Raw genomic sequence first — 144,179 nt, 5'->3', positions numbered from 1 at the left:
TGAAGTTTAGCCAGTGTGTCTGCTTTAACAATGAGTCTCATTGAGCTATAGTGAATTGAATTTTCTATAGACTAAAAACTGATGAGAAGTTAGATGCTTATTGTTTACGTCTGCTGGAGTATAAGTACAACCAATAGGTAATTCTATTCAATTTTTGAAAGTTAGCTCTGTATATTAGTTTCTCCCAAGTCTCCGAAGAGGTTGAATTTCTATTTTACTTCTCTTTTTTCTTTAGCTCCCTAAATATAAACCTTCCTCAATGTTTCACCTTCAGGTCATTCCTCTTCTGGTCTTAAATTCTTTTTTTTAAATTTTTTATTTACTTTTTTCCCATAACTTATTGGACTACAAGTGGCGTTTGGTAACATGAGTAAGTAATTTAGTGGTGATTTGTGAGATTTTGATGCACCCATCACCCGAGCAGTATACACTGCACCATATTTGTGGTCTTCTATCCCTCACCGCCATCCCACTCTTCCCTCCAAGTCCCCAGAGTTCATTGCATTATTCTTATGCCTTTGCGTCCTCATAGCTTAGCTTCCATATATCAGTAAGAACATACGATGTTTGATTTTCCATTCCTGAGTTACTTCACTTAGAACAATAGTCTCTATTCTCAGCCAGGTCACTGCAAATGTTGTTAATTTATTCCTTTTTATGACTGAGCAGTATTCCATCATATATATATACCACAACTTCTTTATCCACTCATTGATTGATGGGCATTTGGGTTGGTTCCATGATTTTGTGATTGTGAATTTTGCTGCTGTAAATATGCGTGTGCAAGTATCTTTTTCAAATAATGACTTCTTTTCCTCTGGGTAGATACCCAGTAGTGGGATTGCTGGATCAAATGGTAGTTCTACTTTTAGTTCTTTAAGGAAGCTCCATACTGTTTTCTATAGTGGCTGTACTAGCTTACATTCCCACCAGCAGCGTAGAACTGTTCCCTGTTCATCGCTTCCACACCAGAATCTACTGTTTTTTGATATTTTGATTATGGCCATTCTTGCAGGAGTGAGGCGGTATTGCATTGTGGTTTTGATTTGCATTTCCCTGATCATGAGTGTTGTTGAGCATTTTTTCATATGTTTGTTAGCCATTTGTATATCTTCTTTTCAGAATAGTCTATTCATGTCCTTAGCCCACTTTTTCATGGGATTTTTTTTTTTTCTTACTCTTTTGTTTGAGTTTGTTACAGACTCTGGATATTAGTCCTTTGTCAGATATATGGATTGTGAAGATTTTCTCCCACTCTGTGGGTTGTCTGTTTACTCTGCTGACTGTTCCTTTTGCAGTGCAAAAGCTCTTTAGTTTAATTAGGTCCCAGCTACTTATCTTTGTTTTTATTGCATTTGCTTTTGGGTTCTTGGTCATGAAATCCTTGCCTCAGCCAATGTCTAGAAGGGATTTTCCAATGTTATCTTCTAGAATATTTATAGTTTCCGGTCTTATGTTTAAGTCCTTAATCCATCTTGAGTTGATTTTTGTATAAGGTGAGAGCTGAGGAATCAGTTTCATTCTCCTACATGTGGCTAGCCAATTATCCCAGCACCATTTGTTGAAAAGGGTGTCCTTTCCCCACTTTAAGTTTTTGTTTGCTTTGTCGAAGATCAGTTGGTCGTCAGTATTTGGGTTTATTTCTGGGTTCTCTACTCTGTTCTTTTGGTCCATGTGCCTCCTTTTGTACCAGTACTACACTGTTTTGGTGACTATGGCCTTATAGTATAGTTTGAAATCAGGTAATATGATGCCTCCAGATTTGTTCTTTTTGCTTAGTCTTGCTTTGGCTATATGAGCTCTTTTTTGGTTCCATATGAATTTTAGAATTGTTTTTTTCTAATTCTGTGAATGATGGTATTTTGATGGAGATGGCATTGAATTTGTAGATTGCTTTTGGCAAGCATGGTCATTTTCACAATATTGATTCTATCCATCTACAAGCATGGGATGTGTTTCCATTTGTTCGTGTTATCCATGATTTCTTCCAGCAGTGGTTTGCAGTTTTCCTTGTAGAGGTCTTTTGACTCCTTGGTTAGGTATATTCCTAAGTCTTTTATTTTTTTTTTGCAGCTGTTGTAACAGGGGTTGAGTTCTTGATTGGAACTGAAACAATTTGAACTTGCTTGTTTGCTGTTGGCATATAGAAAAGCTACTGATTTGTGTACATTAATCTTGTATCCAGAAAACTTTGCTGTATTCTTTTATGAGTTCTAGGAGCTTTCTGGAATACTCCTTAGGGTTTTCAAGGTAAACAATCATATCATCAGCAAACAGTGACAGTTTGACTTCCTCTTTCCTGATTTAGATGCCCTTTATTTCTTTTTCTTGTCTGACTGCTCTGGCTAGGACTTTCAGTACTATGTTGAAGAGGAGTGGTGAGAGTGGGCATCCTTGTCTTGTTCCAGTTCTCAGAGGGGATGCTTTAAACTTTTCCCCATTCAGTATTATGCTGGCTGTGGGTTTGTCATAGATGGCTTTTATTACATTAAAGTATGTCCCTTGTATGCTGATTTTACTGAGAGTTTTAATCATAAATGGATGCTGGATTTTGTCTAGTGCTTTTTCTGCATTTATTGAAATGATCATGTGATTTTTGTTTTTAATTCTGTTTATGTGGTGTATCACATTTGTTGACTTGAGAATGTTAAACCATGCCTGCATCCCTGGTATGAAACACATTTGATCATGGTGGATTATCTTTTTGATGTGTTGTTGGATTCGGTTAGCAAGCATTTTGTTAAGGATTTTAACATCCATGTTCATCAAGGATATCAGTCTTCAGTTTTCTTTTTTGGTTATGTCCTTCCCTGGTTTTGGTATTAGAGTGATCCTGGCTTCATATAATGAATTAGGGATGGTTCCTTTCTCTATCTTGTGGAATAGTATCGAAAAGATTGGCACCAATTCTTCTTTGAATGTCTGGTAGAATTCTACTGTGAATCCATCTGGTCCTGGACTTTTTTTGTTGGTAATTTTAAAATTACCGTTTCAATCTCACTGCTTGTTATTGGTCTGTTCAGGGTATTTAACTCCTCCTAATTTAAGCTGGGAGGCTTGTATTTTTCCAGAACTTTGTCCATCTCTGCTAGTCTTCTAGTTTATGTCCGTAAAGGTGTTCACAGTAGCATTAAATGATCTTTTGTATTTCAGTGGTGTCAGTTATGGCTCCTGTTTTATTTCTTAGTGAAGTTATTTGGACTTTCTGTCTTTTCTTGGTTAATCTTGCCAATGGTCTATCAATTTTATTTATCTTTTCAACAAACTAGCTTTTTGTTTCAGTTATCTTTTGTATTTTTGTTGTTGTTTGTTTCAATTTCATTTAGTTCTGCTCTGATCTTGGTTATTTCCCTTCTTCTGTGTTTGGATTTGGTTTGCTCTTGTTTCTCTAGTTCCTTGAGGTGTGACCTTAGAGTGTCAGTTCGTGTTCTTTCAGTCTTTTTGATGTGGACACTTAGGGCCATGAACTTTCCTCTTAGCACTGCCTTTGCTATATCCCAGATATTTTGATAGGTTGTGCCATTATTGCCATTCAGTTCAAAGAATTTTTAAATTTCCATCTTGATTACATTTTTTTGACCCAATTCTCATTCAGGAGCAGGTTATTTAATTTCCATGTATTTGCACAGTTTTGAAGGTTCCTTTTGGAGCTGATTTCCAGTTTTATTCCACTGTGGTCTGAGAGAGTGTTTGATATAATTTCGATTTTCTTAAATTTATGGAGACTTCTTTTATGACCTATCATATGGTTGATCTTGGATAAAGTTCCACGTGCTGTTGAATAGAATGTGTATTCTGCAGTTGTTGGATGAAATGTTCTGTGTATATCCCTTAAGTCCATTTGTTCCAGGGTATAGTTTAAATCCATTGTTTCCTTGTTGGCTTTCTGTCTTGATGACCTGTCTATGCTGTCAGTGGAGTATGGATGTCCCCCTCTATTATTATGCTGCTGTCTATCTCATTTCTTAGGTCTATTAGTAATTGTTTTATAAATTTGGGAGCTCTAGTGTTCAGGGCATATATGTTTAGAATTGTGATATTTTCCAGTTGCACAAGGCCTTTTACGCCTTTTACCATTATATAATATCCCTCTTTGTCTCTTTTAACTGCTATTGCTTTAAAGTTTATTTTGTCTGGTATAAGAATAGCTACCCCTGCTTGCTTTTGGTGTCCATTTGCATGAAATGCCTTTTCCCACCTCTTTTCTTTAAGTTTATGTGAGTCCTTGTGTGCTAGGTGAGTCTCCTGAAGGCAGCAGATGGTTAGCGAGTTCTTATCCAGTCTGCAGTTCTGTATCATTTAAGCAGAACATTTAGGCATTTACATTCAACGTTCATATTAAAATGTGAGGTACTGTTGGATTCATTGTGCTCTTTGTTGCCTGTGTACTTTGGTTTTTCGTTTTTGCTTTTTAACTTGTATTTTTGCTTTATAGGTCCTGTGTGATTTGTGCTTTAAAGACGTTCTCTTTTGATGAGTTTCTAGGATTTGTTTCAAGATTTAGAGCTCGTTTTAGCAGTTCTTTCAGTGGTGGCTTGGTAATGGCGAATTCTCTCAGCATTTGTTTGTCTGAAAAAGACTGCATCGTTTCTTCATATATGATACTTATTTTTGCTGGATACAAAATTCCTGGCTGATAATTGTTTTGCTTGAGGAAGCTGAAGATAGGACCCCAATCCCTTTTAGCTTGTAGGTTTTCTGCTGAGAAATCTGCGGTTAAACTGATAGGTTTTCCTTTATAGGTTACCTGGTTCTTCTGTCTCACAGCTCTTAAGATTCTTTCCTTCGTTCTAATTTTGGATAACCTGATGACAATGTGCCTAAGTGAAGATCTTTTTGTGATGAATTTCCTGGGTGTTCTTTGTGCTTCTTGTATTTGGATGTCTAGTTCTCTAGAAAGGCTGTGGAAGTTTTCCTCGATTATTCCCCCAAATATGTTTTCTAAGCTTTTAGAATTCTCTTCTTCCTCAGGAACACTGATTTAGGTTTAATTGTTTAACATAATCTCAGACTTCTTGGAGGCTTTGTTCATAGTTTCTTATTCTTTTTTCTTTGTCTCTGTTGGATTGGGTTAATTTGAAGACCTTGGTTTCAAGCTCTGAATTTCTTTCTTCTGCATGTTCAGTTCTATTGCTGACTTTCCAGAGAATTTCACATTTCTAAAAGTGTGTCCCAAGTTTCCTGAATTTTTGATTGTTTTTTCTTTTCTTTTTTTTTTTTTGGTTCTGTATGAATTTTAGCATAGTTTTTTTCTAATTATTTGCAAAAAAATGATGTTGGGAATTTGATAGGAATAGCATTAAATCTATAGATTGCTCTGGGCAGCATGGACATTTTAACAATACGGATTCTTCTAATCCATGAGCATGGAATATTTTTCCATTTGTTTGTGTTGTCTCTGATTTCTTTTTTTTTTTTAATTATACTTTAAGTTCTAGGGTACATGGGCACAATGTGCAGATTTGTTACATATGTATACATGTGCCATGTTGGTGTGCTGTACCCATTAACTCGTCATTTACATTAGGTGTATCTCCTAATGCTATCCCTATCCCCCACCTCCCCACAATAGGACCCAATGTGTGATGATCCCCTTCCTGTGTCCAAGTGATCTCATTGTTCAATTCCCACCTATGAGTGAGAACATGCAGCATTGGGTTTTCTGTTCTTGCGATAGTTTGCTGAGAATGATGATTTCCAGCTGCATCCATGTCCCTACAAAGGACACCAACTCATCCTTTTTTATGGCTGCATAGTATTCCATGGTGTATACATGCCACATTTTCTTAATCCAGACTGTCACTGATGGACATTTGGGTTGATTCCAAGTCTTTGTGGCTATTGTGAATAGTGCCACAAGAAACATACGTGTGCATGTGTCTTTATAGCAGCATGACTTATAATCCTTTGGGTATATCACTAGTAATGGGATGGCTGGGTCAAATGGTATTTCTAGTTCTAGATCCTTGAGGAATCACCACACTGTTTTCCACAATGGTTGAACTAGTTTACAGTCCCATCAACAGTGTAAAAGTGTTCCTATTTCTCCACATTCTCTCCAGCACCTGTTGTTTCCTGATTTTTTAATGATGGCCATTCTAACTGGTGTGAGACGGTATCTCATTGTGGTTTTGATTTGCATTTCTCCGATGGTGAGTGATAATGAGCATTTTTTCATGTGTCTGTTGGCTATATAAATGTCTTCTTTTGAGAAGTCTCTGTTCATATACTTTGCCCACTTTTTGATGGGGTTGTTTGTTTTTTTCTTGTAAATTTGATTGAGTTCGTTATAGGTTCTGGATATTAGCCCTTTGTCAGATGAGTAGATTGCAAACATTTTCTCCCATTCTGTAGGTTGCCTGTTCACTCTGATGGTAGTTTCTTTTGCTGTGCAGAAGCTCTTTAGTTTAATTAGATCCCATTTGTCTATTTTGGCTTTTGTTGCCATTGCTTTTTGTATTTTAGTCATGAAGTCTTTGCCCATGACTATGTCCTGAATGGTATTGCCTAAGTTTTCTTCAAGGGTTTTTATGATGTTAGGTCTTACATTTAAGTCTTTAATCCATCTTGAGTTACTTTTTATATATGGTGTAAGGAAGGGGTCCAGTTTTAGCTTTCTACATATGGCTAGCCAATTTTCCCAGCACCATTTATTAAATAGGGAATCCTTTCCCCATTTCTTGTTTTTGTCAGGTTTGTCAAAGACAAGATGGCTGCAGATGTGTGGTATTATTTCTGAGGGTTCTGTTCTGTTCCATTGGTATACATCTCTGTTTTGGTTCCAGTACCATGCTGTTTTGGTTACTGTAGCCTTTTAGTATAGTTTGAAGTCAGGTTGCATAATGCCTCCAGCTTTGTTCTTTTGGCTTAGGATTGTCTTGGCAATGCGGGTTCTTTTTTGGTTCCATATGAACTTTAAAGCAGTTTTTTCCAATTCTGTGAAGAAACTCATTGGTAGCTTGATGGGGATGGCATTGAATCTATAAATTACCTTGGACAGTATGGCCATTTTCACGATATTGATTCTTCCTATCCAAGAACATAGTATGTTCTTCCATTTGTTTGTGTCCTCTTTTATTTCCTTGAGCAGTGGTTTGTAGTTCTCCTTGAAGAGGTCTTTTACATCTCTTGTAAGTTGGATTCCTAGGTATTTTATTCTCTTTGAAGCTATTGTGAATGGGAGTTCATTCATGATTTGGCTCTCTGTTTGTCTGTTACTGGTGTATAAGAATGCTTGTGATTTTTGCACATTGATTTTGTATCCTGAGACTTTGCTGAAGTTGCTTATCAGCTTAAGGAGATTTTGGGCTGAGATAATGGGGTTTTCTAAATATACAATCATGTCATCTGCAAATAGGGACAGTTTGACTTCTTCTTTTCCTAACTGAATACTCTTTATTTCTTTCTCTTGCCTGATTGCCCTAGCCAGAACTTCCAACACTATGTTGAAAAGGAGTGGTAAGAGAGGGCATCCCTGTCTTGTGCCAGTTTTCAAAGGGAATGCTTCCAGTTTTTGCCAATTCGGTATGATATTGGCTGTGGGTTTGTCATAAATAGCTCTTATTATTTTGAAATACGTTCCATCAATACTGAATTTATTGAGAATTTTTAGCATGAAGGGCTGTTGAATTTTGTCAAAGGCCTTTCTGCATCTATTGAGATAATCATGTGGTTTTTGTCTTTGGTTCTGTTTATATGCTGGATTATGTTCATTGATTTGCATATGTTGAACCAGCCTTGCATCCCAGGGGTGAAGCCCACTTGATCATGGTGGATAAGCTTTTTGATGTGCTGCTGGATTTGGTTTGCCAGTATTTTATTGAGGATTTTTGCATCAATGTTCATCAGGGATATTGGTCTAAAATTGTCTTTTTTTGTTGTATCTCTGTCAGGCTTTGGTATCAGAATGATGTTGGCCTCGTAAAATGAGTTAGGGAGGATTCCCTCTTTTTCTATTGATTGGAATAGTTTCAGAAGGAATGGTACCAACTCCTCCTTATACCTCTGGTAGAATTTGGCTGTGAATCCGTCTGGTCCTGAACTCTTTTTGGTTGGTAGGCTATTAATTATTGCGTCAATTTCAGAGCCTGCTATTGGTCTATTCAGGGATTCAACTTCTTCCTGGTTTAGTCTTGGGAGAGTGTAAGTGTCCAGGAAATTATCCATTTCTTCTAGGTTTTCTAGTTTATTTGTGTAGAGGTGTTATAGCATTCTCAGATGGTAGTTTGTATTTCTGTGGGGTCGGTGGTGATATCCCCTTTATCATTTTTTATTGCATCTATTTGATTCTTCTCTCTTTTCTTCTTTATTAGTCTTGCTAGCAGTCTATCAATTTTGTTGATCTTTCAAAAAACCAGCTCCTGGATTCATTGATGTTTTGGAGGATTTTTTGTGTCTCTATCTCCTTCAGTTCTGCTCTGATCTTAGTTATTTCTTGCCTTCTGCTAGCTTTTGAATGTGTTTGCTCTTGCTTCTCTCGTTCTTTTAATTGTGATGTTAGGGTGTCAATTTTAGATATTTCCTGCTTTCTCTTGTGGGCACTTAGTGCTATAAATTTCCCTCTACACACTGCTTTAAATGTGTCCCAGAGATTCTGGTATTTTGTATCTTTGTTCTCATTGGTTTCAAAGAACATCTTTATTTCTGTCTTCATTTTGTTATGTACCCAGTAGTCATTCAGGAGCAGGTTGTTCAGTTTCCATGTAGTTGAGCAGTTTTGATTGAGTTTCTTAGTCCTGAGTTCTAGTTTGATTGCTCTGTGGTCTGAGAGAGAGTTTGTTATAATTTCTGTTTTTTTACATTTGCTGAGGAGTGCTTTGCTTCCAACTATGTGGTCAATTTTGGAATAAGTGCAATGTGGTGCTGAGAAGAATGTATATTCTGTTGATTTGGGGTGGAGAGTTCTGTAGATATCTATTAGGTGCGCTTGGTGCAGAGTTGAGTTCAATTCCTGGATATCCTTGTTAACTTTCTGTCTTATTGATCTGTCTAATGTTGACAGTGGGGTGTTAAAGTCTCCCATTATTATTGTATGGGAGTCTAAGTCTCTTTGTAACTCTCTAAGGACATGCTTTATGAATCTGGGTGCTCCCGTATTGGGTACATATATATTTAGGATAGTTAGCTCTTCCTGATGAATTAATCCCTTTACCATTATGTAATGGCCTTCTTTGTCTCTTTTGATCTTTGATGGTTTAAAGTCTGTTTTATCAGAGACTAGGATTGCAACCCCTGCCTTTTTTTGTTTTCCATTTGCTTGGTAGATCTTCCTCCATCCCTTTATTTTGAGCCTATGTGTGTCTCTGCATGTGAGATGGGTCTCCGGAATACAGCAAACTGATGGGTCTTGACTCTTTATCCAATTTGCCAGTCTGTGTCTTTTAATTGGACCATTTAGTCCATTTACATTTAAGGTTAATATTGGTATGTGTAAACTTAATCCTGTCATTATGATATTAGCTGGTTATTTTGCTCGCTAGTTGATGCAGTTTCTTCCTAGTATCAATGGACTTTACATTTTGGCATGTTTTTGCAATGGCTGGTACCTGTTGTTCCTGTTCACATTTAGTGCTTCCTTCAGGGTCTCTTGTAGGGCAGGCCTGGTGGTGACAAAATCTCTAAGCATTTGCTTATGTATAAAGGATTTTATTTCTCCTTCACTTCTGAAACTTAGTTTGGCTGGATATGAAATTCTGGGTTGAAAATTCTTTTCTTTAAGAATGTTGAATATTGGCCCCCACTCTCTTCTAGCTTGGAGAGTTTCTGCCAAGAGATCTGCTGTTAGTCTGATGGGCTTCCCTTTGTGTGTAACCCGACCTTTCTCTCTCTCTGCCCTTAACATATTTTCCTTCATTTCAACTTTGGTGAATCTGACAATTATGTGTCTTGGAGTTGCTCTTCTCAAGGAGTATCTTTGTGGCATTCTCTTTATTTCCTGAATTTCAATGTTGGCCTGCCTTACCAGGTTGGGGAAGTTCTCCTGGATGATATCCTGCAGAGTGTTTTCCAACTTGGTTCCATTTTCCCTGTCACTTGCGGGCACACCAATCAGACACAGATTTGGTCTTTTCACATAATCCCATATTTCTTGGAGGCTTTGTTCATTTCTTTTTACTCTCTTCTCTACACTTCTCTTCTCTCTTCATTTCATTCATTTGATCTTCAATTGCTGATACTCTTTTTTCCAGTTGATCGAGTTGGTTACTGAAGCTTGGGCATTTGTCATGTAGTTCTCGTGTTTTGGTTTTCATCTCTATCAGTTCTTTTAAGGTCTTCTCTGCATTGATTATTCTAGTTATCCATTCATCCATTCCGTTTTCAAGGTTTTTAGTTTCTTTGCACTGGTTACATAGTTCCTCCTTTAGCTCTGAGAAGTTTGATCAACTGAGGACTTTTTCTTTCAACTCATCAAAGTCATTCTCTGTCCAGCTTTGTTCTGTTGCTGATGATGAGCTACGTTCCTTTGGAGGGGGAGATGCGCTCTGATTTTTTGAATTTCCAGCTTTTCTGCACTGCTTTTTCCCCATCTTTGTGGTTTTATCTGCCTTTGGTCTTTGATGCTGGTGACGTACTGATGGGGTTTTGGTGTGGGTGTCCTTTCTGTTTGTTAGTTTTCCTTGTAACAGTCAGGACCCTTAGCGACAGGTCTGTTCGAGTTTGCTTGAGGTTCACTCCAGACCCTTTTTGCCTGGGTATCAGCAGCGGAAGCTGCAGAAGATAGAATATTGCTGAACAGCAAGTGTTGCTGTCTGATTCTTGCTCTGGAAGCTTCATCTCAGGGGTGTACCCCACCGTGTGAGGTGTGAGATGTCGGTCTGCACCTAGTGGGGGATGTCTCCCAGTCAGGCTACTCAGGGGTCAGGGACCCACTTGAGCATGCAGTCTTTCTGTTCTCAGATCTCAACCTCCATGCTGGGAGATCCACTGCTCTCTTCAAAGCTGTCAGACAGGGGCATTTACATCTGCCGAGGTTTCTGCTGCATTTTGTTTAGCTATGCCCTGTCCCCAAAGGAGGAGTCTACAGAGGCAGCCTGGCCTCATTGAACTGTGGTGGGCTCCACCCAATTCAAGCTTCCTGGCGGCTTTGTTTACCTACTTAAGCCTCAGCAATGGTGGGCGTTCCTCCCCCAGCCTCGCTACTGCCTTGCAGTTATATCTCAGACTGCTGTGCTAGCAATGAGGGAGGCTCCATGGGCGTAGGACCCTCTGGGCCAGGTGTGGGATATAATCTCCTAATGTGCCATTTGCTAAGACCCTTGGTAAAGCACAGTATTAGGGTGGTAGTTACCCGATTTTCCAGGTGTTGTGTGTCTCAATTTACTTTGGCTAGGAAAAGGAATTCCCTTCCCTCTTGCACTTCCCAGGTGAGGTGATGCCTCATCCTGCTTCAGCTCTGGCTGGTCGGGCTGCAGCAGCTGACCAGCACCGATTGTTCGGCACTCCCTAGTGAGATGAACCCGTTACCTCACTTGAAAATGCAGAAATCACCCATCTTCTGTGTCGCTCACGTTGAGAGCTGGAGGTTGGAGCTATTCCTATTCGGCCATCTTGGGCATGCCCCCGTTTTTTCTTTAAGCTATCAATTTCCTTGAATATTTCTCCCTTTGCTTCTTGCATAATATTTTAAATTTCTTTGCATTGGGCTTCACCTTTTTCTGGTCCCTCCCTGATTAACTTAATAACTAACTTCCTGAATTCTTTTTCAGGTAAATCAGGGATTTCTTCTTGATTTGGATCCATTGCTGGTAAACTAGTGTGATTTTTTGGGAGTGTTGAAGAGCCTTGTTTTGTCATATTGCCAGGGTTGGTTTCCTAGTTCCTTCTCATTTGGGTAGGCTCTGTCAGAGGGAAGGTTTAGGGCTGAAGGCTGTTGTTCAGATTCTTTTGTCCCACATGTACCCTTGATGTAGTACTCTCTCCCTTTTCCTATGGATGTGACTTCCTGTGAGCCAAACTGCAGTGATTGTTGTTTATCTTCTGGGTCTAGCCACCCAGCAAGCCTACCCAGCTCTGGGCTGGTACTGGGGGTTGTCTGCAAAGCATCCTGCAATGTGAACCATCTATGGGTCTCTCAGCTGTGAATACCAGTGCCTGTTCTTGCAGAGATGGTGGGGGTGTGATGGACTCCATGAGGGTTCTTAGCTTTGGTGGTTTAATGTTCTATTTTTGTGCTGGCTGGCCTCCTCCCAGGAGGTGCTGATTTCTAGAAAGCATCAGCTATGGTATTATGGGGAGGAACTGGCAGTGGATGGGGCCCTAGAACTCCCAAGATTATATTCCCTGGGTTTTCCACTACCAAGATAGGTAGGGAAGGACCATCTGAGCTCAGACTCTCCTTAGGTGGGTCTTGCTGTGGTTGCTGTGGGGTATGGGGATGAGATTCCAAGGTCACTGGAGTTGTGTATCTAGGAGGATTATGGCTGCCTCTGCTGAGTCATGCAGGTTGTCAGGGAAGTGAGAGAAAGCTGCCAGTCACAGACCTTGCCCAGCTCCCATGCAAACTGAAGGGCTTGTCTCACTTCCACTGTTCTCTCACCTCTACATCCCCCAGAAAGTTCCCAAGTGGAGAGCAATACAGGCTTGAAAACCTGCCTCAGGCTATCCACCTTCCAACTGTGAAAGGAAAGGGCTTGGTTCTTCCCTAGCTTGTGGAGTCTGCACACCGGATTTGCGCACTCGCTAGAGTTCTGGCCAGTAGATTTCTCACCCTGTTCAAATTGTTGCAAGATTCAGCTAAAGATTTCCTTCTCGCTGTGGCGTTTGACCCCCTGTTCCTCTCCTGTTGCATCCCTGTGGTGCCAGACAGGGGTGGCCTGCTAGGGGACCCAGCAAGCTCCCAGGGCCTTCCTGCTGCTTCCTCTACCCCTGTATTTCACTCAGCTCTCCAAATTGACTCCACTGCAGGTAAAGTCGGAAACTTCTCCTGCAAACAGACCTTCAGCTTCTCCAGTAGGGGTGTGTATTTGGGAGTGGAGGCTTTCCCTTTCCCACTTCCGCAATTGGGGCTCTCACAGTTTTGGGGGTCTCCTAGGTCCTGCAGGAGCAGTCTGCTTCCTTCAGAGGGTCTGTAAGTCCTCTCAGGATTGCTGGGTTTTTTTTATTGCAGTTCATCTGGAGCTAAAATTCACAATATGAGCCACTGACGGCTCTGTCCAGAGCTGCAATCTAGTCCAGCCTCCTGCCCACCATGATCCTAATCATAATATCTTAAATTCTACTACATCTCATTCTGAAATGTCTGTCTCTCTCCAACTGTTCCCCACCCCAGATCTGTCAAACTCCCTTATGTATTTTCAAATCCATCTCAGAAGTCACCTTTTCTGGAAAGTCATCCATAAATAGTTCCTCTTTCTAGAAGTCTTATTATTCTTCTATATACTGCTTCTGCTAACATCTACCATATTACACTGTATTTTACTTTACAATTACCTTCCTAAGTAGACTTGATGACAGAGATTAGGTCTTATGACTCCAGTATTCCAAGTCAGCACAGGGAAAGTGCTTGTAATAAATGCTATTAAATGAATGAATACTTTTATATATAAGAAAGCAATGACTATTTAATACATCTGCAAATATACCTAGCATATTCAGAGTATGCTTCCTTTTCTTAAGTAATAAGATATTTTTAACACTTCATATACTTCTATAACATATTTTGTGCTAATCAAGAAAGCTAAACTTTATGAAAGAATTAATTCTAGTTAAGAAATGATGTCTCTTGCCTTAAAAAATTACTATCAAGAAAATGAGATTTGTCATAGCCTGCAAAGTCATAGGTTTGCAAAATACATGTCTGAAAGGACTGTTATCTAAAACACAAAGAACTCTAAAATGCAACAATGAGAAAAAGAATAGCCTGATTTAAAAATGGGCAAAAGACCCGAACAGGCACCTCACAAAGATGATATACAGATGCCAAATGAGGATATGAAAAGATACTTCACATCATATGTCATTAGGGAATTGCAAATTAAAGTAGCAATGAGATACCACTTACATTTACAAGAATTGCCAAAATCCAGAACACCACTGACAACACTAAATGCTATGAGTATGTAGAGCAACAGGTATTCTCATTCATTGCTTGTAGGAATGCAAAATAGTACAGCCATTTTGTAAGACAGTTTGGTAGTTTTTTTGGGTGTTTTTGGTGTTTTTTTTTTTTTAAACAAAAAGAAACATATTCTTACTATACAATCATGGTCCTTGGTATATACTCAAATGAATTGAAAATTTATGTTCATGAAAAACCCATTCACAGATGTTTATAGCAGCTTTATTCATAATTGTTCAAAATTGGAAGCAACCAAAATATTTTCAGTTAGGTGAATGGATAAACTGTGGTATATACAAACCATAAAATATTACTTAGCACTAAAACAATATGAGCTATCAAGCCATGAAAACACATGGAGGATATTAAATGCATATTTTTAAATGAAAGAAGTGAATCTGAAAAGGCTACATACTCTGGTTCCAACTATATGCATTCAGGAAAAGGCAAAACTGTAGAGGCAGTAAAAAGATAAGTGGTTGCCAGGTTAGGTGTGAAGAAAGGAAAAAGAGGCAGAGCACAGAGGATTTCTAGAACAGTGAAACTATTTTGCATTCTGCTATAACGGTGGATACATGTCGTTACACATTTGTCAAACTCAGAAGATACAACACCAAGAATGAACCCTAATGTAAACTATGGACTTTGGATGATAATCATATGTCAATGTTGGTTCATCCATTGTAGCAAATGTGCCACCATGATTCTGGATGTTGATAGTGGGAGAGGCTGTGGAAGTGTGGGTCAGGGAGGAGAAGGTGTATGGAAAATCTCTGTGCCTTCTGCTCAATTTTGCTGTTATCCTAGAACTGCTCTTCAAAATGGTCTATTAAAAAAAGAACATCTGTCCTACATTTTTAGTGTAAATAATTAAAATAAAAAGGACAACACTATTGCATACCACAGTGCAGGACCTTGCTACTTGAAGTGTGTCTGTGGACCAGCTGTTAGGACAGCACCTAGGGGCCTGTTGTAAATGTAGAAGCCCAGCCCCCCCCCCCAAGACCAACTGAATCACAGGTTGTGTTTTGAAAAGTTCCCCAGGTTATTTGTATGCACATCAGAGTTTGAGAAGCACTGGTGTGGAAAATCAGCAATTAAACTGAGTGCAAGAAGAACCAGGTTCTTTTCTTACCTCATCCATTCAAAAGTTGTTTAGCATTGGACAATGTACTGAAACTGTAGGTTTCTAGTCTGTAAAACAAGAGGGTTGAACCAGGTCGAAGTTCTTCACAGTGTGGCTTGTAGAATAGCAACATCAGCATCACCTGGGACATATTGGAAATGCAAATTCTATGGACTCAGAAACAATATGGGTGAGCCCATGATCTGTTATTTAACAAACCCTGCAGGTGCTTCTGAGGCAAACTGAAATTGAGAACCATTATTATGGCCTCTAAAGTTAGTTCTTTCCAATATAAACTTTTTATGATCGTTTGGACAAATGTAAACGTCACAAGATCATATATATATATACACACACACATATATATATATTACTTGAAACTGAATACTTAACACGCTTTAAACAATGAACTGGCATTGTTTTCATTCTCAGATCATGCCTTTACCTATTTAAAATATTTCTTATATTTTTCAAAATATAAATCTCTATTTATATATAAATATATAAGTTTCTGTTGAAATTTTCAGGTAAAAAATCAGATTCCCTGGACTCTGATGCAGAACAATTGATTTGAAGACACCCTTCAGACAAAGAAACTCTGAGCTTGCTGCTCGTTAAGGGATAAAGTGTTTAATCTGACATAATAGAGGTTTTTTTTTTTTTTTCCTTTTGTAATTAGCAAACCACACATATTTAGTGCCAGGATGGCTGGCTAGGGTCATTTTCATTAACATAGTTCCCACTGAATGCTAAGGATGTCTCTTTCATCCAATAAGAAAATCTAAAAAAGAGGACAAGGTAAACTTTAATTTGGGTTAATCACAGATAAGAATGTCATGATCACATACTAAATTGTGAATCAGGAAACAGCTGATAAGATTCAGTAAGAGCACATGAAAGCAATAATTTTTTGTCTGATTCAAGTAGGATGAGAGACTTTGGTTGCATTTGAAATTCTGTTAAGAACGACACAGACAAGTACTATTTTTAACTCGTACTTTTATTGTAAAATAATTCACAGTGTAAGAAACAAACAAAATTTTAAAAGAGGGGAACTGTGGGTATATAATCCAGCAGCTCAGTTTTCTTTTTCAGACAGTTGTTAGTGTTACTATGGGGGAAAACATTTGCGTTCCAAGGTTGTGAATTCATAGGGCCATGTTTGCTTTCACTTTATGAACAAAGCACCCACAAACACAGATCCAAAGGGCTTTTTCTCCTAGAGTCTGACTGTGGACTATTTACTAATATAATTAAACAGTAATGGGGGATGATGTATTTGCATGCCTTAAACATAATTTACTTTAACCATTTCATCTCTGATATATAAGCCCTGGTAATTCATCGATGCTGTCAGTTGCTGGCTCTAACATCTATCTAAACCATTAGAGACAGTAGACACAGCATTACATTTGTTGTTGTTGTTGTTGTTTTCTCCTAAAGATTTTCATTCTCTTGATCTTTAGAGTCTTGATGAATAGTACAATTCCACCAACATTTCTGGCAAGAGTTTCAAAGAAACAGCGTTCAATTTTTATGAGAGCAGATTGGCTTTTTACCTTTTTGCAGGAAACAATTACTTGACTTTAAGCATAAATCAAGCAGGAACCTTAAAAAGGGGAGGCTATGAAAAGGGAGGGCTTTTGAAAATCCGGCCTAAATGTGTTTCTGATGACAATAAATAAATAGGATTTTGATTTCTAATAACGTGTTTATCTCTCTAACCACTCTACATCCTCAAAGGGAATTGTGTTTGGACTACAAAGGGTCAGCATGAACCAAAGATGAAGCCTGTGGTAGGGCAAAGGATGTGACCCCTGAGAAGAGCTGGTGAAATAGGCTCTGCAGAAAATACGCTTGGAGACACATCCATCCCCAAAGTATCCATCCTAAAGAATCCCAAATGACTAACCCAAGCAGATGAGAGAGGGACAAGAGGAATAGAGAGAAGGGAAGCTATGGTAAAAGAAGGGTCAGGGGATGAGGAAATGGAGAAGGTGGAGGAAGAAATAGAGAAAAAGAGGAAGAAAACATGGGGAGGAGAACAAGAGATAGAAAAAAATTAAAAGGAAGTGAGAGAAAGGAAACAGAAGTCTGAGGAAGGGCCCCAGATGAAGAGGAGGCAGAGAAGGAGAAATAGTAAAAGAGAGAGGGCTGAGGTGGGGGTGTTTTTATATGAGGAGAGTCCTCATGGGTGTGGTTCTGGAGATTTTTCCAAATGAGGTTATGATAATTGCACATTAGACAACATACAGAAGCTTTTCCCCAGCATTTATCAGCAAATGCCTCAATGGTATGGATGAAATTAGCAGAAACTCAGTAAGTTATAGTCGGAGGGAGGATTCTGCTATAGCAATGTCACATCCCAATTAACCTAGAAAAATGTCTCAGCCACTGTTTAATTGTTTTCCCTATTACTCTTCCCATAATGGATTTTTGGTCACTGTTAGAGTCAAGCTTTCCCCTCATTTGGGGTTTATAGGGTTGCTTGTGATGGAACACAAAGACACTATCAAAGCCTTACTCATAGCTTTATGGATTCTAATTTAAATTTTTAATTAAAATTTTTAAAATTTAAAATATTTGAATGGTACAACATAATGATTTAAATACATATACATTGTATAATGATGATCAATCAGCTTTGTGTTTGCTACATATATATGTAAACTGTATTTTTCTGTTATTTGTTTTTAGGACACAGAATGAATGACACATTTTGGGAAAGAAGTCCAGATATTTTCTTAGGTTTACCTATGGTCCAATAAAATTGAATTTACTTCTGTTCAACCTGACTATAAAGTTGACATCCTATATATATTAATCTCTGTTACATTTGGGCTACATCTAAGTTTACTAAAAAATGGGGTTTGTCACTCATATATTTTATGATATTATCAAATTTCTTTCCCCAGCTATTTCATACCTGTTTTCTCCAACAGAAAGTCTTTTACTGCGATGAGCTGACTATTATCTCATCTAATAAGGATTAAGTGTTCTATAAATAAAAATATTTCTTATTAAATTTTCTTTAATATCACTGATTACTTCTTAATAATAATATTCCTAGTATATTTTAACTTGTTTTCAGGGAATTCTCCTGAAATGCTAGAAAAGAAATGTCTCTCAATAAAACACCAGTTACATAAACCCTCAAAAGCCTTTGTTTGACTTTTGTTAGAAGGTACGTACTCCTACTTAGGATATTTGGAATGTGTTCAACACAAGTATGAATCATTGGTATGTCATCTTGAGAATATATTGAAAGAAAAGTCTTCGCAGAAAAGAAAATACTTTAAAATAATCTTGTAGCATCTGGTTTATACCTGGAAAAGTAAATTTTATAGTTTAGCATTGTGATGATTTTAGAAATCTAATGTGAACTGTCCTTGGATTTTTTGTTCTCTTGTTTCAGACTATTTCCATGAGCAAAACTAGTTTGACTATTTTGAGCCTTTTTGTCCACAACTGAACACCTGAAGTAAAAGTAGCAGAGAGTAATGAATTAAATTACCCTGTGGCATTCATATTACCCGGTAGCCAGAGTTAGTGTGTATGACTGTGAAGTATTTATTTGTAGTACTACAAACTGAAAACTTTATAATCTTCACCCTGTTTAGCCTATAAAGTCTTTAGCCTAAAAGTGTGAACACACCTACACTCAAAATTTGTATGTAAAGCCTACTTATTCAGAGGAGTAACATATGAGGTACTTTCTAAATAATGCCAAAATATTACTGAAGTTCAGTATAGTATGACTTTTTATTCTTTTTCTTTTTTGTACTGGCATGGTTCCTGAATACAATCCTAATTCATTCTTTCATAACCTCAATTAAGGCATATAGGAAGGCATTCAGGAGTCTTTTTTTTCTTTTGAACTATCAATTCTTAAGTTTTGTGAATACAGTCTTTTTTTGAAAAGTGAGAACTTTCTAAATAACAGCTAATATTTTTCAGATCATGTCACACAAACTTGCATATATAATTTCCACATTATCTTTATTGATGGATCCTCTTCTCTCTGCCTCTCCCTTCAGAATCCCTTGCTCACGTTTGTCCCATCCACTTAATTCCCTCATGTGTGTTTGTTTACTCATGTGAACTCGTAAACAGGTCTATAAACATGTGTTTTCTACACACACACGACTAGATATTTCACAGCCAGCTTGGAAGGTCTGTGTGCCGAGCCTTTATATCAAAACTATGTGCCCAAAACTTATGTATAAAGCCTGTGTGTGTATATTGAGCCTATGTACCCAAAGCTTATATGTATAACCTGTATATCCAAGGCCTATGTTTCCCTTGGCCTAGGGGGTACAGTGTAAGGTATATGGATGTGCTGTGGTCAACAATAGGCCGAGGCCGACATCAGGGCCAGAGTGACTCAGCCAGTTCGGAGTGCAGGCATAAAACTCCACTTGTAATATAATCACTGCTATGTAGCCATAACATGGGAAGGCGCATCACCCAACTTTGAGCCACTATTGTTTGTAAAAGGTATAACTGCCCTACTGATGCTGTACAAACAGCACAGCTTGGCTTGTGCTGAGAGAAAGAATGTGAAGCTGCTCACCCTGTAAGGGAAAGCCGGCCTTGCAGGTCAGGGAATGTAGGTGCAGGAGTGGAAGCAGAAGGAGCTGCAGAGCCAGAGCAGGCAGCTGAGACAAAGGCAGACAGTATAAGAGAGCTGCTGAATAAAACCATCTTTCACCTGTCTATGCCCCCTCCAAGTGTCATGTTAGCTATCTGCCACCTGTCCACCCACTCCCTTTAGACTTTGACATGGATGGGAACCTGAGGCTTGGCATGACACAGGTTCAGATCCCTTCTTCTCTTCTAGTCATTTTTTTTCCTGATATTTTTTGCCCATATCCTACCACCTAATGGCTGGGATAAAGCTAGGTGATGTGGTGAAGGAGGCCAAGATTGAATTGAATATTCCCCTTTCTTTGTCATCTCTCCCATCTTTCCCTTCTCTCACTTAATGCTCTCAAACTGTACCTTAGGGCTCTCTCTTCCTAGCTATGTCTCCCTACACATGCACACACTCTGGGAAGCAGCTCATATTTCTTTTTTCTTTTATAAATTATTTTTATGGAATATAGAATATATTACTTTGAGAGAAAATTTTATGTCTTTACAATGAGAGCTCAATGTTTCAAATAATGTCAATGTAGTTACAATATATTTCAGATTAATATGTTATTTTGCTTAACATGGTTGACTAGGGATGTCAGATAGCGGTTGTCTTTAGAAAGATCAAAGTTACAGGTGAATAACTAATCTGAATGGAAAGTTAAGGCAAGGCAGCCAGGACCTATTGGAGAGCCAATGGGAAGAAGCTGGGATACAGAAAAGTAAAGCAGCAAGAGTTGGCAGAGATTAACCCTTGAGGAACTCAGAATCACACAGAAATGGTAGGTGGAGGTGCCTCCCTGCTCCCCTCACTCTTGAGACACACTGCTGATTGCTTTGCTTTCAGGGAGTCCCTCTACGCTTGCAACCCCAGGCAAGCTGTTGGTGGCAATTTAGGAACTTCCCAGGGGCAGAGCACCATGTGGCCAGCTCATGCTGGTGCACTCACATTCTGCTCAGGCCCTAACAGAGACAGCAGGTGCCATACTGGTTGTGCACCTCTGTGGGCCACACCTCTACTGGGGGAACCTTAGCCCTTGTGTTGCCACATTACCAAATGCCCTGCAAATATATTCCACAACCTGCTCTGACATTAGCAACCACAGGGGACCAGTTGCTCCCTGGGAAGCTACAGGATTCCCAAACATCTAACCTACAGCACTGGGTACTCCTAGAAGAGGGAGTAGTGCAGTCCACCAAAGTCTCCCTTTGGGACAAAGGAAATTCAGGTGTGGTGCTGACTGCTGAAGGTGGTTGGGAATAAATATGGAATAGGGGTCACCTCCTGCTTCTCCAACCACTGTTGCAGTCACATAGAGGCTTTCCCCTCTCAGGGTCAGCTTAAGTGCACTTAGATATGAACTTTCCAGTGATTTTCATGGTGGCTACACCCGCTGTTGAAAAATCCCACTCTGCCTAGGCTTGCATGAAGGGCAGGGCCCCACTCTCCCTCCCTACACAGAGAAGCAGCATTCCAGCAATAGAGGGCATACAAGCTGCAGAACTGTCTGTTCTAGGCTGAGGGAAGAGACTCTGCCCTGATGCTATTTTGGTGGTTGCCACCAGAAGAGTATTTCCACAGGGATGCAAGGATAGTTCAAAATATGCAAATAAATAAATAAATGTGTTTCACCACATAAACAGAATTATAAACAAAAACCATATGATCATCTGCATCTCAATCAATGCAGAAAAGGCGTTTGATAAAATTCAATATTCCTTCATGATGAAAACCCTCAACAACCTAGGCATTGAAGGAATATATCCCAAAATAATAAAAGCTATATATGACGAACTCACAGCCAACATCAAACTCAATGTGATCATGTTGGAAGCAATTCCTCTAAGAACTGGAAGAGGCAAGGATGTCCACTCTCACTGCTCCTATTCAACTGGAAGTTCTAGCCAGAGCAATCAGGCAAGAGAAAGAAATAAAAGCATCCAAATTGGAAAAGATGAAGTCAAATTATCTCTGTTTCCTGATGATGCAATCTTATATCTAGAAAACCCTAAAAATTCCTCCATAGAACTCCTAGATTTGATGAATGACTTCAGTGAAGTCTCAGGCTTCAAAATTAATGTACAAAAATCACTTGCACTTCTATGTACCAACAATACTCAAGCTGAGAACAAAATCAAGAACTCAATTCCATCTGCAATAGTCATAAAAAATTAAAATACCCAGGAATACATTTAACCAAGCAGGTGAAACACCTCTATAAGGAGAACAAAACACTGATGAAAAATCACAAATGACAAAAAACATTCCATGTTCATGTAGGGAAAGAATAAATATTGTTAAAATGCCCATATTGCCCAAAGAAATCCACAGATTTAACACTATTCCTATCAAGTTGCCAATGTCATTTTTTACACAACTAGAAAAACACTACTCTAAAATTCGTATGGAAACACAAAAACAGTCCAAATAGCCAAAGTAACCCTAAGTACAAGAAAAAAAGCCAGAAGCATCACATTACTTGACTTCAAACTATACAAGTCAGTAGTAATCAAAACAGCATGGTACTGGTACAAAAATAGACACAGATATCAGTGGAACAGAATGGAGAATCCAGAAATAAATTCACATACCTACAACCAACTGATCTTTGACAAAATTGATGTAAATAAGCAATGGGGAAAGGACACCCTTATTCAAAGAATGGTTCTGGGAAAACTGGCTAGCTATACGCAGAAGAATGAAACTGAGCCCCTACTTATCACCATATACAAAAATTAACTAAAGATGGATTAAATACTTAGATGTGCAAGGAGATTCAAGATGGCCAAATAGGAACAACACCGGTCTGCAGCTCCCAGCAAGATCAATGCAGAAGGTGGGTGATTTCTGAATTTCCAACTGAGGTATCCAGTTTATCTCACTGGGACTGGTTGGACAGTGGGTGCAGCCTACAGAGGGTGAGCCGAAGCAAGGTGGGACATCACCTCACCTGAGAAGCACAAGGGGTCAGGGAATCTTCCCCGCTACCCAAGGAAAGCCATGAGGGTCTGAGCCTGAGGAACTCTGGCACAGATACTGTGCTTGTCCCATGGTCTTCACAACCTGTAACCAGGAGATTCTTTCCAGTGACTACTCCACCAGGGCCCTGGGTTTCAAGCACAAAACTGGGCGACCAATTAGGCAGACACTGAACTAGCTTCAGGAGTTTATTTTTTATTTTTTATTATTTTTTATCCATACCCAAGTGGTGACTGGAACACCAGCAAGACAGAACCATTCACTCCCCTGGAAAGGGGGGCTGAAGCCAGGGAGCCAAGTGATCTGGGTCGGCGGGTCCCACCCCTATGGAGCCCAGGAAACTAAGATCCACTGGCTTGAAATTCTCACTGCCAGCACAGCAGTAACCTGAGATCCACGTGAGATGGTGGAGCTTGGTCGGGGGAGGGGCGTCTGCCATTGCTGAGGCTTGAATAGGCGGTTTTACAGCCACAGTGGGTTTTAGAGCCACAGTGTAAACAAAGCTACCGGGAAGTTCAAACCGGGTGGAGCTCACTGCCACTCAACAAGGCTGCTGTGGTCAGACTGCCAGATTGTTCCTCTCTGGGCAGGGCATCTCTGTAAAAAAGACAGCAGCCCCAGTCAGGGACTTATAGCAGACTTAAATGTCCTTGCCTGACGGCTCTGAAGAGAGCAGCAGACATCCTAGCACAGCATATGAGCTCTGCTAAGGGTCAGTCTGCCTCCTCAAGTGGGTCAGTAACTCCTGTGTATACTGACTGAGAGACACTTCCCAATTGGGGCCAACAGACACCTCATACATGAGAGCTCTGGCTGGCATCTGGCAGATGCCCTGCTGGGCCGAAGCTTCCAGAGGAAAGAACAGGCAGCAATCTTTGCTGCTCTGCAGCCTCCACTGGTAATACTTGGGCAAAGAGGGTTGGGAGTGGACCTCCAGCAAACTCCAGCAGAGTGGCAGCAGAGGGGCCTGACTGTTGGAAAAAAAACAAACAGAAAGGATTAGCACGTCCACTCAAAGACCCCATCCGAAGGTCACAAACATCAAATACCAAAGGTAGATAAATCCACAAAGATGGGGAAAAACCAGTGCAAAAAGGCTGAAAATTCCAAAAACCTGAACGTCTCTCCTCTTCCAAAGGATCACAACTCCTTCAGCAAGGGAACAAAACTGGACGGAGAATAAGTTTGACAAACTGACAGAAGTAGGCTTCAGAAGGTGGGTAATAACTAACAACTCTGAGCTAAGGAACACGTTCTAACCCAATGCAAGGAAGCTAAGAACCTTGAAAAAAGGTTAGTCGAATTGCTAACTAGAATAACCAATGTAGAGAAGAACATAAATGACCTGATGGAGCTGAAAAACACAGCATGAGAAGTTTGTGTAGAATATACAAGTATCAATAGCCAATTCGATCGAGTAGAAGAAAGGATATCAGTGATTGAAGATCAAGTTAATGAAATAAAGAAAGACAAGATTAGAGAAAAAATAACAAAAAGAAATGAACAAAGCCTCCAAGAAATATGGGATTATGTGAAAAGACCAAATCTACATTTGATTGGTGTACCTGAAAGTGACGATGAGAAAGGAACAAAGTTGGAAAACACTCTTCAGGATATTATCCAGGAGAACTTCCCCAACCTAGCAAGACAGGCCAACATTCAAATTCAGGAAATAGAGAGAAAACCACAAAGATACTCCTCGAGAAGAGCAACCCCAAGACACACAGCGTCAGATTCATCAAGGTTGAAATGAAGGAAAAAATGTTAAGGGAAACCAGGGAGAAAGGTTGGTTTACCTATAAAGGGAAACCCCGCAGATTAACAGCAGATCTCTCTGAAGAAACCCTACAAGCCAGAAGAGAGTGGGGGCCAATATTCAACGTTCTTAAAGAAAAGCATTTTCAACTGAGAATTTCATATCCAGCCAAACTAAGCTTCATAACTGAAGGAGAAATAAAATTCTTTACAGATAAGCAAATGCTGAGGGATTTTGTCACCACCAGACCTGCCTTATAAGAACTCCTAAAGGAAGCACTAAACATGGAAAGGAACAACTGGTACCAGTCACTGCCAAAACATACCAAATTGTAAAGAACATCGACACTATGAAGAAACTGCATTAATTAATGGGCAAAACAACCAGCTAGCGTCATAATGATAGGATCAAAATCACACGTAACAATATTAACCTTAAATGTAAACTGGCTAAATGCCCCAATTAAAAGACAGAGACTGGCAAATTGGATAAAGAGTCAACGCCCATCAGTGTGCTGTATTCAGGAGACCCATCTCATGTGCAAAGACACACATAGACTCAAAATAAAGGGATGGAGGAATATTTAGCAAGCAAATGGAAAGAAGAAAAAAACAGCAGGAGTTGCAATCCTAATCTCTGATAAAATAGATTATAAACCAACAAAGATCAAAAGAGACAAAGAAGGGCATTATATAATGGTAAAGGGAAAAATGCAGCAAGAAGAGCTACTATCCTAAGTATATATGCACCCAATACAGGAGCATCCAGATTCATAAAGCAAGTTCTTAGAGACCTACAAAGATACTTAGACTGCCAAACAATAATAGTGGGAGACTTTAACACCTCACTGTCAGTATTAGACAGATCAACAAGACAGAAAATTAACAAAGATATTCAGGACTTGAACTCAGCTCTGGACCAAGTGGACCTAATAGACCTCTACAGAACTCTCCACCCCATATCAACAGAATATAGATTCTTCTCAGCACCTCAGTGCACTTATTCTAAAATTGACCACATAATTGAAAATAAAGCACTCCTCAGCAAATGCAAAAGAATGGAAATCATAACAAACAGTCTCTCACACCACAGTGCAATCAAATTAGAACTCAGGATTAAGAAACTCATTCAAAACCATACAACTACATGGAAACTGAACAACCTGATCCTGAATGAGTAGTGGGTAAATAATGAAATGAAGGCAGAAATAAAGATGTTCTTTGAAACCAATGAGAACAAAGACACAATGTACCAGAATCTTTGGGACACATTTAAAGCAGTATTTAGAGGGAAATTTATAGCACTAAATGCCCACAAGAGAAAGCAGGAAAGATCTAAAATTGACACCCTAACATCAAAATTAAGAAAACTAGAGAAACAATGCAAACAAATTCAAAAGCTAGCAGAAGACATGAAATAACTAAGATCAGAGCAGAACTGAAGGAGACAGAGACACGAAAAGCACTTCAATATATCAATGAATCCAGGAACTGATTTTTTGAAAAAAAAAAAAAAAAAGATAGACTCCTAGCCAGACTAATAAAGAAGAAAAGAGAGAAGAATGAAATAGATGCATTAAAAAATGATATAGGAGATATCACCACTGATCCACAGAAATACAAACTACCACCTGAGAAAACTATAAACACATTTATGCAAATAAACTAGAAAATCTAGAAGAAGTGGATAAATTCCTGGGCACACACACCCTCCCAAGTCTAACCCAGGAAGAAGTCAAATCCCTGAACAGACCAATAGCAAGTTCTGAAATTGAGGCAGTAATTAATAGCCTACCAACCCAAAAAAGTCCAGGACCAGACTGATTCATAGCCTAATTTTACCAGAGGTACAAAGAAGAGCTGGTTCCATTCCTTCGGAACTATCCCGAACAATAGAAAAAGAGAGAATCCTCCCTAACTCATTTTATGAGGCCAGTGGCATTCTGATACCAAAACCTGACAAAGACACAACAAAAAAAGAAAATATTAGGCCAATATCTCTAATGAACATTGATGTGAAAATACTCAATAAAATATTGGCAAATTGAATCCAGCAGCACATCAAAAAGCTTATCCAACATGATCAAGTTGGCTTCATCCCTGGGAGGCAAGGCTGGTTCAACATACGCAAATCAATAAATGTAATCCATCACATAAACAGAACCAACGACAAAAAAAATATGATTATCTCAATAGATGCAGAAAAGGCCTTCGATAAAATTCAACACTCCTTCATGCTAAAAACTCTCAATAAACAATCGATGGAACATGTCTCAAAATAATAAGAGCTATTTATGACAAACCCACAGCCAAGATCATACTGAATGGGCAAAAACTGGAAGCTTTCCCAAGGATGCCCTCTCTCACCACTCCTATTCAACATAATATTGGAAGTCCTGGCCAGGGCAATCAGGCAAGAGAAAGCAATAAAGAGTATTTAAATAGAAAGAGAGGAAGTAAATTGACTCTGTTTGCAGATGACATGATTGTATATTTAAAAAACCCCATTGTCTCAGCCCAAAACCTCCTTAAGCAACTTCAGCAAAGTCTCAGAATACAAAATCAATGTGCAAAAATCCCAAGCATTCCTATACACCAATAACAGATAGAGGGCCAAATTATTAGTGAACTCCTATTCACAATTGCTACTAAGAGAATACAATACCTAGAAATACAACTTACAAGGGACGTGAAGAACCTTTTCAAGGAGAACTGCAAACCACTGATCAAGGAAATAAGAGAGGACACAAACAGATGCAAAAATATTCCATGCTCATAGATAGAAAGAATCAATATCATGAAAATGGCCTTACTGCCCAAAGTAATTTATAGATTCAATGCTATCACCATCAAGCTACCACTTATTTTCTTCACAGAATTAGAAAAAAACTACTTTAAACTTCATATGGAACCAAAGAAGAACCCACATTGCCAAGAAAATCCTGGGCAAGAAGAACAAAGCTGGAGGCATCACGTTACCTGACATCAAAGTATACTACAAGGCTACTGCAACCAAAACATCATGGTACAGGTACCAAAACAGATATATAGACCAATGGAACAGAACAGAGGCCTTAGAAATAATGCCACACAGCTACAACCATCTGATCTTTGACAAACCTGAAACACAAAAGCAATGTGGAAAAGGTTCCTTATTTAATAAATGGTGATGGGAAAACTGGCTAGCCATATGCAGAAAACTGAAACTGGACCCTTCCTTATACCTTTTACAAAAATCAACTCAAGATAGATCAAAGACTTAAACATAAGACCTAGGACCCTAAAAATCCTAGAAGAAAACCTGGGCAATACCATTCAGGACACAGGCATGGGCAAAGACTTCATGTCTAAAACACCAAAAGCAATGGCATCAAAAGCCAAAATTGACAAATGGGATCTAATTAAACGAAAGAGCTGGGGCCCAGCAAAAGAAACTATCATCAGAGCGAACAGGCAACCTACAGAATGGGAGAAAATATTTGCAATCTATCCATCTGACAAAGGGCTAATATCCAGAATCTACAAAGAACTTAAACAAATTTACAAGAAGAAAACAAACAACCCCATCAAAAAATGGGCAAAGGATATGAACAGACACTTCTCGAAAGAAGACATTTATGCAGCCAACAGATATATGAATAAAAGCTTATCATCACTGGTCATTAGATAAATGCAAATCGAAACCATAATGAGATATCATCGCACACCAATTAGAATGGTGGTCATTAAAAAGTCAAGAAACAACAGACACTGGAGAGGATGTGGAGAAACAGAAACGTTTTTACGCTGTTGGTGGGAGTGTAAATTAGTTCAACTATTGTGGAAGACAGTGTGAGGATTCCTCAAGGATCTAGAACCAGAAATACCATTTTACTCAGCAACCCCATTACTGGGTATATACCCAAAGGATTGTAAATCATTCTATGATAAAGACACACGCACATGTATGCTTATTGCAGCAATATGCACAATAGCAAAGGCTTGGAACCAATCCAAATGTCCATCAATGATAGACTGGATTAAGAAAATGTGGCACATATATACCGTGGAACACTATGCAGCCATAAAAAAGGATGAGTTCATGTCCTTTGCAGGGACATGGATGAAGCTGGGAACCATCATTCTCAGCAAACTGTCACAAGATCAGAAAACCAAACACCACATGTTCTCACTCATAAGTGGGAGTTGAACAATGAGAACACATGGACATAGGGAGGGGAACATTGCATACTGAGGCCTGTCCAGGGTAGGGGGCTAGGGGAGAGGTAACATTAGGGGAAATACCTAATGTAGGTGACGGATTGATGGGTGCAGCAAACCACCATGGCACGTGAATACCTACGTAACAGACCTGCACGTTCTGCACATGTAACCCAGAACTTAAAGTGTGTGTGTGTGTATATATATGCTTTATATATATATACTTTATAGTATATATATACACTATATAAATGTATATACTATATAAATATATATATTTAAAGTATATATACTATATATACTTTATAGTATATATACTTTATATATATACACTTTATAGTATATCTATATTTTATATATTTTATAGTATATATATACTATATAAAGTGTATATATACACTTTAAGTTCTGGGTTACATGTGCAGAACGTGCAGTTGTGTTACAAATATATATATGTATATACATATATATATATATTTAAATATTTAGATGTAACTATCAAAATCTTAGAAGAAAACAGGAAAAACTCTTCTGGATGTTGGCCTAGGCAAGGAATTATGACTAAGACCTCAAAAACAAATGCAACAAAACCAAAAATTGACAAATGGAACTTAATTAAACTAAAGAGCTTCTGCATAGTAAAAGAGCAACCAGTAGTGTAAACAGACAATTTAGAGAATGTAGGAAATATTTGCAAACTATGCATCTGACAAAGGACTAATATCTTGAGTCTATAAGGAACTCTAGTCAACAAGAAAAAAACCGACCTTCTTAAAAAGTGGGCAAAAGACACAAACAGACATTTCTCAAAAGAAGACATAAAAGTGGCCAAAAAAAAAAAAAACATTAAAAATACTCAACGTCACTAATCATCAGAAGAATGCAAGTGAAAATCACAATGAGATGCCATCTCACAGTCAGAATGCCTATTAGTAAAACAAACAAACAAACAAACAAAAAATTACAGAAAAACAAAAACCAAAAACCAAACAAACAAAAAAACAAGTCCCCAATAGATATTGGTGAGGAAGCAGAAAAAGAGGGATGCTTGTACGCAGTTGGTGGGAATAAAAATTAGTTCAAATGCTATGCAAGACCACATGGAGATTGCTCAAATAACTAAAAATACAACTACCAATTAACTCTGCAACCTCACTACTGGGTATCCACCCAAAGGAAAATAAATCATTTTATCAAAAAGACACCTACACTCATATGTTTAGCTCTATACTAGTCACAATAGTGAAGTCATGGAATCAACATAAGGGTCCATTGATTGGATAAAGAACATTTGGTACATATATACCATGGAATACTATGCAGCCATAAAAAGAATATAATCATGTCCTTTGCAGCAATATGGATGGAGCTGGAGGCCATTATCCTAAGTGAAATAACTCAGAAACAGGAAATCAAATACCACATGTTCTCACTTATAAGCGGGATCTAAACAGTGGATACACATGAACATAAAGATAGAGATAATAGATACTGGGGGACTCCAGAAGGAGGAAGTCTGGGAGAGGGGTGAGAATTGAAAAATTGCTTATTGGGTACAATGTTTACTCTTTGGGTGACAGATTCACTACAAGTTCAAACCTCACCATTACACAATATATCCATGTAACAAAACTGCGCATGTACCTCCTGAATCTAAAATAATGGAAAATAAGAAAAATACATTATTTTACTATAATTGAAATATTGGTATCAGTTCTGGGAGGCTATATTTTTTATATTTAAATTTGGGGCTGGATACGAAAAGTACATTATGTGAAAGGTATCTGATTAGACTTCAGTTTACTAGTATTAATTAGTTTTACTTTGGCACTTGGACAACTTGTAAAACTTTAGTGTCATTTTTTCACTCTGTTTTCTTATCTATAGGGCCAGAATCTAATTAATCTTACTATTGGTGATTTTTAAATTTTAGCTATTCTGTTTTATAGACAAGAGGTTTCATAACTCTATAAGAAAAGAAGAAAAGTTATCAATGGAACAGAATAGAGAGCTCCAAAATAAATCCAATCAATTAATTTTCAAGAAGGACGTTAAGAAGGCACAATGGGGAAGGGATAGTCTCTTCAATAAATGGTGTCAGGAAGACTGGATATTCACATGCAAAAGAATGAAATTGTATCTCTTATGCCACACACAAACATCAACTTATCAAAATGGATTAAAGACCTAAACATAAGACCAAAACTGTAAAACTCCTAGAAAAAAATACAGAGGAAAAGTTCCTTGACATTACCTTAGCAATAATATTTTGGATATGACATAAAAGCACAGGCAGCAAAAGCAAAAATAAACAAATGGGACAACATCAAACTAAAAATCTTCTGCACAGCAAAAAATTATACACATATATCAACAAAAATGAAAAGGAAGACTACAAACGGGGAGAAAGTATTCATAAAACATGTATCTGACAAGAGTCTAATCTCCAAAATACGTAAGGATCTTACAAATAATCCAATTTAAAAAAGGACAAAGCACCTGAATAGATATTTCTCCAAAAGAGACACAAAAGTGCCCAAAATGTCTATGAAAAGGTGCTCAACATTACTAATCGTCAGGAAAATGTAAATTAAAACCATAATCAGATATCGTCTCATATTTGTTAGAATGGCTATTATCTTTTTTTTTTTTTTGAGACGGAGTCTCGCTCTGTCGCCCGGGCTGGAGTGCAGTGGCCGGATCTCAGCTCACTGCAAGCTCCGCCTCCCAGGTTCACGCCATTCTCCTGCCTCAGCCTCCCGAGTAGCTGGGACTACAGGCGCCCGCCACCTCGCCCGGCTAGTTTTTTGTATTTTTTTTTTAGTAGAGATGGGGTTTCACGGTGTTCGCCAGGATGGTCTCGATCTCCTGACCTCGTGATCCGCCCATCTCGGCCTCCCAAAGTGCTGGGATTACAGGCTTGAGCCACCGCGCCCGGCCTAGAATGGCTATTATCAAAAAGAAAAGACATAGGTGTAGTGAGAGTGTGAAGAAAAGAGACCCCCTTGTCTACTCTTGGTGGTCATGTAAATTGGTACAGACATTATGCAAAACAGTATAAATATTTGTCAAAAAATTAAAAATAGAACTACAATTTGACCTAGAAATCTCTGTTATGGATATACACCCAAAGTAAATGAAATCAGCATCTTGTAGAGATATCTATAGTCCCATGTTCATTGCAACATTATTCACAATAGTCACAATATGGAAACAACCAAAGTGTCTGTTGGCCAATAACTGCATCATCAGATGAATGGATAAAGAAACTACAGTATACGTACAATGGAGTGTTATTTAGCCTTAAAAAGAAGGAGATCCTGTCATTTATAACAATATGGGTGAAACTGGAGGAAATTATATTAAGTGAAATAAGCCAGATACAGAAAGATCAATATTTAATGATCTCACTCATACATGGACTTTAAAAAAAGTCAAGTACATAGAAATAGAGTGTAAAATGGTGGTGGCTGGAGTTTGGGGTGGGGAATAGGGAGATGTAGAGAATCTCATGTTTCTGATTCCTTAGTCCTGCAGTCCAACCAAATGCATCTGCTTTGTGTCAGAGAGTCTTGGTTTTTGGTAAATAATGAGCAGCAATGACTTAATTATAAAACTACACCATCAGTGTGAAAGTGAGGTAGTACATTCCCCTTTGCAGAGAGCATAATGTTTTCCCAAGCTGTGTGCCTCTTTCTTATGTGTCACCTCCTCAAGAAGACTTCCCCTTACCTCCCTCCTCTAAACTATTCTCTATTCCATCACCAGTTTTTTTCCTTCACAGCATTTAAAAGTTTTCTTCAAAGTATTTAATGTTTACAGAAAAGTATATAAATCTTAACTGTATAGCTTAATAGACTTCTATGCAGTAACACACCCCTGTTACTTCCAGGCAGATCCAGAAGTAGAACATTGCCAGTATCCCAGAAACCCACCTCATTGTCCCTTTGGGCCATTTCTCCTCTTCTACTTCAAAGGTAGCCACCATCATGACACCTGCACCGTAGACACTTTGCATGCTTTTGAACTTCATGAAATAAAATGTGCTTTTTGCGTCTTAACTTTTTTCACTTAACATAGTGTTTATGAGATTTACCCATGTTGTTGCATGTTATTGAGCTACAGTTGTTCATTTTCATTGCTGAACATCTCTTCACTATAAAAATACACCAGAATGTATTTATTTATTTTACTATAGACAGATAATTTTATTGCTTCCAATTTGGGACTATTACAAATAATACCATAAAGAACATTTTTATTCATGTGTTTTGATACATACATGTGTGCATTTCTGTAGGTTTATATATATCTAGAATTGAAATTACTAGTTCATAGAATGAAAAATTGTTCATCTTAATTTATACTGCAGACAAGTTTTCCGAAGTGGTTGTATCAATTTAAATTTGTACCACGAAAGTATGAGAGCTTCACATTCACATCAACACTCACAATCATTTAAAAAGTGTTAGTCACTCTGGTGAATATTTTGGATATTCTCTTTCATGAAATGCCTGCTCAAATTCCTTGTCCATTTTTCTACTGTATGGCTGTCTTTTTTCTTGCTGATATGAATTCTTGTAAGATATACCTATTGCAAATATCTGCCACATTCTGGATTAACTTTCCACTCAATTACTGATGTCTTTTGATAGACAGAACTAAATTTTGATGTGTTCCAATTGATAAATCTTTTTTTTTATTGTAAATATTTTATATTCTGTTTAAAAAATATCTATTCATTTCTCCAAGTCAGAAAGGTATGTTCCCATGCTATCTTCTAAAAGCACTGAGGCTTTGCCTTTCACATTTAGGCCTACAATCTACCTGGAATTGATGTTTGGATTAGATATGAGGTGAGAATCAAATTTCCCTTATTTTTATATATGTAGATATCCATTTGACTCATTGTTTTCTGAAAAGACTGCCCTTTCTCCACTTCTGAGAGAGAACATTTTTGTCGTAAATTGAAAGTTCTTTTGGGTGTGGGCTTGTTTCTAAATTCTCTACGATGTTCTCTTGATTTATCCTTTTTTCAAATACCATATTTTTTTAATAATTGTAGATTTATGGAATGTCTTGAGATCCACTGGTGTAAATCTCCCGACTTTGTTCTTCTGCAATATTGGTGTGGCCATTCTTGGCCTTTGGCATTACCATATACATTTTAGACTTAGCTTCTTCATTGACAAACATGCACGCACACACACACACACACGCACGCGCACACACACACACACAGCTCCTGAAGAATTTTTAAATTGAGAATTCAAAACCTGACAAGAGCATGGCAATAATGAAAAAATTCCTTTCATGAGCATATAGTAAAAACATCTAACATAAAATTTGACAAACCACTATATATAGCAGACTTCTACATAAAAATGTGGTCTCTGACTGGCACTCACATACTTGGACAAGCTGCCTAATATTTCTGTGCCTCTATTCTGTACTTTCCAATTCTCACTCATTATTGTTTTGTGAGATTCAAATGAAATAATGTATAGAAATCACTTGTAATACTGGCATATAGGGAGCCAATAAAAGTTGGATATTATTGTTGTGCTTCTATCACAGCACTCCTTCATTTAACCTCCCACTAAAATTCATGATTTATATGTCTGTTTCCCTTGCTAAATTACAAGCTCTGTGGTGGTACCATCCTTGCCCTAAGCAAAAGGAGCCCACAACCTAGGATCCATGCTTTAGTGAGTCCTATATATTGCAAATATCAAAAAGAATTTGAGATTCGACTCTGAACCCTGGCACAATGTCGCCTATAATCCTAAAACAACAGCTCTCCTGACACAGCTGTTCTGGTCCGGGGAAAGACTTGCCCACATTTTTTTGTCCTGTGTCCTCAAAATAAAGTTGATTGCTTGAATGTTATGAAGGTTTGTTGTCTGTGCTACTGCCCATGTGAGAAGCAAATGCTCCTTTGAAGTAGGAGCAGAGCACTTAGGGAAGAGAAAAGCCAAAGTTATTAGCTGTCAAATTCTTCCTTTTCTACAGCATGAATGTAATATAGTTTTGCATAACAGAGAATCATTTCTCTCTAGTGCCAAGAGTCTCTTTTTTCTACTATGTGCTCCAATAAATGGCTCTGGTGGCATGATATTCACAACAGGTGCCTGTGGTGACTGAGGGACATTTTGAAATATTAATTCACATATGCAGGTCTAGACATAACATGCATGGAGCAGGTTACTAATTCTTTACATTGGCAATGAAAGAGATAATTCTAGAAATGCAGATATTTTATTTTTATAAAAATATTTAGGGACATTCCATTGTTTTCAAAATTCAAACTTTTTCAGCTTTACTTAAATAATTTTGATTTCAAAAGTTAACTTATAGTTTTAGATATTTTGACATGTGGTGTGTGGACTTCCATCTGTACCCTTGACAGGGCCTGGCAATGTGAGGTAGGTCTCTTCCTGAACTCAAAGACTATGTCTTGTTCTCCCCTGTAACCATTCATAAATGCCAAACACAAAATTTGCTCCCCACCCCAAATGTTTAATTAATAAATATATTCTTGTTGGGTGAATTTATGGTGGGACTATCAGGTATTTCAGAGCTGATAAACCTTTTGGCACATCTAAATTATACTTTTAGATGTCAGGATTTTTAGGCACTATCTATGAGGAAGGTGACTGCATACTCAGGCACTCTGCCAAGAAGTGTGCGTCTTCCTTCTTAACCACTTCCTTCCCCAATGGCTCGGGCACTCCTCAGAATCCATCTCCTGGGGCTATCAGATTAAACCAAGCAGGAAAACTGGTAGAAAGGTTAATATGATTCGATCCAAAACTTGGAATGGTCTAAATTCAAGGGTTTAGTTGCTAATTTTAGTCCCAGGGTAGGATATTCAAAAAGTAGACTGTGCCTCTGTTTAAATAATCTTCCTTAATGATGATGGAAAGTGAAATAAATTGGTTTTAAAATGTCCTGGAGACAGACAATTTTTTTTTTTACTTTTTTGGTTTGTGCTTATGCCCACTCAGACTGGGTATAAATGAACATAGCCACATAGAGTTGCCATTTAGGAAAAATTGACAAATACGGTTTTGGATTTATTATAAAAGGTAAAAAATATGATCTAGACCTCCCACTGAGTCGCTCTGAATCAACTTAGCCATTTTTTGCTTACCCACAGTAGCCCTTCTTTTTCTATAACTCTTTTCCTTCCTCCTCCCCTCTTAACCCCCTCTATCTCTCACGCAGAAAAATGTATGTAAAATAAGAGTAATAATAGTTTTGATTCTAAATCTCTTAATTTGTTTTACTGCTTTAGCATAAGTTATTTATTCAGGATCAACATATTATTCCCATCCTGGCCCATGGTATAGCATTTATTTTGCAATTATCATCTTTATTTAGTTAAATGCTTTCAAACACATAGCTCTATGTATGATACCTTCTTTTCTGAAGTAATTGAAAAATACTCTGTGCATGGCTTCAGCTCTCAGAACATCTCTATTTTGGAGTTTTAATAGTCTTTCTTCTTTTCAGCAGCACAGTATTTTGTATTAGGCAAGATATGCTTTAGAAGCCAATAAATAAGAACAATAATTGTCTTCATGTTTATCAACTCAGACTCTTTCACTCTTGTCTTCATCATGCATTTTGCCACTTAAGGCAAAACCAAGGACTTGCAGTTTGCTTATATTTATCTATTGCCTGCCAAATGGTCCTCCGCTCTCCTACTCCCCAGCCTCCCGCCAACCAGGATAACAAAATAAGTTTAAGCTCTTCTTACTTGATGGCTTTATTTGGTTCTTTTGTATTTCTGAAGCTTACTTTTTATGCATAAAATTTTAAATAGAAGTGGATGTCACCTTTGTTTTTTATAATTAAACCCTCCTTTAATTAAATTGAATTTCACCGGCAGGACTTCAAGGCTTAACCTTCCACTTATTACCACCATCTTTTGTGATTCCTGCAGTCATTACTTCTGTGGCAGATGATTGTGATTTATGTTTTTTTGTTGTTGTTTTTTAAATATATGTCCCTTACTGTTCTTTGGAAAGTGGCCATTGTTAAGATGGAGGTTCTTCCATACTTCCAAGTTTACGCTTTTCAGATGCTCTAGAATAAATGATTATTCAAAACATATTTGAATCATTTTTCTTTTCTTCTATAGCTTAAGTTTGGTATCCAAAAAAATCAATAAATTAAAACAGTTTTCTTCTTACATATTTAAAAAATAGTCACATGCATAAGTGCAAGGCTCTTCTTTTTCTATCTGTAGGCAATGCTATTGGCATTAACTCTACAACTCCAGTAGGGTCTCCAGTATGCTGATGAGGAACTGGTGTGTCATCAAAGTGCCTGAGGGAAAGAGAAGGAATATAGGGGAATTTCCAAGCCACAGGAGGGCAATGTAATAGTCTGTTTCTGTCATCAGTACAGCAAGGCTAATGGCTAAACCTATACTTTAGGATTTTGGCTGCCATCACCAATGGTCAACCCAATGTTCAATGTTAAACAAATGTCACTATTTTATAGAAAAAAGGACTTGTTTACCTTGTAAATGTGTTTAAAAGGAGAATTTTGGGCTACTAAAGCACTGTCTCTGGCAAACATAAATGTAGGCTGTAGTGATTCTTTTCTTCATTAACACTTTTTTGGTCTCATCCATTTATTATTATTATGTCACTCTGTCTTCTCAAGTGCCAGTAACTTTCACAGAGGCATAGACAAACGAGTAGAAATGTGAACAATGCCTAGCCAGTGGATCTCAATAGGAGCCAGAGAAGAGTTGTGGGTGCTAAGTAAAGCCTGAAAGTTCGATTAAGCAAGCTCCTATAAGATAAGGAACTGGAGTATGCAGTTGGGGTCATAACAAGGGCCCAAAGAAGATAACATGGTAGCCCCCGCATCATATTAAAAAATACAGGTGGTGGCCAGGCATGGTGGCTCATGCTTGTAATCCCAGCACTTTGGGAGGCTGAGGCAGGTGGATTACATGAGGTCAGGAGTTCAAGACCAGCCTGGCCAATGTGGTACTTGGGAGGCTGAGGCACGAGAATCACTTGAACCCAGGAGGTTGCAGTGAGCCCAAGATCGCACCACTGCACTCCAGCCTGGGCAACAGAGTGAGACTGTCAAAAAAAAAAAAAAAAAAAAAAAAGAACAAAAACGAAAACAAACAAACAAACCAACCCATAGGTGGAAACTCAAGACTCAAGACAACTGAGATGCTTCTACATAAGTAAAAACGATAGCAGAGTGTGATGGTTAATACTGAGTGTCAAGTTGATTGGATTGAAGGATGCAAAATATTGCTCCTGGGTGTGTCTGTGAGGGTGTTGCCAAAGGAGATTAACATTGGAGTCAGTGGACTGGGAGAGGCAGACCTACCCTCAATCCGGGTGGGCACCATCTAATCAGCTGCCAGTGCAGTCAGAATGAAAAGCAGGCAGAAGAACGTGGAGAGATTACACTGGCTTAGCCTCCCAGCCTATATCTTTCTCCTGTGCTGAATGCTTCCTGCCCTCAAACATCAGACTCCAAGTTCTTCAGCTTTGCGACTTGGAATAGCTTCTTTGCTCCTCAGCTTGCAGATGGCCTATTGTGGGACCTTGTGATCATTTGAGTTAATACTCCTTAATAAACTACCCTTTACATACACATCTATCCTATTAGTTCTGTCCGTCTAGAGAACCCTGACTAATACACCAGAGCTACCACTTTGGAATTATCTGCTAGTGCTAGAGTCCCCAAAAGCAATTCTGGTTCCTGGGGTAAACTGAAAGGAATGTGCCCAAACCAATTCAGGCAAAGAGAAAGGTGCTTCTATTTTATGCTTGCACGTGTGCGCTTGCTCTCTCTCTCTCTCACCTTAAACAAAGCAGACTTTTGCTCTTGATCTTGGTTCCCAGATTCCATTCTTCTTAGCAGGGCGGAGAGGAACTGATAAAGGGCCTGGAGCTGGAGAGGGCATATGAAGCTTAAAAACAAACAAATCATTAGAAATGTTTGTAACCCAGAGTGAATTCATATCAAAGCACAAAAATTGGCCTTGGACAGGTGAAATGGCTTGGGTCTTCAGACGTTATTGGTGTTGAAAGCTGGGGCTGGGCTGTATCTGCTGTTCAAGGTCATATAGACCCACAGTGAGGAGGAAGAGCCACCATTTTGCACAAGTGGGAATCTAAATTTTAAAACATACTTTCTTCAAGAGACGTTCTTAGTGCCTTTCTCCTTTTGCTCTACAAATTATACTAGTTGACAGCAATAAAGCAAAAACTCATGGCTCTTGAGTTTGCCCTTGACAGAGCACACTATCAAATCTCAAACAAGAAAAAATATTCAACACAATTCCAGTGTAATTCAAAGTTGAATTGAGTAATCTTTCATTCCAGAACAAGAAAAATAGCATTTAAGACAGCAAGAGAGCATTTTCTTTCTTATGGCATAATATAAAAACATATTTAATGTTATATATTAGATGGTGGGAAAGAAAGTTGGAATATCTTCTTTCTTTTAAGATGAGGTAATACAGAATCAACTGTTCTTAATTTTGTTTTACTTAGCCCTAAATAGAAAAATAGTAGCATATACAAATAAGCCCAGAATAATTGAAAACATTTTAATATATTTCTAGTTTTAATAAAATATGCAGAAAATGGCTGATTTAATTCTTGACTTGTTAGGAAAATGTTATACAAATATTTGCTTTTCAACATATGATCTGTGGAACTGCAGCATTAATATCACGTGGGAGCTTGTGAGAAATTACAAGCCTTGGGTCCCAACATGGACATAGTGGGTCGGAATCTGCATTTTATCAGATGTCTAGGTGACTTATATGCACATGAAAGTTTTCTAGGCACCGATCTAAATAAAACTATTCATCAAAGGCAACATCTCATAGGCTTTGGAAAGCTGCTCTTCCTTCCAACAATTTGCCATCAAAGTAAAAATTGTGTTTGCTCTACAAATATAACTCAAGACCAGTCCCCTAAAACTCTCTTCAGACATTCTGGAGCCACTACATATTTCTTTACTTCTCCACTTCCTTCTCTGAAATACTTCCTAGGATAAACATTTTCACTTCACACGTTCTTTTACCTGTGACTTTGAAAGTCTGAATAACTATGGAAACACAACAAAAAGAAGTGATACTGAGAGGTTTGTATGAAAAAAATACGTAAGTGAAAGACAAGGTAGAAACATAAAAGAATAAAAATAGCGTGAAATGAAGAATAAATATCTATATATCTTATTTTATTTATGTTGGAAATAGATTATTTGTTTACATATAAAATGCTGCATGGTAATGGTTTTTCATAGTTTTCACTAGTTAAAAAATGGTAGATTCCCAAATAATACATTTTTAAAAATTTGTTAAGAAACAACATCATGAAGGGAAATTTTTCTTCTGTTGTTTTAGTGGCCCGGCATACATTTACTCTTCTACAATTTTCCTTTAGAAATACTCCTCCTTGGGGAACATCATATACCCGGGCCTGTCAGGCAGTGGGGGGCAAGGGGACAGAGAGCATTAGGACAAATACTTAATACATGTGGGGCCTAAAACCTAGATGATGGGTTGATAGGTGCAGCAAACTACCATGGCACATGTATACCTATGTAACAAACCCGCACATTCTACACATGTATCCCAGAACTTAAAATAATATTTTTAAAAAGGCATATGGTAAAAATAAAACAAAAAATAAAAACAAGAAATACTCTTCCTCCCCCTCACCCACCCAACTCTCAGGCCACATGCCACAGGGGTAGGGCATGTGGCCTGAGATTTGAGTATAAGCACACGTCCCAAGTTAAGCTGGCCGATGACCAATGAATCTAAAGCTTTCAAATGAATAATCAGGAAAATATTTTTCTCTTTCACGCTGGTACTAACATGGAAAGGAGGAGAGGTAAGGACTTTAACAGCCATCTTGTCACCATGAGGAGATATCCTGTTCTGGAGACAGAGCCCCCAGAGAAAACAGGGTAGAGACTTGGGAACAAAGTGGAAAACTGACTCCTCTTGATGACCTCTTTGAAGCCCTGAAAAAGATGGGCCTGAAGATACACTTTTCAGCTATCTGAGCCAAAATGGTACTCTCTTGCTTGAACTAGTTTAAATTGAGTTTCTGTCTATTGCAAGGGAGACATAACTGATATATGATTATAAAAGTTTGTATATTTCCATGTGTACATATCCATACATGGATCTTATTGTGTACAATTTCATAATCATTATTCTTTACTCACACTTTTTAAAGATAATTTTTTAAGAGTAGATTTAGGTTCACAGCAAAATTGAGAGGAAAGTACAGAGATTTCCTATATACCCCGTGTTCCCACACAAGCATAGGCTCCCTCATCATCAGCATGTCTGTAAACCAAAAATAAAATTCAAAGGCCCCGAATCATTTGAACGGACCCCTCCTCTTGGCCAAGGGCATTCTGAAGTTAACCTGAAAATCTAGTTCAGGCCATGATGGAAGAGGGGTCAGACACGTCTCATTATACCCCTCCAGAATTAACATCAACACGGACCTTAAGTTTGATAAGAAACATTTACAGTCTGTTCTCTTGGAAGCCTGCTACTTGGAAGCTTCATCTGCATGTTAAAACCTAGGACTCCACAACCCCTTATATAACCGAGACATTTCTTTCCACTGATAATAACTCTCAATGAATCATCAATCAGAAAATTGTTAAATCTACCTATGACCTGAAAGCCCCAGCTTTGAGTTGTCCCACCCTTCCAGATTGAACCAAAGTAAAATTTGCATGTATTGATTGATGTATTATGCCTCCCTAAAATGTATAAAAGCAAGCTGTACCCGGATCAACTTGGGCACATGTTGTCAAGACCTCCTGAGGCTGTGTTACAGGTGTATCCTTAATCTTGGCAAAACAAACTTCCTAAATTAACTGAGAACTGACTCAGATATTTTGGGTTCACATATCCTACCAGAGTGGTACATTTGTTGTTACAACTGATGAACATACAATGACATATCATTATTATCCAAAGTCCATAGTCTGCATTAGGGTTTACTCTTGGTGTTGCATATTATATGAGTCTGGACAAACGTATGATGACAAGTATCCACCATTTTAGCAAAATACAGAATAGTTTTATTGCTCTTAAAAAACAAACAAACAAAAAAAAGAAGCCTTGCACTCTGCCCTTTTTCTCTCTCCTAACCTGTGGCTTCCACTTATCTTTTTTTCATCTGTAAAGTTTTGTCTTTTTCCAGACTGTCATATAATTGGACTCATAGAATACATAGCCTTTTCAGATTGGCTTCTTTTACTTAGCAATGTGCATTTAAGATTCCTCTAAGTCTTTTGACAGCTTAATAGCTTATTTCTTTTCAGCATTGAATAATATTGTATGGACATGTAATAGGTTATTCATCTATTCACCTACTGAAGGATATGTTAGTTACTTTCAACCAAGATGGTTGCTTGGTTGCTTTAGGGTTGTTTTCATAACTCAAAATAAAGCTGTTATAAGCATCTGTGTTCAGGTTTTTGTGTGCATTTAAGTTTTCAATTTGTTTGCATAAATAGCAAGAAACACAATTTCTAAATTGTATGGCAAGAGTTTTGTAAGAAACCGCCATGCTGTCTTCCAAAGTGGCTGTACCTCTTTGCATTCCCAACAGTAATAAGTAAGAGCTCCTGTTGCTCCACAACCTCACCAGCATTTGCTGTTCTCAGTGTTCTGGATTTTTGTCATTCTAATAGATATGTGGTGGTATCTCATTCTAATTTGCATTTCCCTAATGATATATGATGTGCAGCATCTTTTCATATGTTTGCTTAATATTTGTATATACATTTTTTGAGGTATTTGTTAAGGTCTGATCCATTTTTAAAAATCAAATTGTTTGCTTATTGTTGAGTTTTGAGAGTTCTTCGTATACTTTAGATAACAGTCCTTTATCACAGGGATCCCCAATCCCCAGGGCCGTGTACTGGTCCCGGGTCTGTTAGGAACTGGGCTGCACAGCAGGAGGTAAGCAGCTGGAGAGCAAGCATTACCACCCTAGCTCCACCCCCTGTCAGATAGCAGTGGCATTAGAATCTCAGAGGAGCGCAAACCCTATTTGAACTGCGCATGCAAGGGATGTAGGTTACACACTGCTTAGGAGAATCTAATACCTGATGATCTGATGAGGAAGAGTTTCATCCTGATACCATCTCTCCTACCCCTCATCTGTGGAAAATTTGTCTTTCACTAAGCCAGCCCTTGGTATGAAAATGGTTAGGGACTGCTGCTTTATCAGACACAGCTCTTGCAAATATTTTCTCCTAATCTGTAGCTTCTCTTTTCATTCTCTTGACAGTGTCTTTCAAAAAGCAGAAAATTTTAATGTAATGAAATCCATCTTATCAATTCTTTTATGGATTGTGCCTTTGGTGTCACATCTAAAATTTCATCATCAAATCCAAGGTAATCTAGGTTTTCTCCTATTTTATCTCCCAGGAGTTTTACAGTTTTGCATTTTATATTTAGTTCTGTGATCCATTTTGAGTTAATTTTTGTTGAAGCTGTAAGGTCTGTGTCTAGATTAATTTTAGTGCATGTGGATATCCAAGTTGTTCCAGTAGCATTAGTTGAAAAGAAGATGTTTGCTCCAATGTATTGCCTTTACTCCTTTGTCAAAGATCAATTGACTGTAGTTATGTGGGGTACCTACTATTCTTTAATCTGCTTTTCTCAACCAAATATATGTCAAGAGATCTATATTGTTATTTTATTGAATACATGGTTTGGACGATAATTTATTGAATCAGTTCCATACTGAGAGACATTTATAGATTGTTTAAACACACTAAAGAAAATTCTCATACACATATTTTAATTTAACCTACACAATTATCTCCTCCAGTTAAATTTCTAAAAGTAGAGTTATTAGGCCAAAAGTTATCTAACTTAAGATTTGATACGCACTCCCACACTACCCTTCAGAAATCTTCTATATAATTGCATTCCTGCCAATAGGACTTATCTCGACAAAAAGAGTCAAACTCTGTAACATGTTCTAATAGATTTATTCTGAACCAAATATGAGTGACCATGGCCTGTGACACAGCCCTCAGGAGGTCCTGAGAACATGTGCCCAAGGTGGTTGGGGTGCAGCTTGGTTTTATACAGTTTAGGGAGGCATGAGACATCAGTAAAATACGTTTAAGAAATACATTGGATACATTGGTTTGGTCCAGAAAGGTGGGACAACTCAAAGGAGTTGGGGGTGCAGGGGTGGGGAGGGGGATTCCAGGCTATAGGTAAATTTAAACATTTTCTGGTTGACAGTTGGTTGAGTTTGTCTAAGGACCTGGGATCCATAGAAAAGAAATGTTCAGGTTAAGATCAAAGATTGTGAAGAACAAGGTTCTTTGAAAGTCTTATAGTGGCTGCCCTTAGAGACAATAGATGCCAAAATTTCCCATTCAGATCTTTAAAAGGTGCTAGATTCTTAATCTCTTTGGGATTGGGAGGGTCTGGAAGAAAATTTCTAGCTATGTTAGTAGAGATTCTTTACAGATCTAAATTTTTCCCCACAAAGGACAGCTTTCCAGGGACATTTCAAGTATGGCAAAGAAACATGTTTTGGGGTAAGGCATTTTGATTTTCCTGTTTGTCTTGTAATGTTATGCCAGAGTCAGGTTGGAAAGTAAGTCACAATATATAGGGTTAAGTAAAACTCATCTGATGAGAATTTGTGGTTTGTGGGGCATGACTCCCCAGACTCCTTAGATAGGAATTTTGGCAAGGTTAAAAAAAAACAGAGCTTAGTCCTCACTTAGATGTTTCAGTGACTGCTACAATCACATAAACATCTACTAATTTAATGGGTAAAAAATAATAGATCATGTCTTTCCTATTTATTTGTGAGAGTGACTGTCTTGTAGATGTTTTTCAGCCCTTTTTATTTCACCTTCTTTGTACTGCCTGTTGTTTTATTTACCCATTTTTCTGTTGTAATGGTTGAGTTTGTCTCACTGATTAGCTAGAACTCTTTATGTATTAAGTGTATTAACTCTTCCTTACATATATCCCAGTTTGTATTTTGTTTTTGGAATTACTTCAAAAGCTAATATCATGGTTATAAATGTTACATTATTAGGTAATGAAACTTACCAAAATGTTATTGTGGACCCTGACTTTCTTATACTGCTTAGACTTAGTTTTAAGATTATAAAATTATTCACCCATTTTTCTAGTATTTTATAATTTCTTTTTGTCCTTTCCTTTTTCCTCCTACACATTTAAACCTTTAATCCATCTGGAAGCTATTTTCCCATAAAGGAGTCAACTTTCTTTTCCCAAATATCTGACCAGTAATCCCAGCATTATTTATTAAAAATTCAATTCATCTTCTCACCAATGTGAAATGCCATCTTTATCATATACTTAACTACCACATATCCTTGAGTGTATTTCTGGCTCCTTTATTCAATTTCAATTTAGTCTATTTCTGTGCCTCTGTGGCGGTTCTGTTTTAGATATTGTAATTTATAAGTTTGAAGTTTGGAAGTAGTTACAAACTCAATATTGTAGGTTAAAAGTTTATATTTCCTTTTACAGAAAATTCTTCCAATTTTGTTTGACTTTTTTATAGATCTGTTTAAAAAATAATTTTAGAATAATAATAGTTTTATAAGTTTCTAAAACATATTTTGCTTCACTTTTGAATAAAAATGCATAGATATTATAGGTTATTTTGAGAAAAATAAATAGACAATTGTCTTAAATATTGAGATTTTGTAATCAAGAACATGACATATGTTTTCATTTATTAAATTATATTTGGTTAATGCTCTTTAGGTTTAAAATTGTTTTTAAGTCAGGAATGTCTGAATTTAATCAAATACCTTTTATATCTACTGTAATATGACTGACTGTAAGAATCTAATGGATTTCCCAATTTTGAATTTGATATATTCTTGGAGTCAAACCTGGTTATGTTGTATTATTCTTTTAATGCATTGCTGAATTACCTTTTCTAATATATCATTTAGATCTTTGAGAGAGAGAAATGTGACAGAGAGAGAGAAAGAGAGAGAGAGAATCTGTTAGATATTGCTACCACACATATGCTCTGTCATAAAATAATTTAAGATAATTTTTTCTTTTGTGTTGCTCTGGAAAAAATTTAAGTCATATTGGAGTCATCTGTTTCTTGGAAGAATGGAAAAACTACCAAAGACACCTTTTAGATCTGAAGCCTTTTAGAACTTTGACAACATTGACAATTTCTTCCACAATTTGTAGTCTATTTCTTCTTGAAAAAAAAAAAAATTTTTTAAAGTTATTAATATAAGTTGTAGAGTGTATTTTTTATGATAATTTTCTCATCATCTGTATTCATTTCCTCTTTACGTTGCTTATTTTATACATTTGTGTATTTATTAACTATAATATTATTACAAACATTGTTATTGAAATCTTCTGTATTTTGAGCTACAAAAAACTGAAAGTGAGGTATCATTTTGCACTATAATTGTATTCTTGTAAATATATTCTTTATCTTCTGTTATTTCTGTTATTTATGTTTTATTCATAGTATTTTTTACTAATGAAGAATTACACTAATTATAACTTTTTATAGATTTTAACTTGCATCAATAACTGATTTAAGATTTTTGACTTGCATTCAACTCTGCTTGATATTAGTATAAAGCCTCCTGCTACCATTTTGTTTACTTAGTTGATTATTATGTCATTTGTCATTTACTTTTATCATCAAGGCAACATCTTAGGATATTAAGATGTTTCCATATCTTGGCTACTGTGAATAAGGCTGCAATGAACATGAGAACACAGATATATTTATAAGGTGATGATTTTATTTCCTTTTGGTATATGCCCAGAAGAGGGATTGCATGGTAGTTCTATGTTTACTTTCTTTAGAAACTTCCATACTGTTTTTCCATAATGGCTATATTGATCTATATTTCCATCAACAATGTATAAGAATTCCCTTTTCTCCAGACACTAACCAACATTTATCTTTGGACTTTTTGACAATAGCCATCCTAATGGGTGTGAGGTGGTATCTCACAGTGATTTTGATTTGCATTTATTTGATGATTAGTGAGATTGGCCACGTTTTCATATACACGTTGGCAACTTTTATGTCTTCTTTGGAGAAATGCCTATACTTTTTTTTTTTTTTTTTTGGCCAGTTTTCTAATTGTGCTTTTTGTTTTTCCACTGTTGAGTTGTATGTGTTCTTTATAAATTTTGGAGATTAATTCCTTATCAGATATATGGCTTACAAATATTTTTTCCCAATCCATAGTCTGCCATTTCATTTTGTTGATTACTTTCTTTGCTATACAGAAGACTTTCAGTTTGATGTAGTTCCATTCACTTATTTTTTACTTCTGTGGTCTGGGCTTTTGGTGTAGCATCCAAAAAATCATTACCAAGGCCAAAGTCCAAGAGATTTCCTCCTATGTTCTGTTCTAGAAGTTTTATAGCTTCTGGTATTATATTTAGGTCTTTTTATCAATTTTAAGTTGACTTTCTTGTATGGTGATCTTTTGAGCATGGAAATCTAGTTTTCCCAGAACCACTTATGAAGAGACTATCATTTTTCCATTGTGTCATCTTAGTGTTCTCATAAAAAATTAGTTAACCATACTCTAGCCTGGGAGACACAGTGAGACTCCGTCTCAAAAAAAAAAAAATTAGTTAACCATATACGTTTGGACTTATTTCTGGACTCTCTAGCCTGATCCAATGGTCTATGTGTCTGATTTTATGCCAGAACCATACTGTTTTGATTATTATGGCTTTATAATATAATTTTAAATCAGAAAGTATAATGCCTGAAACCTTGTTTTTCTTTTCAAAAGTTGTTTTGGCCATTTGGCATCTCATGGTTTTATATAAATTTTAGACTTGTTTTTTTCTATTTCTGTGAAGAATGCCATTAGGATTTTGATAGGTATTGTTTTGAATCTGGATATTGCTTTGGGAAGTATAAGCATTTTAATGATGTTAATTCTTCTAATCCATGAGCATGGGATATATTTTCATTTATTTGTGTCTTCTTTAATTTCTTTCATTAACATTTTATAGTTTTCAGTATGAAGATCTTTCATTTCTTTGGTTAAATTTATTCCTAGGTATTTTATTTTATTTTTTGATGCTATTGTAAATGGCATTTTTAAAATTTCTTGAGTTAGGTTGTTATTTGTGTATAAATTGCTACTGATGTTTGTATGTTGATTTTGTATCCTGCAACGTTATTGAATTCATTTATTAGTTCTAAAAATTTTCTGTAGAATCTTTGGGTTTTTTAATATATAAGATCATGTCAACTGCAAATAGAGATAATTTTACTTTTTCCTTTCTGATTTGTGTGCCTTTTGTTTCTTTTTCTTTATGATTACTCTTGCTAGTACTTCCAGCATTATGTTGAAAAGAAGTGTTGAGAGTGGTATGCCACTCTAGGTATACCTCTAGCAGAAGATGCCTTCAACCAAATCTTAGTGGAAAAACTTTCAGTTCTTTTTTTTCCATTGATTATAATGTTAGCTGTGGGTTTTTCATAAATGGCTAATGCCTTTTATTTTGTTGAGAAACTTTCCTTCTATACTGAAACTGTTGAGTTCTTATTGAGAAAACATGTTGGAGTCTGTCGAATGCTTTTTTCACATTAATTGAGATGATAATGTCAATTTTATTTTTCATGCTGTTAATATGATGTATCACAGTGATTGATTTACATATGTTAAGTCAGCCTTGCATGCCAGGGGCAGATCTCATTTGGCATGATGTATAATCTTTCTGATGTGTTTTGGATTTGGTTTACTACTATTTTATTGAGGATTATAGCATCAATGTTATTCAGATAAATTGGCCTGTCACTTCTTTTCTTGAGATTTATTTGTCTCATTTAGGTGTTAAGGTGATGCTGACCTCATAAAATGTGTTTAGAAGTATTCCCTATAGCTCTACTTTTTGATAGAATTGAAGTATTAGTATTAATTCTTTGAATGTTTGGTAGAATTCAGTGAAGTCATCTGGTCCTGGGATTTTCTTTGTTGAAAGGTTTTTGGTTACTCCTTCAATATATTTGTTATTGTTCTGTTTGGGCTTTTTATTTCTTCCTGGTTCAATTTTGGTAGGCTGTATTTTTTTTTAGGAATTTATTCATTTCCTCTAGGTTATCCATTTTGTTGGCATGCTTTGGCATTCAGTTGTTCATAATAGTCACTTATGGTCCTTTTTATTTCTGAGGTATCTCTTGTAATTTCTTCATTTTCATTTTTATCTTGTTGGTGTCTTCTCTTTTTTCTTTCATTAAAGTTTTGTAAATTTAGTAAATTTTGTGTATTTTTTTGCAAAAATCAACTTTTATTGATTATATAGTTTTCTGTTCTTCATTTGATTCATTTCTGTTTCAGTTTTATTTCCTTCTCTCTACTAATTTTGAGTTTAGTTGTTCTTTTTTCCTAGTTTCTTGAGGCATAATGTTAGACTATTTATTTGCAATCTTTCTTCTGTTTTGTTAAGTAGGCATTCATTGCTATAAAGTTCCCTCTGAGAACTGCTTTTGCTGCATCACATAGTTTTGGTGTGTTGTGCTTCCATTGTCATTCCTCTCAATATATTTTTAAATTTCCCTTTTGATTTCTTCTTTGACCCGTTGGTTATTCAGGAACATGTTGTTTAACTTTACATACTTGTAAATTTTCAAGATTTCTCCTGTTATTTACTTCTATTTTCATACCATCATTGTCTGAAACAATGCTAGGAGTCTGTTGCTCTGAGGCACACTGGTTCAAGGGGCTGAGATACAGCTGTGGTTCTTCTGACCCTTATAGGCAGGGCACAGTACTGATAGAGCTCTGGGGAAGAAGGAATGCCCTGGGGAGCAGGGCACAACTGCAATTCAGGACCTGGAGCCAACAGGGTGTAACAGCAGATCAGGCTCTAGGGCATGAAGTACCAGGCAGTGGTGACTCTGACGCCTGGGATGGTGGAACAAGGCAGTAGCCCAGGCTCTGTGAGGCCAGGTGCAGCAGCAGCAGCAGCAAGGTCCCAAGAATGGCCAGATGCTGCCAGGGTTTGGGCCCTGGAGGGTGAGAAATGATGCTGTGATGATTGCATCCCAGAGAGGTGGGGTGCCTCAGCAGCTCAAACTGTGAGGGCTAGTCCAGTTCCAAGTCAGTGGGGCATTGTAGCTCTTTGGCCTAGAAGTCAAGGTGGCATGGCTCGGCCATATCTGCTCAGCCCCAAAAAGCACAACACATCAGTGTAGTGGGGTGAGTCTACATATCAGTATATTTTCAGTGGAGTCTCTGGATTCCAGAGGGTGGGATCAGTGGAGCCTCTGGATTCTCGGGTGGTGGGGTGCCATATCAGTTGTGGTGCTGGAAGGCACAGTTTCTCTGGTGTGCAAGAGACTCAGCTCCTTCAGGTGGCGGGGTGCTGCCTCCACTATAAAACGGGGTGAGTGGCAATTGCTTTGGGGTGCTGGAGGTGCCTAGGGGCCAGGATGCTGCCTCAGTTATAGTGCTGGGGCATGACTGCTTCAATAGTTTGAGGCCTCAGCTCTCTATGGCCAGGGCACCAATTTAGCTCAGCCCTAAAGGGAGGGCGCACCAGAAACTAGGATGGGGGAAATGGAGCGGCTCTGCAGTAGCTTGGTCTACACAGGTAGGGCATAGCAGGAGCTTGGCTGGGGGTGTGGAGTTGGGAAGGGATGGTAGCTACTGGCAGTAATAGCTGAACTTTAGGGATGGAGGAATGCAAAGGGCTACTCGCCCCCAGCAGGACACTCTAGGTAGCTTTGGTTCCCATTTGTTACAGAGCAGCACAAGCCAGGTGGAGGTGGAGTGGCAGGGTAGGGCACAGCATCTACTCCTTTTCGGAGTGTAACTCAGGGTATGGATTGCAGGGAGCTCCCTCAGCAGGGCTCAGAGCCTATGAGGACTGCAGAGTCTCCAGTAGCAAAGACGGCAGTTGTCCACAGTGGCAGTAGGAGCTGCTGGGATCCTCTTGCTTACCTTTTTTCTTCAGGGAGAAGCCCCTCCTGGTTCCTAACTGACCCTGCCTGGGGGATGGGGTGGTAAGGACGAGCCCTTTCCTTCTCTTATCTGTGTGGCCATCTTGAATTTCTGTGCTCTCCAAGATTTCTGCTGTACAGTTGTTTTGCTGTTCACTGGCGCTCTCCTTTAGTTATGTTGGTTGTAATGTAAATTGTTTGTTATTTTGAGGCATTTTTGTGTGTGGCTGGGAGGAAAGTTCTAGGAGATTCTAGTCGGCCATTTTGCTGATGTCTCCTATGGTTCTTAATGTATCAATTTTAACTTAAAATACTGCAATGGCTCCTCACTTTGAGAAACTAGAGAATAAATGTTAATTTTGGCAATTATAATTTTAGTCTCTAACTGCATCCTCTTATTTTCATTGTTTCAAACCTAGAAAGACTGACGCACAATTTTTTGTTGTTGTTATTTTGTGCTATAACTATACTCCTAAGTTCATTGTCTGAAGATACATTGGTTACACTGCTAAAAATGCAACCAAGGAACTAGCAACCCATAGTTACTGGTCAAGAACACAAATGTAAACATTTAAGTTTCTAGTAGACCACTTTATTTCCTTATCTTGAATGACAAAAAGGAAATTTTGCTTCAAAGCTGAAAATTATTAAAATGAAAGAGCGGATCACGAGGTCAGGAGATTGAGACCATCCTGGCTAACACTGTGAAACCCCGTCTCTACTAAAAAATACAAAAAACTAGCCAGGCGAGGTGGCGGGCACCTGTAGTCCCAGCTACTCGGGAGGCTGAGGCAGGAGAATGGCCTAAACCCAGGAGGCGGAGCTTGCAGTGAGCTGAGATCCGGCCACTGCACTCCAGCCTGGGCGACAAAGCAAGACTCTGTCCCCCCCCCCCCAAAAAAAAAAATGAAAGATGTACTCTTGCTTTGTTCCACTTCACCTTCAGGGAGCATCAACCACTATATTTTAATCTCCAATCCCTCTTCTCATTAAAATGCAAAGAAAGGAATAAAGGTAGTCAGTCTAACTGCTGTACATACAAACAACAGGAAAACAAATCCACTAGAGCGTGATGCTCCTTTCCACTTTGACAGTGGAAACCTATCCTATATTGATTAAGCAATTATGTAGCCGAATTTTTTTCTTATTTTTTGAATCATAATGTCCCTTATGGCATTATATTAAAAATTAGCCATGGCAAGGAAATAAGGGAGGAGAATGGAGTATATTTTCCCACTCACCCAAATTGTAGCCAACTGGCAGAAAATACCAGACATGTCAGCATATCACCCCGCTCTGGCTCAGAAGAGAAGTAAATAGTCTCCATTCCCATGTAGTCCCCAAACACCAAAATGAATTCTGAAGATAACGCCATTTTCTCTGCAGGATTGCCCTTCTGGCCGTGTGTGTGTGTGTGTGTATGTGTGTCTGTGTGTGTGAACTCTCATGCACACACAGTCTCCAGCACGCAGAGACTGCTGGATGTGGGTTGTTTCAATTCCTCCTTTAGCATGTGATCATCAGTCTGTCTCACTACTTACAAAGAGTTTTGGGAAGTGAGCCTTTGCAGTACCCTGTGCCTGCCTTAATTCAAAGTCTAAAGATCAGGAGACGCTAACTCTTCTAAAAAATTTCTCAGGATGGGGTGGCAATGAAGTTTGCCTGGCGACAGAGTGATTTAGGAACAATGCATGGGGTTTTCTTTCTGCTTTGGAAACTGAAAAGATTGTTTTTCTTTATTTTTTCTGTTACTGGTAAATTTTATTAATAATATCTAAAGTACTAGAAATCTTTGGATCTGATTATGATTCTGGTCCAGAAAATGTGTAATCCCCAATGAAGAATATGTTAAAAGAGCCAACTCCTTTCCAAAACTGAATTAATCAGATGTTAGCATATGGACTGGCTAGGAAACTTGTCCCTTCACCCAGCTTTTTTCACTTAAGTAATATACTTTAAGAGTAACTTGTTTCCTTTATCAGTCAGGGTCCTTGCAAGAAACAGCTGTCACATCAAAGCATACAATTTGAGGATTGTTTAAAAAAGAGACCATTTACAAAGATATAGGTAGGACACAGAGAAACCACAAGGGATGGTGTAGTACTTGGGGTAGATGATAGTAGGTAACCACTTTCACCCTAGTCCTAAGGGGTTCAGGGGAAGAAACTGCTACTGGAACAGGGTAGAAGAGAGAACTGGGTGAAAGGTCTCCCCTTAAGAGCTGGGATCCTCATTTAAAGAACATGGCCAGCCCACCACAACCAGCAAAGAGGAAATGTGGGAAACAAATGTCTGGACTTCATTCTCCTCCTTCCCTGGGTCTCCTACTAGTGTCCCCACTGGCCAACCCTACCAACTCTCCCAAGGCCAGGGAGCCCAGTGATCCCGTGCTTACGAGATTTAGCACATTTATTTTAAATCAACTAGTATTTATGCAACAGCTACATTTGAGGAAATTCCCATTTCCATAACTTTATCATACACATGAATCGAAAGCCAAGGATAACTGTCCCACAGAAATTTCCTCTCTAGGTTGTAAGGGGTTGCTATGATGAAGTGTAAATAACTTGAAATTTGCAATCATAACGTGTGTATTCCAATATTGGCTTCATCACGTATAAGTCGTATAACTTTGAATGAGTCACTTCTGATTCCAGGTACTCAGTGGTATGTATCAGAATGGTGATGATAGTCATATGGCTTTTTACTTCTGTCACAGAATTGTTGCTGGTACAAAATTATCTAGTGTATATAAAAATACTCTATGAACAATAATAAACTTTAATTTTAATTTGCTTTGGAAAATTTCCTCTGGATCTATGACATCTTTACTTCTTTACAAGTCAAACTTTCTTTTTTTGAAAAGGAGATACTATTGTCAAAGTTGTTTGGTCATTTAACAGTTTACAAATCTGTATTTTATGGAAGTAAATAAGTGCCCAGAGTGTATACAAAGACTTTCCCCAGGGAATTTCCAATTTCTTCCATCATGTCAAGTACATCTTACAAATAATGTCATATACAGAAAGAATGCTTTGCTCATTAATTACATGCAGTTACCTTCAGAGAGAGGGTCTGACTTGCCAAGTATACTACAGATCTGGCTTCAGCTGGGGAAGCAAACTGATGATGAAACAGCCATTGCATTAAGGACCTTTGGGCATTATCTTCCCAGCTCTCTCCCTCTGAAACTCTGAGCTGGTTCCAGAGGTTGTGGAAAGTCATGGAAAGTGCAATACATAGGTATTTTGGGATGACTATTCTGGGAGTAGTCCCGCAACAAGGGAGGATTCTAATTTGGGAGACTTTAACAAACCTCTCTCACAAATACAACAGATAGACAAAAAATATGTATGATTATATAGAAGATATGGAAAAAATAATACATCTAAACAAACAAATATGCATTTGTGAAAAGAACATTTTTTTTTTTTTCAAACACAGAAGGTACATTCAAAGTAGTAGATCAGGTATTCAGCTAAAAATAAAATTTTAATAAATCCCCCAAATCAGAAAGTATAATGTCACATCTTCAAACTAGAATGTAATAAAATAAAATTTAAAATTCCTAAAGGATAAATAAAAAGAGAGAAACCAAGATGAGAAAGTCAATTCACTTGGAAACTTGAAAACATACACATGATAATAATTTTTTTAAAATCTAGGTTTAAAACTATATAGTAAAATAGAAATTAAATTTAAATAAACTAAATGTTATAAGCTCATGAGTGAATGGAAAAAAATACACCTAAGGAATGTAAGAGAGAATACAAAAGATAGAAATATAAACTAATTAAATAGGAAATAGAACACGATAGAATACAGAAGTAATGTAAGTAAAGTAAAAGGTTGCTGTATTAGTTCGTTCTTACCATGCTATAAAAAGCTACTTGAGACTAGGTAACATATGAAGAAAAGAGGTTTAATTGAGTCACAGTTCCACAAGCTGTACAGGAAGTACAGTTCCACAAGCTGGGAGGCCTTGGGAAACTTACAATCATGGCAGAAGGTGAAGGGGAAGCAAGCACATCTTCACATGGCATATCAGGAGACAGAGAGCAAAGGGGAAAGTGCTACACGCTTTTAAACAACCAGATACCCTAAGAACTCACTCACTATCATAAGAACAGCAAGGGGGAAATCCACCTTTATGATCCAATCACCTCCCACCAGGTCCCTCCCTCAACATTGGGAATTACAATTTAACATGAGATTTGGGTGGGGACACAGAGCCAAACCATATCAGTTGCCTCTTTGAAAATGCCAATAAAATAACCAACTTTTGGCAATCTGATTAAGATTTTTTTTTAAAATTAGATTAATAATAAAAACAAAACTACTAATTCAGGAATTTGTAAAACGGTAAGAGAATATTTTTATACAAAGTAATTTTAAAAAACCAAAATAACTGACATTCCTGGAAAAGTATACATTAATGAGGTTTGCATCAAGAAATTAAAAATCAGAATAAACCAGTACCACAGACAAAATGGAAAATATAGTCAAAAGCCAGGTGCAGAGTATTTTATGAATGGATTCTTCAAAATCAGACCAGGACACTAAAAGAAGAGAACACAATAGACTTCTTATAAAACTAGATGCAAAAACATTAAATAAAATATTAACACTTTTATTGGAGAATTTCACTAAAAAATAATATATATCATGATCGAAAGGGTTTAAAATAGTACTGCTAAATATTGAAAAATTAATAAACAAATAAGTCAATAGAAGAGTATAGAGCATCCAGAAATGCATGCATGGATATAAATATAGTTTACATTAAAAGAAGCGATTTTAAATCAGTGAGAAAATGACGGACTAAGCAAAAAGTGGTATCAGAACAACTGAATAACCATTTTTAAAACTTAGATTACTACTTCATACGATGTTTACTTTTTCAAATTTTGTTTTATTGTGGTAAGAACAGTCAGGATGAGGTCTACCTTCCCAGATTTTTAAGTGTACAATGCAGTGTTGTTGGCTATAGGTACAATGTTACAAAACAGATCTCTAGAACTTGTCTTACTTTACTTAACTGAAACTTTATGCCCTCTGATTAGTCATTCCTTATTTCTCCCTCCCCCAAACTGAGCCCCTGGCAACCACCATTCCACTCTTTGATTCCAAAAATTTGATTATTTTAAATACCTCGTGTGAGTAAAATTATGCAATACAGCAGATCCCATGAATGTGGGCTGTCTTTCTATTTGTTTGTGTCTTCTTTCTTTCATCAATGTTTTGTAGTTTTCAGAATGCAAGTCTTTAACCTTCTTGGTTATGTTTACTCCTAAGTGTTTTATTCTTTTCGATGTTACTGTAAATGGTATTGTATGCCTAATGTCCTTTTCAGATAGTTTGTTAGTGTATAGAAACACAATTGATTTTTGAATGTTGATTTTGTATCCTGCAACCTTACTGAATTTGTTTATTTTAACAGGTTTTTAATTGAGGATTATTTATACATAAGATAATGTCATCTACAAACAGGTACAATTTACTTCATTACTTGCAATTTGCATGTCTTTTACTTATTTTTTTCTTGCCTAATTGTTCTGGCTGGAACTTCTAGCACTACATTGAAGAAAAGTGGGTAGAGTGGGCATTCTTGCCTTGTTCTTGATCTTAGAGGAAAAGCTTTTAGATTTTTGCTGCTGAATTGATGTTAGTTGAGGGCTTATCTTATGTGGCCTATGTCTTGTTGAGTTACTTTCATTCTATTTTAAGTTGGTTGACAGTTCTTATCATCAAAGAGTGTTAAATTTTGTGACATACTTTTTCTGTATCTATTGAGATGATCTTATGATTTTAATCCTTTTTCTTTTAATGTGGTATATCACATTAATTTATTTTCATATGTTAAACCATTCTTGCATCCCAGGAAGAAATCTCACTTATTCAGGGTGTGTGATCCTTTTAACATACTGTTGGATTAGGTTTACTAGTATTTTGTTGAGAAGTTTGCTTCTATATTTACCAAGAATATTGGCCTGAAATTTTCTTTTCTTGTGGTATCTTTGTCTGCTTTGGTGTCAGGGTAATGCTGGTCTCATAAAGTGAACTTGAAAGCATTCCCTTCTCTTCTATTTTTTGGAAGACTTGAGAAGAATTGGCATTAATTCTCCTTTAAATGTTTTGGAAGAATTCACCTGGTCCTGAATTTTTCTTTGCTAGAAAGTTTTTGATTATCAATTGTATCTTCAAACTAGTTTTAGGTCAGATTTTCTATTTCTTCATAAATTAGTCTTGGTAAGTTGTATGTTTCCAGGAATTAAATCCATTTCTTCTAGGTTAACCAGTTTGTTGGATATATTTGTTCATAGTAGTCACTTATGATCTTTTTTATTTCTGTGGCATTAATTGTCTTGTCTCCTCTTTTCTTTCTGATTTTATGTATTTGAACCTTCTCTCTTCTTAGTTAGTTTGGATAAGTGTTTGCAAATTTTATTTTATCTTTTCAAAAACCAACTCTTAGTTTTGCTGATTTTTTTCTATTATTCCTCTATTTCATTTATTTCTACTCTAATTTTTTTTTCTTTCATCTCCTAATTTTAGGCTTAGTTTGTTCTTTTATTTCTAGTTCCTTATAAAGTTAGCTTGCTTGTTTCAACCTTTCTTGCTTTTATTGTAGATGTTAATCACAGTAAATTTCCCTCATACTATTACTTTTGCTGCATCTCATATTTTGGTATGTTGTGTTTTCATTTTTGTTTGTCTTGAGGTATTTACTTTTTTTCTTTTTGATTATTTCTCTGACTCAATGGTTGTTGAAGAGTATATTGTTTAATTTCTACATATTTGTGAATTTCCCAGTTTTCTTCCTGCTATTGATTTCTATTTTCAGTCAGAAAAGATACTTGGTGTTATTTTAATTTTATTCAATTTGTTAAGGGTTGTTTTGTGACCTAACATGTGCTGCATACTGAATAAAGTTCTGTGTATGATTGAGGAAAATGTGTATTCTGGTGATGTGAAGTGGAATGTTTTCTACATATCTGGTAGTTTCATTTGGTCTATGGTGTTGTTTATTGATCTTCTGTCTGGATGATCTATCCATTATTGAAAGTGGGGTATTGAGGTCTCCTACTATTATTATATTACTACTTATTTCTTTTTCAACCTGTCAATATCTGTTTTATATATTTAGGTGCTCTAATGTTAAATGCATATATATATTTATATTGTTATAACTTCCTGGTGGTTTGATCCTTTTATCATTATATAATGTCTTTCTTTGCCTCTTGTGACAATTTTTTACTTAAAGTCTATTTTGGATAATTTAAATATAGCCACCTCTACTCTCTTTTGGCAACCATTTGCATAGAACACCTTTTCTCATTCCTTCATTCTAGTCTATATTGTCCTTAAATCTAAAGTGGATTTTTTTGTAAATAGCATATAGCTGTGTCTGTTCTCATTAAAAAAAAATCCATTCAGCTATTCTGCATATTTTGATAGGGGAGTTTATTTCATTTGCATTTAAAGTAATTATTGATATGGAAGGATTTACTATAACTGTTTTGTTAATTGCTTTATGTTTGCCTTATTTTTCTTTCATCTGTCTTTTCATCTCTTGTTGTCTTCCTTTGTGTTTTACTGATTTTTTTTGTATAGAAATGCCTTGAATTTTTCTCTTTTCCTTTGTATAATTTTTATTTATACATATTTTTATTTTAATTTTTTAATTTTTGTGGTTACATAGTTTTGTATAGTCTATTCTTTGTTTTGTCATTACCTTGGAGTTACTTAAAATATCTTATAGTTATAACGGACTATTTTAAGCTGATAAATTAAATCATATACAAAGTTGATCAATACATCAAATTGATCAATAGAATGAAATGCAACCCAGAAATAAATTCATGTATGTGTAAATATTTAAAATAAATAAATAAATATATAAATATATATTCGATTTATACTTAAAAGTGGCACTTCAAATGAGTAGAAAAGTTATGTACTATACAATAAATGGTCTTTGGACCATTCATCATCTATTAAAAAAAATCAAAGTCACCCCATGACAAAACCAAAAACTAAAAAACAAAAAAGAAATTTGAGAGGAAGAAGTAGGTAGTTATGGTTTAATGGGTATAGAGTTTCAGTTTTGCAAGACGAAAATATTATGGAGAGTGGATACACAACAATGTGAAAATATTTGACACTGTGACACTACTAAGTTGTACATTTCAGAATGGCTAAGAAACATATTTTACTACAACTAAAATTTTTACAAATAAATTGTATTTGGACAACTAAATAAACTTAAGATAAAATAAACAAACAAAACCAAAGAACTTTGAAAGTGCCAAAAGGGACAAAATAGACTATATATAATAAATAAATATGTATGTGTGTGTGTGTGTGTGTATTTCTCCTACCTTGTGGTGAAAAAGACCTTATTGAACAAAACACAAAATGTATCCTGGTGAAAATACTAAAGTTTTTATCTATATAAAAATTAAAAACTTTTTGGGTTTTTTGGTATTGGCACAGCACATAAATTCATTATATTCCGTCCCTCACACTGATTACAGCTTTACAAACTCTGTAGAAAATATAAAAAACAACTACCTGTAGCCATATTTGAAAGAGAATCAAATCTTGGAGAAGCGACTACACAGAGATGGTTCTCATTTTTCTCTCTTTCCTCTTGTGGGTCTGCCCTATTGGTACGCTCTGGCCATGATCTGCTGCAGTAGAAGCAGTAAAATGCCAAGAAATATCCCACATTTCTGGCTAGAGGAAGGAGGAAAATGAGTTTCCAGAAGCTGGAGAGTGAAAAGAGAATTTCAGAATGAAAAGCTGACAAGGAGCAAAACGGTAAGCAAGCCATGGATGATGAGAAAATATTGGCAAAACATATATCAGACAAATAACTTGTATCCAGCATAATGAAAGCACTCATATATCTCAATTATAAAAACTGAAGACCCAATAAGAAAATGAGCAATTTGAAAAGTTACTTAGCAAAAGACGCTACACAAAAAAATGGCCAATAAGCACATGAAAATGATGCTCAATATCAATGGTCATCAGAGAAATGCAAATTAGACTCACAATGAGATACAACTATGTACTCACTAGAATGGCTAAAACTAAAACTGACCGTACCAAGTGCTGGCTGAGATGTGGAACAACTGAGACTCTTAGACTACTACTGGCAAGTACATAAAATGGTATAATTACAGTTGAAAAGATAACTACTGAGTAATGAACCTTATCTGTTCCCATTTATAGTAATAGTTTTTAAACAGTATATGTTTGCTCTCCAAATTCTGTTTCCATTCCCACTCAAGTCAAGTTTTTTTTTTTTTACCTTTATACTTTCACCTAAACCTTCCTTGCCAAAATGACCAATGACCTTCACAATGGTGAAATTAGCAGTCAGTTTTCCATCCTCATTTTCATCAACATTCAATTTGACATACATGAGCACTTCTCAAAAGGTTTTCTTCACAAGGTTTTGGAATACCACACTCACAGTTTTCTCCTACCATACTATTGTGTTAGTCTGTTCTCACACTGCTGATAAAGACATACCTGAGACTGGGTAATTTAAAAGAAAAAGATGTTAAATGTACTCACAATTCCACATGGCTGGGGAGGTCTTACAATCATGGCAGAAGGCAAGGAGGAGCAAAGTCATGTCTCACATGGCAGCAGGCAAGAGAGAGCTTGTGCAGGAGAACTCCCATTTATAAAGCCATCAGATCTTGTGAGACTTATTCACTACCAGGAGAACATGATTCCATTATCTCCACTTGGCCTCGCTCTTGACTTGTGGGGATTATTACAACTCAAAGTGAGATATGGGTGGGGACACAGAAAAACCGTATCAACTGTCTTCTCCTACTTGGTGTCCTTGCAGGGTATTCCCCCATCCCAAGCTCCAAAATGTTGGAGGGTGCCAGGGCTCAACCCTGGACCTCTTCTTATTTCTATCTCTAATTATTTCCTAAGTGATCTTATACATATCTTGGCTCCCTAATTTAAAACTTACCCCAGACTCTCCCCTGTATTTCAGATTCATATACCCAAACTTGAATGTGTAATGGGTATCACACATTTAATTTTTTCAAAAGCTAACTTTTTATCTTCCTCTAACTCGCCTCCAAGTTCTCAGCTCAATAAGTGGACTTCCATTCACCCAGGTGCTCAGGTCAACATCCTAGAAATTTTCCTGACTCTTCTCTTCTTTCAGAACTTACATCCAACCCATCAGGAAATCCAGACAGCTCTATTTTTACAATATATTCTCAAAATGACTACTTCTTGCCACTTTTACTACCATCAACTTGGTCCAAGCCACCAACATTTCTCTCTTTAACTACCTGCAATGGCCTCCTGGCTGATCAGGTCACCCTCTTCCACTCGTTTTTTTTTTTTTTTTCCTCAGAGAGGGTCTTGCTCTGTCACCAGGCTGGAGTGCAGTGGTGCAACCTCAGCTCTCTCACTGCAACCGGGCCTCCCAGACTCAAGCGATCCTCCCACCTCAGCCTCCTAAGTATCTGGGACTATAAGCACATGCCACTATGCCCAGTTAATTTTTGTATTTTTGTAGAGATGGGGTTTCACCTTGTTGCCCAGGCTGGCCTTGAACTTCTGAGCTCAAGCGATCTGGCTGCCTTGGCCTCCCAAATTGCTGGGATTATAGGTGTGAGTCAGTGCACCTGGCCTACCTCTCTTGTTTCTTTATAGTTTATATACAAACAGGAGGTAGAGAGATTCCTTTAAAATGAAAATATTATCATGTCCCTCCTTTGCTGAAAATCCTCCAGTTGTTTCTCATCTCATTGCAAAATAATTCAAATACTTTACCATGGTCTTCAGGGTTTTATCTAATCAGGTTCCTGGTTCCTCTACTGTATTTCTTTCTTCCATAGGCTCACTCTTTTCCAGACACTCTGACCTCATAGTTCCTAAGTCAGGCCACATGTGTTCCTGTCTTAGAATTTTTGCAATTGCTGTTTTATCTCAAGGTCTTTTCCTTCCGGTCTGGTAGCCTTCTTTCTTTTCTTTATATACTATGCTCAAATATGTCTTCTCAAGACACTTTTCTAATGACCCTGTCTAAATTGAACCCTCAATATCCCATCACTCTTAGTCCCTTTTCCTATTTTGTTTTTCTTCAAAAAAATTTATTTTTATGTCCCCCTTCCATCCCTTCAATGAAAGTACCAAGAGTTCTAGGATTTTCTGTGTTTTACCTACTGCTATATTCTCAATATCTAGACAGTGTCTGCAACATGGTATAATTCAGGAAATACTTGTTTTCTGTTGCTTTAAGAACAGCACTATTAGGCTGGGTGCAGTGGCTCACACCTGTAATTCCAATACCTTGGGAGGACAAAGTGGCCAGATCACATGAGGCCAGGAGTTCACAACCAGTCTGCCCAACATGGAGAAACCCTGCCTCTACTAAAAATACAAAAATAAGCCAGACCTGGTGGTGGCACACCTGTAATCCCAGCAACTAAGGAGGCTGAGTCACGAGAATTGCTTGAGCTCAGGAGGTGGAGGTTGCAGTGAGCCAAGATTGCACCTCTGCACTCCAGCCTGGGCTACAGAATAAGACCCTGTTTCAAACAAATGAACAAACAAAAAGAACAGCATTATTATTTTCTAAAAAGTATTATATGGTGCACTTTCATTCTGAAATATGTACTATCTCTCCCTGTTGGGGTAGGAGTAGACATGCTGCCCATGGAATTCAGGCACAGCTGTTGTCACCTTCTCTACGCAGAAGCTTTAAGAGCCTAGGCATGTTTCACCGTATCTTCTTTGCCCCTCTGCCACAATAACCAGCAATGTTCTAAACAGAGGCTTCTTGCAGCCTGAGCCTCAGAGAAAATGCTATGGATCAAAGCCAAAGTCCATCATAGCATGTGTAGTAAATAAACTTTGCTGTATTAAGCCTTTGAGATTTTAGGACTGTTCATTTTCACAGTGTAATCTATCATTAGTAGTCCAGACACCCAGACAACTATGGAAAAAGGGAGGGTCTGAGAGTACCTAAGACATATTTGACATATTACATGTTTGCCTGAGCTGGTTTTCGCCTAACAGTCTAGTGTTTGCCACCACAACTTTTTTTGAAAAATAAAAATTATAAAAAGCACTGGGATATTTATTTGGACATGATCAGAGGTCAGTATTTTATTTCCTCATGTTTTCATGAAAACGAGGAAAAAATAACCAAAGTATCTTAAGAATTTGAAAACTATTTATCAAACATGGCACACCTTGCAATTAAATGCGAGTCTTATTAACAACACTGATTCCAAAGTTGTGTCTCAGGCTGATGGAACCTGAATCCTTGAGACTTCAAATCTGTGTCTTCAAATCTGTATTATTTTAAAAGTTTCCCAACTGACTCTGATGAAGCCTGGTCAAAAATCAGTGGTTGAGATAAACATCTCTCTACTTAAGACCCTGGGAGACACAGAGTGACATACAGACCAACAAAAGCCCTTAGTCTACCCTACTGAAAAACCCATCTAAAGATATTCTTTCATAACCTCTCATTGGATCAAAACACTTCAAATTGCCAATGGAAATTTTTGTATATGTAGGATAACTTTCTCTAGAAGATATCTTTTCTTTACTTTCAGTTGTCATTAAATGGAAATGGTTGACTCTATACAAAATTCTCAAGGCAGTTTCACCTAGATCCATCTTTGTAGAAACAGGACTAAGAATACCCTCACAATATGGTACGATTGTTCTCTGTTTAGGAAATGTGAGATTGACTTTGACTCAGGAGAACTTCCTTCATTAATAGAATATGAGGCAATTGCTTATATTATTTTATAAGAGGTAATTCAGGTAAAGTAGTAGCAATCATCAAGACTCTTACAGAAAACACCAGGATTTTATTGCTAGGTGTCAGAAACAGCCAGTGTTGCATGTGAAGAAAGAAATTGAACACCCTGTGGATATTTCCAAATGTAGACAATACAATCAATAAAGTCTTGCTTCTGTTGTACAAAATGGCTTTTTTACCCAATCCATATCTTGCCCATAGTTCTCTCCCTCATGGGATAGAGAAGTAAAAGAAAAGGCTGCAGACATTTGAACCTTTTATTTGACCTTGATGGCAGGAGTGAAAGTCTCGTAAAGTCAACATGTTGAAGGAAAGGACGGTTAGAGAGTTAGAGAAAACATGCTTCTCTAACAATGCTGTAAAATAAAATCAGAAACCGTATACTAATTTGTAATGTATTTGCTTTTAGGAACAAGAGAAAATAATATTGAACAATACCTCTCCAAAATGAGCTGTGTAGTAAGGGTCACCAAGTCAGAAGCAATAGCTGAAAGCAATGTGGTTTGCTGGATTGCAAGGATCAGTTCTGTATGCCTTGGCAGCAAGCCTCAACCTCAACCAGATATACATGCAGCATTCAGAGGGAAACAGATAAACATCTACCATTGCTGACAGATGAAGAGAACTGGTCTACCACATCTTGGCTTCTTTACCTTCATTTTCAGTAATGCAAACACAAATGAGACTTTTCTTTCCCATGAAGTAACTAATTACTAGGTAAGTTATTTCAAGTCCTAGCATTACTACAAAGAAAAACAAATTCCTTTCTGGCACCACCTCAAAAGAAGAATTTCAATTGGATTAGCTTCCTTTAATCTAGATGAACATAATAATACCTTCTTTTTTTTTTTAACCATCCTTCCGTCAAATCCATTCCTCTTCCATCCCTTCTTCATTCTCACTTAAAAATAGTCTTTGTGACTCAAACACACGTGTTTGAATTATTTGGAAAACCAAGGCAATAAATACAAATCACTTTACATGTATACAGGGAGAGAAAGGTAGAGACAGACAGATATGATAAACAGAATATTCCCTAAAGCTCTAGAATACCAGTTGATCCTGTTTTGTAAATTTTTTGCTCAAATCAAACCTATGAATTTAATGAAGTGAGAGTTGCCTGTTGAAAGTTTTATTTAGATTCTAACCATTGCTTTATATGTGTTTTCCCCCCTCCCTTATTTCAACTCGCTTATTTTATAAATTAACAGATTAGGCATTTGTCATTGCAGGGTGTAGTCACCTAAATGCAGTCTAAAACATTGCTTGGAAAAGTGAGAAAATTGTTCCAGGTATTAAGTCTTTCTTGTAAGTAAAGCCTGCGTCTTTTTTTCTCAGATTCCCTTCAGCTTCTAATTTGTACATAATAGCCAATAAACTTCTCAAAGATTGTCACTGAAGCAATTTTTTCTTTCTCTAGAGATCTTCATGAAACCTTTCAAAAATCCAATTTACCCAGGGGAAATGTTCTTTTATTTGGGTAAAATTGTGAAGAACATAAATTTTAGTTCTTATTTCTTGTTTACCTGCTAGATCCAAGCCAAAAAAAAAGAAAGAAAAGAAAAAAAGCTTTACCTGCTAGATCCAAGCCAAAAAAAAAAAAAAAAAGAAAGAAAAGAAAAAAAGCAAAACCAGCCAAATCAAAAAAAAAAAAAAAAAAGAAAGAAAAGCAAAAAAGCAAATGAGGATCTCAATTTCTCAGTTGTTCAAAAATTTTGTGTTATTTGCTAACTTGTGCTACTTTTGATATTCGATAATAAAAAAATCCCCCATTACATCATTTTGTATCATGCTTCATATATTTCATAATATTTATTTCCTTCATAGTATTTGTGACTCATTAAGTAATTTTATGTAATTATTTCTAATATTTTCTGCCCTAGAAGTCTATAATTTCCATAAAGACAAAAGCTATGTTTATCTTATTCACCTCTGTGAAAAATATTTTTAAAGTTAATGCATAAATTGATTGGCATAAGTGAATGTGTCAGAATGACTGGCCCAATCTGTACAATGGGAGCAGGCACACCTTTTATGTTATTGCTAAACAAAAATGGTCCTGTTCGTTTACAGGGCCTTAATCCTTAGTCTATGGATCAAAGGTGTGATAACATTTAGAAAGTTGTCTGATGGTTGCTTTTTTGACATCTTTTAAGAAAGTTCCAGAAATAAGGATTCAAGGAGAATGCTGCTGGAGTGCAGCTATTTTTGTACACACATGACAGAATAAGTTTTTTAGAATTTGAGAAAGTTGTGGGACAGGCTGAGCATGTATAGCATTGCAGTGGTCAACACATTCAGAATGCTGGCAGAAGACACAAGACTCCTGCACAGAGGTGAAGAATAGTTTATTACACGTAACAACAGCAGTAACAACATTTCTGTGCTGGTCCTTGAGCCCCACTTCCTCCAGGTCAATGTGAGAAGAACCATAATACACCCACAGTCACCGTGGATTATATTACAGGACGGGAATCTCGAGCTCAGGGAAACGGAATCTTCTATAATGGCAGTAAGCATGCCTGCCCTTTGCTTTAAAGGGAAACATTATATAAACATTTAAAAAGCTGTGGCCAGAAAAAAAGACAATCAGTACATCTTTCGCAAGATGTTCAGACAAGTGAGACACATGGAGAATTGTCCCCCAACACCCTATCTCCGGAAGGTGTTCTCCCTGCCAAGGGCCTTTATTAAATTAACTGATACCAAAGATGCATACAGAGATATCCTCTAGTATCGACTTGGCTCCCACACATGCTGAGTCAGGAGGGTGGAATAAGGTGAGCGAAGAGTTAGAAAGCAGATGTCCAGCTAAGAAAGAAAGGGCAGCTGGGGAATACCCCTTCTATCACCTGGTTCTAATGCATTCGGTAGGAGTTAAAGATTGATGCAGAAAACAGGGTTGAGAAAGACCCCAAATATGCTATTCGTCTCTCTTGTCAGAATATATTATCATTTAGGGCAAGCCAAATCACTTCTCTTTCATTCCTTCTTATCCGAAGCTTATGAAAGCCAAAATAACCCTTTCAAAGGCTACTTAATCTCTGCTTAATATGCAGCTTCTTTGTTATCCTCAAAAGCTGAGAAAACGCAAGAGCAAGAGTTCAGATATGTCAGGGGTTGCAGGGGTGAAGGAAAGCAAAGGAAAGCCATTTGTCACCTGTCATGTAAGGACCCAGCAGTGCTGACACAGAAGTCCTGTGAATCTGGCTTACTCCTGTTCTTGCTAATGCATTTGTGCTAAAAGGAACAATAGTTTCAAGGTTTGGAGTAGAAGAGAGCCTTAGTTGTCCAGGACAATTATGCTTGTTATTTTTATTTTTTTAAGCATTGCCTGCCTTTGTTCTTTAGAGTGAGGACGCTTTCCATAAAACAGGCCCTCAGGGCACAGGTAATAAGTGTAAAGGTTTGTTTTGTAGGGAATAATAAAAAGATCTTGAGGATTTATAAACTGTTCCATCCATCAGAAACTATGTAAACCTGGCATTTAGAGTGAATTATTCTTATTAAGCAAAAACTGAGAAAATTGCTTAAGTCTCACCAAAAGGTACCTGCAGTCTATCAGATACTAAGACACTCTATAAGCTATAAACTTAAGAGAAAAGAAATTGCATGTCTGCGTGGGTGTCTGCAGCAAGATGAATGACTCCAAAGAGAATGTATCCCAGCTTTGCTCCTCGGTCTGCTTGTGCTGGGTGGGTTTTTTCCATTCTTATCCTCTAGAGAACTTAAGGAGGGCTTTTGCAAGGGTTACAGCCCAAGAAGAGGTGCCCCTTTTCATTTCTCTGGTGATATCCCTCCCAGCACCATTTCCACCATCATATACTACATGCAAATACATTCAAGGACTTTTATAGAGTGCCAGGCATTATGTAGAGCAGTCTACATGAATTATTTTTATGAATTTCTAGTAACCATCTCATGAGGTAATGTATTAACCTCGTTATACGGATGTGGAAACTGAGAGGTGGGGAAATTAAGGAAACTAGCCAAAGTCCCATAGTTGTAGTGATAGATACGGGATGTAAACTCAGGAAGGCTGACTCTAGAACAGATTCTTCTAACCCCTCCATAATGCCACAATGTAGCTCTGCTCTCAGAAGTCACAGGATCACCTTAATTAGAGTTACAAAGGACTTTTAATGAGCAGGTTTTTCTCATTATGGCCACTTGGTTCTCCTAATTTTCTCAATTACAAATTTTTATATTTTCACCCTTTTCTCTTTTACATTTTTTCCTCATATGTCTGAATTCACAAAGCCTTACCAGTTCTAATTCTTAATAAATGTGCCAATACACCCCTTGCAGTATTTGGCACAGGGTAGAGGCTTAAGAAATGTTTTTTAGCTGAGCTTAGAATGCAGATCGTTCCAATCTTACTGGGTTCATTCGTGCCAAAACCATTCATCGTACGCATTCTGCCTTAGGACGTTCCACCTTTCCTCTTTCCTCTGAACAAATTCCCACATTTACACTTTACAGCGCCTGCTCCGTCTGTCTGGGAGCAGCAATATAGCATGCCAAGCTCACTTAAACTAGTGGCACTACTATACAAACATGTTGGAAGAGTCATCTTTTTTTTCCAAAGTTTTTATTTAAGTGTTCAATCAACACTTCCAGAATAGCTCCAGCCAAAACAATCATTTCCTAAGACTCTATTGACAATATTTATTAGATTTTCCTATAGTTTTTGTCAAATGAATATTATCATAACAGTAACTGGCATGTCAGACATTATATCCTGGTACTTCCAGTGTCACGAAAACCATCTTTAAGACAATAGTTAAGAAATCAAAAGAAAGTTGGGAAGAAAGAAAATGTCTTATTATTATTCTAGAGAAAATATCTTAAATGTTATATAAGTTCTGCCTAGAAAAGTTACCATGTCAACAGTCAACAATTTTCACTGATCCGTATTTTCTATAGTTTGGGGCAGCTGTGCTCATCTCTTCAAATAAGGATGAAGTCTTCCTTTCAGTTGCCCATTCCTTCACAATCCCAGTTTCGTATTGTAAAGGATTACAAAAGGCTGAGATTTTCCTCCAGAAACCTAGAAATCACCCTTACCTCTGGCTACTCCTGAACTCATCTGTAGTCCAATGATTCTACTTTAAGTTGAGCCGAAAAAGGAATTTCACTTTCTTTTATTCATCAGACTTGTAGTTCAGCATCCTAAGTGGACTTCGAAATAGCAGACACATTCCAGGCAAATGTTCTGGGGTCTAGACAGTGGCATTGCACTGAAGTGCTGCATAGACAGCAGCACTGGCAGAATTCTTGAGAGCAATATCTGCCTTTCCAAATATAGTATCTTTGCCTCTACCTAGCTTGATTCCATTACCCAGCCCCAATCCTTCCCAGACTCTCATTCTCTTTTGAGAAGTCATTCGTGACTCTCTTTTATTCCTGCCCCGACAAGTCAAAGATCTTCCTGGCTTTTGTGACCCTCGATTAATTTGTCTCTTCCTTACTATCTGTTGCAGAGCAGATTTTGAGGTGGAAATTTGCATGCAGTAAGTGTTGAGCCTACTTTGGGAATCCATAGCTATGGAGAAGTGATAGAAGCAGATTGGGCAGTGAGATATGTTAGGCTGTGATGCCATCACAACAGAAATTTCTGATTATTCCGTAGAGTGCCCCGAAGCTGGGATGGTCTTGCAGAACAACCCCTCTATTGAAGCAAGAGGGCCCAGCTTTTATAACTTAGCATCAGTCAGTCATTGGATATGGCTGTCTCTGGAATGGAGATGAGAACTTGGGCCAGGTGGCTTTCTTCAGCTGTGGGCAATTTCTGGAGTGGTCACAGCTGAGAGACTTCAGTAGTCACCAGTCCCAGCAGTTGGGAGAATGAGGACTTTAGTCTTGAAGGGTGGATACTATGACATCCACTCTCCACTTATTTTTCTTTCTCTTCTCCAACATATGTTTTTCTTCCAGTCTGACGTATCTCACTAACATTTATAGTCTTACATCCAGAACTCAGAACCCTGGAGTCTTTATGACAGCAGTTTCACTAACCTTTCTATCTAACCCACTAACCTGGGTCTCTTTCTCTAACTCTTGAGATATCTCTTCTTCCTGTCCCAGTGGTTTGCAGCCCTCTGAGCACTCTGTTGTCTGAATGCCTTCTCTATGTTGCATACATTAGAATTTAAATATAGAATTTCTTAGTTGAAGCAGCAATGTCACTGGTTTGTGTACCAGGGGATAGGTGTGGACGAGATAGGAGACAGGTGTATTTGTTTCTTTATTTTGGTTTATATTCTCCTTGCGAGCAAAGACCATGGTTTTAATCTCCTATGTTCTCCACAATGTATGCAGAGGGCTATGCATCTTGAAAATGTGCAGTATCTTAATAAAAATATGTAAGCACTTACTTTGTGCCAAGTAATATTCTAGGTACTGACATTTCAATGGTAAATAAGAGAGATGAAGACTCTACTCTCAAAGGAGATTACAACCAGTTTATTAAGAACTAGAAGTCAGCCTGCTACTTATTTTATCTTGACATTTGATTAGTCATTATCTAGAAATAGCAATACCATATTCATAAAGAAACTCTTAATAGTCAACTGTTAACATCTTCCTTACATAATGAAGCTATGTTATGGCAATAAATTGGCTCTGAAATCTCAGCGACTGAACACAATGTATGTTTGTCACCTTCATCATGCCCTGGTGTGGGCTGGGTGGCTCTTCTGCATCTTGGAGGTATATCATTTGAAATACGCGGCCCCCAGGTTTTCCTCATCAGGGAAAGAGAGAGCTCAAAGGCACACTGGCTCTTAACTGCCTCCATCCCTCTGCTCCAGTTCATTGGCTATAATTAGGCACATGGTAAAGCTGGGAAATGTAAAAGAACAAATAAATAAGCAGTGAGCACTAATTGTCTGTGCCATAATAGGCAATATTTGTTGAGTAGTTTTTTATGACAATACTGTTCTAAGTGCTTTACATCTATTACTCACAACCCCATGAGGTAAATATATAAATCCTAATTACAGATTAAAAAAAAAAAACTGAGGTACAAAAAAGACAAGTCATTTACTCAAGATCCCACAGGTAGTAATTGATGGAAGTGGAATTTTAAACTCAAGCTCTAAGCTCTGAAGACTATTGTTTCTGTTAACTATACTTTAAAAATGAAATAAAAAAAATCCCAATAGAAATTCCTGTCTCCTTTCTGGACAGATCTTTGAGAAACATTGTATAGAATAATCTCTTCTTTCATTGGTGTGATCTGGAAATACTAATCCAACCTGTTATAGAAGTTTTCCTCTTCCAAATTCTCCTAAGTTGATAGAGGAGAAGTTCTTATGAGTAACATCTCAGTTTTCTCCCTGCTGTGCATGAAAACACTTGATATTTTAAATTTTTCAATCTTTATAACAGTCATTAATAGTTCAAGGATTTCAGTGAGCTCCCTTTGAACTAATAAGCTGGATGAAAGTCAGCCAAAAGCCTTACTATTAAGCTGGAAGCTATTGGTGATTAAAATTGTATTGTCACTCCCCACCTAAAAAAAAAAAAAAAAAAAGATCCTTACAATTAGCATGTTCAGAGCCTACTAAAACATATGTGTTCTTTCTAAATAGGCATCTTCAGCGATGTGGGAAAGCAAAGCCCTTCTCAAGGGCTCAGATTTTCTGTACAAGCTTTCATTCCTCCTACTCCACCCTGAATCCTCTCATCCTTATTTCCGTGAGAACAAGGGGACCATAGATAATTGAAATTAGGTTTGCCTTAATGATGGGTTAAGAAGAGAGATGACTTAAAATGCCTGGACATAGGGAAGAGAAGAGCCTCTATTGCCACCTACTGGGCTCCTTGTTTTTATCAGCCTATCCAGTCCACCATCTCTGGTTTCAAATCTCTGGCCTCGAGCTTCTTTTGCAAGCTAACTGCCCTCTGACACGTGTCAATCTTTCGGTTTCAGTTTGGATGGAAAAATGCTTATGAAAAAGAAATTAACATTTTAGCTTTCAGCATCAACTACTCTTTAAACTTATGTTAATTTATAAACAAGGATAATAACTAACCACTTCTCCATAGCACTCAATTGCTTCCAAGTGTTTTTCATTAAACTTAAGTGAAAACATTTCTCAGGATGCAATTTTAAGAGACTATTATTAATCATATGCCTTGATTAGCCTTGAACAGTGGAATAAGTAAACTGACTGAATAAAAATTATTTTCTTCTTTCTGAATATCCTTATTTTACAAGCTGGGTATGGCTGAAGGTTTTGGTTGCCTTTAAAAAGTGAGCTATGTGAAGTGATTTTCCAATTGTATATTGATTTGCAGTGACGCCTAGCATATAATTTTATATGGCTTTATATTTTAACCACTTGATTATAGGGAAGATATTGATATGGACACCTTCAGGGTCTAAGGCAAAATGTTTCAAATCTTTTCTAGAGCACTTAAGAGAATAAACAATTTGATAGCGTAGATTTAAGGAATGAACAGAAGCCCTTAGCACTTAGAAAATTTCATGATATAAAGGTTTTACTGTTCTCAAATTCTTTACTCTCTATATATTCATGGTGGCTCAGAGTTATCTGAAAAACACACATGACTTTTAAAAGGGAGATGCCAAGGGTCCCACAAAAATGTGCAAAAAGATTGAGTTATTGGTAAAACAAATTAGCATGAGTGGATGAGCAGAATTCAAGATTGAAGATTTATTGTTTAAAATGTAGATTACATATTGTGTTCCTGAGTAGAAAGAGTCCATATTGAAAAGATGCTGATTATTACTAAAAAGAATATATTAATATGATTCAATACAAATCAATATACTAGAAGAATTTTGCAATGTTATTTGATGAGCTTGATTCTAAAATTCATCTAGAAGAAAAAAGGAGTAAGAAGAGCCAAAAAAAAAAAAAAAAACTTTGAAAAAGAAACTGGACTTTTCTACACAATATAAAAATGTACTCTAAAGATATAATCATGTAAGCAATGTAATAATGTTGCAGACTTGGGAAAATAGATCAAAAGAACAGAATGGAACATCCAAAAATGAACCTATTTATATATAGGATAAATTAATAAATTATACTAGAAAATTTCATTGGGGAAAAAGTTAGATCCCTAATATGCACCTAATAATAATAATAAAATTTCAGGTAGCTAAGATCTAAATATAAAAACTAAAAATTCTTAGAAGAAACTTAGGAGACTATAGTTTTGGAAGGCTTGAAAAGGCTCTTTAAGCTATACATTATAATCAGAAAGCAGAAAACCGAAGTCTAACATTTTACTACATTGAAATGTGTGATTGACTCTAGGACTTCTGATAAGACAACTTCTCTTCCACATGCAAGGTTACCTACAGTGAGACTGGAGGCTCCCAAAGCTCCCTTAATCCTGCACCACACTTTACACTTAAGTCTAGAAAGGAAATGACTAAGCACCAAATGCCCCCGAAGCTAAGTGAGGCCCCAAATGCTCCCATTTAAGCCTCCCTGTTACCGACCCACAGAATAGTAAGTGCTCTCTGAACACTGCCTCCCTCCCAGCATCCCTCCTCTCAACATCTCCACCTTGTTCTAGAAGGAAGCTTCAGTTAGAACTGAACAAGCATTCCCTAAAAGACCCCCAGTACTAATCTCATTGGGAATTATATCTCCACTTAATTTAAGTGCCACCAGAAATTCTGGCTTCCCAGAGCATTATGAAGCCTCATATCCACAGACAGATCTGTAAATTCTCTCGTCTTACATTACTCAAACTTCTCCCTGACCTCCAGCCGTGTAATTTGCAGAGCCTAGTGCAAAATAAAAACGTCGGTCTCCTCGTTAAAAAATTATTAAGAATTTCATGATGGTATCAGCAAAACATTAAAACCAGCATGGGGCCCTTCTGAGCACAGGGCTCTGTCTGACTACATAGGTTATACACTCTGAAAGCCAGCCATGCTCTCTACTCCCAACCCCTTTCTTTATTGCCTTATGGCCTGTCATCAACCAAATCTCCCGTGTCCTCAATTTCTTCTCTAAATGTTTGAAAAAATTCTCTTAATCTAAATAAAACTCAACTTTCCTTTGAGGACACTGTTGAATTCCCATATTCCACACCACAGGACCCAGGGATGGAGTAGGTACCCTCTTTAGTCCTCATTGCTTTCCCTTTTCAGAACTTTTCCTTCCTTCTTCAAAAATCATTTCTTTCAAGCCCATGCCACCATCTAGACCCACTCTCTCTCCTTGTTGAAGTCATCAACACATTGCTCCATTGTCCAGCTAGTACGTGACACCTCATAGGACCTCCGTAAATATGTATTGAGACAGTTAACACTTTCTTGTCTTAACTTGTACATTTTTTAAACTTGATAGAACACAAATTCTACTTGCCCAACTGCCTAGTAGGAGCAGGCATACTCTAAGCAAAGTATCTGTTTTGCCTGAATACACCATATACTTTCTGTTCACAGTATGTGGATATTTGCATTCTATATGCTGTGTAAGTTTCTCATGAAACTAGCCAAAATGTGGCCTGTTATTAAGCCAACTTGATATTTATATCTTAAATATTTATGATTATTTCTTTAAAAAGTTGGGAGTGGGGAGATGAAGGAGTCATTTGATATGACTCCAGAAGAAATGCATGCTCCTTTCACAGTTCGCTGCAGCCGTATGAAAAAAAGAGAACCCATCAGCCTGTTAATGCCTGTGCCTGCACCATGAGGATTTCTATGTTCAACACTTCCAAATACTGCCCTCTTCTGGCTAGAGAGTGCTTATTATTAGAGTTGTATGAAATGAGCCTGCTTCTGAGAAGAGAAATGGAATGAATAGGGATAGAGACAATGCGATTGTGAGACAATGAAATTAGAAAAAAAAAAATATGGGAACAAAAATGGGAAAGGTAGATTTATAAACTTCCTAATCTTTAGGCCCACCCACACTATTCTTGTAGAGGTCATCTTGTCCAGTGACCTCCAGAATGAAAACAGATAAGTCAAACAACTTGTCTGACTTGCCTTCGTACCTGTGGAAAGTTAGGGGCTTGAAAGAAATGAAGCCATAACTGCTATGATCTTTTTGTTGTCGACAGCCCTATCATTCCTTGTATACAGACCCTGGTCCTGCCCTTCATCCCTGCTTCAGCTGTTCCTCTGATCTGCTGCCCATTGTTGGTTGGGCTTCCAGATAACCTGCACACACAGCATGGCCACTCTTAGACACCCCCAGAGCCTCCCCTTATAACCCAGCTATATATGGGTTTTCTTTCTGTCCTTCATTGCTAAAAGGTATATGGAATTGCTTCATCACCTTCTGCATCTGGGTTCCTCCGCTCTCTGGAAAATACTGCATTGGTGATATAAGAGGAAAATGAAGCAAGTAAAAAAAGAGAGGAAGAGAAATAATACCTTTAACTAGAGTGAGTAAAACATTAATATTGATAACTTTTTAAAAGTTGACACGACGTGCATTTGGATTCCACATTCCATACAGTCTGGAATGCTACTATACTTTTCCTCCCCATGGTCAATGTCACTTACCAGCATGTAGGCTGCAGAGCATCCCACCATGTTTCACTTTACAGCATCTAATGTACATGCTAATACACAATTTAGTGTTCACCAATGAGGCTGCTTATAGCCAGAGGTGAACACCACAGGTCCTGGAGGACAGCCTGGAGAGCCAAAGGGATTAATGTGTTAGCACATCAATAATGGGCACATTGGTTAGGAAATTATGGTCTAGAAAATACAACAGATTAAGGCAAAGTAACATGCATTATCAAATTATCAGGAAATCCTGTGGACAAACCCAGAGGATTACAAAGAAAAACAGGCCAATTAGAGTGGAAACAAAACATATCCAACCCTGCAATTCATGGAGTATCCCACAGTTTCTATGGGTTTTTTCCTTGGGGTGTCTTCTAGTGCCCCTGCTGCCTCTACCTTCTCATCCTTTCAGGGTCAGATCCAAATTCCCTCTGCAGTGAGGTTTTCCTAACAACTTCAGTCCTCCCATCTGCTTTGGCTGCAGGAGGTAGAGCCCTTACAACACCATTTGGTACAATTACACTAAGTCTTGTGTTGTTCGTTGATTTTTTTTTTTAAAGACAGGGTCTTGCTCTGCTGTTCAGGCTGGAATGCAGTGGCATGATCATGGATCAGTATAACCTCCAACTCCTGGGCTCAAGAGATTCTCCCACCTCATCCTCCTGACAAGTGGCGACCACCACACTTAACTAATTTTTTAAAAAAATTGTTTGTAGAGACAGGGTATCACTTTGTTGCACAGACAGGTCTTGAACTCCTGGGATTAACTGATACTCCTACCTTGACCTCCCAAAGTGTTGGGATATTTTGTTTGAATATATTTAACCATATATCCATTCTTTGGCCTTCCATGGTCAGATACACTTTTGCTAGCCAAGAACAACAACAACAACAACAAAAACACCAAGATCCAAACCCTTGTTGGATGATCTCACGAATCCTAGTTCTCTCCTCAGGTGACTCTGAGGATTTCTGTAGCTGTTGCTTGCCATATGTTGCTTCTAACTGCTTTTTTGCACGTTTCATAAAGTTTCATAAGCATAGCTAATAATAGGCCAGAGTGAATAATAAAACTGTACTGAGGGAGGAAGATAATATTCAGAATTAGAATGCAGAAAAGGAACACTTAAAACTTGGTAATAGTGACCACTGCTCTTAAGTCTACTGGTCTTATCCCAATGTAGAGTCCCACCTGCTGTCTCATCTCAGTCTGTATTGCTGATATGTTGCTATGGCTTATGGTTTCAGTCCCTTCTCATATAGGTGGACGTTCCTCTTGATCTTGTGCTGAGTCCAGAGCTCCAATTTCTTTCTGTCAGACTCCAGACAGAGGATGAAAAACTAATTTACTTCATAATTACCCAGAGTTGGAGCTCTTTCCACTCCAAAGGTGGCCATTCATTATTCACATTCTTTTGCAAAATTGTCTCTCTCATCTTGGCCCCAATGAGACTTCTCATTTATGAGACTAAACCCAAGATTAAACTTTGCATAACAAAACACCTCTAAAAGTGTTTCCTCAAACAAATACATTGATTCTCTCTTTCGAAAAAGAAATGATGCTCCTATGCCTAATATATGAAAATGGCTGCAATTTTTTTAAAGTTTCACATTTTTTGTCTTTATTTGCCAAACTTGTCTGGCAAGACAAGTTGTTCTTGATGGCAAGAACAATGCCCAAATATTGTTGGTTTTCTGTAAGAGGGAAAGTAGTCCCTAAACAAGAAGCCAGAAATAGATTCATGTTTGAGCTGCTTGGAGACACCATTAATTAGTCCCCCAAATTCTTGTGCACCTCTCCTTCCTGAAGCTGCAGAAAGAACACAGTTCTCATCCTTTCTTGCACTTAGGCACTACCATGTGGCTGAGATTCAGCCAAGGAATGTTAGTGATATGAGGAGCATTTCTTCCAGACTGGGCCTGTACAAAACTGCCAAATGGCTAACTCCTTCACCTTTTCTTCTGGCAAGGCTGAAAGGAAAGCCCTCCACCTCCCCCACTCCCCCACAACTAGGGCAACTTTTGAGTGCCTCATATGGAATGTTGAAAATAGAAACTTCATCAGCCTAGGACCCTGACTGATTTTATGAGAAAGGGATAGCTTACTAACTGCTCACTTGCCCAATGCTCTTTTTAGTGCAAGAAATAATTTTCTATCTTATTTAAGCCATTATACTCTTTTGGTCTTATTTATTGCAGCAACTACCTTGTCTCAATACAAGCTATAAATGGATACCCTATAGTCAGAGAAGCCCCTACTGAGATGGAAAGTTAGCACAGGTCTGTGTGGTGGGATAAGGCACACCAGTGGTTAAGGAGAGGCTCACTCCCCATGCCCTCTCAGCCCCCATTTCAGTACCACTGTCTAAAATTCCACCACATGGATTTCATTACTTTGGATAAAGACGTAATACTTCCAGGAATCTTCTTTTAAAAGAACTATCACCTGAAAGAGATAGCACATTCAACCATGATCTTCCATGAATCTATTAGCATAGATGAGTTTCTCAGATGTCTTTGCAATGAAATACCTAGTGAAAAGTTGACAAAGGGATACAGGCAATAAAATGTTAAAGGGAAGATTAGGGGAGATGAAGGAATATCTTTATCATGGAGCACTTGAGTTTTCGCTCCAACAGGAACAATGGAGCTGTTTTTACTCCACTGCGCAGAGGTAGGCAGAAGGTGGCAATGGAGACTGCAGAAGAAACCTTGATGGGGAAATTGATGCAGAAGGTTCAAAGATGGGAGATGAGGGCATTGAAGGTAAGTTTGATAATATAGATGAACTCTGGTCCTCAAATCAGGTGCTTTTGAACACCCTTTGTCTACCCGGTAAGCAGTTATTTTGATGGTCCAGGCTACTTTTTAGATCTGTAAATGGCTCCTTAGGAAAGCCCCAGTGAAAATCTTATGAGAATTTTGGAATTTGTTCAAAACATATGTGCATTTCCAGAGCTCAGATGTTTTGATTATTTTTCAGGCAGTGCCTTATTGAGAGGTTCCTATAACTGCTTACCATTCCTGATTATGCAGTTATTATCTTCTTTCTGCAGCTAATGGAAAGGAATATGACTTCTAGTACAGACAGGTGGGCAGGGCAAGGGCATGGAGCTATTGGTGCCAATAGTCAATCATCAAATAATTCAACTGCATTTGTCCATTTATTATTACTTTAAAAACAAGTATGTACATATGACAGAATTAGCTTTGTGATTAAGAATATTAAAGACAGTATTTTTCCTTAGCATAACATCAGTAATCTGCAACTAAAATTTATATACACTGCAAAATAGTTGTGTATTCAATGGTGGCAAATCTTGGACCCAGTTTTTAATTAGGGTATCTGCCCCTCCAGAATGTTGTCTAGTTGCTCTCTCACTAAAACAAGCTGTGGAGGTAGCCAGTAACCTTTATGGGCTTGAGAGCTGTATGCCTCTGATCAATAGGCGATTTTATGGGTCCTACTTTACACCACATAGATGCATCTTGCATTCTTTGCCTGTGGTTGCCATAACAAATTACTACAAACTCAGTGGCTCAAACAACACAGATATTCACACAGTTCTGTAGGGTTAGAACTTCAATCCTAGGCTCACCTGATGCAAAACAAGGTGGCATGGCTGCATTTCTTTCTGAGGCTCTGAGGGACCATCTGTTTCCTTGCTCATTCCTGTTCTTAAAATAATTTAGTTTGCCACTTGTGCTTGTGGAACTGAGGCTCCTGTTTCCTTGCTGGCTCTCAGCTGAGGGTGGCCTTTAGCTCTGAGGGGCTTCTCTTACTCCTCGTACGTAGCTCCCTGCAGCTCAGAACCCGCAACAGTATTAAACCCTTCTTATGCTGCCATCTCTCTCACCCACCCTTTGCCTTCTTCTACTTTTTAGAACTCATATAAGGTTTCTGCATCTCAGGGTCCATAACTTAATCATATCTGCGAATTTCCCTTTGCCATTTAAGCTCCTGTGTTCACAAGTTTTAGAGACTAGGATGTCAACATCTTTGGGGCCCATTATTTTGCCTAACACATTCTCAGCTAACTAAAAGACATCTGAAAACCCTTGGCCTCTAGGGTGATCAGTGTCAACAATATTGGGACCCAGCCCCAGGATGCCTAGGGCAGATTTCACATTCTTATCTCACTCACAGTAAGCTTATGACCATGCTGGCTTAATTTCATGTTCCTGTAAGGAGGACTGAAAGGCATTGTCAGAGATACCCTGGAATCTTGGGATCCCAGCAACCCCTCCCTGCCATCTTCATCTTCCTTTTAATTAAAAATAGTAGTAGTTGGAATTTAAACCATTCAAATTCAACCTCAGTGGATGTCAACAACTAGGTTTACCTGGATGTAGAGAACATGAGACTTCATTATACTTTTCGCAATGAGAGTATCTGTTTTATAACAAAATTTTAAAAGAGCTTAGCAAAAAGGTCTACCATCCTGAGATAACCCAGCAGTGTTTTTCCTGGTATATATTCTCTCCACAGCACCCAATTTGGCCTCTACTGGAAACTTCACTGGTTCTCATTTGTGTGGTTTCCTCCAAGTGCAGAAAAGCTTCATTTTTCATATCTCACCACAGTGCTCACAGAGAGCAGGCAGGGCTAGCAGAAACAGGCACAGCAGTTTGAGTAGTCCAGACAGTGAGTCAATATGAAAGTCATAAATGATAAGGGAAGTGGGACCATTGCCAGAGGAGGGAAAGGACCTCTCAGGAGTGGGGAAGGAAAGGGCAGGACTTCCCGCTCTGACCTGATATGGAATTTAAGCCATATGAGTTGGTCTCAGAAAGGAGTATAAAGAAGAAGTCTACTCATGCCAGAAGTAAATGAATACAGAAAGACCAAGTGCTGTTATCCGGTTTGCAAAGGAGAGGACTGGATATTTATTTGCCATATATATATGTATGTATGTGTGTGTGTGTATATATATATATAGCTTACAAATGGTCCTGATTATCAATAGGAGCTTCCTTTTTCATAAAGACTCTCAGACTCGTGTTCCCCAAGCTGTTAGAGCAGTGCATCAGGGAGCCATCCTTGAGACTTCACTTAGAAATACTTGTTAGAGCTGGGAGTGGTGGCTCATAGCTCACGCCTGTAATCCCAGCACTTTGGGAGGTCAAGGTGGGTGGATTATGTGAGGTCAGGAGTTTGAGACCAGCCTGACCAACATAGTGAAACCCCATCTCTACTAAAAATACAAAATTAGCCAGGTGTGGTGGTGCATGCCTGTAATCCCAGCTACTTGGGAGGCTAAGGCAGGAGAATTGCTTGAACCCGGGAGATGAAGGTTGCAGTGAGCCAAGATCGTACCATTGCACTCCAGCGTGGGCAACAAGAGTGAAACTGTCTTAAAAAAAGAAAAAAAAAAAAGAAAAAAAAAATACTTGTTAGAAAATACTATGGTATATGGAGCCAAAAAAGAGTCCAAATAGCCAAGGCATTCTTAAGCAAAAAGAACAAAGCTGAGGGCATTATGCTACCTGACTTCAAACTACACTACAAGGATACAGTAACCAATACTGTATGGTATTAAAACAGACTAATGGATGAATGAAACAGAGAGAGAGCTGACAAATAAGTCTCCACACTTACAATCATCTGATCTTCAATAAAGTCTACAAAAATAAACAATGGGGAAAGGATTCCCTATTCAATAAGTGGTAGTAGGATAACTGGCTAACCATATGAAAAAGATTGAAACTGGACCTCTTCTTTACATTATATACAAAAATCAACTCAAGATGGATTAAAGACTTAAATGTAAAACATAAAACTATAAAAACCCTGAAAGATAACCTAGGAAATACCATTCTGGACATAAGACCTGGGAAAGGTTTCATGACAAGATGCCAAAAGCAATTACAGCAAAAACAAAAATTGACAAATGGCACCTAATTAAACTAAAGAGTTTCTGCACAGCAAAAGAAACTATCAACTGAATAAACAGAATCTACAGAATGGGAGAAAATGTTTGCAAACTACGCATCCAACAAAGATCTAATATCCAGAATCCATAAGGAACTTAAACAAAACTATAAGCAAAAAACAACTCCATTAAAAAGTTAGCAAAGGACATGAACAGATACTTTTCAAAACAAGGCATACATATGACCAACAATCATATGAAAAAATGCTCAACATCATTTATCATTAGAGAAATGCAAATCAAAACCACAATGAGATACCATCTCACACCAGTCAGAATGGCTATTATTAAAAAGTCAAAAAATAACAGATGCTGGCGAGGTTGCCAAGAAAAAGAAATGCTTATACACTATTGGTGGGAATGTCAACTAGTTCAGCCATTGTGGAAACCAGTGTGGTGATTCCTCAAAGAACTTAAAACAGAATTTCCATTCTACCCAGCAATTCCATTATTGGGTATATACCCAAAGGAATATAAATCATTTTACCATAAAGACACATACACATGTATGTTCATTACAGCACTATTCACAATAGCAAAAATCTGAAATCAACATAAATGCCCATCAACCGTAGAATGAATAAAGAAAATGTGGTACATATGCACCATGGAATACTACACAGCCATATAAAAGAATGAGATCATGTCTTTTGCAGCAACGTAGATGGAGCTGGATGCCATTATCTTAAGTAAACTAATGAAGGAACCGAAAACCAAATACTACATGCTCTCACTTTTAACTGGGAGCTAAACAACAAAAACACATGGACACAAAAAGGGAAACAACAGACACCAGGACCTACTTTAGGGTAGAGGGTGAAGGGAGGCAGAAGGGAGAAGATTTAAAAACACTATCTATCAGATACTGTGCTTATTACCCGGGCGATGAAATAATCTGTGCACTAAACCCCTGTGACACACAGCTTACCTATATAACAAGTTTGCACATGTATCCCTGAACCTAGAATAAAAGTTTTGAAAAAGGAAATACTATAATGAAGCTATCTAAAGAGCCCCCATAATGGATCTGAGAGATTGACATGCTCACTCAGAGTAAGAGATTTCCCCTCTCCATGCCCCTGACTAGAACATTCTTGTTCAGCCCCCTTCTGGTAGGACGGACCCTAAAAGTTTAATGTTAATTGAATGCAAATGAGCATCAAGAGATCCTGGAATTCTTCCTATAACTTTGACTAGAGGGGAATTCAGTTAAACTTTTCGCAGTGCCAAGTAACAGAATGGTGAGGAAATTGCATTGTTGTTGATGCCTGTAACAGCATTACATCCCACACCCAACAATAATGGCCTGGGTTAGTGTAGACTTCCTAGTACCTTCATCTAGTATCTGCTCTTTATAATCTAAAACAGTATCTATGGGAACTATTTCAAGGTTTGAATTCATAGTTCATGGAGGTGCCAAGCATTGTTAAAGAAATTATTTTATTTTGAGAGTTACAAAGAGCTGTGCAGATGTGAACACACTGTGGGAAGGCCATTGGCAGAGAAGGTGAGTGCTTTCCCATTAATAGAGAGACTTTAATGACTTGCCTTGATCATAGACCAGAACTCTTGGGTTGATGTCATTATAACTGAGCTTGCTCCAGATTTAATTCCATGGAACATTTGTAGGCCAGCTGAGGTGGAGCCATCGTGGAATCTCCATACTCAGCACCTTGATGTGTCTCAAGCTGGCTCACAGTTCCTTGTGGATATGATGATTTCTACAAGAGCTCGTTCTTTTCAACCACTTCAAGAACTCACAGACTTAATGCTTCATACACATAAGGATGTTGGGTTTTTAATTTTTATTCTTGTCATGCTCAAAAGTCACTTATTATGACCTCAGTGGCAACTCATTTCATGGTTGAGGCCAGAATTTTTTATATTCACTGCTACTTGATTTCTGAACATCAGCAAAATGCAGAAGTGTCTTTTGAAAAACCTAACACTGTCCACTTCAAGCTTGTTTTCACCTCAGTCTAAGTTAAACCCAAACCAGCAGCAGAACTGCACGTATGCTAAGATTCCCATTTGCTTTGTTACTTAAATAATGTACAAAATGTTTCAGATTTGTCAGATCAATTGTGTTAGTATGGGTAATCTTATTAGTGATGAAATCCAGCATACATATAGCAATGGATGAGTGTGGAATTGGAAGTCCAGCAGTCCTGAGTTTGCTTCCTTCACTATTCCTTAACTCAAGCTCAGTGTGACCTTGAGTTAGCTGTTTAGACCAAATATCAGTTTTCTGATCTGTAAAATAAAGATAATGATATCCTTCTGTAGGCTTGACATGAGATGTATATAATGTAACATATATGAAGCACTTAGCACAGTGCCTGACCCACAGTAAACTCAACATCTATTTGATGTTTTTGTCATTTTGGTTAATAAGGTAAAACAACTAAATCATCAACTATGAGTCACTAAATGCCATGATTTTTCACAAGATTTTTATTTGAGGGTATCTAAAGACTTAAAAAGTTCATCTCTTGCTTCCTTTGAAGCAGGCAGAAAAAATAGAAAGATTTGCACAATTATCCTAACCCAACCCTGTGTTATAAGTAGAAGTATGATCAAAGTATTAGGTAGAATAAATTTGCCTGTGTAATTTGGATCTGACTATGCTGTGTAAAGTCATGAATGTGAGGCTTGCAGGAACCCACTGGATCCAGAATGGCCCTGGAATTCCGCCATAAAATGAACAAAGATCTCAAGCAAAACCACTGGGAGTCCAGGCAAAGCAGCACAGCCTGGGGGAGCAGAATTTCCTGGGCAGAGTCCCTCCCTGACCCTGGCGTCCTCCCAGGAGAGCCCCACCTCGATTAATACACATTCAAGGACTCTAAAATACTAAGCAGTTTCACAACCCACTTACTGTGCATGAGCCTTGGGTGGGGAGGCACAGAACTTTCTGGCAGGCATTTAGACCACAACAATAAAACACCTATAAACCCCTATGACGGCATAAAGAATTCATGCTGGACTTCTCCTAAAGAAGGAAGGAGCTAGCTAGCTTCCACCTATTTTGATGAATTGTATTGCAGCAGTCTCCTGACACATGAGGCTGGCAGTGGCTCTGAAATATCTTGTAGCATTTCTTGCCATTTGAAAGCGAGAATGAGTTAGATATGGTTCCGGTACTTTGAGTTCTCAGCGATGTTTTGAATGTCTCTGCTGTTGAACAATCTTATAGAGAAAAGAACTGCCCCAATCAATAACTCAAAAGATGTCCCTAGGTAAAAGGACGTGTGGAATGACAGGTTATTTCAGAAAGCTCAGGGAGAGGAAGGAATCCAGTTCTTCCTGGGATTAAAGAGTTGCCTGAAGTTGCCTCTGGAGCCCTTGTGCACTGAATAAGAGCCCTAATTGTGAAGTTCAAAATCTTGTTCAGGAAAGAAAATGGAAGAAAAATGGGGACAGTTGGCTCTGAAATTTCTTTTAGACAAAATCCCAGCTCTGATGAGAAGCAGCCTGCTTGTAAATCTGCCTGACAAAAGTGTGAAATGGTCCCCAGCGTGCCTATGCACATGCAGCTGCTTGTTAAAACCAGAGCATTTGCCCAACTGCATAATAGTGAGCAAGGCTTACAACACCAAAGCGCTGAGCTGGGCCTCCCCTGCTAGAACAGCACTTGGTCAATTGCAGTTTTCCTTGTTTCCCCTCGTCACCTCCTTTTTCTCCTTCCCACCCTATCCCAATCTTTTTCAAAGGGATTAATTCCTGTAACACTTCAGTAGAGAGAAAAGGGCTTTACTTGGCGGCTTTGGGCTTACAAGATCGTTGGTGAACAATCAGTCTGTCTGGCAGGAAGGTACGCCCACAAACATTACAGGGAACCAACTGGCTCTGGGCACTTGTCCAAGCAGCTTCATTTAAAGCATCAAGATCATAGAAGCCTTTGGCTGGAAAGTTAAAGGGAAAAAGCAAAAGGAAAAAAAGGGAAAAAAATACCAAAAACAAAAAGGAAAGAAAAAGGTAAAATGGATCAGTTTTTATTCGGGAGAACCATATTCTACTTTCTATGGAAAATATTTTCAGGAAATACCTGTTCACTGAGTATTTTAAACAAATCATATTACTTTTGCCTCCAAAAAAGAAAGGGCTGCTCGCTCTTTCAAGGGTTGAGTAAAGTTAGCTGGGAATCAGACAGAGGTTTTCACTCTTTGGATTTTAAAAAGGAAAGACATTGTTTTACATGTTATGATATGCATTCTTCACTAATTATTAACATCTTTGCGTATACATCATTATTTTGCAAATATAACTTTTGGCCTTCTTTCAGTTGACTCTAAATATAAGCTTACAAAGGGGAATCAGCATGTATTTGTATTTTCCTTTTCTGTAATTCTTCAGTGGAATGTTTTTAGAAGCCAAGACTGACAGTTGAGAGTGAATTTAAGATGAATTGTATCTTAAAAACTTATCATCTCTTCATGGTCATAAACTCAGATATTCTTTAAGTAATCAAAGTGGAGAATGCAAACAGAATAATCTGACAAAAAGATGTGTCCTTAAGAAAATAACAAAGACAGATGAGAAATGTATAATCTTCATTGGCAGAGCATGGGGAAAAAAGCATATGGCTTTATTTTAGAGAAACAATGTGGGATTTAGCTTTAATAAACCTTAGTTAAAATAGAATGACTTTAGTACATTAAACTGACTATATCTTAGAACCACTGAAAATAGGCCCCCAAAATGTAACAAGGCACTCAGAAACATATTACTTAGTTTTTATCTTTGGCACAGCATAGATTACTGCGTTAAAGCTTAGGCAATTCACATACTGTTTCTATCTAATGGTTCACACAACCACAGTGAACCTTAAATTTTTTAACATGTCTGCTCCTAATTCTTACTTTTCTGCTCCATGGGAATTTAAATTCCAGCAAAATCTAGTATTTCTTCTTTGGATATAGCAAACATCACTGTCTATGTGGGATATGAATGTGTATTTTGAGTGCTTTGAAAAATGAGAAAAGAATGATGCTGACTTTCTCGTTACTCATATGAGTTTTAAAATGAATTCAAAAATTCCAGAGTAGTCATTGACTCTCACTTGAAGGTGATTCATCACATTTCTAAGTGTTTTTGCATAGGGCTTTGATTTCAGATCAGGAAGAGGGGTTAGTTGAACCTTATGACTACAATGAGTTCATGAGATAAAAATGGTAATGTGAAATATTTTTACCTAGAGAGGAAGGGCATCTTCAGAGATAAATAACGTGGGACTTAGAGGAAGACAATGCAGTTATAGGACCTATCTTTTCCATCTGTAGGCAGTAACAGAATGGTGAACCACCAGGGCTTTCAGACTAATCGTTCCTCTTACTTCTAGCCTTCTGGTAGTTATGGTCAAGCAGAGAAAGTGATAAAGATCAGAAGGGAAGGAAACAGATTTTGACACCAAGTGAGAAATGCTGGAAAGAGAGTTTCAATGAAATAAACAACCTGTTTGTGGAAAATTCTCTAATTTCAGTAGTTGGTTGTTTTCATCTTCAGCTCTTTTCCCACCTGTATGTAAAGCCCTCTTTTTGGCAAGGACTGTGAACAGCTAGGATCTAGCAGGATCTAGAATTTATCATACAATCTAGGATCTACTTTGTAGGTTGTTATAAAACTCTCCTTGTGTCACATCTCTGACACAAGTGCTTTGGACTAATTGACATTAAATGACCTCCCAAGGTACTTTTCAGCATTGCAAATCTATGGTTACATAGGACAATGGATAAATTGAAAGATACTCCTCTTAAAACCAACATTGTCCTATGAGATGGTTTAGGGGATCTACTGAGAAAATGACAATGGTAAAAATATGATAAGTCTGAGCTTGCGCGGCAAAAATATTTTCTTAACTATTCTTATACCCTAAATGAATAAGCATGAGGCTTTGTGATGAGGCCAAACATGGCAGTGTAGTTTCAGTTTCATTTGGTTTGCACCAGGCTTTACAAATGATTAAATGCAAAAAATTCTGGAAACTTAAAATAGATGTCTGGATTTCTAGTTTGTTTTGTGTTATTGAAAGATATGAGTACATTGGACTAAATTTCTTAATGATAACACCAGCTGGAACTGGGCAGCGGCCTGTCTCCTTTAGAGTGATCTGATGCTTCACACCTCATCATAGTCCTTACTTCCCCTTTGTTGTACACACAGACCAGTTTACTCAATGTCATAACCTGACTAGTGGACCTGGTGAAAATTCAAGTTTGGTACCCCTGCTCTGTGAACACCAAGACACATTCATATTTGGAAACATGACTTTGGATGTTCCCAAAGGTTTTTTTTAAGTTTCATATTTTTTTAAGTTTTATTTATTTTTATTTAAAAAATATTTTATTATTTATTTTACATTCAAAGGGTTTGATGATATATGAAGGAAACTTTTGGGAAATAGAGCAAATTCCTATAGATCTCTCTCATGCACAGTGTTGCCAGGACAGTGTCTTTATGTCTCAGCATCGGAAGATAATACTTTGGATAGGCATTCCGGAACTGTTTTTCTTATTTGTCTTTAACCAAAGCAGGAAATGTTGCTGATTTTGGTCATTTGAACAAGTGAAAAAAGAAAATACTTCTGCTTTTATTAGTTTACAGAGAAAAGTCTCCCCTTATACACTCAAATCTTTTTTCTAGGAACTTACCAGTAATGGTCCTGACTTCTGGTTTTTTAGGTACTGGTCTCCTTAACTCTTTAGGCAACAAGTTGTTTTCATTATGCCATTTTTTCAGACATTGTGGCTCATGAATGCTAATAGATTTTGTTCCATATTCACGACCACAAATGTAGCAAACAACTGTTGGTGGACGCCGTATCATTGCTGGCTGTAAGTAACATAAAATAAATCATGAGTGAACTCCCATTCACAATTGCTACAAAGAGAATAAAATACCTAGGAATACAACTTACAAGGGATGTGAAGGGCTTCTTCAAGGAGAACTGCAAACCACTGCTCAGGGAAATAAGAGAGGACACAAACAAATGGAAAAACATTCCATGCTCATGGATAGGAAGAATCAATATTGTGAAAACGGCCATACTACACAAAGTAATTTATAGATTCAATGCTATCCCCATCAAGCTACCATTGACTTTCCTCACAGAATTAGAAAAAACTACTTTATATTTTATATTGAACCAAAAAAGAGCTCATATAACTAAGACAATCCTAAGCAAAAAGAAGAACAAAACTGGAAGCAGCATGCCACCTGTCTTCAAGATTACAGTAACCAAAACAGCATGGTACTGGTACCAAAACAGCTGTATAGACCAATGGAACAGAACAGAGGCCTCAGAAATAATGCCACACATCTACAACCATCTGATCTTTGACAAACCTGACAAAAACAAGCAATGGGGAAAGGATTCCCTATTCAAGAAATGGTATTGGGAAAACTGGCTAGCCATATGCAGAAAACTGAAACTGGACCCCTTCCTTACACCTTATGCAAAAATTAATTCAAGATGGATTAAAGACTTAAACGTCAGACCTAAAACCATAAAAACCCTAGAAGAAAACCTAGGCAACACCATTCAGGACATAGGCATGAGCAAAGACTTCAGGACTAAAACACCAAAAGCAATGGCAACAAAAGCCAAAATTGACAAATGGGATATAATTAAACTAAAGAGCTTCTGTCCAGCAAAAGAAACTATCATCAGAGTGAACAGGCAACCTACAGAATGGGAGGAAATTTTTGTAATCTATCTATCTGACAAAGGGCTAATATCCAGAATCTACAAGGAACCTAAACAAATTTACAAGAAAAAAACAAGCAAATTTACAAGAAAAAAACAAACAACCCCATCAAAAAGTGGGCAAGGGATATGAATAGACATTTCTCAAAAGAAGACATTTCTGCAGCCCAAAAACATGAAAAAAAGCTCATCATCACCGGTCATTAGATAAATGCAAATCTAAACCACAATGAGATACTATCTCATGGCAGTTAGAATGGTGATCATTAAAAAGTCAGGAAACAACAGATGCTGGAGAGGGTGTGGAGAGTGTAAATTAGTTCAACCATTGTGGAAGACAGTGTGGCGATTCTTCAAGGATCTAGAACCAGAAATACCATTTACTCAGCAACCCCATTATTGGTTATATACCCAAAGGATTATAAATCATTCTATGATAAAGACACATGCACATGTATGCTTATTGCAGCAATATGCACAATAGCAAAGACTTGGAACCAACCCTGATGTCCATCAATGATAGACTAGATTAAGAAAATGTGGCACATATACACCATGGAATACTATACAACCTTAAAAAGGATAAGTTCATGTCCTTTGCAGGGACATGGATGAAGCTGGAAACCATCATTGTCAGCAAACTAACACAGGAACAGAAAACCAAACACCCCCTGTTATCACTCATAAGTGGGAGTTGAACAATGAGAACACATGGATATAGGGAGGGGAGCATCACATGCTGGGACCTATTGGGGATGGTGGGCTAGAAATACCTAATGTAGTTAAAGGGTTGATAGGTGCAGCAAACCACCATGGTACGTGTATACCTATGTAACAAACCTGCACATTCTGCACATGTATCCCAGAACTTGAAGTATAATTTAAAAAAAAAAAAAAGAAAAAAAATCTGTTAGATAAAGCTTAGATTTGGAAATCATAGTTTAAAATTATATCACATTTAAGTTAACTGGAAAATCAATGTGATTTAAAAAAATCCCCACTAGTCAGGTGATGTTATCTTTTTGGCAATTAAAAGATTAAACTATATTATTTGAATACTTGGGATTGGGGTGAGGACATGGGCTTCGGAGGAAATAAAAAAGAGCTAACCAGAATTCTTCATATTGATACTATATAAATTATATTTTCTCATTTAATAAATATTGATCGATTGCCTTCTGACTATTATATCCAAGTTACTATGCTGGGAGAATACAAAGATAAATCAGGCATAACTACTCTTCTCAATAACACCAGGCTCTAGTATACCCATATATCTGAGAGGAAAAGTAATAAATGTCAGTGGAAAGTTTATAACAGACATTGTTAACACTATTATGCCTGCCCACATTGGGATCATGTCAACAACTTTCTACTGCAAGCACTTGTGATTCTTTGCTTTTTTTGATCGGGAGGAGGCTCTGCCCACAGCAGAGCAGCTCATCAATTGCAGATGAGACTCAGCGAATACATATCCAGCTTCCTCACCAAGGTTGATTCCATATAGTCTTCCAGAAGTCCCCAGAGTGACTGGACCACAGTCACTTGTTAACACACTAGCTGGGCTTTGTTCTCTTCACTGTCTCTCTTCCTATTGCTTTACTGGGGTATCCTGAGATCACCTCCCAAATAAACTACTTGAACTAAAATTCTTAGTTTTCTTGTTCTTAGGAAGAACCAAATCTACGGGAGAGTTAAGGATAAGATGCAATAGGGAAATTCAGTTTCTGTCTAGGATACAGAAAAGCAGAAGAATCATTGCTTCCACCTAAACAATGAGAACAAATTGAATAGCTTACAGAATCATAATTTTTGAGTCCATTGGAGACTCAAAGTTGCAAGATAAATAGATGAACTAAAAGGCCTACCTAAGTTTGAAGATAGATCAATACTACCAAGAAAAAGCCTCCAAGCTCCAAACTTTATATGAGACATAATTGTCTGCCACAAGAAAAGGGCAGAGTAGCTGAGCGTAAGCACCTCTAAGGGGCAGGCATGCAGGGACCATCTGTGTATACTCTCCTACCCACCAAGTCTTATACTCAGTGATAGGAGGTAACAATCTGACATTGGGGAGAGGACTGGGCATTGACAGAAGCCTCTACCATTTTAGGAACACAGGATCTGTCTAAATCTGAGGATAGAGCTATAGAAAAGCATTGCACAGAGTACAAATAAAATTTATAAATCCAAAAAGGTAATTTAGGGAAGGAGAAAAACATTTTGTTCTGGATCTGTTGAGTTTGACATAATTGTAGAATTTAAATAAATAAATCCAGCCAAAACAGGAAATACAGGCCTGCAAATTCAGTATTCATTTATTTCAGAGCTATTCACACAGAAAAAAAAAATGTTTAAAACCATGTAAATTCTATAAATAGGAGTATGTAAAGAATATATGGAGAAAAATTATTGGGAGAATATTTATAGTAGAGATATTGGACACGGGAAATTACAGCCAGAAAACACAGAGAAAGGTTCAAATTTGCAGTTAAAGAAACAGGGCATGCAGACAAAAGATTCCATTCAGAATTCTGGAAACATTTCTGGTTTCCAGAAATATGGTATCATCAACCCTGTCAGATGCTACAAAGAGTAATGAGGGGCTGAGAAAAGGCTATTAGATGGAGTTATCAGTGGATTCCATAGCAGGGACTTTGAGAGATTAGTTCCAAAGGAGTGGTAATGGTAAAGGCTAAATTGTTAGGAGTTAAAAGTTATGTCAAGGAGGAGAACAACATACTTTCAAAAAACTTGCAGAAAAAAAAACTTGAGAGATAAGCAAAGTAGAAGAAAGGTTTGTTTTGTTGTTGTTTATAGGATAGGGATGCCTTAGGTAGAGAGGAAAAGATTATAGGTCCCCAATGAAATGGGATAATTAAAAATCACAGAGGAGGCAGTAGAAGATGAGATTAAGGGCATAATTGGAGGTGTTAGCCTCTGAGAAAAGGGAAAAAAAGGAAAGCTAGAGAAAGGGAAAAGGTGTTTGCAGAGAAGTGAGGAATTGGTGGAGCTCACATACGTGGACTTAGTCTTCTAAGTATGAGGCAAAGTGATCTTCAGAGAATGAAGAGATTTGAATTCTGGGAAATAGAATAGTGAAAGATACTGGGATTATGCACTCTGGGGAATGTAGTAACGATTCGATTAGGGAAGAATATTCACTGAATAATGGAAAAGACCTAGTTACCTGAAGCTGCAAGAAATTTTGTTGGAATTAAATGACTGTTTTTCAATATGCTCTTTAGTAGCGCCAGGTGGCATGAAAACAGAAACAAATTGAGCTGATTGTGTGGTCTCCTTTGGGGAAATAAAACTAGGTAGATGTATATGTCATATAATCAGCCTACTTTTAACTATAACTATTGGGACTTTCACCTTGCACAGAGCAATATCAAAACCAGAAAGAAACACATTTATGATTTCTGCTTACCAGACATAAAAAGAGATGTTAGGTGAATAAATCCACAGTTACATAGACCAAGCAAAAAGGGAAAATAAAGTGACTCCCTGGATGATTGAAGTTTTTATAAAAAGAGTATTATTTGAAGTGGAATATTTTATTCTATTATTCTATACTAACTTATGCCAGTAAACTGTCTACATTTATCAAAATAACTAAATAGTTGTTTATCCTTCTTTTCTTAGCCATATGGTGGGTTCTAACAATTGAAAAGTCACATTAAAAATATTTGAGAAATTCAAGAAAGACCTAACAGAAAGTACAAAGCATAAGCAAAAATTTTCAAGACATTTAAATGTTTCTTACTACTTTTTTTACATGTTTATTTACTGGAAAGGTTAATTAAATGCAGATTTTTAGTTTAAAATGAGAAGTTATTCTTTTTACTTTGAAAATAGTGAATTTAATAAAATTCCACATGGAAAGTATGAGCCAAATCCAGTATTTAACCAAGCATATAAGCAAAATAAATGGGTCATAAATGAAGACATTTGTGTCACCGTGTCAGAAGATTTCCTTTGGAAGGAAAGTTAGAAGAAAACAGGCAGACACAGAGGTCAGAAGACATCTACCAAACAATTGAAAGGGATGTGGGAGAAAATTAATACCATAAAAAGACGAAGATGGTCTATATTATATTTTCTAAAGCTTGCCCCATGCTCTGTATTTGTGGTTGAACTTCCGTTGAACCTGCAATATACTCCATATTCTTATGTTTTGAGCATCTTACTCCTAAGCCATGCTCTAGTGAAGCGCAAACAACCCAGCCACAGCAGAAGAGAAAAATACATCCACATGGGTCTGAACAGAGATAAGAAAACCTATCTTATTTTTCACTGACTTTACAATTGTCAGTCTGAAACTTCCAGGGAAAGCTGAGCAATCTCCAGCTTGTGGTTATTGCCACTGCCCCAGCTGCCAAGGTTTTCCTGTTTGGCCTCTTTTTCCAGTCCAGGGTTTTCCTATTTGGCCTTTTTCAGATAGAAGTGGATATGTGGGGGATGGAAAGAAGGAACGGAAAGAAGGGACTATAGCTCTGGCAGAATCAGCAGAAGGCTCCCTCTTAGCAAATGCGCAGGCTGTAGCTTTCAGTGGCATGGCATAACAGAGTAAGGAGGGCAGGGGAAGGGTGGCTGAGGAGGTTATATGAGGGCAGGGTGCCCTGTCTATGGAGGCCCTTGCCAGGACCAGCCAACTTCAGGAAAGTGTTATCAAAGGAAGGCAAAGAGGAAGTTGATAAGTCTGAGGTTGCTGAAGAGCAAAGAATTAGGTCAACAGTTTTCCTGTAACATTTCAGATAATATTTTGCTGGTGTGGCATTACTTTTCGAACATCAAGGTAAAAGACATTTTTTACAAAAAGTTAATCACTAAATCTATGTAAGTGTGCATAAAAGTCTGTCAGGGCTCATCACAATTTTGTTTTGGTCCTCTCAGTTTCCTGGGAAAGTTGATTTAGGCTAGATATAGGCAGGCACTTGAACACTTTAGGGAAAGCTTTTAACTTGAATCCACTAACTTTTCATATGCTTTCAATTATTTTGCTGGCCACTATTGGAATTATCATATTATTTTCCACACAGCATCTTTTTCTTTCTGTTAATGTCTTTTCTCTGTCAGGAACACTTCATGTTCAATGTTTTAGGCCAGGTTTGTGTAACACACAGGAAAGTGGACATTTAACTACTTTTATCCTAATTATTGTATATATCACCGGGCATCCATCCATTCATTGTTACTGTTTGAAATAGTCATAGTATCATTATTGAAGCAGGGGAGAAAGATTAAGGACCAAGAAAAGAGACTGATTTGTTGGAGACCCTTAAGAGAGGTTTGGATAAAAGAGGAATGGACATAGTTGTTTCAGAAAACCAAGACTAGAATACCTATATTTCAGATAGGTTCAAATTTCTCTAGATGACCTCTCTGATAGTACAGGCTAGAAGGAAACCACTGTGAAATACACAATTCAATAACTAACAGAGTTTGCAGAAAGAACTATGACAACTGGTCAGAAGGAAAAAAATACTCCTAGCACTAAATTTATTGCATGAATTTATGAATTTTAATAAAAGATGTAACGAAAACTAAAATGGAAGTCATCACTAGCAGTTTTACAAAATATCAGAAACACTCCACATTTGTTTATTTCTTTTCTTTTCTTTTCTTTTCTTTTCTTTTTTCTGAGACGGAGTCTCACTCTGTCGCCGAGGCTGGAGTGCAGTGGCGCGATCTCTGCTCACTGCAAGCTCTGCCTCCCGGGTTCACGCCATTCTCCTGCCTTGGTCTCCTGAGTAGCTGGGTCTGCAGGCGCCCACTACCACGCCTGGCTTTTTTTGTATTTTTAGTAGAGATGGGGTTTCACTGTGATAGCCAGGATGGCCTCTATCTCCTGACCTCGTGATCTGTCTGCCTTGGCCTCCCGAAGTGCTGGAATTACAGGCGTGAGCCACCACCCCCAGCCCACATTTGTTCACTTCTTATACTAATTATACAGAAGATATGAAGTGATAACTTATAGTGTGAAAGCATAGTTCTGTGATGTTATTTACAGGGGAGTTCAGAGAATGTGATCCAAGCATCACCTTATGAAATAGAAATTGGTAAGAAATGTTTATGGAGCAATAGTCTGAAAATCTGATTAGTGTCACAGTGATCTCCCCAGAAAAATGCATATGTATACAGAATTGTGGATATGGTTTCAATTGATTGGTAGATTCCCTAAAACTCATCTATTAGCCCCAGGAAGTGAGCTACTGGGCCTTTAGCCAGAGCCAAACTTTTTCTTCCAATAGATAATTCGTTGCTAAAGGGGCCATTTGGCACTGTTTAAATGGCTCAGAAAGTTCTGAGTTGAAGCATTCAAGAGCTTATAAAATACACCATATGTGGCTTTAGGGTGATTCTAAGCACTGTTTTGCCTAGAATAGTCTTATTATTTACCTGTTGTCTTTGCTAATATTAATAGCTCTTCTTTTACTCTCTAAAATGTCCCTGTATAATAAATACATGATATAACCACTCTACCTCTGATTCTCTTTGAAAAACATTAGTTAATACAAGAAATCAAGGATGAAACAACAAAAAAACTAAAAAATATAGAGATTGTGACTAAAAGAGTGGCAATTAATCCACTTAAATCATGGGAGGCAAAATAACTATAGAAATTGTAGAGGCTGTGCCCAGTGGCTCTTACCTGTAATCCCAGCACTTTGGGAGGTCAAGGAGGGTAGATTGCTTGAGCCCAAGAGTTTGAGACCAGCCTGAGCCTGAGCAATACAGTGAGACCCCATCTCTACAAAAAATGTAAAAAATAGCTGGGCATGGTAGCACGTGCCTATAGTTCCCAGCTACTAGTAGCCTGAAGTGGGAGGACCACCTGAGCCCAGGAAGTTGCGGCTGCAGCGAGCTGTGATTGTGCCACTGCACTCCAGTGTGAGCATCAGTGTGAGACTCTGTCTCAAAAAAAAAAAAAAATTATAGAGAAGAGAATATAAAATTATCAAAATTAGTAGGGGAAGGAGCAGTACAAAGAAGTTAATGACATTAAATTCCTCAGTTTTCATGTGAAAGTCAATTGAAGCAGTGTAAAATTAAAATTTGAAGTTAATGTTTTGCAAATCCTTGAATAATTACTTTTTTTTCAACTTTAGTAGGTCCTTTTAAAAACTAAACTTTTAGTGAAGAAATATTATCTTGAAGTTCAGCAAAATTATTAGTTTCACTTTGGTGTCTTTTTGTCAAATGCAAGTAAATTAAATTTATCTCTACTAATAATCTCACTTATATGAAAACATATACATGTCTACTTATGTATGTCTGTGTACACAGATGCCTGGAATGATATCCACTAAGGTCAAATTAGAGGAGTCTGGGGTAATTTTTATACTTTCCTAATGGCTTGAATTTTAAAATGAATTTGTATCATTTTTATAATAAAATAATAAAAAAAGAGTATCACCTCTGGAGTCAAAAGTTAATCTGGATTGGGTAGTAAAATCAGTCTTAAAGGTAAAATAATGCAGACTGAATTACTTTCTGAAAATTCCTGAAATAACTCATAAAAGATATTCCAAGATTATGTATATAACATAGTTTAGTATTGCAACAAACTAGTAGTTGGAATTAGAGTTAGTATTAGGAATGAATACAGTTTTGCATAGCATAAAATTACAAGGCTGTGGCATAATAAGAAAGGCATATTTGGTCTCTGCACCTACTTCCTGACACAGAGCTCTCAAAATCCTTGTAACTTCTTGAGTGATAGGGTTGATAGGAGCTTTTAAAATTGTATTTGGTCCTTTTCCCGTTTCTGAAACAAGAGCTTCTAAGACTTTTGGAATCCCCGGGAGTGATGAGTGTCTTTTTGTATGCTAATGAATGACTGGTGGCTGGGACCCGTAGACAGCTTAAAGATTAAGGCTGGTTGCCAGAATGACCAAGGCCTGATGAGAGGGCTGGAAATTTCTGCCCTACTTGCTGACCTCTGAGGAAGGAAGAGGGGCTGGGGATTGAGATAATCACTAATGTTCAATGATTCAATCAATTATTTTTATGTAATGGAAGCTCCATAGAAACTCCAAATGAAGAGTTTCAGATAGCTTCAAGCTTAGCAAATCCATTGAGGTGCTGGGAAGGTGGTGGCCCCAAAGGTTACAGAAGCTCCACACTAACCCCAACCCCATACCTTGTCCTATGTACCTATTCATCTGACTGTTCATCTGTAATCATTTATAGTAAACTGGTAACATAAATAACACGATAAAATGTTTCCCTGAGTTTTGTGAGCTGTTAGAGCAAATTATTAAGCATGAAGGGAGGATCATGGGAAATTCAGTTTTTAACCAAGTTGACAGAAGTGTGAGTAACCTGACTTCCCAGTAGTTGTCATTGGCTTCTGAAGCTGGGGGGCAGTCTTGTGAGACTGAGCCCTCAACTTGTGAGGTCTACGCTAACTCTGGGACAAGTTGTCTGGAGAACTGGAGAACTGGTTGTTGCTGTAGGGGTAAAAATCCACACATTTGGTGTCAGAAATGTTGTCAATAGAAAACATTTTCCTTTTAAATACAAAATAAAAATACTTATAGTACTTTAAGTTGCATTATTCCAATACTGTTTTATTTTGCTAATTGTTTGTAGTTGAGTACATATCAGTTAAATACTTGTATGGCAAAACATAATTGAAATCCTAGAATTCTGCTCCATTACTTTAAAAAGCAGTAACAAATGTCTGGAAAAATAATCTGAGAACAAGATTTAGCCAGAGTCCATTTCCACCATAAGATAATCCTAAATGCAACTCTTACAGATATTTTAATTTTGTCTAGGCTGTTTCCCGCGCCTGAACGCATTAGTCAAAAAATGAACTCACAAGCAACTAAGTGGGGCTGTGTGGTACTAGTCATTTTATTTTGAAAAGTGGCGGTCAAAAGGATAATTTGGTGGATGGATGAACCAGGCCATCCTTTGGATCCTGTATTGCCCATTCTAGATGGATTGACATATCGCCATATAATTTTCATCTTCTCAACTATCTCCGCCCCCACCCCACTTGACTGTTTTGTGCAAACTTGGCCTATCTAACATGATCTCAGTAATTTTATGGTTCTCTGTGGCTACAGAGTAAAGTCTAACACTTCATGCAGACTTCAGCCATGGCCAATCTTAGCCCCACGAAACACATCTTTGAGCCACACCAAACTGGACACTATTCCCCAAGCTAGAGGCCACAGTCCTCAACTTTGCTGTCTCCATGCCTTCATTCATCTACTTCCTCCAGCACCAAGCTGGAGGTTGTGGGGAATCCCAATCCTTAACTCTCTGTAGTTATGGAGGCAAACATATAAACTATTAATTTACAAGCCAAAAGGTGTAAGTATCATGATATGGGGACATAGTGCCACAGGAGTCTGAAGCAGGAAGAAAAGGAAGTGTTTTGATCAGAAGCCAATGAAGTGGATAATATCTGAAGTGGGTTTATTGAATGGTAGAACTGTACTGGAGAGAGGAGAACTCCTTTAGGCAAGCTGCTAAACAACATGACCTTTTCAACAACTGTTTTTAGTACTGTAGTATGTGAACATGAAAGCCCTAATGCCCATAATGGAAACAAGAAGTCTGCTTAGAGGAAGTATACAAGTGAAGATCAATCTGTTCCACATAGGATGGAAACACGAGTGGTTAGACCTTGAGAAAATAGTTGAAGGTCGTGACCTTTTCTAAGTGTCTCCCCTGGCCCTCTGTCTTTCCACCTTAGTCCAGATCCCAGACTTCATCCTCCTGTCAGAATAGTTGGGTAGAGATTTGACAAATAACACTGAAAGGAAGGACTTTCTATAATAAGAGAGCTGCATCAGTCAAGTTAAGGTGTTATGTTGTTTTGGATAGAGAGAGGGCAATTTTGGGGATTGTGTTGAGCCCTGAATATAAGGATGTGGACTTCATATCTTTGAGACATAATCAGATTAAGAAATGGGCCAGATGGGACAATTTATAATTTTTATACACTAAACCATCTTGGTTTTCCCATATTGGAGAAATGCAAATTGGTTCTGCCTGCACTGAAGTTCTGAAGTCACAATAAAAAAACATGAATTTGGCCAGGTGTGGTGGCTCACGCCTGTCATCCCAGCACTTTGGGAGGCCGAGGTGGGCAGATCGCCTGAGGTCAGGAGTTCAAGACCAGCCTGGCCAACGTGATGAAACTTTATCTCTACAAAAATACAAAAATTAGCTGGGCATGATGGTGGGTGCCTGTAATCCCAGCTATTAGGGAGGCTGAGGCTCCAGCCTGGGAAACAGAGTGAGACTCTGTCTCAAAAAAACAAAAAACATAAAATAAAACAAAACACAAATGCAACTGGAAACATCCATAAATAGAGCAAGAAAGTTGAATACAGTCATTCAATGCTCTATTACTGAGCAATAAAAAAGAACGACTGCTACTTGCACCAGTGGATGAAACTCAGAATCATTATGCTGAAAGAAACCAAACACAAGAATACACATGGCATGATTGTATTTATATAAAATCCAGACTAATCTGTAGATTAGTGGTTGCCTAGAGGCTAGAAGTGGAAGGTGATAAAGAAATATAAGACATTTTGGAAGGTAATGAAAATGTTCTATGTCTTGGTTATGGTGGTGGTATAATAGGTTTCTAAAACCATCAAAATTCATTGAATTGCTCATGTTTAATGGATGCAGTTTATTGTTTGCAAATTATTTCTCAATAAGGCTGATTTAAAAACACTCGTGCAGATACAGTTTAGTGGAATATTTTTGCATTGCCATGCTCATGAAATGCAGTCAGTTGAAAGTCAGCATTACACATTGTAAAAGAAATTCCAGAATCAAGTAATGTATTTTAGTTATTTTTTGCCAGGACCTAGGGAATATTTCAAATGATCTCTATTCTAAACTCTTTAATTTGTCTCCCAAGAAGTTTTCCTAGTTCAAAAAACAAAGCATATAACCACAAAAGAAAACAAATAAAAACACCAAATTAGAAAATGTTTTATCAAGACTTTTTTTTCTGGACATTACATTTTTTGTAGGACAAAGTCCATTAAGAAGCAACTCCATTTACATAAGATTTCTTCAAGAAAAACTCAACCCTAGAGTTTCAGTACCTGAGCCCTGTAGCCAGAGATGAATAACATAAAAGCAGGACTGTCCCTTTGCACCCACGTGCATGGCATCTTGTCTGTTTGAAACATAACCGACCAGTTTCTTGGCTAGCCATATGTAGAAAGCTGAAACTGGATCCCTTCCTTACACCTTATACAAAAATTAATTCAAGATGGATTAAAGACTTAAATGTCAGACCTAAAACCATAAAAACCCTGGAAGAAAACCTAGGCAATACCATTCAGGACATAGGCATGGTCAAGGACTTCATGTCTAAAACACCAAAAGCAATGGCAACAAAAGCCAAAATTGAGAAATGGGATCTAATTAAACTGACAGTGTGGCGATTCCTAAAGGATCTAGAGCTAGAAATACCATTTGACCCAGTCATCTGATTACTGGGTATATACCCAAAGGGTTATAAATCATGCTGCTATAAAGACACATGCACACATATGTTTACTGCGGCACTATTCACAATAGCAAAGACTTGGAACCAACCCAAATGTCCATCAATGATAGATTGGATTAAGAAAATGTGGCACATATACACCATGGAATACTATGCAGCCATAAAAAAGGACGAGTTCATGTCCTTTGTAGGGACATGGATGAAGCTGGAAACCATCATTCTAAGCAAACTATTGCAAGGACAGAAAACCAAACACTGCACGTTCTCACTCATAGGTGGGAATTGAACAATGAGAACACCTGGACACAGGGTGGAGAACATCACACACTGGGGTCTGTCGTGGGGTGGGAGGAGTGGGGAGGGACAGCATTAGGAGATATACCTAATGTAAATGACGAGTTAATGGGTGCAGCACACCAACATGGCACATGTATACATATGTAACAAACCTACATGTTGTGCACATGTACCCTGGAACTTAAAGTTTAATAATAATAAAATAGAGACATAACTGACCAATTTCTTATCTTCCAACATATGAGGAACTTCAAGGTTTATTAGTATATAAGTGTGTGTGTGTGTGTGTGTGTGTGTGTGTGTATACGCACAAAACGCATAAATTCAGTTAGTCTTCATCTACAGTTGATTTTAGGGATACTGAAAGGCTCCCCTTGTGTCACACTATTTATTCCTTTATATTTTCCTTGTGCTTGCCCTTGTCTACTCTCCAGCCTACAATTATTTTCTTTAGGGTCATTCAGCTCGGAAAGAGAGAGGTGAGAACTTTGGCTCTAGAAGGGCACAGAAACAATTACCCATCTGCTACCAGGGAATAGAGGAAGCCTCCTGCAATCACACATTGGAAGGCAGTAATTTGCTGGATTTTTTTGTAACCATTACAAAAACACTCTGCTTTTTTGATGAGGTCATTTTAGTGGGCCTTTGCCAAAGAGCCACATCAAAATGTAAACTATGTTACTACTAAATATGTCTGCAAATGAAATGCCTGTGTCCTCCCAAGTAACATGCTTTGTATATTACTTGGAAATATTTTTTTTAATGCAGAAAGTTTAATGGTCTTTTTTATTTTTGTAGGTTGCATCATCCCTACATCAAACCTACATTTTGTAGATTGCATCATCCCTACATCAAAACAGCCATGTTCCCTGTTTTCATTTGAGATTATTCATTAACCTAAGAGTCAAAGAGAACTCAGGGAACCCAGAGGTAAGAGAATATCCTGTAAGGGAAATAGCCCCTGTAAGCCTGAACCGTGACTTGGAGCAAATCAGAAAAAAGGCACTCCTACCTTCAGACACTTTCCAACCATACGGTTGTAATCACTAATCCGTAATAAGACAAGTCACAACATGTAGAATTAAAAAATGGTGACCACGGGGGAGATAGACAGGAAAATCCTTACCCTGTCTCACAACTGGGCCTAGAACTGGCCGTATATGTCAATGTGTACTTTGTCTCTCAGATGGAGTGTGACTGGTAACCGGTACAGTATGCTAGTCCACAAATATCTGGGATGAATCAGATGCTTTTCAATTTCAAAAGCCAATGAAACAATAGGATTCTAGATTTTGATACTGCATTTCCATTGTGAGCAGAAATAAACCAGAGACATCTGCTGGAAACACAGCTGAGATCCACACTAAATGGAAATGCATCTGGAGGAAAGGGCTGTCCCTCGCTAGGTGATTTAATTGAAGCCCAGATATTGTTGCTCAGAAGTATTTTCTGATTACTGACAATGTGCCAGGGACTGTGCTGGATACAGAACTGAGAACTAGCCCTAACAGTGGAAATGACTATCTTGAACTCACTACTTTATTTACTTTCTTTTCTTTTTGCCCCTTTCGTCTCAATCCAATCCCTTTATTTAGAAAATATTTTTTAGCTTTGTCCAAAGCTCTATCTCTGAGACAGTATCAGGTTGACAGATCCCTATTTGGCATGTGCTGAGCCCATTCATTTGAAATTACTCAAGATACAGGGGCAGGGTGAGAAGGGGACCTGTTGAGTGGAGGAAGCATCCTGACTTCTCTGCCCACTAACATGTTTGAAGTCAGACTGATTAATTTTGAAAACTACTCTCCAGATGTGCAGCCTCTCTAGCATCCTTGACTTTTGGTCCTTAAAAATTATCAGAAGGTTTGACTCCAAGATGTCTGATCCAGAAGAGTAGCTTCATTGTTCCAGAGACTCCCACAGGTGATCCACATGGTAGTTGGCTGCTGGGGTGAGTTACCCTATGCTCAGGTACGAAGTGTGTATGCCCCTGGTCCCTGCACACAGCTGTCGCACAAACATGTTGCTCCTTCAGCATCCGCAGCTGTCTTCTCCTGGCCCAGGCCTGGGTCTTTACAGCATCTCACCTGGACTACCCAATGGTACTGCCTCCTCTCGGCTTTATGCTCTGGATTTCAGGTTGCAAGCGGATGGACCAACAGTCATTTTAATCAACAGCATGTTTTAATTGGCCAGGACAATGTTCTTAAAAGTTTTAAATGTGAATATCTTTAGGTGAGGCTGACTCTCCAGTATACCACAAGCTCTACCACTCCCCGTTGCCCTCTATGCAGCCTGTTCTGCCCCTGAAAGCATTTGAGCTTGTGACTCTGAGCTGCCTATTTTTCCAATTCCTCTCCTCAGTCATATCGCCAATAAAAAGTATTTTCCTTATATCTCATGTCTAAGAAATGAATGTGCCAATGACTAAAAATGGTTTGTCACCTATCAAGGGAATTTTTGTATTTTAGCTGAGATCTCCTATAGAGTCAGTGTTTTCACTCAAAAGCTGAATCATTGACTGAGGAATTAAAACAAAACTTGCCAGGTAGTAGGATAGTAGGAAAGGTACTTTAGAGGAAAACAAACAAAAAAAAAGCATAGTGACACAGAGATTGTCACATTGAAGCTTCCTTGTTCTTTTTGAATTTAAGCACAACGACGATTACAACAGAACTTGACAGGAGGCTTGAAGCCTATCCTTAGGCAAAAGAAACTGTACTTTAAGGCATGAGACTGATTTCCAAGACGCTGTGCACACAGTGAGCATGGGTAATCCTTGAGTCATTTACTCTCTGGGGGATTTTTGCTTTCCCTGTTCCCAGCTGGATCCCAGGCTGTCAAAAACAGGGCACATTTTGCCAAGATCTGAGGGAATTATGTGATTGTGTAGATATTTGAATGTGTGTCATTCCATCAACGAGTGTTTCTCTTTCTCCATGATAAAATTAAACTAAAAATTTGGACCTTAGCTTCTGTTTTAGATTTTCTACACCCCGGATTCCTTCCATTAAGCCAAATAATTGAGATTTCTGTGGTAAGTGCAGAGGGCATATCATAGAATGCAGGAAGTTTGGATGGAGGAAGTAAGAGTGAGCGTTCTCCTCCCTCCATACTTGATAAAAAAGGCTAAAACCTCTTTTATAAATCCTTGTGTATATTGCAATATTAAACATGTCTGACCAAGTGGCATAATGGCAGCTAATTACCAGCATTTACTAAGTAACAGGCCCTGTACTAAACACTTTACATGCTTTATTTCATTTATTCTCATAATAACCCTCTGGGCAGAGCTCAGTGCCCCTACTTTATAAACCAGGAAACTGAGGCACACAGTGATTACTAAGTGGAAAAGTTGGTTTCTATTGCAGAGAGTTGGGTCTTCTGTAAAGCGGGCAGGGAGAAGCCCACAGATAAAGTTTTGTCAAGCACCATCCCAGGTCCTTTGCAGGCATCCTCTCATTTCAATCTCTCATGCTGGAAACTGAGACTTGGGGAGGTTAAGTAACTTGTTCAAAGATATTTGATTTAATTGTGCATCTATGATCTGAATCCAGGTCTGTCTGATTCCAGTTGCTTCTAAAAACATGGGAGATACAGTCATCAGTGGTCAGTGGGGTATCATGCCCTGCCTTACATGTCCAGAGTCAGCCATTGGACAGGACTGGGGAAAAACTAGCAAAACTCCCGCCTTTGCTCTCCCAACTATCTCGAAAGTTTATTCCTTTGGGTCAAACATTACTTTCTCCCAGATAGGTTTTCAGAATGCAAACAGTCCTATGAAAGATGGTTTTCTGTTAAGTTTATAAAATTATCTTGACCCCCTTCCAACAATACCAAGGGGTGGGGGTGGCAGAGGTAGGGAGAGTGCAGAAGGTGCTAAAATGCAAAGGAGATTAGAATATGAGGCGAGGCAACCAGAGACTCATTTCTCCAAATCAGAATCTTGCCTTCAGCCATTTAAAACATAATTTCAACCAACCTGACTGAGTCTGAATGTATACAATTAAGTTTCTACTCTTTTAGTCATGTCCTACATACAAAGTATAAATAGTATTTTAATATATAGGAGTAACTGCATAGTTCAATCCCAAACCCTAACAATTGGAGAGTTTGATTGTTTAGAAACCACTGGTATTTCACATTTACTTCTGGTGTTTTAAACAATTCTCCCCAAATGTCACATCTGGAAGGATCGTTGTTTGAAATTAAATTGTTTTTGGAAATCACTGGATGCCGCGTAAAAGAATTTCCCAATCCGGCCTGTCTATTGGCCAACTAAAAGAGGCTGTTACTTGTGATTTGGAGTTTTGTTTTGCTCCTTTTAACATAAGAAAGATTTGACATTCATTTGGAAATGTTGTTTTTATTAAATTATCTTTATGTATTTATTTTTTAAAAAAGAACTATTGATATTTCAAATGCATGCTTGACATTTTAGTTATTTAATTGTTAATCTTAAGCTACAAAGCTGAAAAATATAGGTCAAAGAATGAATTCCAAATTAGACTCTAATTTGGTCTAGGTTTCTGAAAGAAACCCAATTTCTTAGCTGAAGGTTTTTTTTTTTTTTTTTTTTTTTTTTTTTTTTTTTTAAATTTTCACATTTGAGATAAGAACCGTTTCTGTTTTTGTTTTTCTGATCTTAGAAGAACATAGTTGGAAGGTGAAGTGTTTGAGGTATTGATTAAACGTCTTGCCAAACTCTTGTCTGAAATGGCTCTCCTTGAAGAAAATGGTTGGAGAATGTTCTTAGTGTTTGGTTCTTGTGCTCTTCAGTTTGGATACAGTCCTGACTCTTAGGCCAGTTGGCTTCCAGGTCACAGAGTAAAATGGAGAAACAAGGGAAAATGGAGGAAAGACAAGAAACACCCATGGGCTATGGCAGACACTCAATTTGTCCAGTGCATATAATTAAAAAGATGAAAAAAAAAATGCTCTCTGACCTGAACTTGGACTTTGGGTTTTTTCTAGTACCTGATTTGTCTACAGCTTACGTGTTAGAGCGCATACTGCTCAGGGGTGGAGGCCAAGAAAAGGAGTTTTCCTATAAAAAGAAGACCATCGCCTTGGATAGGCCAGAAAGAATTCTAACTTTAAGATATTTTTTAAAAATTTTCCTATCAGAGTTGACCCCGATCTCTCCTTATCCTTTGCTTCTACTCTCTGCCTCCAATTACTTGAAGTTTTAACATGGGACCACTGATACCTTTATGTTCCCACCTTCTCTGATTAAAAGTAACTGGGGATATGACAGCAGCATGGGAGACTTTAAAGATGAGATCATGGCATCAGAGCAGGTGCTTGGGCTGAGAATACTGGAAACTTACTGAGTTCCTGGATTTACTAGCCCTTTCTTCAATTTGTAGGTCATTTCTTTCTATGTATAAGACAACCTCATAAAGTAAATGCTACAAAGAGACAAGAGACATAAGGAAGATGAGCACTGCACAACATAATGGGAGAGAAGAAGATGGAGTCTTAAGTTCTCTCAATTCCCCACCTATCCATAAGGCTGAACTTATGCCTCACTTTGAGCACTGAGATTCTGTTTATGGGACAATCACCTCTGTTTCAATAAGGACTCTTTACAGATTGCGTTGCACTACCTTTGTTGGAATTTTAAGAATTTTGGGAGAGACTGTAGTTGTTGACCTTGGAATTTGGATTTTTAAGTACTGGAGCTATATCCATTCGCTCACTATATAACGATTCAGTATCCATGATCACTAGGAAATGTGGATGTACATGTGTTTGGGCTGGAAGCAAGTGATGGGGAAAAAAGGCTTTGAAGACATACGAAATTAAGCTAGATTAACTTTTTGAGAGTATAACTATGTTATGGTTTTTGTTCATTTTAGGCCTAAGTAATATTTGAATTTATAATATGTGATCCTCTCCTCTCACAGAAGTTACAGTCAGTGTTTTTCTTTCTAGAGAAGCAGAAAGCCACATAAAGAAGTGCCAGTGCAAAGAAAGAGCACCTATTTTTGCTTTGGGCTTTGGGCTCTGGGAGATGTAGTTGTATCTATCACAGTCTCTCTACCCAGCAATATGTGATATATAATTATAAGTTAAGGATGAGTTTTTAAATGATTAGATTAGACTGTGATTTGTACAGGTGAGTATTATCCTTTAAATTTTTACATTAGAAAGCTATACATCAATTTCACTGATGAGGCTGTTGCTCTAAAATGTGTAACTCTCCCCACCTTCAACACACACATATTCCACACATGTAATACATACACACAAATTCCCTTGGGTTGGCTTCTGGAGCCAACAACGTAGAAGAGAACTGGTCCTGTTACCTTAGTGTTGTGGTTTGTTGACCTGAGAGCCATGGGATCATGGAATGCTGCCCTGATATGCAGGCATGGTTGGCACCAAGGAAAGATGAAGAAGCAGCACAGCGAGTTGGGTATTAGTAGTCCAGCTGTCAGCATCATCAAGGGGTAGTTTGTGAGGTCGAGGCTGGTTTTCATGACATCAGCACAGCTGAGGAGGTGAACTAGGACCACTGAAGATTATTAAAATGGTTGAATCTACAAGTAGGATCCCACTGAATATTTCATCTACCACCTCCAAAGAAGCGGAGATCATAGAGGGAAAGCATTCTAAAAGACTTAAGTCTTGATTTCAGGCGCTCAGTTTAACAGAAGGCATGGAGAGACAAAGGACTAAGAAAGTTCTTAACATTAACTTTTTTCTCTCTCTTTATACCTCTCTTTCTCATCTGATAGGCTTGGTAAGATTGCCTGATATTTCATCAAGAAAATATGAGATACAAGCTAACAGATAGTAGTTACTTTATCTCCCCACTAATAACCTACAGTCTTGCCTTCATCTGTATTAATCATTCTCCTGAAACAAAGAAGTGCCCTCTCCTATCGAAGTCCTTCCTTCCACACACATTGGTGATCCCATCTCCTGGTGCCTATTTTTTCTCCAGGTTTTGCACCATCTCTGATCACCTCTCTTGCTTCTTCAACCTCCTTTTCTCCACTGGATCATTATCCTAAGTATTAAAACATAATCTAGAAGCTCCTATCTTTCAAAAATACCTCTCATCCCAATATCTCTATTCCTAGCCTACCTACTATTTCTATTCTAGTCTTCAAAGCCATACTTCTCAAAACACAACCTATCTTTATTCTCCATACACTCTGCAGATCTCACCGGTCCACTATGTTCTTTCCAAGGTTAGCAGCTGCATCCACACTGCCAAATCAAATATTTTTTGGTCCTCATTCTACTCAACCTCTTGGCATAAAACACTGTTTTCAACACCCTTATTTACAACATTTGTCGGATCTCAGTTTTCATGGCACCCTACTCTAGACCTTTCTCTTGCATCTCCAGGCCTTCGTTCTCCAGCTTCTTCCCCTCTAGTCCCTAAATATTGTATCTCAGGACTTAGCCCTGGGCCTGTTTTTCTATCTGAGTATTCATTCGGATTGCTTTAAATATATGTTAATAATGCATAAATGTATATCCCAGCCCAATCCTTCCTTCTGAGTTCCAGACTCATAGATTCAGCTTAACTCAAAAATCTCATAAGCATTTTGAATTTGATATGGCCAGAATTAAACTATAGATCTTTTTTTTTTTTTTTTTTGAGTCTTGCTCTGTCACCCAGGCTGGAGTGCAGTGGTGCTTCTTGGCTTGCTGCAAGCTCCGCCTCCCGGGTTCACGCCATTCTCCTGCCTCAGCCTCCCGAGTAGCTGGGACTACAGGCGCCTGCCACCATGCCCGGCTAATATTTTTTTTTTGTATTTTTTAGTAGAGATGGGGTTTCACCGTGTTAGCCAGGATGATCTCAATCTCCTGACCTCATGATCCACCCGTCTCGGCCTCCCAAAGTGCTGGGATTACAGGCGTGAGCCACCGCGCCCGGCCTAAACTATAGATCTTACTTCCCCAAATCCAACCCTTCCACAGTATTCTTCATCCTAGAAAATGGCACTACTAGTGCAGTTGCTCAAGGTAGAAATCTGGGAGTCATCCTTGACCTTCTTTCTTACCCTCCACATCCCACCTGTCACCAAGATCTGCCCATTGTACTTTATCTTTATCTCTGCTACCAACATGATAGGCCAAGCCATCACCAGCTGTCACCTGGGTTCCTGCAGTAACCAAACAACTGATGTCCCTGTGTCCACAGAGCAGCTGGAGGAAACTATGCTACCTCTTCAGCCTCATTCATGTGCCTGTTCCCTCTTGTATTAGGCCCTGGCCACATGTGCACTCTTTCATTTCATTGTAAGATCTTCCTTACCTTAGAACCTTCATACATGCTTCCCTTTATCCGAATGTCTTTTTCTCTAACCATTCTCTTCCTCCACATGTTTCCTCTTGGCTAGTGCTTTCACACCTTTTATGTCTTAGCTGAAATATCTTCCTCCCATAGATTTTCTCTAGCCAAGATCCTGAATGTCTGTCTTCCACCATTCCACACCGTCATAACACAATTTTAAATTGTATATTTTTTAAAAATTCCATGCAATTTCCTCAATAGGACTAAAAACTCCATGAGGTCAAGAACTATGCCTATATTTTTATGACTCTATATTTAGTACTTAGTCCAAGGCCTAATGATAAGTATTAGTGAATGAATGGAATTCTGTCCTCTTTTTCCTAACACTCACAGGTTGGCAGGGTAGCAATACCCATTTTTTATATCACTTCTATGCCCCTTTTATAGTGACATGAAAATATATGAATCTGTGGAATTAGACAGAATGGCTCTGACAGCCACTTGCAAATCCAGTGTATGACTTTAAGCAAGTTGCTTAACCACAGTCTTCCAACCTAGAACGTCAGAAAATAATGTTTATCTTATAGTAATATAATGAGAATTAAAATGACATCATGTATATAAAGTGCTAATCATAAAGTGCTGCAGTTTCAATGGTGGTGTCTCCTCCAAAATTCACAGTGGATCATATTTCCCAGTGCAACAATGTTAAGAGGTGTGGCCTTTGTGAGGTGATTAAGTTGTGGGGACACCACCTTTGTGAATGGGCTTAACACCCATATAAAAGGGCTCAAGGTTAGAAGAGGGAACACCCTTCTCGCATTTCCATCCCTTCCACCACAGCATTTCGCCCCTCTAGAGGATCTAGCAACTAATTACCATCTTGGAAGTAGAGCATTCCTCACAAGTTCATAAAAATCCTGCTGGTACCTTGATTTTGGACTTCCCAGCCTCCAGAACCATGAAATATAAATTTCTGTTCTTTGTAAATTACCCAGTCTTTGGTATTTTGTTATAGCAGCACATATGGACTAAGACATAAAGTTATTCACTAAAAGTTAGTTCCCTGTCTTCCACGCCTTCCCCTAAATTCCAAATTCTTCTTACCCAATAGATACACATGCACACATACAGAATTTGAAAATATGAGAATATCTATCCCGCCCTCCTGGATTTTTCTGATTATGCTCTTCCTACTGTGAGTTTTGCCTGTAAAGAATAAGATACTTACCCAGAGAAGAACATTTGTAGCTTTAAATCAAATATGTAACTCTAGCACTAAATAACTGGAGTTTATCTAATAAGGGCACCTTCTCCAATACATTTGGGGATAACACAAAGGAGGAAAATGTCAATAATATGATTTGATAGCGCAGAAGACATTACTTTAAAAGAAAACACCAGATGGCAGCACCAGATGCTGGAGATGTGTCTGATGGGGCTTTAGCTCAAACCTGAGCATTGAGGATGCTGAAAGTAGCTTAAAACTGTGTTCAGAGAGACAATCATTATAGAAAAGATAGTTCCCCCTTAAGAAAAATAATACATATTTTGCAATATAGAATAAGGTTTTAAGAAGAGTGTTTCATAGGTTACAAGTGAAATCCTAGGAAAATAACCCCAAGCCGTAACTAATAAAAACTTATTAGGCAAAAGTTTCATTTTGGTTTATAGTTATATTTAACGAACTCTGTTCTGTTCCAATTAGCTTGAAAGGGCCTAAAGCTAAAGAATGAATTACAATCAGCTTCCAAAAACAGACAAAATTTTATCAACTATTAAATGCAATTATTAAAATTTATTCATTCATATTAAAATAAGAATAATTACTTCTATTATTATATTCCTCAGCATAGCTGAGAAAATCATTTACTAAAATAGACATCAAGAATCTCATTGAATAGATATGACATTAAAATGTAAAATGTTAACATACAGTTTGATCCATATTATGAATCACAATTTTATCTGGAATTGACACCACTTTTAAATTTTTGCTAAATTGGGTATTACCCATCCAGGCTTTTTTTTTAGAGGAAAGAAAGGAAGTGTGATGCTGCTCATTACACCATGAAATACATATACACAGTCCCAGGACCGTTCCATCTTTTAAATAAAAATCCACACCGAAGGTTTTATTCCTCTTAAATACTGTTTAGGGTCCTACACAAGTTTCCTGGGAGATCAGGAAGAGTGAGTTCAGTCCTATACTTTGGATGTGAAACAATGAGACAATTCAAGCCAGCATATTGGTTAGAAGGCAATGCAAAATGCCCACTGAGATCTTGGAGCAGAACTTGTCTAATCGGTGTTTGTGTTTAGATTTGACAGAAGGATCAAAGGAGCATCTGTGCCATAAGGGACCTGAGCCAATCTATTTTGGAGAAACATTCCGAGGGAAAGGTAATTCATTCTACCAGTGAAACAGTGACTGTGGGGTCACTGGAGTGAATTGTTTTCCAACTACTATGATCATAGTTCTGAAACTATTTCTCTCACCTGAATTCACTACAAGATTGAACCCCGTGAGAACATAAGGCAAGATAGCTGATTCTAATCTGAAATGAGACCAAGGATTCCAGAGGGAAATCTGAATTGTAAGAAGGAATGTATGAGTGTCACAGGCTGCCAAAAGTCAGCTTTCACAGACAGATGAAATTCTGAAATCTAATAATCATTACAGTAGTGTTCTTTATGGAAAATGAGTAATTCATAGCACTATCTAAAATTTAAATGAAAGAAAGAAAAATATCCATAGGCAGGATCAAATCATAACTAAACTACACAGTGAAGGAAAGGCTTTCTGCTGAAAGCACTATGGGATGGTAAATGTCTCCTCTAAGGAAGGACTAAAGCCCACTGCTTTGAAAGTTCTCATGCTCCCTGGAAGCCTGAGAGTTTTCTCCTTCATAACTAACCCAAGTTTGTTTTAAGTCTGGCAGCCAAAGGGACCCTATGTTGGATGACCTTTCTATGCCCTCTACTGAATCTTGTGTGGTCCCCAAACAGGCCAGCACATATCTGACAGTGGTCGGGGCCAATTTCTCATTCACATGTGTGTTCTCAGGCCTGAGAGCAGGGTTGGGTGTGCTCTGACATAGCCATGTCCTCTAGACCACCACCCCCTACTCTTGTCTAAATGCATAAGTCGAGTCACTGAAGGACCATCGCTGGCCTCTCCTGACATTCTCCCCTCCAGATGACCGGGTGAGTCAGGAAGGTGTCTCCTAGGGAAGGAAGCTGGGGGCCCAAGCCAGCCACTTGCAGCCATCATGACTGAGTGAGAACATGCTGTGCTCAGCCTGTTGGCTCTACTCTTGAGCACAAAGTATGTGTTATAACAACAAGCACAAGAATCCTGACCACACGCTTCCCTATCTCTAGATCTGTAATGAGAACATTTGAAGTAAATGCATACAATCAAGAAACAGTGCTGTAAGGCAGAAAGTGAACAGAGTTTCTGATTTGTGACCCTGAGACACAGATTCTTATATTCTCTGAATCCAGACCCCACACGTTATGGAAGAAAAGCAACAGACAGAAGATAGGAAAAACAGGTCATGTTTATGAAACCAGCTTGAAGACTATGCCACACTGAGGAGTTTGGTTTTTCATTAGGCAAAGAAACGAGCTGTTTTTTCTTCAATGTTCATCGGAAAACTTGCCCAGCAGCTGTGAGTGACTCTTCAGCTTTCGAATCATTGTCTTGGAATCTTCTAAACCAGCAAGACCATACTCATTTTATTTTAACATAGAATTTAGGAGCAAACGACTAGACAGTCCTCAAAGTAATAAAATAAAAGAGAGAAAAATCAAATTAGAAACAAAGAATGCCCCTTTCCCAACCAATTCCTTTGATTTAACCTTTTACAATAGCTTGTGTAATCTTAGTTCTCTTTCTTTCCTCTTTCTTCCCTCCCTCCCTCCCTTCTCTGCTGACTGCAACCTCCAACTCCTGGGTTCGAGCAATTCTCCTGTTGCAGCCTCCCAACTAGCTGGAACTACAGTCATACGCCACCATGCCCAGCTAATTTTTGTATTTTTAGTAGAGACATATTGGTCAAGCTGATCTTGAACTCCTGACTTCAGGAGTTGGCCTCCCAAAGTGCTGGGATTACAGGCATGAACCACCGCACCCGGCCTAATCTTAGTTTTCTGAAGAATTCATTATCTCTGCAGGCTGGGCTTTTCAAGTAGCAAGCCATGGAAAAAAGACCTTTACCACTTCCTGTTTCTCATGATTTGATATTCTGTAAGGTTGACACAAGACAAAGCAACCACAATCTGGTTTAATGGACAAAGAACATGAACCAGGCCCTATCTTGCAGGTAGCCACCCTCGTAAGCATCTCTCTACAATCCTTGTCCATGATGAAACTTTAGATAAAACCCTAAAAACTCTTTGCCATTCAAGCTGGTGATTCCTGGGGTCATGCTTGTTCACAATGGCCCACGGTGGGGGCTCAGGGCCTTGTCGTCAGCCTGAACACAGGGCACAGAGCAGCAGCAGGAACCAAGCACCTCCCAAAAAATAACCTAGTTGCTTCATTGTCTACACTGGGGTTAATTTCCTACTTACTACAACCATATAAGTGTCAAAAGAAAAAATATGCTGTATTTACAGACTATGTGTATTTTTGCAAGTTCTTCAGTGTTTAATTGTTGCTAAAGTCATTTGGGGTTTTTGACACAGATTCTATTTTAGTAAGATAAACTCAGCATAACCCAGCAGTGCCAAAAATGAATTCCTAAGGTAGATGACTAAAATAAACCAGCAATAAATATTGGCTGTTGGAATGGGAATTATATCTCTGTGATGTAGACACAGCATTAATGACTCATTTTCAAATTACAGTCTCCTGGGGATTATTTGTATCAGGGATCAGGGAAGAAAGAAGTCCATCTCTTCTCCTTTTAGACAGCAGAACTGAAGAGGAATATGAACCCATCAGGCAAGGATGTTCTTATATCTATTCAGCCAAGAGAGATATAGGCCCTGGAGTTCCACAGGGAGTTAACTGAACAGGCTGCATTGAGGCTGATGTAAGGCATTGATAGAAAAAATACTAGGGGGCGAGGTGACTGATTCTAGGGATAGTTTTCTCTCGTTCCCCTACAGGCAGAGGGCGCCACCAGGTTCACCTAAAGCCTCTTGTGTGGCATGAATTACCCTATCAGTTACACTGGGTGCTGCCCTGTTCCTTTGCTGCTTGGAATTAGTGGACTCTTTTAGGCCTCCTTTACTCCCTAAGGTCAAATTCTGATCTTTTGGCCCCTGAGGCTGAGTTTTACAACTTCTCTGGTGTACCAGAAGGTGGTCTGAGGTAAAGGTTAGGCTACAATTTGGGCAGGACACAAGCTGAGCTTGACTTGGTCCCGCTTGGCTGGACTGTGCAGTCGGAAGGGGCTGAGGCTTCCGTGGGAGTGGCTGGTGGAGCTCCACAGGGAGCCGGTCATTTTCTATTTTCCACTTTTCCAGGCATTTGGGCTCATGAATAGGAAGGGACAGGGTGCCAAATTCCCTACCACAAATGTAGCAGATAACAGTCCTTGGTCGGGCTGGGGTTCCACTACGAGCTTTCTTGAGGCCAGTAAGATGATCAGAACTGTTTGATTGTGGTGCTCTGGCACCCTCACCCTTTGGCTTGCAGCTTCTCTGATGAACAAGAAGATTATCTGGCAAGAATGTGCGGCCACAGGATTCACAGGGCAGCAGCTGAACCTGGGCACTCTGAAATGCAGCCTCATTACTTGCCTGAAGACTGTAGGACCCACTGCCGCTCAGAGACTGTGGTTTGGAGGGTTCTGGCCTCCTCAAGCGCTTGGGCAACTTACTGTTTTCAATATGCCACTTCTGCAAGCACTGGGGTTCATGAATGGCAATTGACTGGGACCCAAATTCTCGACCACAGATGTAGCATACCTGGAATCCAGGCCTGCGGGCCGGGATCACAGGGGGGCTAAGCTGGCTTTCCGATATAATTCTTCTACTTGACGGTTTTGATAGTATCACAGTCCCAGGTCTCTTTTTCTGAGTGTCTGTCTTAATCTTTTCACCAGGATTAACACTCTCTGTTTCTGGCAAAAGGCTAGAATAGGAGTCACTAGAGAGAAACCCAGCTTGGTTGATAAGGAAAGTGGGTTCTTTAGAATGGTGAAAAGTTTGTTGTAACTTATTGGAAATTCTTTTCTTCTTTCCTCTTTCCATTAACAAAGATGTCTTTCTGTAGTGCTTGCTCTGATTTCAGGCCAGACTCACTCTGGGCTTCTGCTTAGAGTGAAGGTTAGTGAGGTTAGTTGTCCTGGGGTTCACACTGTTGCCAGTACCTTAGCCCCACAGACCATGACTCAGAGCTTCATTGCAGGACAGCAGTCTGGAATGTTGGAAAGTCCTCATTAAAGTTGAGATGTCTGCAAGATCTGTGGAGGGGTGTGGGAGACATAAGAAGTTATTATGTATACACACACATACACACATATTTGGGCTGTAAACTGATAAAGGGCCGTAGTTTTTTTGTGTTTTTCTTTCTTTCTTTTTTTTTTTTTTTTGCTTGTTTTAAATATTGACCTTGTATACTTTTTGACTAGCATAATAACCAGCATATGGGATTTGGTCAATAAACTGACATAAACCTGAGGAAATCTTCCATCATCAATTGCACTATCACTGTATTAAAAATAGTGTTCTGCCCAAAAAGTTAACTTGACAATGACAGCACATCATAGATACAGATGAGGCAAACCTACAGAGGCTGAGACCAGGGTGGTAAGACCATAGAAGAGAAAACTGCAAACTGTGAAAATTAGATTAATGAAATCAGCAGGTCATACAAAAAGACCCCCTGGGCCCCACAGAAACTTCCACTATGTCAGAGATCCTTAACTTGTTAGTGACATGGATTCCTCTGACAATTCTGTGTAATATGTTTACAAGCAAAAAATTAAAATTGTTGCTATCACAGGTGAAATCAATTTTACTGAAATAATTTGTCAACTGTTTCTAGTTGTGATATACATTTTAATTGAGATAAAGTTGTGTCACAGACTTCTTGAGTGTCCATGGACCTGAAATTAAGAACTCTTGCAGAAGAAGTAATTCAAGAATGAATCTTAAGAGGATTATCAGGATAGCCCTCAGAGGGACATAAACTTCTTGTGACACATCATGTATTCACTTTTGTTTATTATGGGAATAGAGTATTAATAAGTGGAGCTATAATTCTCCAGCAGAGTACAGCCTAGGCTGGCACCCATCCTGGTCAGATATCTGCAGATCTTTCATGGAAAGATGATACACAGATGCTGCTTGAGGCTCTTTTTTCTTAAAGGTATCATACCTACTTTCTTGTTTTATAAATATATGACTTCAAAATATCTTTAAAATATAAAACAAAGGCACTGGATTCCCCAAGAATCCCCACCAGAAGAAGTGGCAGCTTAGATATCCATTTATGGGAAGAATCCTAAATTTTTGTATTGGGAAAAGTCATGAGTAAATTTTACCGTGGGTTTATAATCTGGCTCCCCAAAACGATTATTTTCAGAAGCCTTAGGACCTTTTTCATTTCCTGAAGGATGACCCAGATCAGGGTGATAAACTCTAAAGCATCCGTTCTTAACCACAGAAGGAGCAGCCCTGGTGTGAAGCTGGATCCTGCACATCACGGCAAACACTTCAGTTTGGGCAGTGCAAGGCCAGCAGTCCTGGGAATATGGAAACCCCGAGCACTGGACTTGATAAAGAACAAAAAGAGCTGTGATCTCTGTGCCCAGCTCCTGACTTAGGTGCCAAGAAAGGTCTGAATCCTTGCCTTTAAGAGAATCAAATCAGGTCTGGCAAGGAGAAGGAAGTTATTCTTTATTTTGACAGATTTTAAGACAGTAATGTTAACAGATGTGACAAAAGTACGTGTTGGCCCCAGAGTGGCCAGCCTAGAAAATGAAACAGAGAAATTTATCACTTGATTAGTACCATCTAAAAGAGAAAGTAGATCTATGGAACATAGGAATAGGGTAAAATTATTTCATTAGGTTTTTAATCCAGCCCATGGGTTATTTCCATAAACCACTCTGCTTCATTGGCTCTGTTCACTGAGGAATTTAGTTTATCGTTTGCCTTGATACTAGGAAATTGCAGACACTAATATGATTTAAGAAGACAGATTAGAAAAATCAATGCAATCAAATAAGCCTCCTTCCCCTAAGTTTTCTCTGTCTCTGTCTCTCTTCCTCTGTCTCTGTCTCTCTGTCTGTCTTTCTCCCTCTCATACACACACACACAAACACACACACACACACACACACACACACGAGTCAGTTCTGTTCCCAGCAGATTAAAATACTGAGAAATCTCCATGACTTTCCATAACAACCCCTCCATCTCCCTTTTGATAAGGTAAGAGAGGTAATATTTATTGAATACCAATTATGTGCCAGATATGGCACTGATGTTTTTGTAAACATAATTTTAATTAATTGTTAAATAATTATGAAGCAGGTATTATTATTTCAATTTATAAGTAACGAAAATGACTCAGAAAAGACAAGTAATTTGCCCAAGGCTGTCAGTGTCTAAATGACAGAACTGTGAATCAATTCCAGCTCTCTTTGGCTCCTGTATGTGGCTCTTTCCATTATTCATTCTGCCTAAATTCCTCCAGCAGAGCTTCTTCCCTTTAGTTTTCATCCCTGTTTTAATGTACTATCCATATGCCTCAGGGAAAGGTAACTAAGCTCTCACCAGCTGTTATGCTTCCTTTTAGGAGAAAGAAGAGGCAAAGAAAAGGAGGGCAGACAAGGCACAGAGGAGAAGCCTCTGAGAGGGACAAAGCAGAAGAGGGAGACTGGGGCTACGGAACACAATGTTTTCAATGTTAAGTGACAGGGGCCATTTTTTTTCAACCTTTTTTTATAGGTTTGGGGGTACATGTGCAGGTTTGGTATATGGGCATATTGTGTAATGCTGAGGTTTGGACTACACATGAATCTTCTATCTCCCAGGTAGTAAGCATAGTACCCAATAGGTAGTTTTTCAGCCCTCCCCCCGCTTGCATTCACTGCTGTCTGTTGTTCTCATCTTTATGCCCACATGTACTTGACATTTAGCTCCCACTTATAAGTGAGAATGTGTGGTATTTGGTTTTCTGTTTCTCCATTAAGAATCACTTTTGCCACGCCAGGTGCAGTGGCTCACGCCTATAATCCCAGCACTTTGGGAGGCCGAGGTGGGCAGATTAGCTGAGGTCAGAAGTTCGAGACCAGCCCAGCCAACATGGTGAAACCCTGTCTCTACTAGAAATACAAAAATTAGCCTGGTGTGGTGGCAGGTGCCTGTAATCCCAGCTACTCAGGAGACTGAGACAGGAGAATCACTTGAACCCAGGAGGCAAAGTTTGCAGAGAGCCAAGATCGCAGAACTGCACTCCAGCCTAGTTGACAAGAGTGAAACTCCCCCCCGCCCCCCAAAAAAGAATCACTTTTTCCATATACAGTTGTTTTCTAGATGTAGTTTTTCCTGAGTGATGTGCAGTATAGAGTCTTGTCTTAATTTCACCAATATCTTCAGAAAAATCTACATAACCAGCAGAGGTAGGGACCAGTTGGGGGAATGGGGCAGACCACCAATGAATGATGTGTTTTGTCTTTCTTTATCATGGGCACAGGGTAAAAGTGAAGGCTGCCCCAAGAGGCCAGTTAGTGCTCAGTTTGAAGCCATGTCACCATTTTGATTAGGGATAGATCTTACCGCACATGAACATTTGTGCACTGCAAATATTTTCTCTGCAGCAAACACGATGAAACATCACAAAACGTCCATTTGAATCTTCAGCTTTTCTTTTTCTACCATCCCTTTCTTCCTTCAACGTTCTCCTGAAATTTTTCCCTTATTGTGACTAAAGGTATCAAAATATGAAAGATGAGGTAGCTGGAAGCCAGTGAAATTTTTGGGAACGGAGGTGTCTTATGGAGAAATGCATAATGTTTCCGCCAGTGACTGTGCAAAGGCAACATGCCACGGCACAGCAGTGTTGGTTGCTCTCCCTTTATAAGTTAGCTCTGAAAGCAAAAGTACTGGAAAATACTAAATACATATGCTTAAATCACCTAAGAAATTGGCCTGTCACCCAAAACATCATAAAGCAATGTTGCTGGTTTATAAAGAGAATCACTGTGCAAAGCCAGACAGTTTTACCTCAAGCATCTCTGGAGAATGTTCACTCAGTTGGCCTGGATTATTCGTTTTGACCATATCTGCACATAGGACATTTAAAGAATGTCTTGGAAGGCATCACTTTTTATCAACATGATGCCATTTTTCCATTCTCTTCAGGGTTCATGGGAAGGGAGAGACAAACACACAAAGATGAATGTAATAACCGTGGAAATCCAAAAACCATCTTGGCATTAGAAGGTGTCTCTCCAAAAGAGAGGGAACAGAACACAATCAAAAGTGTGATCATATCTTTTAAAAAATAAGCTAGTCCTTTGAGGATGAGTTCCTGTCCTTTGCAGGGACATGGATAAAGCTGGAAACCATCATTCTGAGCAAACTATCACAAGGACAGACAACCAAACACTGCATGTTCTGACTCATAAGTGGGAACTGAACAATGAGAACACTTGGACACAGTGCGGGGAACATCACACATGGGGACCTGTCGTGGGGTGAGGGGCATGGGGAGGGATAGCATTAGGAGAAATACCTAAAGCAAATGACGAGTTAATGGGTGCAGCAAACCAACATGGCACATATATACCTATGTATCAAACCTGCACGTTGTGCACATGTACCCTAGAACTTAAAATATGAAAAAAAACTAGTCCTTTGAAACAAAAGAAATATGGTGGATACATGATATGACCCCTTCTCTATTAGTATGGAATTCAAATTCTTTAAATGAACAAAAATATAAATAAGAAAGATGGAGGTGGGGCTGATCGTGGCTCTGGCAAAATTCTAAAAGAGAGGAGGTTCATCTTCAATATTCTTCACCCACCCCATTCAGTAGCCTCCACTCTCCAGCCTAGTATTCTTGTATGCTCACAGTCTGTCTTACCTATGAAATCTTGCTTTCAAAAAGGAGCTGATGGACTCATTCACACCAAGGCTTATAATTGATGAGGTAATGTCCCTTCCAATGTCTGGCAGAGACAGTTATTTCCTTACCAATAGCCATTCTACTCAACACCCTCAATTAATAGGCCCCAGTTTTCAGCTGGGCACATCTACAAGCTCCTTTGTAGTTAGTGAAAATATTGTGTGGAACTTGTAAGAATAATTCTTGAAAAGATAGAAGAGAACACCTGCTTCTCTTACTTTCCTTTTTATTGATGCTTAGAAGATGGATGTGATGACTGGTGCTTTAGCAGCCAGTTGAGAACAGATTTCATCTATGTAACCCTTGATATGACAGAGCAGAGACCTGCATGGACTTGGGTCCCTGATAATGCTGGAACCATCATAGAATCCCTGGAATGCCTTCCTTGGACTTCATTTACATAAGAAAAATAAATTTTTATTTTTATTTTAGCCATTTTTAAAAGTCTGTTATTCACATAGAAACCTAATAGTAATTGAGAGATATTTGTATTTTAATAGTGGTGATTAGCACAATTAATTCTAATAATGTTATTTCAAATTTCAGCATTTTTTGATGAAGGAATTTTTTTTGAGGGAGTAGAGGTTTGGGTACAAAATTGACTTATTAAATATGTACTTCTTAAAAATCAATAATTAAAATTGATACTATAAATACTGGATCAATGGTTCTTATGAAATTGATCACAACACTTCCTTTTTTAGAGATTCTTTTAAGTGAAAAAATTTAATGACTATTTTTTCTAAAAATAGCCTATTTTTTCCACGAGCTTCTTAAAGAGCTAGCGGAGAGCAATATTGTGCCAGTTGTTAACTTATTGTCTCTATACTCCCAATCTTCTTTATTTAGCTTTATGATATGGGTACTGGGACTCTGCACAGCCCGTTTCTGCTTTGCAAGCTGGCTCTGTGTTATGCTCTGCCAACAGGAATAATTGAAGGAGAATGCAAGAATTGGGGAGCAAGAGGGCATTTAATCCTTTTAAAGGCTTCCTGTGTGTGTGTGGTCGCTGTGAGCATTATTCCAGCAACACTTCTCTACTCCTGAAGCAGCAGTTCTTTTCAACAGCAGCAGCTGAATCCAACCAAATTTGTAAAACCAGACGAACTGACCCTTCCCCACCAGATGCAATCACCAGCCAGTCTGTGTCCCCTCCTTGGAGATCTGATTTTCAACTCCATCTTCTAAGTTTCTAAATTTTAATAATTCAAACGATGTAACAACCCTCAAAATACAAGTAATAATAATCTGTGATATTCAATCTGCATATTACTTAAATATTGCAATAAATATAAATGCAAATTAATTCTTTCATAGCATCTTACAAAATAAGATGCTTACCTGAACATTTAATCCTCAACTCATTCAGACCACTGAAAATGCATGTTTGTTATTTTTACGCTATCACCATGCTTTAAGAGCTAGAAAGTATTGTTTTTCCATTTTCCAGTAGCTGTACAAATTTCATAAGGGAAACCTTCTGTTCTAAGCATGCTTGTATTTTGCTAAATTTTATATGACACTCTTCATCTGCTGACCCCCCAGCCATAAGGCTACCACTGCCACAGAGGGAGCCACAGCAAAGCGATCCTACTCATAGACCAAAGGTGACCAGGAGTGTTGAGGGCAGCTGGGCAGCTCGTCTGGCTCATTCTCACTGGTTCTGCACACTCTCTTCTAGGCAGCATCTGGTCCCATGGCATCTGCAGACCTTAGCCAATCTGATGTGAGTGGGAAAGGCCATGTGAGAGCAGCTGGGACCTAGAAGCAGTATGGTTTAAGAAATATAGGAGCAGCATTTGAAAGGTAAAAAGTGGAAGCATTTTCATAAAAGCCACTTAGCCTGAGGCATGGCTTTGAGAAAATATTGGCATTTCTAGACTGATTATAAATAACTAATGAAAAAATTCCTTTTCTTTGTCTCTCCTTCACTATGAATAATTTTAAGCCAAGAAAATAAGTTCTTTCACTTTCATTCAATCTAATTGTCAAGTATGAACATAATACTCTATGGCATTAGAAAAGCTATGAAAAAATTGGGAGAAATGCACTCTTTGTGCTTCTAACTAGAGCCCTCTGCAAAAGGCATTTTATGTTGTTAAGGCTTATAATATCACTCTATGAAAACTATTGTTAGATCAAGCCTGTAATTTTCACTCTATATTGAGCATCCAAATTACAGAGTACCCAAGAGTCATGAATGCCACACAGGTATGATCATATAATTGTAATATTGACATTTGCAGTGGTGGAGCACTGGTTCTACAAACTGTCAGTAGAATCACATTAGAGGCCTGTAATACATAGAAATTTAAAGGATAGCCCAAAAAAGAAAAAAAGTGGAAAAAAAAAAGAAAAAAGTCTTCAAAGGAATTTCACATGCCATATTTTCTCACATTTAGGATAATTTTATTCCAACAGAATAGCTCTATACCAATATGTTTTTTTCAAGATTTTTAAAGCATTGGCTCATAGGCACATCTGGTCCATAGCTATGTTCTTTTTAGCCTGCAGAAAGTCAAAACTGCTTGACTTAGTTCCCATTATTTTAAAAGTGGGAGACGTCGCATAAAATAAGAATTTTTGGTTTCTCTTGAAAAGTGGAAGAGCTGGCCGAACAGAGCCCACATTCCCGTGTGGCAACATCCAACATAAGCTGATGGTGAGTAAGAGCTGTGCCTGTAGCTCAGAGAGCCAGCCTTTACTCTTCTAAAGCTTCTCACTAGTTGGATTCACTAATTTATAGTTCATGCTTCTTGCTTGAAAGTGTCCTGTGGGGACATTTTTCTTCTTAATTAAATATTGAAAATCACTTCAAGGAACTGAGAATCCAACTGAAGTCTTATAGGATATAATTGTTATAAACACAACATATTTATTATTAAATATTTAGAATATTTAGAAAGGAATCTTCCGACTGAAAGTAGATTAGGGCTGAAATGCTTTGGTCTAGGAGGGAGGGTAAAATCCAAGAAGAAAAGACAGAATCAGTGACCTAAGAAGGAATTTTCATAAGTTATCAAAGGGTTATAGAAGATGATATATACAAAACTTCAGAGGAAAAAATAAAGCTGCCAATGTTTAGAACAGCTACAGGTGGGATTATAGAAGAAAGAAAAAGAAAAAAGGAAAACACAAACAGACAAAATTGTGTTTTGTGGACCATGTAAACTTTTTAGAGGCATTCCCATAATGATCTATTGATCGGTTGATATCATAAGAGCTACTCTTCTATTTAAGCCAATGGACCTTGCTTCACCATTAAATGACCCCCCAGATGAGGACTGTTAGATGTTTTATATTATTAATTTAAAGAACTAATTAAAAGAACCATAAATAAGCTCTTAGCAATATAGACCATAGTTGGGTTGTAAAGATTTGCTCTGGAAATACTTTATAAGAGAATTATGCTTCCTCATGGGGATTACAGGATTTGGTATACTTTTTCTTTCTGCCAAGCTGTCCATTTTGTCAAGAAGTAACTATAAATTAGTTTGAACTGAAAATGTGTAAGAACAGTACAGTAGCCCCTTCTCAACCTAGAATGAGATCTATAGCCATCAAGTGTCTAAAATGGATATATTATGGTTTTTAAACATTGGATGGAAAAACCCACAGATAACCATATTTTAGTATCTATGTTTTAAAAGAATTGCAAATAGATGCATATGTTTGCCAGCCCCCATTATGTGATATGTTTGCACAGAGTTCCCAGTGTCTTTATACTCTTGATTTAGTTGAACTCAGTGTGACAATTTTGGCACAGACTTCTGAGCCACACTGTGTTAGTATCAGAAGTGTGGTCACTTCTGTGTGTCCAGGTGGAAACAAACACGATGAAGAATATAGTTGTGCATGAACGGAGCTGCTAGGCCAGGATAAATTGGCATAAGAGAGATGGGCTCACTGAATTCTGAAGGAACCTTTCTAACACATCACCCACTTACCTTACAGGGGTCTCAAAGTTGTGCCTTATTTCTGTCCACCTCCAGGAGGTCAGTGCCTCCTGGAGCCTGGCTAACACTTACACTGATTATCAATACCATTCATTACAGACATCAACACCCTTTGTTAATAATGTGCTCTCCACCCAAAGCTGTTTCTGAGGAAAATGCCTGGGAAGGAAGTCAAAAATAGCAGAGTCCATAAGGCAGGCAGGGCTTCTGCTGTGTGCATGAATGAATGTGCCTCTATTTTCCGATATGCTCGCCATGACGTGCCTGGCGGTGACTCTGGAGACCTGGTAGCTTGTATGTGCCCACAAACTGAAGGCTGTTTCTGAACATGTGCTTTTGGTTGCTGTTCTCCCCACATCTTTCATCCTTCTATGTGAATAAGTCATCAAAATACTATTGTCATACCATTTGACATCGCTGAATCATGGCAACAAGGCACTCTTTCATGGGCCACATAGTTAGAGCTCACTGATGGTTCAGAATCCTCAGCCCTACAAATTCTCATTTCCCAGGAAAGCTTATATAAAATATTCCCTGCTGGAGAAAACCACCAGAATGAGTCTCCTGGTGTCTGGGGGAAACTTGCTCATTCTTTGTGTCCCCAGACCCAAACAACCATGCAATGTGGTGATGGCTCATTTAAAAACCTCTTCAGCTTCTAGTTTAAATTTTTTTGTGGTTCAACATTTATTGAAAGCCTCCTTCCACCCCATGACCAATAACTCTCGACTGCCTTGTTCTGTTTGCCTTTAGTAAACACAAAGGTCACATGTATATTTTAAGTCACACATAGGATTGGAAATATTAGGATATTGGGTGGGAAGAGTTTAATTTAAAATCAACTTTGTGGATGTTGATGTTTCCTATCTTTCTTGTGTTTTCAACAGGGTCTTTTTTCCCACCTCTGGGTTCTATTTCACTTTGTTTCATTATTTCCACTATCTATCTGAGCTTTAAGTTTAGGACAACCCAACAAGAATACCCAATAAGGACAAGATGCCATTAGAAAGAGAGTGAAGAATATAGCATTCCGTGGTTGACACCACTGCTAACGTCCTCTGGATTTTCCATCTGGCTGGAGAGATAAGGCAATGCCAACAATTCCAGCTCACTACTGGGAAAAATGTGGCTTATATTTTAACTTTGTTATATTCTGGAGAAAGCAGCATTAGAAGTGAGAGTCCCAGTCTAATCACATGAGTCATCAAATGTGGAGAACTTCTTCCCCAGTCAGTGAGAGAGAGACAGCAGCAGAAAAAATTTGAAGTGTGAAAAGGCCTCAATTAGCTGTTCAAAGAAGGAGTCTAAGAGCCAAAAAAATGCAGGCACCTCTTGAAGCCAGGAAGACCAAGGAAATAGATTCTCTTCTACTGCCCCCAAAAGAAAGATGATCTTGCTGTGAGCTGGGTGTAGTGGTTCATGCCTGTAATCCCAGCACTTTGGGAGGCCGAGGTGAGAGGATCACTTGAGGTCAGGAGTTCAAGACTAGCCTGGCCAACATGGTGAAACCTCATCTCTACAAAAAATTAGGCAGGACTGGGTGCAGTGGCTCACACCTGTAATCCCCACACTTTGGGAGGTCGAGGTGGATGGATCATGAGGTCAAGAGATCAAGAACATCCTGACCAACATGGCAAAACCTTGTCTCTACTAAAAATACAAAAATTAACCAGGTGTGGTGGCGTGCTCCTGTAATCCCAGCTACTCAGGAGGCTGAGGCACGAGAATCGCTTGAACCCAGGAGGCAGAGCTTGCTCTGAGTCAAAATCGCACCACTGCACTCTAGCCTGGCAACAGAGGGAGACTCTATCTCAAAAAAAAATAGCCAGGTGTGGTGGTACACATCTGTAATCCTAGTTACTTGAGTGGCTGAAGCATGAGAATAGCTTGAAACTGAGAGTTGGAGGCTGCTGTGAGCCGAGATTGCGCCATGGCACTCCAGCCTGAGCAACAGACTGTCTCAAAAAATAAAATAAAATAAAAAATAAAAGCTGAAAACACATTTCCATTTTGTGGTGTCATTTCCTATATGGAATCCCAACCTAAAATTGATCTCCCATCCTGCTGTACTATAACACTTGTGTGTAACCCCATTAAATGTCCCCTTGGCATCAGTAGCTCATGGTCATTGCTGTTTATCTAGCTCATACCCATTCCGTATGCTCTACATAAACATGAGCAAAGCGAGGACAAAATTTGGAATATACTGTCAAATAGCACAAGAACATTGGAGGTGCTGCCTGTGGTATACACACACATGAGTACAATACATACACATGAGTGCAAATAAAATCGAGGTGTCAGAAACCTCAATTTTATTTGTACTCATATGTGTGTATTAAGCTCTATATAATTGTATCAACTGTTTAATAAATATCCACTACTTCTGTTTTTAATGAGAATTTATCACATTGGTAGCATCTGAATTTTGGTTGGAATTAAATTTCAACATGAATTTTGGAAGGGACAAAACATTCTACCATAACACTTAGGGTTTCCAATTCCAGGGTCCAGAAGAGTGCTTCACCTGTGAGGGTCTTGTGTGATGGTTTGAGGTTAGCACAGCTTCTAGGTAAACTTTGCAGAGAATTCCACTGGCCTACGTTCATAGGACACCAATAACAGGCATCAGGAGCATCCTCTTTTTTCACTCTTCCCCTTTACCTTTCCTGTCCATTGTGCTTATAAGTCCTCTCTTCAAAGACCGCTCCATTGAATGCAAATATGGAAAATAATTCCTAAGCTGCCTTAAAAGGTTTTTTCTTCTTTACCTTGAGAAATAATGAGTTTACTCTGGATCCCAGGGCCGGAATGTGCAGATGTAATGTCATGTCCTTATTTCCTTTCAACAGACATTAACAATTTCTTAATGTTTCACTTTTATTCAGTCACTACTCTTTCTTCCTAATTTAAGTGTTACAAGCTGGTTTTCATCTACTTGTTCATCATGTTCCTTGTTTTCTAGTTTTTCAAATACCAGAATCTTATAGTACCATAATTGTATGGAAAAAAATGCATAGAATAGGCTGAACTACCTGAAGACATTATGAAATCAATATTTGAAAATTCATACATTTAGGATTTTTCCTGTAAATGTCATGAAATAATGGCAATTTTTTAGGTCACAAATCTTGATCCTTTTTAGTCGACTGTAAAATTCCAGGTACAAAATTGACAATAAAATAAATTTGATTACATGAAAGATTATTACATTTTTAGGGAATGATAATGAAGCCTGTTTCATATAGGCAAGGAATGGATAGTGTTCATTTAAGTAATTTTAGCTAAAATAGCATTCCTGTGCTACTTCTGGGATCTCTGTTGAAAACTTTATTTGGAAACTGCTTAACACCCATAAGTGCCCCAATAGTTCAAATAATAAAACCCTATTTGACATGGTGTTTTACATCAGACACAGGTTAACTGAAGGGGAAAATGTGGTTTTAATTTTTGTTGATGAAATGTCATGTGTTTCCTATATAAGATAGTTCACTTGGAACTGAATAGATAAAGCAATCCAAGATTTATCTGATTTTAATGTTTCACAATCATTTAGTATTTCTGAGTGGAAATGCCATGAACGGATTCAAGGAATGTTATTAACTTTATTACCCATTAATGATTTTTAAATGAACCAAAATGGAAAAAGTCTTTCACAAAATAATTATATATTTTTCCATTCTTTCAATGGATATGTATACTTGATTGTCAAGAAAATAGAATTTTGTCAGTTATATTTATTATCACCTTACTGAGGACTCTGCTTCCAATTGTTCACACACATGAATACACATACACATACACACACACACACACATACACACATACATCATAGACCTTATACATTCCTCTCCATATTTCTGCCGGGTCAAGTGGATGCATTGATAATCAATGTTATAATCTTCATTTAGTAATTAATCCATGCCACAATACCAGTCCATCTGACACTTATGATATATGGTGATGATATGCTGGATTGTAACTAGGTCATATGGTACTAATAAGGACAATTGTTGGCTGAGAGTCTAACTGAAACTCGAGATTCGAGTCTTTGCCCAATTGCGTTTTTCTTCTATTTCCAGTCCTCACTACTCTTCATTTTGCTCTCTGTTCATTTCACAATAATTTCACTAAAATAACCTCTTGAACATATCTTTGAACTTGGGAGAAGTCACACTGATGGTGAGGCCAGGCCGAGAAGATCATGAGGATGTTTTCCTTTGCCTCAACTCTTCAAGTAGATTCCCCGTCTTATTGTGGGTTTGCATGTGAAATGTAAGGTAAGGAATTAGACAACGAGGGAAAAGGGAAAAGGGAAAAGGCACTGACAGACACTCTAAACAATATTTAGCATGTTTTTGTTTCCTATGTGATTACCCATTAATAATTTGGTAAAAAAAAACTTATCTTATTCTATCATCTTCTTATATTTTCCTTCTGCTCCCCTTCTCATCTTAGTATTTGCTGCCTTTGCATTTTAATATATCTCCTTTCCCATGTTTTTTTACTCCTGTCTTCATTCTACCCATCTGATATTGGATAACCTCTTGTGATATTACATCAATTTATGTAGAAGCATTTCCACATCTAGCATTGAAGTGATTGGTTATTCCTTTCGACTGTTTTGCCTGCACTCGTAAATCTAATGCCAGGCAGGTGAATGGGCGTGCCTCCCATCTGTGGGCTGTTTCAACCATGTAGGTGAAGAGCCACTTCCGCTATCAACCCCCCATCTATCTTTTTCAGAGCAGTCACATTTAACTCCTTAAGCTACAATCACAACTTAAACCTCTGTTGCCTAACTGCTCCATGGTTGTCCCACTACTCTCAAAATAAAATCCAACCTCTTGACCTTGAATGCCCTCTGTAACTTTGTACCTCCCTCAGTTTCTGCCTATCTCCTTTTGCTCTCCTCTTTCTGCACTGTGCTCCATCCATGTTCACCTCTCAGTTCCTCAGACAAGTCAAACTCTCTGTCACTCTGGGGGAGATTCGGGGAGGGACTGGAAAGAGGCTTTGCACATGCTCTTGCCATTGCTTGGAATCTTCCTCCAGTTCTTTGCTTGGCTTTCTTATTTTATACTTCAGGTCTCTATTTAAATATTGTCAACTCAGGCCTTTCCAAACTACTTTTTTTTGGGGGGGGGCGGGGGACAGAGTCTTACTCTGTCGCCCAGACTGAAGTGCAGTGTTGTAATCTCAGCTCACTGCAACCTCTGCCTTCCAGGTTCAAGCTATTCTCCTGCCTCAGCGTCCCAAGGAGCTATTGCAGGCACCTGCTACCACGCCTGGCTATTGTATTTTTAGTAGAGACAGGGTTTCGACATGTTGGTCAGGCTAGCCTTGAACTCTTGACTACTCTTTTTCAAGTAATTTCTCTCCCTCTCTCCTAAACACACACACTTACACATCCACGTGCACCCATACACGTGAACATACACATGCCCATTTATGTTCATTCATGGAACCGATGTCACCATCACCATCATAGTTATGTTCAGTGATGCCACTGTTTATCATCTTTACAGCACTCAGCACCTATGTTTTTATTTTGTTTGTTTGCATGTATAATATTTGTCTCCTTAAATTGCATGTAAACTTCAAGACAGCAGAGGGTTACTTGCTCTCTACATAGTTATATCCCCAGCACCTAGCCCAGTGCCAGGCACATTGTACGTCATAACAAAATAAATTTAATGTTGACTGAGCTGAGTGAGATTAGCTTGATTTTATATTAAATTTTTAAACAAAACTGAAATTCATTGTTTATATGAGGAATAAAAAACATAAAGGTGCTTTTGCAAAAGAAGCTTTAACAGACAGCTTTGTAATATTTTCTCAAGTCTTACGCATACGTGACCATTTAATTCTTGTCATTTTTATAAAACTATCTCAAGGAATTAGCATAATAAAAATATTATAGCTTTAAAAGCATAACTATACTGAATCTAAGAGAAATGAGAATCTCTCCAAGGACCACGAACTAGACCAAGCACTATACCTCATGGTAAAGTTTATCAAGTAGTGAGCAACCAGAATAGATGGGCTGGTGCTCCCTAGAGAATGGACCCAGACAGGCACACCAATGGTGGCCATATGAGCAGCTAGTCACATGTGCTGGGGGCACTTCCTAACTAGGTAAAAAGCTGAAGGAGAATCACAGAGTTTGACTTCCCCGAGCTAAGTTTATTCATACATTGTTTTTCTTGACCACATATGTTCTGAGTGCTAACGACTTTCAAAATTTAATTCCCCTTGGAAGTCAGATCTTTTCTTTTTTAAATTTTTAATTATTATGAATACATAATTGTTGTACATATTTATGGGATAGGTATGATATTTTGATATAAGCATACAACATGTAATAATCAAATCAGGGTAAGTGGGATATCTACCTCCTCAAGCATTTATCATTATTTTGTGTTGGGAGCATTACAATTCTACTATTTTCATTATTTTGAAATATTTACAATAGCTTATTGTTAACTATAGTTGCCCTATTATGTTCCTGAACATAAGATCTTATTCTCTCTAACTGTATTTTTGTGCTCATTAACCAACCCCTACTTATCCATTTCCCATTACCCTTCCCAGCTCTGGCAACCATCATTCTACTCTCTACCTCAGCGAGATCTAAATTATTTTATCTCCCACATTTGAGTGAGAACATGTTCTACTGTCTTTCTGTGCTTAGCTTATTTCACTTAACATAATGTCCTCTAGTTCAATACATGTTGTTGTAAATGACATGATTTTACTCCTTTTATGGCTGAATAATATTCCATTGTGTATATATGCCACATTTTCTTTATCCATTGATCCACGGGTGTACACTTATCTTGACTCCATACTTTGGCTCTTATGAATATTGCTGCAATAAACAAGGGAGTGCTTGTTTATATGTCAAGATATCTCTTTGACATACTGATTCTGACTTTTTTGGATATATACCCGGCAGTTAGTTTGCTGGATCATATTGTAGTTCTACTTTGAGTTTTGTGAGGAACTTCCATACTGTTCATAGTGGCTGTACTAATTTACATTCCTACCAACAGTGTACGAGGGTTGCCCTTTCTCCACATCCTCTCCAGCAATCAATATTGCCTGTCTTTCTGATAAAATCCATTTTAACTGAGATGAGATGATACCTTGTTTTAGTTTTGATTTGCATTTTTTTGATGATTAGTGATGTTGAACATTTTTTGACTGTTTGTAGGTCTTCTTTTGAAATATCTATATAGACCTTTTGTCCAGTTTTAATTTTTTTCTAAATAAAAAATATTTTTGAGATGAAGTCTTGATATGTTGCCCAGGCTGGTCTCTAACTTAGGTCCTCAAGTGACCCGCCCACCTCAGCATCCCGAGTAGCTGGGATTATAGGTGCATGGCACCAAGCCTGGATTTTTGCTCATTTTAAAAATGTATAATTTAGTTTTTCACTATTGAGTCGTTTGGGCTCCTTATATAATCTGATAATTAATCCCTTGTCAGATGGGTAGTTTGCAAATATTTTCTCCAATTTATAGGTTGTCTCTTCACTTTGTTGATTGTTTCCTTTGCTAGGTAGAAGCTTTTTAGCTGGCTGTGATCCCATTTGTCCATTTTTGTTTTGGTTGCCTGTGCTTTTGAGATCTTACTCAAGAAGTCTTTGACCAGACCAATGTATGATAGTGTTTTCCCAGTGTTTTCTTCTAGAAGATTTATAGTTTTATATCTTAGATTTACTTTAGTCCTTTTTGATTTGATTTTTGTCTATGGCAAGAGATAGGGGTTTCGTTTCATTCTTTGGCATATAATTATCTCTAGTCATCTCCCTTCTAAAGCGACCCCCCCAAGTACCAGGCACTCAAGAAGAACATTTTCAAGGCCACAGGCCTTTCAATATCAATGTATGATTTTTGGAAGGTATCTCATCAGAACTTCTTGAACATTGGAAGGGCTGACAAACTATGGCCCCCAGGATAAATCTGGCCATTGTTCAGCTCTTTTGTAAATAAAGTTTTATTGAAACACAGTCATATTTATTCATTTATGTTTGTCGTTGACTGCTTTTGCCCTACAATGGCAGAGTGTATGACTTAAAAGCCCTTAACTATTTACCATTTGGGCAAAGACAAGAACATTTTCTAATCTTTCCATTAGACCATTCAAACTAGATTTCATTTTAACGTTAAGACATCAAGTTATTAATCAATGTGAACTTACAGTACTCAATGCAACCAGAATCCTACTAAATGCCATCTGCACAGAACTCCATAAGGCTCCTGTTAGAGTCTTCTCTCAAACAAATGCTTGGCTGCATTGCACCTTGGACATTCTATTTGCAGTTTGCCATCCTTTTTAACCAATTAACAACTTGCCTTCTTTACATTATCCCTCTCTGCTGCCCCCAACATAGTGTATTCCTATTTCCATATTTGTGTGCTATGATATTTAGAAATTGCTTCTTCAGGTTTGTAAGACTCCACAGAAATCATCACTGATTCCTCAGGAAGGGTGTTTTGGAATGGTTCACTTTCCTCACCATTTACAACTTACGTCTAGAATTGCATATAATCCTGAAAATGTATCATTCACCAGATACTCTGAGAAAATGAGTTAACATACTGTTACGTATTTATTCAAATTATGTAGACCCAGAGAAGAAACAGTCATATGGAGGTCTAGTTGGTAAAACAAAAAATTCTCTTAGAAAGAATAGATAATATTTAAATTCTAAAATAAGCTGGAGCTGGGCGCTATGGCTCACGCTTGTAATCCCAGCATTTTGGGAGCCAGGGTGGGAGGATTGCTTGAGCTCAGGAGTTCAAGACCACCCTGGGAAATACAGTAAAATCTCATCACTACAAAATATAAAAAAAATAGCCAGGCATGGTGGTGCACGCCTGTAGTCCCAGCTGCTTGGGGTATTCGGGTAGGAGGATCACTTGAGCCCAGGAGGTCGAGGCTGCAGTGAACTGTGATTGTGCTGCTGCACTCCAGTCTGGGTGACAGAGCAAGACCCTTTCTCAAAGAAATGAATGAATGAATGAATGAATGAATGAATGAATAAAGTAATCTGGAAAATGCAACTAATAGAAATAATAGTTTACATTTTAGTCTCAAAAGAAATAGGTATCTTATGGAAGTGATAGAAAGATTTGGAAAGGCTGGAAAATATCTTTTCTTAGTTAATATTTGAATGTTTATAATTTTCTGTCAATTTGTAAGATATGTGATGACATTTATTCTGACGCTTATTTTACTAGGTATAGATTTTTTTCTGTAATTGTGAGAAATATACTGTTAAATAGGAAACAGAGTTGATGATATAAATAATGTTTTCTTGCAGAAATTATGAACAAATAAATATTCTCCTTCTGCTTTTTCCTGTCTAGAACAGTGTCTGGAATACAGTAGATGCTCAATAAATTATTGAATAAATTAATAAATAAAATTAAGTTGAAGTCACATTCTATATTAATAGTCTTGAAAAATACTAATTTTTTTCACTGGGATTATGATTCCTGAATAAGTTTGTGACTATATTTTTGGCTTTCGCTTATTACAGAATCACTTAAAATAAGGTTGCTGCCTGGGGAAACATTTGGGCAACATGCAAGGAGGATTGCCCAACCTGATTCTAATTCTTGTGTATGGTTCATTAGTAAGCAGTCATGGAAGGACTCAACTTCCATATTTATTTTGAATACTTGTTTCAAGTATTCAAATAATATAAGTTAGCTTATTAAAATTAATATGCCAATAAGGATAGACAAATAGATTCATGTAACAGGATAGATAGTCCAGAAGCATATGGTCAATTTACATACATGATCAATTCATTTTGCATGAAGATGTCAACACAATTCAATGGAGAGAGGAAAATCTTTTTAACAAATGAGAGTGGAACAACAGGATGCACACAGGGAGAAAATATCAACTCCTAACTTTCACTGCACACAAAAATTAACTCAAGATGCATCATGGAACTTAATATAAAAGTAAAAATGATAAAACTTTAAGAAGATAGTATCGGTACAATTGAGCAAGATGGCCGAATAGGAACAGCTCCAGTCTCCAACTCCCAGCGCCAGCGACACAGAAGACCGGTGATTTCTGCATTTTCAACTGAGGTACTGGGTTCATCTCACTGGGGAGTGCCGGAGGATCGGTGCTGGTCAGCTGCTGCAGCCCGACCAGCGAGAGCTGAAGCAGGGCGAGGCATCGCCTCACCTGGGAAGCGCAAGGGGGAAGGGAATCCCTTTTCCTAGCCAGGGGAACTGAGACACACAACACCTGGAAAATCGGGTAACTCCCACCCCAATATTGCGCTTTAAGCAAACAGGCACACCAGGAGATCATATCCCACACCTGGCCGGGAGGGTCCCACGCCCACGGAGCCTCCCTCATTGCTAGCACAGCAGTCTGTGATCTACCGGCAAGGCAGCAGCGAGGCTGGGGGAGGGGCGCCCGCCATTGCTGAGGCTTAAGTAGGTAAACAAAGCTGCTGGGAAGCTCCAACTGGGTGGAGCTCACAGCAGCTCAAGGAAACCTGCCTGTCTCTGTAGACTCCACCTCTGGGGACAGGGCACAGCTACACAACAACAACAAAGCAGCAGAAAACTCTGCAGACGCAAACGACTCTGTCTGACAGCTTTGAAGAGAGCAGTGGAGCTCCCAACACGGAGGCTGAGATCTGAGAACGGACAGACTGCCTGCTCAAGTGGGTCCCTGACCCCTGAGTAGCCTAACTGGGAGACATCCCCCACTAGGGGCAGTCTGACACCCCACACCTCACAGGGTGGAGTATACCCCTGAGAGGAAGCTTCCAAAGCAAGAAGCAGACAGGTACACTCGCTGTTCAGAAATATTCTATCTTCTGCAGCCTCTGCTGCTGATACCCAGGCAAACAGGGTCTGGAGTGGACCTCAAGCAATCTCCAACAGACCTACAGCTGAGGGTCCTGACTGTTAGAAGGAAAACTATCAAACAGGAAGGACACCTACACCAAAACCCCATCAGTACATCACCATCATCAAAGACCAGAGGCAGATAAAACCACAAAGATGGGGAAAAAGCAGGGCAGAAAAGCTGGAAATTCAAAAAATAAGAGCACATCTCCCCCAGCAAAGGAGCGCAGCTCATCGCCAGCAACGGATCAAAGCTGGACGGAAAATGACTTTGACGAGATGAGAGAAGAAGGCTTCAGTCCATCAAATTTCTTAGAGCTAAAGGAGGAATTACGTACCCAGCGCAAAGAAACTAAAAATCTTGAAAAAAAAGTGGAAGAATTGACGGCTAGACTAATTAATGCAGAGAAGGTCCTAAACGAAATGAAAGAGATGAAAACCATGACACGAGAAATACGTGACAAATGCACAAGCTTCAGTAACCGACTCGATCAACTGGAAGAAAGAGTTTCAGCGATTGAGGATCAAATGAATGAAATGAAGCGAGAAGAGAAACCAAAAGAAAAAAGAAGAAAAAGAAATGAACAAAGCCTGCAAGAAGTATGGGATTATGTAAAAAGACCAAATCTCCGTCTGATTGGGGTGCCTGAAAGTGAGGGGGAAAATGGAAGCAAGTTGGAAAACACTCTTCAGGATATCATCCAGGAGAACTTCCCCAACCTAGTAGGGCAGGCCAACATTCAAATCCAGGAAATACAGAGAACGCCACAAAGATACTCCTCGAGAAGAGCAACTCCAAGACACATAATTGCCAGATTCACCAAAGTTGAAATGAAGGAAAAAATCTTAAGGGCAGCCAGAGAGAAAGGTCGGGTTACCCACAAAGGGAAGCCCATCAGACTCACAGCAGATCTCTCGGCAGAAACTCTCCAAGCCAGAAGAGAGTGGGGGCCAATATTCAACATTCTTAAAGAAAAGAATTGTAAACCCAGAATTTCATATCCAGCCAAACTAAGTTTCATAAGTGAAGGAGAAATAAAATCCTTTACAGATAAGCAAATGCTTAGAGATTTTGTCACCACTAGGCCTGCCTTACAAGAGACCCTGAAGGAAGCACTCAACATGGAAAGGAACAACCGGTACCAGCCATTGCAAAAACATGCCAAAATGTAAAGACCATCGAGGCTAGGAAGAAACTGCATCAACTAACGAGCAAAATAACCAGTTAATATCATAATGGCAGGATCAAGTTCACACATAACAATCTTAACCTTAAATGTAAATGGACTAAATGCTCCAATTAAAAGACACAGACTGGCAAACTGGATAAAGAGTCAAGACCCATCAGTCTGCTGTATTCAGGAGACCCATCTCACACGCAGAGACATACATAGGCTCAAAATAAAGGGATGGAGGAAGATTTACCAAGCAAATGGAGAACAAAAAAAAGCAGGGGTTGCAATCCTAGTCTCTGATAAAATAGACTTTAAACCATCAAAGATCAAAAGAGACAAAGAAGGCCATTACATAATGGTCAAGGGATCAATTCAACAGGAAGAGCTAACTATCCTAAATATATATGCACCCAATACAGGAGCACCCAGATTCATAAAGCAAGTCCTTAGAGACTTACAAAGAGACTTAGACTCCCATACAATAATAATGGGAGACTTCAACACTCCACTGTCAACATTAGACAGATCAACAAGACAGAAAGTTAACAAGGATGTCCAGGAATTGAACTCATCTCTGCAGCAAGCAGACCTAATAGACATCTATAGAACTCTCCACCCCAAATCAACAGAATATACATTCTTCTCAGCACCACATCGTACTTACTCCAAAATTGACCATATAATTGGAAGTAAAGCACTCCTCAGCAAATGTACAAGAACAGAAATTATAACAAACTGTCTCTCAGACCACAGTGCAATCAAACTAGAACTCAGGACTAAGAAACTCAATCAAAACCGCTCAACTACATGGAAACTGAACAACCTGCTCCTGAATGACTACTGGGTACATAACGAAATGAAGGCAGAAATAAAGATGTTCTTTGAAACCAATGAGAACAAAGATACAACATACCAGAATCTCTGGGACACATTTAAAGCAGTGTGCAGAGGGAAATTTATAGCACTAAATGCCCACAAGAGAAAGCAGGAAAGATCAAAAATTGACACTCTAACATCGCAATTAAAAGAACTAGAGAAGCAAGAGCAAACACATTCCAAAGCTAGCAGAAGGCAAGAAATAACTAAGATCAGAGCAGAACTGAAGGAGATAGAGACACAAAAAAACCCTCCAAAAAATCAATGAATCCAGGAGTTGGTTTTTTGAAAAGATCAACAAAATTGACAGACCACTAGCAAGACTAACAAAGAAGAAAAGAGAGAAGAATCAAATCGACGCAATTAAAAATGATAAAGGGGATATCACCACCGACCCCACAGAAATACAAACTACCATCAGAGAATACTATAAACACCTCTACGCAAATAAACTGGAAAACCTAGAAGAAATGGATAATTTCCTGGACACTTACACTCTTCCAAGACTAAACCAGGAAGAAGTTGAATCCCTGAATAGACCAATAGTAGGCTCTGAAATTGAGGCAATAATTAATAGCCTACCAACCAAAAAAAGTCCAGGACCAGATGGATTCACAGCTGAATTCTACCAGAGGTACAAGGAGGAGTTGGTACCATTCCTTCTGAAACTATTCCAATCAATAGAAAAAGAGGGAATCCTCCCTAACTCATTTTATGAGGCCAACATCATCCTGATACCAAAGCCTGGCAGAGACACAACAAAAAAAGAGAATTTTAGACCAATATCCCTGATGAACATCGATGCAAAAATCCTCAATAAAATACTGGCAAACCGGATTCAACAACACATCAAAAAGCTTATCCACCATGATCAAGTGGGCTTCATCCCTGGGATGCAAGGCTGGTTCAACATTCGCAAATCAATAAACATAATCCAGCATATAAACAGAACCAAAGACAAGAACCACATGATTATCTCAATAGATGCAGAAAAGGCTTTTGACAAAATTCAACAGCCCTTCATGCTAAAAACGCTCAATAAATTCGGTATTGATGGAACGTACCTCAAAATAATAAGAGCTATTTATGACAAACCCACAGCCAATATCATACTGAATGGGCAAAAACTGGAAAAATTCCCTTTGAAAACTGGCACAAGACAGGGATGCCCTCTCTCACCACTCCTATTCAACATAGTGTTGGAAGTTCTGGCTAGGGCAATTAGGCAAGAGAAAGAAATCAGGGGTATTCAGTTAGGAAAAGAAGAAGTCAAATTGTCCCTGTTTGCAGATGACATGATTGTATATTTAGAAAACCCCATTGTCTCAGCCCAAAATCTCCTTAAGCTGATAAGCAACTTCAGCAAAGTCTCAGGATACAAAATTAATGTGCAAAAATCACAAGCATTCTTATACACCAATAACAGACAAACACAGAGCCAAATCATGAATGAACTTCCATTCACAATTGCTTCAAAGAGAATCAAATACCTAGGAATCCAACTTACAAGGGATGTAAAGGACCTCTTCAAGGAGAACTACAAACCACTGCTCAGTGAAATAAAAGAGGACACAAACAAATGGAAGAACATACCATGCTCATGGATAGGAAGAATCAATATCGTGAAAATGGCCATACTGCCCAAGGTAATTTATAGATTCAATGCCATCCCCATCAAGCTACCAATGAGTTTCTTCACAGAATTGGAAAAAACTGCTTTAAAGTTCATATGGAACCAAAAAAGAGCCCGCATCTCCAAGACAATCCTAAGTCAAAAGAACAAAGCTGGAGGCATCACGCTACCTGACTTCAAACTATACTACAAGGCTACAGTAACCAAAACAGCATGGTACTGGTACCAAAACAGAGATATAGACCAATGGAACAGAACAGAGTCCTCAGAAATAATACCACACATCTACAGCCATCTGATCTTTGACAAACCTGAGAAAAACAAGAAATGGGGAAAGGATTCCCTATTTAATAAATGGTGCTGGGAAAATTGGCTAGCCATAAGTAGAAAGCTGAAACTGGATCCTTTCCTTACTCCTTATACGAAAATTAATTCAAGATGGATTAGAGACTTAAATGTTAGACCTAATACCATAAAAATCCTAGAGGAAAACCTAGGTAGTACCATTCAGGACATAGGCATGGGCAAAGACTTCATGTCTAAAACACCAAAAGCAACGGCAGCAAAAGCCAAAATTGACAAATGGGATCTCATTAAACTAAAGAGCTTCTGCACAGCAAAAGAAACTACCATCAGAGTGAACAGGCAACCTACAGAATGGGAGAAAATTTTTGCAATCTACTCATCTGACAAAGGGCTAATATCCAGAACCTACAAAGAACTCCAACAAATTTACAAGAAAAAAACAAACAACCCCATCAAAAAGTGGGCAAAGGATATGAACAGACATTTCTCAAAAGAGGACATTCATACAGCCAACAGACATATGAAAAAATGCTCATCATCACTGGCCATCAGAGAAATGCAAATCAAAACCACAATGAGATACCATCTCACACCAGTTAGAATGGCGATCATTAAAAAGTCAGGAAACAACAGGTGCTGGAGAGGATGTGGAGAAATAGGAACACTTTTACACTGTTGGTGGGATTGTAAACTAGTTCAACCATTATGGAAAACAGTATGGCGATTCCTCAAGGATCTAGAACTAGATGTACCATATGACCCAGCCATCCCATTACTGGGGATATACCCAAAGGATTATAAATTATGCTGCTATAAAGACACATGCACACGTATGTTTATTGCAGCACTATTCACAATAGCAAAGACTTGGAATCAACCCAAATGTCCATCAGTGACAGATTGGATTAAGAAAATGTGGCACATATACACCATGGAATACTATGCCGCCATAAAAAAGGATGACTTTGCATCCTTTGTAGGGACATGGATGCAGCTGGAAACCATCATTCTTAGCAAACTATCACAAGAACAGAAAACCAAACACCGCATGTTCTCACTCATAGGTGGGAACTGAACAACGAGATCACTTGGACTCAGGAAAGGGAACATCACACACCGGGGCCTATCATGGGGAGGGGGGAGGGGGGAGGGAATGCATTGGGAGTTATACCTGATGTAAATGACGAGTTGATGGGTGCAGCAGACTAACATGGCACAAGTATACATATGTAACAAACCTGCATGTTATGCACATGTACCCTACAACTTAAAGTATAATAATAATAAATAAATTAATAAAAAAAAAAAAAAAAAAAAAAGAAGATAGTATCTATGATCCTAATATTTGCAAAGATTTGTTAGACAAAACACAAAAAGAACTAAGTATAAAAGAAAAATATAATAAATTATACTTTCTCTTAATTACAAACTTCTGCACATTAAAAAAATTAAGGAAATTAAAAGGCAAGACATAGATTGGGAAGAAATGCTTGCAAGACATATATTTAAAAATTGGATTATCTAAAAATTTAACTCGATAAAGTTAAACCTATGCCTACCCAATGATATTGACATTTTAAATAATTACCTAAGAAAAATGAAAGTATATGTCCACAAAAAGTCATTTACAAATGTTTACAGTAGCTTTACTCATAGTAGTGAAAAACTGGGAATAACATAAACATACATCAATAGATAAATGAACACAAAATTATAGCATATTCATACAGTAGAATGTTGTTTCACAATACAAATGAACAAACTACTAATATACACTACATGGATCCCTTTGAATAATGTGCTGCTAAAAAAGTCAAATACAAAAGAAGTATAGGTACTGAATTATTCCATTTATATGAAACCCTAGAATAAGCAAAGCTAATCTGTAGTGACAGAAAGTATATCAGTGATTGTTTGGTGGGTAGGTGCATGAATGGAAAATTGACTACAAAGGTTATGGACACTTTCTTTTATTTATATCTTTGTTGGTGACATGGATATAATCATTTGTCAAAACTCATCAAATTGTGTACTTAAAATGGGTGCATTTTATGCATTTTATTGTATGTGAGTTATACATTAATGAAAAAGACATTAAAAAGAAAAAAATGTTAAATGGGTAAAAGGTATGAATAGATAATTTTTAAAAAGATACAAATCTCCAAGAAGCTCATGAAAAGTACTCCATTAGTCATCAGGAATATGCAAATTGTGATCACTGTGAGATGTTATTCCATATTTATCGCAAACATCTACCCTATCACTCATTAGTTTCACTCCTGGGTCCGAATCCAAAATAAATAAGGACATATATCTACTAAGACTTGTGCAGGCTTCCTTTTCCCCTCACATATAAGTGAGATCACACAGTGTTTGTCTTTCGTATCTGGCTTATTTCACTTAGTATAATGTCCTCAAGATTCATCCATGTTGTTGAAAATAGCAGAATTTTCTTCTTTTTTATGGTTCAATAATATTCTATTATATGTTTATACCACATTTTCTTTATCCATTTATCTGTTGATAGATAATTTGTTCCTATATATTGACCGTTGTAAATAATGCTGCAGTTAACAAGGGAGTGTAGATATCTCTTTTATATACTAATTTCATTTTCTTTGGATGTATACCCAGCAGTGGGATTGCTAGATCAGATGGTAGTTCTCCTTTTAACTTTTTGAGGAACTTCCATATTGTTTTCCATAATGGTTATATTAAATTACAATCCCACAGACAGTGTATAAGGGTTCCCTTTTCTCCACATTCTCACCAACACTTGTTATCTTTTATCTTTTTAACAGTCATTCTCACAAATATATGGTAATATCTCCTCGTGATTTTTATTTGCATTTCTCTGTTGATTAGTGATGGTGAGCATCTTCCTATACCTACCTACTGAGTGCAATAATGGTTACCATGAGTGGAGGATGAGGTGAAGGGAAGATAGGAAAAGGGTACAAACCTTCAGCTATAGGTGAGTAAATGCTAGAAACCTAATGTACAACATTGTGACTATAATTAAGAATTATTATAATTAATAATTGAAATGTGTTAAGATAGTAGATCCCAAGCATTCTCACCACACTCAAAAAAGGTAACTATGTGATATGATGAATACTTTAATTAGCTTGATTGTGGTAATCATTTCACAATGTCTACAGATATCAACACATTTCACGATAAACCCCAAATATGTGTGATTTTTATTTGTCAATCATACCTCAATAAAGCAGGAAAAAAATTAGACATAAAAAATAAAATTAGGAGAAAAATACTTTGTGCAAGAATGGTTATAGCTGCTTTAGCTATATGAGGCCCAAACTAGAAAAAAAAAATCAATATAATAAACAAATGTAGAATACGCATATAATGCAATTATACTTACCTTTAAAAAGAATTGTACTACTGACTTAAAAAGTCACATTGAAATGTTTGAAAAAACATTCTGCCAAACCAGAGACATCAGTCCAACAGTATAATATATATGGTATCATTCTATTCACATAAAGTTCATGAATGGCCAAGTATTCTTTGGGGATAGAAATCAAAACAGTGGCCACCTATGGAGGGAAGACTGGCTGGAAAGGATGTGAGGAAACATTCTGGGGTGAAAGAAATGTCCCTTGCCCTGACTGAGGTGACCATGACACGGTTGTATGTACCTGTTAAACACATTGCTTTTAGAAACTTGAATTTAAGAACTCCAGAGTGGTTACAATTTACCCCACGTCGATTTTATCTCAAATAATTAAAAAAAAAAAAAGCCACGACAATTGAGTAATTATAGCCTTTAACACCCCTTTTCCGTCACGGATAATCTGGCTAATAAGCATATAGTTCTGAATTAATGTTAAAACCCTACTTCATCTACTTTTCTTTGAAGAAAGTTATTTTAAAAATCATTCTTTTAAATACAATTTTATTATCTTTTAGTATTAGAACATTTAATCCATAGTTCATTCGTCATTGCCAGCATCCAAAGAAGTAAAATGACATTTATTGTTTTGTTTAGTAGTACTTGAGATTTTTCACTTAAGAACCAATTATTATTATTATCATTTGGATTTATTTTCTATAGCAAGGAAATATTTACTGAATACTGGTGAGAAGCCAATGGAAGAGACCAAGAATGTCTAAGAGAAGTAGTTGTTATTAGTTGAAAGGTTTGAGATTTAAGACCTACCAGACAACAGAGAATGCACACAGAGAATGCAACAGAGAATGCAACCGAGAATGCACCAGGCAACAGAGAATGCTCTCCGCGAGAGCCTCACCTTGGGACGTTTGTTCTTTACCTTTTTAGTTTGGTTTTTAGTGTGGCATGCTGAGCACCTCTGAGTTTTCAGGGAAGGAGCTGATGGAAACAGGAACAGAATAGCTGGGACCTCCAAGATTCACATTCCTTGCAGGAGTTGGTGTGAGTTTTTGAGGCTGCTGAGTAACAGGAACCGCAGCCTTTGTGGCCTGGATGTATCCTGGCAACCCGTCAACAAAAGGGACGGGACTGAGTTCTCTAGTAACTGATGGGAAACAGAGAGCAAAGTAGGTATGGATTTCAGCTTTCTTTTAAATTGACTCCAGGAACTTTGCCGATGGACTCAGCAACCAACAGGGACAGATAAATTTAAGTCACAGGTTCTTCTTGCTGTAGAAACACAACATTTTATTTTAAGGAAGAAAAGAAAACAATATTTACTGATTATCTTATTGATCTTTTCTAGGGACTTTAAAAATACTGTGACGGTTAATATTGACTGTCAACTTGATTGGATCGAAAGATGCAAAGTATTGTTCCTGGGTGTGTCTGTGAGGGTGCTGCCAAAGGAGAATAACATCTGAGTCAGTGGACTGGGAAAGGCAGACCCACCCTCAATCTGGGTGGGCACCATCTAATCAGCTGCCAGTGCGGCCAGAATAAAGCAGGCAAAAGGTGGAAGGACTTGACTTGCTGAGTCTTCTGGTCTTCAGCTTTCTCCTGTGCTGGATGCTTCCTGCCCTGGAACATTGGACTCCAGGTCTTCAGCTTTTGGACTCTTGGACTTACACCAGGGGTTTGCCAGGGGCTCTCGGGACTTTGGCCACAGACTGAAGGTTGCACTGTTGGCGTCCCTACTTTTGAGGTTTCTCTACTTCTCAGCTTGCAGATGATCTATTGTGGAACTTCACCTTGTGATTGTGTGAGTCAATACATCTTAATAAACTCCCTGTCATATATATATATATATATATTCTATTAGTTCTGTCCCTCTAGAGAACCCTGACTAATACTAATACCATCTATATAGAAGAGCTTGGGCTGGGCGCGGTGGCTCACACCTGCAATCCCAACACTTTGGGAGGCTGAGGCGGGTGGATTACTTGAGGTCAGGAGTTCAATACCAGCCTGGTCAACATGGTGAAACCCAGTCTGTACTAATAATACAAAAATTAGCCAGGCGTGGT

At 38.1% G+C, this 144,179-nt stretch overlaps 2 protein-coding genes across 5 annotated transcripts; both read right to left on the bottom strand.

Moving 5' to 3' along the window:
• Positions 1 to 65,383: 65,383 nt before the first annotated feature.
• On the bottom strand, positions 65,384 to 107,062 carry LOC101011084 (zinc finger protein 474). Of its 4 annotated transcripts, XM_021939622.2 has the most exons (7): positions 106,856 to 107,041; positions 87,690 to 87,870; positions 84,816 to 84,944; positions 83,167 to 83,292; positions 75,098 to 75,231; positions 70,848 to 71,104; positions 65,384 to 70,431 (listed from the first exon to the last, which is right to left on the bottom strand). In XM_021939622.2, exons 1-5 carry the CDS (start codon positions 107,027 to 107,029, stop codon positions 75,176 to 75,178), a joined length of 666 nt encoding a protein of 221 aa, XP_021795314.1. In that variant the 5' UTR covers positions 107,030 to 107,041; the 3' UTR covers positions 65,384 to 70,431; positions 70,848 to 71,104; positions 75,098 to 75,175. The 4 variants fall into 4 exon arrangements, with proteins under 4 accessions (XP_021795314.1, XP_017815291.2, XP_017815290.2 ...); XM_017959802.3 differs by lacking the exon at positions 70,848 to 71,104 and having other exon boundaries at positions 68,283 to 70,431; XM_017959801.3 differs by lacking the exons at positions 65,384 to 70,431; positions 70,848 to 71,104; positions 75,098 to 75,231 and having other exon boundaries at positions 82,445 to 83,292; positions 106,856 to 107,062.
• Positions 107,063 to 113,440: 6,378 nt separating this feature from the next.
• LOC101010228 (zinc finger protein 474) lies at positions 113,441 to 143,469 on the bottom strand. Its single transcript, XM_003900034.4, has 2 exons — positions 143,033 to 143,469; positions 113,441 to 115,220 (listed from the first exon to the last, which is right to left on the bottom strand). Exon 2 carries the CDS (start codon positions 115,006 to 115,008, stop codon positions 113,914 to 113,916), a length of 1,095 nt encoding a protein of 364 aa, XP_003900083.2. The 5' UTR covers positions 115,009 to 115,220; positions 143,033 to 143,469; the 3' UTR covers positions 113,441 to 113,913.
• Positions 143,470 to 144,179: the final 710 nt, after the last annotated feature.

The sequence above is a fragment of the Papio anubis genome, chromosome 5 (genome assembly GCF_008728515.1).
Source record: "Papio anubis isolate 15944 chromosome 5, Panubis1.0, whole genome shotgun sequence".
Lineage (NCBI taxonomy): Eukaryota > Metazoa > Chordata > Mammalia > Primates > Cercopithecidae > Papio > Papio anubis.
Note: the sequence above shows the minus strand (reverse complement) of the source record. Positions and strands in the feature narration are given on the sequence as shown.

Coding starts and splice junctions, on each gene's coding strand:
- LOC101011084 (XM_017959801.3), bottom strand. CDS start 107,029: ATGAAAACCAGCCTCGACCTCACAAACTACCCCTTGATGATGCTGACA. Junction 87,871..106,855: donor CAACAAACCACAACACTAAG/GTAACAGGACCA, acceptor TGTTACTTACAG/CCAGCAATGATACGGCGTCC. Junction 84,945..87,689: donor AGAAGTCAGGACCATTACTG/GTAAGTTCCTAG, acceptor TTAACTTTCCAG/CCAAAGGCTTCTATGATCTT.
- LOC101010228 (XM_003900034.4), bottom strand. CDS start 115,008: ATGGAAAGAGGAAAGAAGAAAAGAATTTCCAATAAGTTACAACAAACT.